This window comes from Mercenaria mercenaria, chromosome 16, assembly GCF_021730395.1.
Source record: "Mercenaria mercenaria strain notata chromosome 16, MADL_Memer_1, whole genome shotgun sequence".
Taxonomy (NCBI): Eukaryota; Metazoa; Mollusca; class Bivalvia; order Venerida; family Veneridae; genus Mercenaria; species Mercenaria mercenaria.
In genome coordinates, this window is record NC_069376.1 from 35,344,226 (window position 1) to 35,483,763 (window position 139,538).

Consider the following 139,538-nt stretch of genomic DNA (forward strand, 5'->3'; position numbering starts at 1 on the left):
TAATTAGTTTGTAATGTTAAGGTAATATAAAGATAGCGATATTAACTACTGTTATAACTGTATAATAAAGACCTATACAACACACATAATAAACGAATGAAAAATGTTAGTTATACGACAGCTGTTTAATAAATGCATATACCGGCTCTATAGCTTTGTTCACGTTATATGTAATTTGATATAACTTGTACCGTTATAATCAGTAACACGCCAACTAGGGACTTTAATTATCAAAACAGAATGACGTCATAACAGTACAACACTAGAAGCATTTTACTAATCATTGCAAGCGGCCGAGTCGACGTTTTGACGTCTTAAATGAAAAATCACCAATAACTGCAAATAACATTACATAAATTTCTGCGATAGGAAATAACTCAACACCATAAATATTTTTATAATATTTCAGTGATGTCATCTTAAAATTGGATGTCAGTCGGTCTTTCGGTTTCTAACAGCGTTTTGTCTAGGACAGTCATATATAGTCTTACACAAAAATGACACCGCACGAGCAATCAGAAACCTGAGCAAAACATTAAGAAGGGTTAGAATTTGAGAAATGCCGACATAATCTTTTGAATTAGTGTAGAAAACTACAGTGTCGCCTGGATTTGAAAGATGTCTCAATCATCAATTAGCATTAATCATTTGATTAGGCAAAAGTTTCCTTGTTCTTTGATAATGTTTGCATCACTGAATACATTTTTGCGAATGTTTAGGAGTACCAAATTATTAACAGTGTTTGTCTTATTTTATCAAAAACGTTACTTATCACAGTCGTACATGTATGTGAAGTATGTTACTTTAGAAACAATTTTATCATTTTGAATATGTTATAAGCAAGTGTTGAGATCAGTTCAACATAGCTCCACTGACTTAATTTCATGTGTTCAGCTTACAAAACTATCTTAATTGGAACGTTTTTCAACCGTTTGTATTATGTATTACAATATTTTTCGCATGCTCTTTATTAATGTTTATATTAAGTGTAATAGGAAAGTACAAATCATATACCATTAGATCATAGGTAACGAATATTACTTATCAAGCACAATAAACATTACTTTGGCAAAACTACTGTTGCAGATGACTGTTAATATAATTTTGATAAAAAATCTTGATGTTTATATCACTTAGCACGTGGGATATGAATAACAACACAGAACTAATTCAACCTGAGGTTGATAGATAAACCTTTACAGAAATGTGACACTTGTTCAAAGCAACAATGTATTATCTCCATTTTAAATCAATGGGTCATAATTATTTGTACAACAAAAGAAATACCTTATAATCCAACAAAACTATTGCAGCCATTAAATTGAGTTGCTATAAAAATATTTCTAACAGCATAATATGGGAGTAAACATACATTGACCAAACAAATGTGTTTTAGAATTTCTACTTTCGAGAGCACTTTGTTGATTCACTTACTTTAAAGTGCCGCAAAGAAACAGAGCTTGATTTAATATGTACAATATGTAAAATGTCTAGTTTACACTAGCATCGGTTTATGTGAAGAAATATTAAATGACCTGCGTGATTCTGAAGAAACAAAATAAAAGAAATAATAAAACTACTAATTCAAACTTGTTTGTAGACACTGTCAATTATAAATTGTGTCACAAATACTTTATTTCATGTAATAAAGGATATGTCGAGCTAAAACTTTTCTGCAGCGCCGTCACCGTCTATTATTCCACCCGCACTAGATCAGAAATTTACTTGAAAGAAGGGTTTCACAGTATATTCTCTTGTTAAGGCACCACTAGTTAACTAGTTACTATCACGATACATATTGTGAGAATCATTTAAGCACAACCCTCTAAATAATTGGCAACTCCGATTTATCGCCATATTTTTCTAAAGTTCATAGTCTAATATATATTCTAGAGGAATTTTACAATATTTAAATTCGCCCTATTCTTTTCCATTGAAAATGATGACGTTCACCTTGATATGAACTGTAAAAGGAACGGCACGAAAATTACGTCTAAACAGCTTAGAGATATTGCGCCGCTGTTTTGACGACGTCCAATATAGTCAGGGAGAACGTTCTTTTAGTTAGGTGACGTCGCAGCCGTTTCTCTGTTGAACAGAATGGCCGGGAAGCTGATGTTAATGTTAAATGCAACAAAATGTGTGGAATTTATAATATAATCTTGTTTACAAATGGAAAGGAAATATAGTGTAAATATCAGAAATAAAACTTTGTTTCGATGTTCATGCGAATTGAACGACAGAATAGGATCGGCAAATCCATGAATGACAAAATAGGATTGGAAAATCCATGAATCGCTAGCTTACTTTCGCATGAAAAAAAAACATTTCATTTGGAGCAAGCGAATTTACTATGAATTATGCAAAAAGATCCAAATAGATCAGAATAATATCCTAGCATAATATTAAACTACGTTGATTATATGGAATAAATTGATAGGGGTTATTAATGAAAAATTCAGTAGATAAATCATAACAATAAATCAGAATATATGAAAATATGTTGTGACTCACCGCTGCAAAATACCTGCAAGAACGTGAAATTTCAATCAGATCTAAGATCTTTGTGGAAAACCTTACATGAATAGAAGCATGCACTACCAATTTAAATTTGGAGATTGTCTGCACTACGTAGTTTTAAAAAATCAGTTAGAATTTTAATGTTTGTTATACATTTAGTGAAGAACACTTAAAATAGGAGTACTTAAAAGGATTGATTCCGAAATATTTAATTGTAACAAAAAGGTATGTATTACTCTTCAAGTCTTGGATACTTTACTTGCATCTGAATTTGAAAATAATATCTGGACTTTTTTTCAAAAATGTCTTAACTATAAACTATTCTACCGTCTAAGGCTTTTCTCTTGTATGTAGAATGCAGAGCGTTTTGTGGCGAATGCTTGACATCAATTAGTATGTTTTACTTTTGCGAACTTCTTTTATTTGCTGATTACTTGCACACTTACTTTTAAGAAAACTAGTGTTCATATAAATGCAACATTCTAGGACAGAATACTTTCAGTATCATTCACATTTAAACAAAATTTCCTACTGGCATTTTTAATCTCATATTTTAGAGGAAGGATGGTTCATATTTATTGAATCAGATCTTTAGTGGGGTTTTTTTTTTGGTTGGGGGGCGAGGGGGGGGGGGGGGCTAAGACGATTTTATTAAAGGGCAATGAGTTCGTAAAATCACATACTTGTTGTATAACATTATAGATTTCATTGAAATAAAGCAAATAAAAAACAAATTACAGTATTGGAAAAAAACAAGCCATTTAATAAATATCTTACAAAGACAGTTTGCGGGTTTGGGTTAGATAATTTTACTTGCAAGAGTTGTTGTAGTATGCAAGAGTTGTTGCTTGTAGTATTATTGAACATCACATACTTGATGTATAACATTAAAATTTTCATTGAAATAAAGCAAAATAAATCAATTTGCCAGTAACTTTATAGAATTTTTTTCAACAATTAAGCACGTTACAATTATGTAATATGTGTTTACTAATATTGGTAACCATAATATCACCAATATAGAATACTATTTTGAAAAAGTTTTCGGATTTAGCCTGAAGGAATTAATCCGTTTTATCTGTCCAATACATGTTTTACTGTTCTGTCCCACAGAGTTGGATACCTAAAATATTCTTAATGAGTTGTCCCCCTTTAAATAAGAATGCCATTTGTAATGAAAAAATGTAAACAATTGTCAAAAACGATGTTTTACCTAGTTATGTAAAGTTTAAACTCTCGCACGATGTTGCAAATGCATCAAAACGAAGACATGAAGCAGCTTTTAAAAATGGTGAGTTTTTAAAGGCGCTGAACTGTCCAGAAGTGTGGCCCCTTCATGCAGTCCCTTTCCGGAATTCAATAAATATATCAGTAAATTGACAATGGTTTTGTAGAATAATATAAATGTTTTATACGCTGTTAAATTTTCAAGTAAAACAATGCTTTCTTTCTATGATTTGATGACGTTCGAACTTTTTTGTCTGAAACATGGATCTATACCTTAAGCTATTTTAAACATACCATTACAACGAGAGTATGTTTTCTCTCTTCCCGTTAATATTCAGGTGAGGCCATAAATTATGAAATCTTTCACGATAGTTTTACAAAATAGATTGTTCTGATGTGATGTGATAAAGTCAAAATGCCAATATGAGCTGGCTGAAAAAGTGCGACCTGTATCTCTAATCAACCTTCATATCTCTGTTCTTAATGCATCTGCTTGTTTTTCATTTGTTCCCTTTCAATATATTTACGAAAGAATAAAACCAACTTCCGTTCCTGCCGACATGAAATATGATAATTGGAAAGCTGTTAAGATTCTTAGTTTTGATAGATTTAATAATCATGTAAGTGCTTATCTTGCATCATTAAGTAATTTTCCAGACTATGTATTCATTTGATTATAATACTGCAAATGAATTTCTCGGATTTTCATTGGTTAACATGCACGTTATATAAAACCGTATACCCCGTGAGCGAATTTCCCCTTCAGCGGGCCCCTCTACACTGACGGTATATACGGAAAGTGAATATCGATTTTGATTGGCCGTTGCGCAAGGCCATTTTTCAGTTTACATTAGAAACAAAATGGCGGACGTCTCTCGATTCGAAAATTAATTCAATGATTACCCTTCTTTGAGATGGTTTCATATCAATCATGGAGTTATTCTATACATTTAATAAAGTTTATTTTCTGGAAAGCTCGTCATTTTGTTGTTATTCATAGGAGACAAAGCAGTATGAGTCATATTTTTCTTGCCAATAATGGCAATATTCACCAGTTGATTTAAACAAGCACTTAATCTTGTGTACAACACTGTCAACAGGAACTGAACGACTGGTCACTGCAGATAAGTCTGCTTAGTCTGTATAAACTAATTAAATAAAAAAAAATGATTTACTATCATTACAAATTCAAATAACTAAATGGTATCACTTCATAAATTTATTTCTAATAACAATACAGTTACTGCAGTGAGCAAATTTCAAGACTGGATTAAAAAACATTGACAACAATTTTTTAAAATGAATATAACAGCAAAAAATTTTAACAGGAGTTTTCTTTAAAAACAAATTTAAAATACAAAATTAATTCAACTAAGAGCGGTCAAACCAGCACTTGCCGCGAGGTGTATTCCAGTGCTCGGTGAAACGTAAATTTGAAATAAATCAATATAATAAAAAAGAATTAAGAAATAATAGAGTCTATATCTCATCCAGTGATTTGTCGTTGAATAAATCATTGTTTGGAGTTCAGATGCGAAGGAATTATATCACGAGGGCGCAGCCCGAATGATATAATAATACGCATCTGAACGACAAACAATGATTTATTCAAGAGCAAATCACTAATTGAGATGTATTATTTCGATTCTAACACGTTACCAAGGATTCTTGCCGACATTCATTAAATATTTGCCCGTTTTCAATCGGTTTCTTTTCCAGTGCGCCGCTATGCCGTTTGACGCCATGACGTAATAACTGTGACGTCAGAACAGTGATTTGTTGTATAATAATTCACTGTTTTCTGTCTTCTTTGTTTAATAGGAAAATGAATCGGATCGTGTTAGAATAATTAATTTTACGGGTAGAATGCACTTTAGTGGTCCCCGGAAGTTTACAATGTGCATGCGCAGCAAGGGGATGTGGGGACGGCAGCCCCCAAACATATTCATCTCAAAATAAAGTTACCTCTTTTAACTTCTAATATTTAAGACATTATTAAACTACTATTATTATAGGGACCGCTAAAGTGCAAGTGCTCCAATTTTACAGCAAATCCAAACAACAATAATCATCATCATTTACAACTGTGTCATAATGTAGTACACACGGAATGACTGCCATTTCCGTGTGACTATATATATATATATAGTCAGTAGTCCAACTGATTTGACGCCATCCTAGGAAATATTGAGATAATTTTTTCATATGGGCAATATCCCCACTCGCGTCAAACACTCGAAAGACCAAAATAGTTGAAGCAATTTCCGATGAAATTTTCATTGCTGTTGACGCTTGTCGACTAATATCGTCAGGTAATTCAGCATTGTTCCGACATAAATATTTGTACAGAATCATTCAACATGAAAATAAGCCAGGCACTGGATACACCAGTCTAAAAGTGAATTCCAGAATAAAAGTTCCTACTACCTCAACTCAAGAATTTTTGAATGATGTGTAATATTTGAAAAGTAAAGAAATTACAAACCGACAAATCAAACAGAAGCTTGAAAACATCAATACCTGAATTACATACTCATATTTATACTCTTCCAAGTGGCACGAGTGAATGCGAATTACATACATCAACATTTTTCCATACAGTAAAACCTGTCTTAAACAGCCAGCCAAGGGTGTTGGGAAAAGTGGCTGTTTACAGCAGGTGGCTGCTTAATGCAGGTAATTTATAGAATAAATGACCATTTTGGGAAATGATCGAGACACAGGCTGCTTAAGACAGGTTGGCTGCTAATTAGAGGTGACCGCTTAAGCAGGTTTTACAGTACTGGCATACAATTTTCGTATCGGGTATGTGACGTCATTTGTAACATCACTGTTTCGATCTTTTAATATCAAAATTTTCAATTTTACTTTGGTTAAAGAACTTATTTATTTCATCTACCAGAATAATTCTAAGATTAGACCTAACTCTGTGTATGTAATGAAAATTAGCTTTGCATCCAGAAATATGAATTTGTTCTTTCTCAGAATAATATTGCGCTAGTCTAGGATCTGCTGCAGAAATTATGCATATTTTTCGACAAAAATCAAATAATAAAGTCTAAGCAATAAATATATTTGTTGACAAGACTTTGTGTTAGTAATGACTTAGCAGGGCTTATGTCATATGACACAGTTAATTTGACAATAGGTGCTGTCCTGTAAGTGACTTCATGAAATACATTTATTAAATCCAAAATCTGACCGGCTGCAGCAATACTGAAGACAAGAGTTTTTAACATGGTGTAATTTATGTTACCATTATTGTCCTACTAGTCGTAATGTATGTTCGGTGTCAGAGTTTATATTGCGTCTTTGCAAAAATGTTCCATTCCATATGACTGTGTGAAAGGTGCCATATTCACGGTGTCAGAGTTTATGTAGCGTCTTGGCAAAAATGTTCCATTCCATATGTGTGAAAGGTGCCATATTCTCGGTGTCAGAGTTTATGTGGCAAAAATTTTCCATTCCATATGTGTGAAAGGTGCCATATTCTCGGTGTCAGAGTTTATGTAGCATCTTGGCAAAAATGTTCCATTCCATATGTGTGAAAGATGCCATATTTCTGTGAATAGGTTATTCTTTGGCAGTGATTGGCCAGCAGGTATCATCATCATTGGCTATACATACCTGCAATTAAATATAAAAAGAATTTTTTATTCCAAAGACCACACAAAGTATATTTTTCCAAAATTACTTTTAAATGCGACTGAAGTGCATAGATATTCTATAAAATTAATCAAATTTCAGAGGGATTGGCATGAAACTTTACATTATTCTGAACCGTGTATTTGTCAAATTTTCTCGGCATAACATTAACCCTTACCCTGCTAAATTTCTATAATGAACTTGTCCATCTTTCAGTTTGGACAGTACCATTAAATGTTAAAAGGAGTGCTTACCAAAAAGATACTGACTGAATGGCCAACAATGCAGATCATGATCAGACTGCATGGATGTGCAGGCTGATCATGATCTAGTATCTACACTAGACGCAAAGGCAGAATCAGTCGTGTCCAGCATGATAAGGGTTAAAACAACAACAGCACAAATGGAACGCTTTTAATCAATGACAGAAATTTATGAGCAGCACCATTTTTACACAAATATTGGTTAGATGAACGTATCACATTATTATCTAAATTAATTTTAATTATAGTAAAATATCTTAACAGAACAATACAAAAGTCATCAATAAATTTGTTATCGGTCGGTTAAAAAAAACCAATAGGTCAGGCTATGTGTCCGGTTACTGGACATCTAAGACACAGGTTAAACTTCCAGTTAACGGATGGCTGGACACTGACACTGCTCATTATTTATAGTTGGGTGTTCTCATTTAAATATTAGCTATGAATAGCTAAGTTTATATTCGGGTGTTAGCTATGATTCATGAATAGCTAAGTTTATATTCGGGTGTAATCATTTGAATATTAGCTGTGAATAGCAGTTGAACCACTCTTTGAAAAGGAATATTTTAAAACATCTGCCATATTCTGAAATACCTACATTTCTCTTATGATCCCTGGATTCTGTTCCTGAAATGACTTCTAGTTCAATGCAGCCACAGCATGTTGAATAACATCATCTGATTGCACTTAATAGATGACCTGACATCTAACATTTGATTTTTCCTAGATTTCCACGTTATATGAACATCCAAAGAGCTACTGTGAGTACTGGTACTTCTTTGGCACATCATGACATATTCACTCTACTTCCGTGTTCAGGCTAAAAGAACACGCGACCCGAGGCTGAACAGCTTAGATAGAAGATTAAACGGATAAGCAAGTTTTACTTCAGTTCTCCTTTACTACAATCCAAGTTCTTACTCGAGAAACTCGAAACTAGCTGTAAATTTCCTTAAAACATTTATAATTCCATTTGTAAATCCAATTTCTTCCGCAACCAAAAAAAAACGCAAACCTACCGTTATCTTCGTATGTTTCCGCGTCTTTTACGGAAAGGCACGAAAAACAAGGTGCGGATTGAGGCACCAAATGGGGAATTGAAAAAAATAGTAATATTTGTCAAACTAAGGAAAATCGTTGCTATTGAGACCAAATACGCAAATTTGCAGTATTATAAATTCGTTATAAAGGTTTCTGACGGGATATACGGTGGGCATATAGCCTGCTGAGATTCATATAACCCTCGGCTATCGCCTCGGGTTATATGAATCACAGCCAGGCTATATGCCCACCGTATATCCCGTCAAAAACCTTTATAACTAATAGTATACGCACAGCACTTATGGTAAAATATGTAATAGTAGTACATATTTTGCTACTTAAATAATTTCTATCTGCATAATACAAAATGTATTTTAATAAACGATGCGATTAATCAAGAATGATATATATATAAATGTGGAATTTAAGAAAACTGCAAAGTGTGGTACTCATTACAGAAATGTAAAAGAGATATTAGAAACTATATTTTAGATATTATTACTAAACATTAGCCAAAATGCATACATTTTAAAATAGTAAACATTAAGCCAAAAAAAAATAATATTGTGTTTTACATTTTTATTAACAATTTAAAAGTAATAATAAATAGAAATATGTAAACAGAAAACAAACAAATGATAAAAGAAATATCTCCCTATCAATAAGATATTGTGCACAAAAGGGTATCTATATGTTTGACACAGAGCAAATGTTCCCTCTGTTTCCAATTTTAGTTCTGTGCCATCATTTGAAAGTACATGTTTCATCTTTAAAAGGGAATCTGTATTTATGTTTATGTTGCCTCGTTTCCCCATCTTGAATTTTAATTCCGTTACAGCATCTTTTTGTTGTGGGCCTACTTTGCGATGTATGAATCTATGGCTGTGTTTGTGGTGCACTGTCCGGGAAATGTACCCTTACTTTTTATCTTTTAGCTATATTCTAAAGTATAAAAAATCACTCTCGGGTCAATTTTCTGTGAAATCCTGATATTGTAGATAAACATGAGTTCGACGTCCTGAGAAGAATCGCGAAGTTTCATAAATGAAAAGAAATTGAATAGAGTTGTAATATTATAAATTCTATGGAAATGTATTATTCAAAATCAACATGTTCCAAAATCTTGAATCAAAATACTTTCTTTGAGTGTGTGTTTGTTCTTTTGGTATTTCATGCACAAGACTTTTAATTGTACAATTTGACCAATATCTGTGCTCTGCTTTGATAGTATTGCGACAGGTCAGGTACTTAAATATAACACATTTTAAGATCGATGGTTCCTTTTTCTAATTTCTGCTTTTGGAAATGGATATAAAACTCAGGGCATCTTAGTCCAACAACATGTATTTAAACGTTTTCTCCAGCCTTACCTTACCATAATCGTATATATAAGGTGACTTGTAGGGTTTAAATATTGGCAACAATCAGGGTACGCGAACAGAGACCTAGTAAGGTACACTTTAGAAAGGTAAATTTCTAATTATATATAGGAAAAGTATACTAATACCCGAACCATAATGCTACAAAATCCAGATCAGCTGAAATACAGCTCTAGTAAACCGCCTCGATAACCTAGTGGTAGAGCGTCTGCTTCGAGTGCGGGAGGTCGTTGGGGTTCGAACGTCGGCCAAGTCATACCAAAGACGTAGAGAATGGTACTGGTATCTCCCTTGCTTGGCGATCAGCATTAAAAAAGGGAAACTGGCCTCATCTCTCATAACCTCGTGGCGATGGATTCCATCAGGAATGAGGTGTTAAGAGTGATTAATATAAGTTGTAGAACTTGTTTCACAATCGACCTAAAATAAATTAGTATAAACTAGTAAACTTTTATTACACCTTGTTATGATACCTATACTGGTGTAGGAAATCCGACAAAGTTCAGAACTTCACCTGAAATAAAGCATTTTTTAAAAAAATGTTTTGGACAGAAACACGTCCACATAACACATAAAAGCTGTCAAAACTGCTTGTGAAAATAAAACGGCATTTGACAAAGCGATTCCCGAACAATCCAGACATATCTAACAAAACCGGAGAAAAACCGCAGAAAGAGAACAAGCGGAATATCTACGGAGATGGGTATTAAAATGGTTCATTAGATACTTGATCATTTAAACTTATTTGATTTTACTAAGTGCTTAATACATGTTAGATTTTCATTGGTAGTGACTTTAGGATTTGATTTTCCTATCCTTATAATTGTTTGTCTCCAACAGATAATACGAAAAGTGAAAAATATCATAAAATATTGCCTAAATGTGTGGACTACGGATAAAATTTATCAATAAAAGCAACCAAGGTTTTAATCGATTTTAGACAAACAAGAAACAACAAACCTGAAATAGTTTGTTAACAGCGTCATTCTCTTCCGGTATAACACAAAGTACATTGTATTGTATTACAGTATATGCGCACAATTAGACCTGTGTAGAGCATTGATATCTTTCTATAACATGTTTTGAGTTGATAAATATTAAACCACATTTCAGTACGCGATTAACATCTGTTTAGCAAAAAGACTGCTACGGATGTTTATCAATACCTTTTCATACTTTCGTAAATTGTTTATTACGACTTGGAAGTCTTTGATGGTGTTTGTATCTGTTAGAACTAGCGTAATGATTAAGTCTCTCTCTCGTTATTACGTTGACGTCGAATCGACGTAAAATTCAACTCAGTTACTAACTAACCTGACTTGTAAAGTTGACCAAAACATATTTCTTTTCTATAGTTTGTAACTGAAATATGTCAAGCCGAAAAGTGTCTGCAGCGCTGTAACCATTTATTATTCATGTTTTAGCCACGTACGACGTTTACAAGAAATAAGAGAGGAATTTCCGCAGTTTTAGACAAACAAGAAACAACAAACCTGAAATAGTTTGTTAACAGCGTCATTCTCTTCCGGTATAACACAAAGTACATTGTATTGTATTACAGTATATGCGCACAATTAGACCTGTGTAGAGCATTGATATCTTTCTATAACATGTTTTGAGTTGATAAATATTAAACCACATTTCAGTACGCGATTAACATCTGTTTAGCAAAAAGACTGCTACGGATGTTTATCAATACCTTTTCATACTTTCGTAAATTGTTTATTACGACTTGGAAGTCTTTGATGGTGTTTGTATCTGTTAGAACTAGCGTAATGATTAAGTCTCTCTCTCGTTATTACGTTGACGTCGAATCGACGTAAAATTCAACTCAGTTACTAACTAACCTGACTTGTAAAGTTGACCAAAACATATTTCTTTTCTATAGTTTGTAACTGAAATATGTCAAGCCGAAAAGTGTCTGCAGCGCTGTAACCATTTATTATTCATGTTTTAGCCACGTACGACGTTTACAAGAAATAAGAGAGGAATTTCCGCAGTTTTGCTCTTTAAGGTAGTTCTGCACGTTTGTTAAACCGGAAGTGATGGCGTAACGTCATTTATCCGGAAAACGTAGAATAAAGCCTGGATTCGGCGTACTGAAATGAAAATCATTTCATGACTTAATGGCTACCCGTGAGTAAATTTATTACAATGGCAGCGTAACTATCTTTCTAAAGTTAAAATATGATATTAAAACATCTGACACGTTAGTTAATTCAAAGTAATTGCTTAAAACCAGCTTGAAATGTGTGGGTCACTTTAATTATTGGCAAATATCTCAAAAGCAAGCATACGGACTTATACATTTTATTTCACCATATTATAGGCCATATGTTTATTTACGACTGTGAGAAGTTTCATTAGAATCTACATTGTAGAAAAAATTCTATTCGCGAAAATGTTATGAAAATTGTGATTTGTCCATAGACTTCCATTATGAAAACTGGCATGATGTCCTAATTTTTCAAATCAGTCTAGCAATAAATCAAGCACACGACCATATCTTTTTTATTTGCTGATTTTTCTAAATATATTCGGAAGTTTTGAAAAATCAGTGTTTAATCAAATTCTACATTGTAGAAAAAATTTTGATCCAAACGTGCAGAACTACCTTAAGATTAATTTCTTCGTTAATTTTCTTGTAGCGGCACCTATCATGATACACGTTCTGAGAATCAATTAAGCAAAAATCTGAATAAGGGACTCATTTACAAATCCGGTTTATCGCCAAACTTTCTAAAGTGCACACATTCCTAAGAACGTTTTCACCTTGAAGCAAGCGGATTTACTATGACGTATGCAAATAGAACACTATATATACGTGCATAATGCTACGCACTAGTAATATTTTGTTTCAGTGTCCATTACGTTGATTATGATCAAACTAACTCTGGAATTAATTAGAGTATTCCATTTGATTAGGTACTATTAACTATGAATCTGTCATAGGTAAATGATAACAATCTATCATAATTTATGATAAAACCCTGTTTGTGACTACCGCTGCAAAGAACCTGCCAGTACAGATCGTGAAATTTCAATCAAATTAAACATCTGCGTGGAAACGTCGACGTCTAAAATAAATAGAGGCGTTTAACACTAATTACTATTTTGAAGATTGTCTACACAACGCAGTTATAAAAAAAATAGTAAGAGTTTTAATGTTTGTTCTACAAAGGAGTAAATCAAAGGATTTAATGTGGAAATAACTAAATTGTAATAGATAGGTATGTGTTACTCCATAAGTCTTTTATACTTTTTCCAGGTTTATTTTTTTTTTTTCGACCTTTTCTAGATAATATCTAAACTAGACAAGTCTATTGATTTTGGCAGAACACCTGTTTTCTTTGTGCGTGGTATGTGGAAATCGTAGTTATTTGTCGAGTATGCTTGTCATTCATTAGAATGCTTTATTTTACGCCATTCTATTATTTGCTAATTACATTCACAATATTGTGTGTAATTGCAACATTCTTAGGACAGACTACCATTATTATCATTTACTTTTTTTATTTTTAGCCTGCTAAATTTCTAAATCACTCAATTTGGGCAGTACCATTTATCATTTAAAGGGATGTTCACTGAAAATTTAATGACTGAATAGCGAACACTGCAGACCATGTGCAGGCTGATCTTGGTCTGCACTGGTTGCAAAGACAGAATCACATGCCGCCAGCAGACTAAAGGTTAACAGAATTGCTAACCGGCAAATTCTAAACTCATATAAAACATATTTTCGGGAAAGCATGTTAAATTCTTAACTGAATATTACGAATGTTCTCTCCTTTTTGGGGGTAAGCGAGGAGGGGAGTTCGCGTGGTGGGGTCGCTATAGGCTAATATCATTTTATTTACAAGAACGATCGCTTAACGTATAAAAATGTAAAGTGTCCGTACAATCACATTCCTGTTAAATATTATACAATGTAGTTTTCAAAGAAATGACCAAAAAATATTGAATTTCAAAGGCATAACATTTTATTAATACATTATTAAAATATTTAGCAAAAAGTCTGCCTTTAATATAAAAAAAAACATTTGAACTTCAATTCATGTAAATTAAATATTGTTGGTAAAACTGTATTGCTAGGAATTGGAATTTTTAAAAGAAAATGACATCATAACAGTAAAAAGAAAGAAGCATTTTACTAATCATTGCAACGCGCCAGTGGCCCAGTTGACGTTTTGACGTCTTAAATGAAAAGTCACCAATAACCGATATAACATTACATAAATTTCTGCAATAAGAAATCACCTCAACACCGTAAATATTTTTCATAATATTTATGTGATGTCTCTTTAAAATTGGATGTCAATCGGTTATTCGGTTTCTAACAGCGTTTTGTCCAAGGTAGTCATATATAGTATTACACAAAGATGACGCCACACGAGCAGTCAGAAATCTGAACAAAACATTAAGAAGTGCAAGAACTTGGGAAATGCCTGAACTTCTGAATTAGTGTAGAAAACTACAGTGTTGCCTGGATTTGAAAGATGTCTTAATCATCCATTGGCATTAATCGTAATCATTTGATAAGGTAAAAGGTTACTTGTTCTTTTATTAATAATGTTTGCATCAATGAATATATTTGTGGACGTTCAGTAGTACCAAATTGTTAACAGTGTTTGTCTTATTTTGTCCAAAACGTTACTTACCACATTCGTATATGTAGGTGAAGTATGTTACTGTAGAAACACTTTTATCATATTTAGCTCATCTGATTTTTTGAAAAAAGAATGATCAGTTATTGTCATCACTTGATCGGCGTCGGCGTCGGCGTCGGCGTTGCCTGGTTAAGTTTTATGTTTAGGTCAGCTTTACCACTAAACTACCAAAGCTATTGCTTTAAAACTTGCAACATTTGTTCACCATCATTAGCAGACTCTGTACAGCAAGAGACAAAACTCCATCCTGCTTTTTGCAAGAATTAAGGCCCCTTTGGACTTAGAAAATATCAGATTTCTTGGTTAAGTTTTATGTTTAGGTCAACTTTTCTCCTAAACTATTAAAGCTATTGCTTGGAAACTTGCAACACTTGCAACATCTAAAGCTGTCTCTGTACAGCAAGAAACATAACTCCGTCCTGCTTTTTGCAAGAATTATGGCCCCTTTTGGACTTAGAAAAAATCAGATTTCTTGGTTAAGTTTTACGTTTAGGACAATTTTCTCCTTTACGGTCAAATCTGTTGCTTTAAAACTTAGAACAGTTCTTCGCCATTAAAAGCTGACACGACACAGCAAGCACCGTAAGAATTATGGCCCCTTTTGGACTTAGAAAATCATGGGTAGGTCAATTATATTATACAAAGACAAAAAATCAGATGAGCGTCTGCACCCGCAAGGCGGTGCTCTTGTTTTGAATGTGTTATTAGCAAGTGTTGAGATCAGTTCAACACTGAAGTACTCAATAGATCCACTGACTTAATTTTATTTGTTCAGCATACAAAACTATCTTAATTGGAACGTTTTTCAACCGTTTGCATTATGTATTACAATATACTTCGCATGTTCTTTATTAATGTTTATATCAAGTGTAGTAGGAAATTACAAATCATATATCCTTAGATCATAGATAACGAAATCACAAAAAAACATCACTTTGGCAATACTCCTGTTACAGATGTCTGTTAATACAATTTTTATACAATATTTATAAAAAAAATCTTGATGTTTATATCACTTAGCACTTGAGATATGAATAACAACACAGAACTAATTCAACCTGGGGTGTATAGATAAACCTTTACAGAAATGTGACACTTGTTCAAAGCAACACTGTATTAACTCCTTTTTAAAACAACGGATGATAATTCATTGTGCAACTAAAGAAATACCTTATAATTCAACGAAACTATTGCAGCCATTAAATTGAGTTGCTATAAAAATATTTCTAACAGCATAATATGGGAGTAAACAAACACTGACCGAACAAATGTGTTTTAGAATATTTACTTTCGATAGCACTATGTTGATTCACTTACTTTAAAGTGCCACAAAGAAACAGACGTTGATTTAATATGTACAATGTGTAAAATGTCTAGTTTACCCTAGCATCGGTTTATGTGAAGTAATATTAATGTATTTTATAGGTAGATAAAATTATTTATGTCATTGTTGTACATTTGGGCGAATGGGTCCCATTCTGAATTATGTTAATATTTGTACTACGGTAAAAGCAAAGGAGTTCCTTTTATCACGTGATACCGTTTAACCAATCGGGAAACGGCATCTTCCTTCGGAAAAATTCCGGAGTGAAAAGCACGCTTATTTCTTCTAAGTTTATTTTGGCTAATTTCTGGTTTACCTTAAGGATGTACGATCGAATTTTTTCTAACGTTAAGAATATTTTCATACTCTGTGAGCTTGAAGAACATTAGTTTTCAAGACAAACAAGAGAAGAAAAAACATAGGTCACCGAACTCGTTTTAATTTTATAGGGCATTTTCTACACCCATTGTTTAAGCATTTCTGAAATGGTTGTACTTAATAAAACATATAATATCCCATTTAATGTTATAGGGATTTCATGTCTTACAGGTTAATATAAATACAAGGTGATGTCAGTATTATATAAGCATAAATGTCACAAACAAATCTCTTTCATTTTTACATGTTGACATAATTACCCCACCCACTTTATTTTCAATGGAAAAATGTATTTAGATCTACAAAAAAAATTCTGACGGTAAGATTTTTAAAATATTTTGCAGCTTTAATGACGCACAAAAATGCTTTAAAATGGAAAGAAAAAAAGTAGGGGTCACCCTGCATCTAAGAGATTTATTAAGAAAAAACTGTCAAAAACTTGTGAATTTTGATATTTTGTGTTCTTTTCTATTTAATTTATTTTTTCCAGATAAAATAAAGAGTTATCTTGAAAATTGTTATTTCAATTATAGCTTATCATTATATGTATCAGTCAGAAAATATCAAAACGAAACCTGATCTACTTTCATAGATATTTGAAATTACCTACCCCTACCCCGTTGTAAAACTTACGTCAATTTTAGACAAATGCCAGCCATAAATAAGGGTGAATTTTTTTTTTTCTCTAAAAGCAGAATCTATTTGCTTAAATGGTACTTTATTAGCCATATTTTAATGATTTAGCATTAATTTTCGGCGAAACTTTTGTTGGAAGGCAATATTTGAAGAAACATATTCAAAATGGCAGATATCCTGGAAAAAAAACGCTCGTACATCCTTAAGTGAATCGATTAACTTTTTATGGTAATCTAATACACACTATATTTGTTAACATTTACACTCTAGTTCACTGCAGTACGGATGGGATATATTTATAAATTTTGATGTTTTTTCTGTACACGGCGTTGGACTGTAAACTTTGCTGAATAATTCAAAGTTGCGGTTTCCATCCAGCTTTTCGTACATTCTTTTGTGACTCGTTTGAAACATTTTATTAGGAGCCAGCCACAGCTACATTTCCGTTTAAAACTATCATCGTCATCATTGGTCCAATATTCTGGTTATCCTATAGCTAACGTCGAAACACTACGGAATAATTTTTTGGGCATTGGCAATTTTTCTCCGGACGTTGTGGTTCTCGTGATTGGAACAAACGATTTCTCTTGACGAGAAGCGGACCTCAACACTATTACTTCATCAATTTTGGATCTTGCGGACAAGTTGATATCTCTTGAACATGTGAAAAGAGTGGTAATCTGCTAGATTTTGCATCGGCAACCGTCTGGAACAGGCCGCAGCCAAGTAGACACTTCCCGGTGTACTAGCCGGGTTGATGACACAAATTATCTGTCATCAGCACGGATTCAAGAACTTCCGCATACTCGGGTTACCTTTTGGCGTCTAAAAGGATTTTGGTCGCAAATAGCCCAGTCCACTGCCTTTTCAGCAGACGGTGTAGACCTGTCAGATGGAGCCAACAGCAGTTATATTACAACATCTATGCTGCAATGGTTAACACATTAAACAGAGGGCTACAGACTTAGATGAACAAGATACGTATTCTTTTTACTCATAGCATTCTATGCACATTATGCTTCCTTTCATTTGAAGAGTATACCAATATTGTTCAGCAGATAATGTAAAGGGCATTCTTAATGGTTTACGTTTGCCCAAGTTTTATTCTATATACCCTACTGCTTTGAATAACCTTTCACTATAGCTTTCAAGGCAGGCCGACTATTCCTTCAATATTACAGCCTGTGACCGTCTGTACGATGTGTATCTTTTTGTCAATAATACACAAAATACAAGACAATTTATAGCAGACTGCAAGGGTTGAGCGGTTTACTTATTTTCTGATTTTATCAGGAATCTGTCCTTGCAGGCTAGCAAAGTCAATAATTAATGAGTCTATATTCAACTGTGCAATAGCTTGCCGTGCTATTTAAACGTTACAGTATTTCAAGATTATATCTTTGTTTGTTTTTTGTTTTGTTATGGTGACATGTGCAGTAAATCAAACTATGTACCTTATAACCTTTTCCTGGTGTAAAGTTTCATTCAGTAAAAAGATAATTCTCTGATATTTTCATTATTATGGAATTTATTGTTGTATCCAATGATAGGTGTCTCTAAAAGCAGTGCAGTCTGACATTTCAAATGGTATGGTAAATGATGAACAACAGCTCTGACCTTCAATATAAACGAGTGTGGTGTTTTAATTATTTTATCGACCGCAGCTCGCAAGCATAAGATATCAAGTTACAGTACGATTTGGCTAATTTCATAAATTTGTTAACGGCATTTGATTCAGAGTCTAAGTATAGGTTATAGATCATTTATTGACTTTCTAATGCAATTAAGTTTGCCGAAACGGAGCACAGCGTAGTGAAGGCAAAACTTAATGCATTAGAATGTCAGTATGTGGATCTATAACCGACTTATAGTTAAAACGCCCCTTTTCGTCAATCAGCAACATCTCCGTCTCACATAGGGAATCATTCTTTGAAAATATCTTAAATCAGTAGAAAAATATTCTTTTAAATTTTAAATTTGCACATTTGTACATAGCTATTTTTTACAATATCTTATGAAAAAATCGGTTTCTGTTTTATTTTTCAAAGGTGACTTTGTGAAAAAAGTTTAAGATTTGAATTTGAATTTCCCTAGGAGGTGTGGCCGACATTGTCTGTACACAAAATCATGCGGATGACGTAGATCTAATTATAAATACAGTAGACGACTCACTTATTGAGTAGTTTGTAGAACCCAATATTACATTCTATGTAATATAATATGCAGGTATAACTTTATGCACTCTGGTTTATTTTAGACCAGTAGAGGTAAATTGACCTCCAGTTTACATTTGAATTTAATGAACAATAGGAAAATTTGGATATATATAAATAGCAAAAATAAGTGCACTTTCCAGGTCAATGCTGTATTTAAATCGTGGAGTTAATACAAAGCTTGAAAGGCGCAGAAAGGTAAAACTTGAACTTCGAAAGGACAACTTGCATTATAAAGATAAAAGAATAAAAAACAGCACAATTTGATATTTATATTGATATAGACATATTATTTCTTGAATGCAGTCCCTCTTTTGGCAGTTCCTCCGCCTCCCTGAATGTGGGAAATCCATAGTAGGCGGAACAATGAATACTCATTAATTGTGTGCCACTCCATGATAAAGTGGAACATTTATTTCAGTTATGAAATAATATGAAAATAAGTTGGTTACATTTTTGAAAATCCTTGGCTTGTCATTGGATAAAAAAGATGTCTGAACTATACTTTCTTTTTTGGCATTGAAATCACAATAAACTTAAAAGGTAAAAGTGTGAATTTTAATTTCATTTGATTGTTTAGAGTATATATTTGCCTTATCAGTTTCAAACTTAGTAAAAAGAACAGTTGTCATTTTTAAGATAAAATAAGATCTAAATGTTTTTTTGACAAATATGGAAATTGTATATAGTTTAGTCTGGCTGTAACTCCTCGTATTATTAGTAACTTTGGACCAGTTTTCAGTTCCAGACTATGTTCTGATGTTTCAGACTATGTTCTGATGTATTATAAGTGTAACAAAATAATAATAACACTTTTTTCGTAGTAAGTTTTCACAGCGTGTTACATTGTCTTACGTTACAGACTACTTTTAGAAGTTCCAGACTATGTCTCTGATGTTTTCCAGATTTCTAGACTATGTTCTGAAGTTCATGAATATTTGCTTATGTTACAGACTACTCCGTTTTTCAGACTTTGTTCTGATGTTCCAGACTATGTTCTGATGTTCCAGACTGTTCTGATGTATTATAATTGTAACAAAATAATAATGATACTTTTTAATGGTAAGTTTTCACAGTGTGTTACATTGTCTTACGTTCCACACTAATTTTAGATTTCCATACGAGTTATGACGTTCCAGACTATGTCTCTGATGTTTTCCAGTCTCTGTTCTGATGTTTTCCAGACTATGTTCTGATGTTTTCAAGACTATTTTGATATTTCAGTCTATGTATTGTGTTTTCCAGAAAGTGATTTCCGATATGTTTGATGTTTCCAACTATGTCTCTGATGTTTTCCAGTTCTGTTTGATGTTTCCAGACTATGTTCTGATGTTTTCCAAGACTATGTTTGATGTTTTCCAGACTATGTTCTGATGTTTCAATGTCTGACGTATTCAGTATTCTTGATGTTTTCCAGACTATGTTCTGATCTTTTCCAGACTATGCTCTGATATTTTCCAGTCTATGTTCTGATGTTTTCCAGACTATGTCTCTGATGATTCCAGACTGTGCTCTGATATTTTCCAGTCTATGTCCCTGATGTTTTCCAGACTATTTTCTGATGTTTTCCAGACTATGTTCTGATGTTTTCCAGACTATGTTTTGGTGTTTTCCAAACTATGTTCTGATGTTTTCCAGACTACATTTTGATGTTTTCCAGACTATGTTCTGATGTTTTCCAGACTATGTTCTGATGTTTTCCAGACTATGTTCTGATGTTTTCCAGTCTATGTTCTGATGTTTTCCAAACTATGTTCTGATGTTTTCCAGACTATGTTTTGATGTTTTCCAGACTATGTTCTGATGTTTTCAAGACTATGTTTTGATGTTTTCCAGACTATGTTCTGATGTTTTCCAGAATATGTTCTGACGTTTTCCAGACTATGTCTCTGATGTTTTCCAGACTATGTTCTGATCTTTTCCAGACTATGCTCTGATATTTTCCAGACTATGTTCTGGTGTTTTCCAGACTATGTCTCTGATGTTTTCCAGACTATGTTCTGATGTTTTCCAGACTATGTTCTTAAGTTCATGAATATTTGCTTCTGTTACAGAATACTTTGTTTTTCAGACTGATGTTATGTTCCAGTTCGAGACTTTGTTCTCATGTTACAGACTATGTTCTGATGTTCCAGTCTATGTTTTGATGTTCCAGACTATGTTCTGATGTTCCAGACTATGTTCTGGCGTATGATTTAAACATGAAATAGTAATATTAAGATTCACAATGTTTTAATATTATTATGTTCTTCTTGAAACTTTACTGCAGCGCCGCCACCGTCTATTATTTCACCCACGCTAGATCAGAACTTTACTTGAAAGAGGGGTTTCACAGTATATTCTCTTGTTAAGGCACTAATAGTTACTATCATGATACATATTATCAGAATCAAAAATCACAAAATATAAATAAGAGGGTCATTGGCAACTGCGGTTTATCGCCATTTTTTCTAATTTCATAGTCTAATATATATTCTAGAGGAATTATTACAATATTTACATTCACCCTATTCTTTTCCATGGAAAATAATGACGTTGATCTTAATATGAACTGTAAAAGGAACGGCGCGAAAGTTATGACAACGCTGCATAGAGATAACGGGCCGCTGTTTTGACAACGTCCGCGTATAGTCAGAGAGAACGTTCCTTAGATGATGCCGCAGCCGTTCCTCTAGTGATCAGAATGGCCAGGAAGCTGATTTTAATGTTAAATGTAATAAAATGTGTGAAATTTATAATATAATCTTGTTTACAAATTGAAAGGAAATATAATGTAAATATAAGAAATAAAACTTTGTTTCGGTGTTCATGCGAATTGTACGACAGAATAGGATCGGCAAATCCATGAATCACTATGAACGACAAAATAGGATTGGCAAATCCAAGAATCGCTGGCATCATTTCGCATGAACACCGAAAAAATAACCATTTCATTTCTTAATGGGAGCAAGCGAATTTACTATGAATTATTCAAAAAGATCCGAATAGATCACTATAATATCCTAGCATAATTTTACACACCATTGCTATTTTGTTCCAGTGTCCATTACGTTGATTATCTGGAATAAATTGATAGGGGTTATTAATGAATGAGGCATTAGATAAATCATAACAATAAATCAAAATATATGAAAATCTGTTTGTGACTCACCGCTGCAAAATACCTGCCAGAACGTGAAATTTCAATCAGATTTAAAATCTTTGTTGAAAGTCTTACATTAATAGAAGCATGCGCTACTAATTTAAATTTGAAGATTGTCTACACTACGTAGTTTTAAAATGCAGTTAGAATTTTAATGTTTGTTATACATTTAGTGAAGAACACTTAAAAAGGAGTATTTAGAAGGATTGATACCGAAATATTTAATTGTAACCAAAAGGTATGTATTATTCTTCAAGTCTTTGATACTTCTTTATTTGAAAAATTGAAAAAAAAATTATCTGGACTTTTTTCCCTTAACTAAAATATTCTATCATCTTGGGCAGATTGTGTGTTGTATCTAGATTGCAGTGCTATTTGTAGAGAATGTTCGTCACGAATTAGTATGCTTTATTTTACGACCTCTTTTTATTTGCCAATTACATGATTACATGCACAATTATTTCGTATTACATGTATTTCTAAGAAAACAAGTATTCATGTATATGCAAAATTCTAAGCCAAAATATTTTCAGCATCATTCACATTTAAACAAAATTGGCATTTTAAACTCATGTTTCGGAGACATCTTTTTTATTGATCTTTAGTGGAGTTTATTTAATTTTTTTTGGTGGGGAGGGGAGGTGATGGCTAAGATCATTTTACTTTCAAGAGTTGTTATTTGTAGTATTAAAGCGCAATGAGTTCGTAAAATCACATACTTGTTGTATAATATTAACGATTTCATTGAAATAAGCAAATAAAAAAACTTAAAGTTACTATATTGAAAAAAAAACAAAAAAACATTTGATAAATATTTTACAAAGACATTTTATATAAAAAAGTTCATATATAGAAAACTATATTTGTAAAACGGATTGTCTTTTGGTTAAAATTTACATTGTGCTGAAAGTTCTTATACCCTATGTATACGTAACAAATAGTTGTTTTATTTTAAATTGAAAATGTCGACACTTCAATACGTTTGTAATGCAATGTACACTCTTAAAAGGGAATATGACATCTGATCTTTTTGCAATTATCCGAGAAATTTGAATATTTGATCTAAATAGCCTTTACAATAATTCCATTTGCTGAGGCATGTCCGCATGTTGCACAGAATTCAAAAAAATGTTTCCTGTGTCGATCTTGGGCAATAATTGAAAACACCTCCTTAACCTTGCACTATTTTGACAGGCAACTAAGGCTTAAAAACTTATTTGTTTCCGGTAACATGCTGAAAAGATAGGGTAGTAGGTCGGTACATTTTTTATTTTGGATTTTTTTTATTAAGTGGGACTTTTCGGCAATTATTTTTGCGTCAACAAATGAATACAAATAAGGAGGTAATGCATTTAGAGCACCAGTAAGTTGATTTTTAAAATCACTGACCATGTTAAAAAGCATAAAAAGCAGTGAAGTTTTGCAACATTCTGTCAAAAAGTTGAAAAAATGTTCTCCAAGGCCATAAAAACATTTAGGGTCGGGTCGAGAATTTAGTGTAGGTCAGGATACCGAAACAAACATTTTTACGCCTTATAGATTCTGGACACTTCGTTCTATTGTATTATCCCTGTATTCAAGCATGTAAATAAGATTTGAAATCCAACATTGCAATCTTCTTTAGCACAATAAAACGCGTACTGTATTGGCGCACCGTAAAATTAACAACCAAATTAGCCAGTGATATTATAGATTTGTTTTCAATCATTAAGCACGTCACAATTACGTAATATGATTTTACTAACGTTGGTAACCACAGTATCACCAATATAAAATACTATTTTAATCTATTTTTCGGATTTGGCCTGTAGGAATTACTCCTTTTTAATGTGCGTCGGTTTTAATTGAAATTAGATTAAGCCATTTTTAACATACCATTACAACGAGAGTATGCTTTTTTCCCCATTAATATACAGGTGCGACCATAAATAATGAAATCTTTCACAACTTTTTTTTAATTTACAAAATAGATTGTTCTTGATATACCAGTATGAGCTGAAATAGTGCGACCTGTATACCTCAGCAACCGTCATATCTCTGTTGTTAATACATCTGCCGGTTTTTCATCTGTTCCCTTTCTATATGTTAACGGAAGAATAAAACAAACAATAAACACACTATTGACTCGCACCTCCGTTCCTGCCGACATGAAATATGATAGTTTGAAAGCTGTTAAATAGCTAAGATTCTCAGTTTTGATAGATTTAATAATCGTTTAAGTGCTTTTCTTGCATCAATAGGTAATTTTCCAGACTATATATTCATTTTTGCATACATAAACCTCTTATGGTAAAAATTTTAATAGTACATATTTTGCTACTTAAATAATTTCTATCTGCATAATGCAAAATGTGTTTTCATAAACGATGCGATAAATCAAGAATGATACATATAATGGTGGATTTAAGAGAATTTCCAAGTGTGAAATTACTCATTACAGAAATGTAAATGAGATATTAGAAACTATATTTTAGGTAGTATTACTAAACATTAGTTGAAAATGCATACATTTTAAGAAAACATTTAGCCAAACAATACAAATAAAGTTGTGTTTTACCTTTTTTTGCATTTTGGAAAACATTTTTATGTATATGATAATTAACAATTTAAAAGTAATAAAGAATAGAAACATGTAAAAAGGAAAACAAACAAATGATAATAGAAATAGCTCCTTATCAATAAGTCATTTTGCACAAAAGGACATATATTAACTCATGTCAGTATAAGTTTGACACGGAGCACATGTTAACTCTGTTTCCAACATTAGTTATGAAGGCGTGCCATCATTTGAAATTACATATATCATCTTTTAATGTACTTATGTTGCCTCGTTGCCCCATCGACAATCACTATGTTTTTCCGTTACAGTAACATTTTGTTGTAGGCCTTCTTTGCGATACATGGTAATATGGCTGTGTTGGGGTGCTCTTGCATCCGGGAGATCTACCCTTACATTTTATCCATCACTCTCGGGTCAATGTTCTGTGAAATCCTGATATTGTAGATAAACATGAGTTCGACGTCCTAAGAAGAATCGCAAAGTGTCATAAATGTAAAGAAACTGAATATAGTTGTAATATTATGAATTCTATGAAAATGTATTACTAAGTATTCAAAATCAGTTTGCTAAAAAATCTTGAATCAAAATACTCTCTTTGAGTGTTTGTTTGTTCTTTCGGTACTTTATACACAAGACACTTCTAATCGTATCAGTTTGACCAATATCGGTGCTCAGCTTTGATAGTAAATATAACACAATTTAAGATCGATGGTTCCTTTTACTAATTTCTGATTTTTGGAAACGGATATAAAACTCAGGGCATCTTAGTGCAACAGCATGTATGTTAACGTTCTCTCAAGCCTTAACCTACCATAATCGTATATATAAAGTGACTTATAGTGTTTAAATATTCAACAATCATGATACGCGAACAGAGACCTAGTAAAGTACACTTGAGAAAGGTAAATTCCTAATTATATGTAGGAAATGTATACTGGTACCTGAAAAGCTCGAACCATAATCCTACAAAATCCAGACCAACTGAAATACAGCTCTATAAATCGCCTCGATAGCCTAGTGTTAGAGTGTCCGCTTCGAGTGCGGATGTCGTAGGGGTTTGATCCTCGGCCGCGTCATACCAAAGACGTAAAAAATGGTACCAGTAGCTCCCTTTCATTGTGACCAGCATTAAAAAAAGGAAACTTGCGTCTTCTCATGGCGACGGATTCCATCATGAATGAGGTGTCGAGAGGAGAGTGATTAATATAAGTTGCAGAACTTGTTTCACAATTGACCTAATATAGATTAGTATAAACTAGTAAACTTTTATTACACCTTGTTATGAAATCCGACAAAGTTCAGAAATTCACCTGAAATAAAACATTTGTTTAAAAATGTATTGAACAGAAACAACTCCACGTGACAAATAAAAAGTGTCAAAACTTCTTGCTTTGAAAATAAAACGATTTTTGACAAAGTGTTTCCCGAACACTCCAGACATATGTAACATAACCTGAGGAAAACGCAGAATAAGAACTAGCGGAATATCTACAAAGATGGGTATCAAAATGGTTAACTAGATACTTGATCATTTAAACTTATTTGATTTTACTAAGAGCTTAATACATGTTAGATTTCCATTGGTAGTGACATTATGATTTCATTTTCCTATCGTTATAATTGTTTGTATCCACCAGATAATACGAAAAGTGAAAAATATCATGAAATATTGCCTAAATGTGTTTGACTACTTTTAAAATGTATCAATAAAACAACCAAGGTTTCAATCTATTAAAACAACAAACCTGGAATAGTTTGTTAACAACGTCATTCTCTTCCGGTTTTAACACAAAGTACATTGTATTGTATTACAGTATATGCGCACAATTAGACTTTTGTAGAGCATTGATATCTTTCTATAACATGTTTTGAGTTGATAAATATTAAACCACATTTCAGTACGCGATTAACGTCAGTTTAGCAGATGTTTATCAATACTTTTTCATACTTTCATAACTTGTTTATTACGACTTGGAATTCTTTGATGATGTTTGTATAAGTTAGAATAAGTGTAATGCTTAAATTTCTCTCTCTTTATTACGTTAACGTCGAATCGCCGTAAAATCCAACTCATTTACTAACTAACTCATTCGCTCGTTTCCGAGTTGTAAAGCTGACCAAAAGGTATTTTTTCTATAGTTGTAACTGAAATATAACAAGCCGAAAAGTGTTTACAGCGTTGTCCCCATTCATTATTCACTTTACCACGTACGAAGTTTACAAGAAATAAGAGAGGAATTTCCACAGTTTTGCTCTTTAAGATTAGCTTCTTCTTTAATTTTCTTGTAGCGGCACCTATCATGATACACATTTTGATAATCAATTAAGCAAAAAATATGAATAAGAGACTCATTTACAAATCCGGTTTATCGCCAAACTTTCTAAAGTGCACACTCTAATAAACATTCTTAAAACTTTTCTACCTTGGAGCAAGCGGATTTACTATGACGCATGCAAATAGATCACTATATATATCCATGCAAAATGCTACGCACCAGTACTATTTTGTTTCAATGTCCATTTCGTTGATTATAATCAAACTGACATTGGAATTAATTAGAACCTTTCAGTTGATTAGGTACTATTAACTATGAATCTGTCATAGGTAAATCATAACAATCTGTCATAATATATGATAAAACACATTTGTTACTCACCGCAGCAAAGTACCTGCCATGACAGAACGTGAAATTTCAATCATAACAAACACTTGCGTGGAAAGTCTGAAATAAATATAGGCGTGTGCTACTAATTTTATTTTAAATATTGTCTACACAAAACGGTTATAAAAAATTCTTTAGAATTTTTATTTTTGTTCTACAGGGGAGTAATTCAGAGGATTTATGTGGAAATAACTAAATTCTAAAATATAGGTATGTATTACTCCTTAAGTCTTTTATACTTTTTCCACGTTTAAATTTAAAAATAATATTTACCTCAGCCTATTCTATATAATATCTAAACTAGACTAGTCTATTGTCTTAGGCAGAACAACTGTTTTCTTTGTGTCTGGTATGTTGAAATCGTAGTTATTGTAGAGTATGCTTGTTATCTATTAGTATGCATTACGACATTCTATTATTTGCTAATTATATGCACAATATTTTGTATAATTGCAACATTCTTATGACAGAATCAGTATTATTCACGTTTAACAAAATTGCTAAACGGCAATTTTTAAACTCATATAATACATATTTTAGGGAAAACATAAATCGTAAATTAATATTACAGATTTTCTCTCCTTTTAGGTGGTTTGGTGAGGGGAAGCGGTGTGTGTGTGGGGGGGGGGGGGGGGGTGTGGGGAGGGGTGGATAGGCTTATATCATTTTATTTACAAGAATCACATTCTTGTAAAATATTTGAGTTTTCATTGAAATGACAAAAAAATGAAAAGAATTATTTCAAAAACATAACATTTCATTATTTACCGAGCACCACAAACACAGCCAAACATCCATTACTAAAATATTTAGGGAAACGTCTTCCTTTAATATAATTTAAATGAAGAAAATATGATTGCACAATTCGATATATTAACAGAATTACAGGTTTAAAACGATTATGCTAAGGTAAGGGCTAATGTAAGGGTAGTGGTTCAAGTCCTTTTCATCAACTTTTTGACCCTGCATAGCACGTGACAAATTTTTCTAGCATTTCTATGCAATATGCGGATGTACTCCAGCAAATGATATTAATGTCAAACTTTTTAAACCTGTAATTCTGTTAATATAATCGCTATATTACAGCTGCATTGATCACACAACTTCACAACAACACAGTATAGATATAAACTTATATAAACTACAGTCCTGTACTGAATGTAAAGTAAATTCATATCTTAAATCTTCAGGAAGAAAGTTTTGACTTGGAACTTTGATAATTTCATCAGTCTTCAAAAATACGACAATAGCGTGCTGGGACATACATCAACATTTAACGGAACTGTGTATTTGATGGCATCAGTTACGGCGGACAGCACAACTTGGATAACAGGACACAGTGCTAATTCCTTCTCAGAGGTCAATCAAACCAATGAAAATCTTGTGGATTTACTGCCTACCAGTTTAGTGCTTATTTACAACATCTGTGTTAAGTATCTAGCATTCATGATATGGATATTTGCGGTTCCTGCAAACATCTTGATTGTCAGCATCTTGACAAAGGAGAAGCATGGGACTTCATCTACCTGTGTGTACTTTTTGTCGCTAGCCTTCGCCGACTTGTGCGTTAATTTTCGTACTTTTAATTTTTGGTTGGTACGATCAAACTTGGTGACATACACATCTGATTTTGAATGTCAAATAGAAAAAGGATATCCACTTCTAGGTATGCTTGCTTCTTCCTGGACACTGGCTACTATTTCGGTGGAAAGAATGTTAAGTGTTTGTATACCATATAGAATGAAGAATGTGTGCACAGTAAATGTTGCTAGAGCCAGTGTTGTCTCTATCTGGATGGTATCAACAAGTATGGCACTACTCAACGGCTGGTTTCATCACATGGGAGAAGCATATTGTGAAATAAAAAATGAATATCGTGATTTTTTCATCGACCATATTGTTCATCTGGATTATTGCTTAGATGTTGTCGTTCCATTTTTCGTTATTTTATTCAACTCTGTAATAACGATCGTGCGGCTACGCTCCAGAAAAACTAGTTCAAAAACAGTACCAAAAGCTTTTGGAAAGCCCATCTTCATTTTAGTACTTATCATCAATGCTATATTTTTCATTACACAAGTCCCTTACGGAGTTATTTTTGTTGTTCAGCAAGTTAACTTACGATCAACCTCAAAGTTACGGATGTTTTATTTGCTTTATCTGGAACGCATTCTGTTGGTTTTAAAATACGTCAACTATGCACTGAATTTTTACATATACTTTTTGACGGCGTCGCAGTTTAGACAGGAAACTAAGGAGGTATTTATTTCGTGTAAAGAACGTTTCTTTGCTTTTTGGGTCCGTTTGACTAAGTGCTGCAACCGATAAAATAGAAATAGAATAAAATAGAACAATATGAACGTATCAAATATTAGATTAACACACTTTTACTCACTTGATAGCAGCAGATGAAACATACTGTTGTTCCTTATTGATGAAAACTGGTGCAAATCTGAATAAAATGGACACCTTTATTTCATATTGAGCCTCTTAACTTTACATTTTTCTTTGTGGGCGAACAAGTCCACTTAAATGTCTGTTAAGTTTGTTCTGCACATTACATAAACCTAAAGTAATGGTGTAACGTCATTTATCTGGATAACGTAAAATAAAGCCTGGAAATGGTGTACGGAAATGAAAATCGTTTAATATCATGATGGCAACTCGTGACTAAATTTATCAAAAATGGCAACGTTACTTCTAAAGATAAAATATGACATTAAAACTATTGACACTTTACATATTTCCAAATAACATCTTAAAATCTACGTGTTATATATGGATCTTAATCATGGGCAAATATCCCCAAAACAAGCACAAGGGTCTATACATTTTATTTCATCACATTTTAGACCATATATATTTTCGACTCTAAGACGTTTCATGAAAATATACATTGTAGAAACATCTATTCGCAAAAATGTTATCGAAATCATTTCGATTTTCTTAAACACGCCCATTATGAAAACTTGTGTGAGCTCCATTTTTTTATAAGTTATATAAGTGTAGGGATTTTTTTTATCAAATTCTACATTGTAGAAAAAGAGTTGATCTGAACGTTCAGAATTACCTTAATGTTATACGAAGCAATTTGAAAATTAATACAAAATGTATTTTCGTAAAGGACGAAATTAAGGATATTGTGCAAAAAGGTAGAGACTTGCCAAGCGTGATATATAGCACTAGAGAAAGCCATAGAGTTATTGAAAATAATATATAAGTTATCATTAAGAAAGGTGGTAAATTTTAAAACTGAGACACTGCTGCTGATTTTTCTATGGACTTACATTGTAAAATGGGACTTTGCAGGACCCCTTCTTAATATTTGTTGAGTTCTTTGATTTTTAAGTGAAATAGACATCCAGACATAAAACTACCTTTTAATATAGGCATAGCAGACCTGTCCTTTTCCGATTTTTCTCATACAAAGACTAATACCTTTAGGAGTCAATGCGATTATGTGACCAAATTTGCAAAAGTTCTTTCTTTACTGAATAGATAATTTTAGAATCGAATATTTAGCAATTAAATAGCGTAAATTGTACAGAATACATTAAATTCAGAATTGTACAATATCTTTTTTCCATGCTCTAAGGCAGTAGTGAATCTAACTGGTCTACTCATATTCAAATAAAAACCACTATTGAATAAAATAAGCATCTGACCAGAACCAAAAACAATGCGTACACATTTTTAGTGCGATTAACATCCTTTTTGTAAAAAGACTGCTTAAAGTGTTTATCAATACTTTTTTACAGTTTTTATCATCTATGATGATGTTTGTATCACCTCGAACATACATCTTGTTGAAGTCAGAATGCAACAAAGTTAATAAATAGGAACATGGTTTGAAACATGGCTGGAAGAAAAGTGAGGTTAGATGCATCATAAGCCGGTTTAAGCTTTCCAGTGTTGGTTATGCCGGCGGTGCCCCACTGTGCTCCTTTTTTTGTTTGTTTTGTCCTAGTGTGCTTGCTTTGTGTGTGAGTGTATGTGTGTTCACGTGCTGCGTTGCGTTTTGGGAAGGTTGCGTTTTTGGAACATGGCTTTCCCTGTTGCATATTTATACTTCAATTGAACTTTTTATCCAAGAGAAGTAATTCAACGGCAACCCCTCTTGGCCTTAAGAAACGGCTTAACTTAAGCTTTATTGTACACGAACATTGAATGATTTCCATAAGCACTAGAAATAACTGCACTACTAAGTCCAAGTACAGTGACACGTTTTACGACCGCCAAACGGACACTGAAGTATACAGAATGCTGGTAATAAGATAATTGCCGACCTTTGGTCAAAATAACTCTAATATGTGATTCATATATTTAACCTTTAAGTTACATAAATGTGACATTCCATTCAACTTCATTTTAAATACTGCATGATCATTCATTTTGTTGTATACTTTTTAAGTGCAGTATTGAGAAACACTGATGATGCATCTTGCATATTTCGATTAATGTATTCATTTTTTCCTGCAAGTAAACATATTTTTATATTTTCTCTGTAGTTAATCATATTATCTATATCGCGTCACTGGTTTTCCAGAACTGTATTAATATCTTTTTGTGATGATTTCAATATCATTTGAAAAATAATGCATATGAATAGTAAAGTAAGTTTTCTGTCTTAAACATCTTCATTATTTTGAAGTTCGATAGCAGAATAAGGGAGTTTTGTAAATGTAAAACGACATAGAGTACAATATTTTGACTACAAAACCTCGCTGCAAGTTACGGTTATTACCAATCAAAGAAACCTACTAGTACATGTTTAAATGAACATATTTCTATCAAAACTAAATCCGTTCTGAAATTACTTTATTTATAAGTAATGCAATGTACGGTCTGAAAATTACTGAAGTTAACCCAAAAATATAGAATGTTAAATTTAAGGAATGTCGACTGAAGTCGTAATTTTCGGTCACATCCGTTGGGATGCAAACATATGCCTGAATATTAGCTTAATATTTTGCTTTTATGTTTCAGTTAATGTAACTATCTTACACGGACTGTCCTCCAGGTCGTGCAACGATAACTTGAATAAAAGAAAATTTATTATATCAAAAAATTATTGCTATTTTTTCTTAAGAAAGCTATGAAACTTAGTAACTGACGGAGTATATAATATGGAAACACAAGAGAATTAGTTGCTTTCACTAATTTTTCCATTGAAAATTGAAAGACGTTTATACGGAAGGTAAAATTGTTCTTAATTATAAAGCTTGATAAAAAGAGGCGTAAAGTACGAATTCCTACAGTGGTGTAATGGTCAAAATGTCAAAAAAAGCTTTAATTGCCGAAGCAATTCTGGTTCGATTCCCTGCACAGAAATTTTTTCTTGATTTCGCATTTTTAAAGATAGTGTAGAAACAAAAACCCATGTTCTGACGTTCGTAATATTATCAAAATTCATTTTTATAGAAAGATCATTTTAGCCAATCTGGAGTATAATTCCTTTAATATTAATAGCTTTGCAATGAACCATGACCATCTCTTAAAACGTTCGATAAAATGTTCAATTGATACTTAATACCCCAGTCACACATATGGTGCGGATAGCTACGTCTAGCTGGTAACAAGGTACAGTTACCTGCCCTTCGTTACCCAACTAAAGGAAGTGTATCCGAGAGAAAAGAGGTCCCTCATTTCATGATGGATTTGATTGTAAATAGATATTCCGAGCTTCTGAAAGTAGCCAAATTTTATAGATTTGATGTAAATGAAGAGAAAGGGGTAAAACATTTCTGGAAAATCATGGTTTCTTGTGCAAATGACTGTCTGCGTATTTGTACAAAAAGTAGGCTGGACCGCTTCACTTTGTAAAAATGCAATACACTATTCATTCTGACAGATGTGAGGAGAAAAGTAGCAGGTCAACAGGTCACTTCAAAGTGATTTTTGTGTTTCTTTTGGATAGATTTCTAAAGAGAAGGTATTTGTATTTGTCTTCAGAACATTGTGTCAAAGCCTTGCATTGATATATTTGTATGTAACCCTATGGGAAATTAATTGTACTTTGGGGCCTGATATAATGGAAACTGTCAGAAAGTAAATTGTCAATATTTTTGTCATTTTTCAATCTACATGGCTGAAATTTTGACAGTGAATGGCTGGTAGGCATAGAAATCTGGTAAATATTTAGATTAATCATTACATTTGCTGAAATTGCTTCAGTTTGGGTAAAAAGTATACATGCACTTGAAAAATGTGAAAAATTCTACTTTTAGTTTACATATTTTTGGATATTTTCTAATTTTGCGGGTTTTCATGCATGAAATGCATTTTTATAAGTTCTTTGTTTGAAACCGGTATGCGTAAAACAGAATGGGGTATCACAAATGCCGCGATGTGATATTTTCTTGATTTTTTTTAGAAATTGAGCTGCGGCCGAGGAAATCTGACCTAAAGTCTGATATGTATTTTTTCTATTCTTGTTTACATTTAATTGCTCATTTGGTTACTTGAATTTACACAGTACACACAGTCTGAATAGAGAAATATGTGTAATCATGATATGTGCAAGAAAAATCAGTTCAAGGACTTGAAAATTGAACAGATTAGGCCTGAAATTGGCATATTTTAACTGATTTTGAAGGAAAACAGGCAGATTTTCACACACTAGACTTGCATATTCGTTTCCTCACTGCTTAATTGAGCATAAATCATCATATCTGAGGTCTTGGATTGTATATTTACTTATTTTGTTGGATTTCTTACACTTTTAGTACCTAAAAACCTGAAATGAGAGCGCTCGGACAATGTGAAGTTTGTCGCATAGACGGGGATTGACCGCCTTTGTACATATATGTCTACAGCTTCTCAGATTTGACCGAAGACAATTGTTCGGTGTTGTGAATGGGTAAATAATTCCTTTTTAGATGCTTTTAATCAAGATCAGGTACTTTCTGAGATTTTGTAAAATTTAATAGACTTCGTTTAATTGCACCCGCAAGCAAAAAAAAAAGCTAGAAAATAGAATTGTAGTGGAATAACATTATTTCAGTCAGTTTTGCCATAATGACTACTTTCTACACCATGTGTGGTAGTGAGATCACATTTATAATCAGTTACCATGAAATTGGACAGGAATTTGTACATAATAGTTGATGCAGTAAGCTGTATTCCCAGTGTGAATACTCAGTTCAGATTGTAGCTAATTTTACCCGAAAACAGTAAACATTGTTTCAGATCTAGCAGTCAGTAAAGCAAGGAAACTGGACAGACTGCTTTGTGATTGATAGTTTTGTTTTTCAGACTGTTTGTTATGACACATTTTACATATATAAGACTTGAATTTGAGGTTTTATATTACATTATCATGGGATTATGACAGTTTCAGTATGGGGAAAGGAGATTGTGATATAAATATCCATAGAAAAGTTGCTTTGAGGGGCACTTTTTTGCATTTCTCACTTTCTTTGCAGTCAGATTGTTTTGAAATTATAGTTTGCACATACATACAATCATGTAAACTGATTAAGTATTCAATCTAAGAAATTATGACTAGCTTGACTCATATTTCAGATGTTGTTCGGCCGCAGGCCTTCCAATCACACCGAAGATCCTGGTTTGATCACACGAAGGGTCACTTCCATTGATATTAGTCACCGGAAAATTTAGGAGCACCAGTTGTAGTTTCTCAGGTTGATATTTATTAAGGTTTTTGCAGAAATTTAGCCAGTTTGGAACATTCAGCAGGCAGTGATGTACACTAAAATCATTCTTTATAGAGATAGGGGCTGTTTTTGCCAGAAAGCTCAGCTGTGATACACAATGTAAGATTTGTGTAGTGTAAATGGTCATGGTGTGTATATTTCATGTACAGAGTGCACTGAATGCCTATAAACTGTAAGATTTGAGTGAAATATTAATTCCAGAAAGACTCATAAGCTTTTTAGTAAGCTCACATATCGGACTTTCAGAGCTGTTTGGCTCATTTGACTTAGGGTAGCCATAAATGAATGATCACTGAAAAGTATATGACACATATATGTACAAAAGCTATTCATTCTCACATTTGCCACATACTGGGCTGCTTAAAAAGGGCACATTTGACAGCTACAGGATTTTTCTTAGTTCACATTTTACTTTTTCATATGAGTAGACTACGCATTTCGACGTGCTTTTTGTAATATGAATAGTTTTCCTAAAATTGGAACAGTGATATTGCAATCAAACTTGAAGTGGCTCTTAATTTGGATAGATATATAATAAGGAAACATGCTGTTTTTTTATTTTGGGTGAAAATCTCATCAAACCAAAAAGTTATAGAATTTTGCGTTCTTTTTTCATCTGAAAAGTATGCGAACTTTTTTTGGCTCAGATTTGACCGATACCATATGTAACATTGGAAGCTGTCAAATTTTAGTGCATAGCTCAACAAAGGTGTAACTTTCAGATTTAATTTGCTATACATCTGAGATTGTACTGGTAAAATATTTTTAAGTTTGAAGAGGAAAATAGGTCTAAATAGGTAACAAGGTACAGTTACCTGCCCTTCGTTACCCAACTAAAGGAAGTGTATCCGAGAGAAAAGAGGTCCCTCATTTCATGATGGATTTGATTGTAAATAGATATTCCGAGCTTCTGAAAGTAGCCAAATTTTATAGATCTGATGTAAATGAAGAGAAAGGGGTAAAAAAATTCTGGAAAATCATGGTTTCTTGTGCAAATGACTGTCTGCGGATTTGTACAAAAAGTAGGCTGGACCGCTTCACTTTGTAAAAATGCAATACACTATTCATTCTGACAGATGTGAGGAGAAAAGTAGCAGGTCAACAGGTCACTTCAAAATGATTTTTGTGTTTCTTTTAGATAGATTTCTAAAGAGAAGGTATTTGCGTTTGTCTTCAGAACATTGTGTCAAAGCCTTGCATTGATATATTTGTATGTAACCCTATGGGAAATTAATTGTACTTTGGGGCCAGCTACGGAAAGAAACGTAGTAATCCGTATCGATCCGTACCTGAGCCGTACGAATTGGTACGGATTGATACGGATTACTACTTTAAGGTACGGCTCAGGTACGGATCAATACGGATTACTACGTTTCTATCAGTGGCTAGACGTAGCTATCCGCGCCGTATGTGTGACTGGGGTATTAAACAAAGTATGAAATATATCGGTAAACGGCCAATAATTACACGTTTTGCTGCAGGTATGCAAACTCTTCATAACCGTTGAATAAAACATACTTTTACAATTTCATTTTATTGCCGATGTTTACCATTGTAGAATACAAAATCGTTATCTCGACGTTGATGTTTGTCTCATTTATAACAGAAAGTATTTTTTGCTTTCTGTCTGTAGAGATTAAACTTACATCAACAAATAAGAGCGTATGGGTTATGTATATTTTAAAGATCCTTTTCCATGTTCACCGAAAACATTCTAACTATACAATTATTGTAGTAGAGCTGTTCTATAAAATGACAGGCCTTTTTGCATTTTACACAGCATTTTCTGCTACTTTAAGCTTCTTTATTTGAAGCATTTTTCAACACGTTTAAATGTTTCGACAGCAAAGATTAAAAAATATTTCGTACTGTAAACATAGTGCTGTCTAATCATAGTTTATGTATTAGGTAAAACCATTGATGTTCGTGGCTTTCGTGAATGTGTCTATCCCAAAATTAAATTCGCATTCATTTTATCAATCAACAAACTCTTATCTATACGAAATAAACGAACTGTTCTGACTGCATCAAAGCAAATATCATGCCTACGCAACATTAACTATATGGCAGTCAGTGCGATCAATCTTTTTAAAAAGTTGCAAAAAGTTTTACTTTGCCAAAAACAAGGGATAACTTACTTTACAACGAATTAATTGATCACCATCTGCAAATTATTTCTGTCAAAAAAACCCTAGATAATTAGAGGACTGTTTACTGTTAATCTCGTCAATTAATCAGTCAGCCATTTCTTGAAGATTCTTTAGATAAAATTAATTCCGTTTGAAATGTAAAAAGAGGATTTTTCACACATTTACAGATATCATTACTGGAAACGTACATTTTGAATGTGGTATAAGCACGTGTTGAGATCAGTTCATCACTGAAGTACTACATAGCTCCATTGATTTAATTTCAAATTTTCAGCTCACAAGTCTTAATTGGAACGTTATTATGTTTAACAGTATATTTCGCATGTTCTTTATTAATGTTTATATCAAGTGTAGTAGGAAAGTACAAGTCATATATCCTTAGACCATAGGTAACGAAAGCACAAAAAAAACATCACTTTGGCAAAACGCCTGTTGAAGATGTCTGCTAATACAATTTTTATACAATGTTTATAAAAAAATCTTGATGTTTATTTCGCTTAGCACGTCGGATATGAATAACAACACAGAACTAATTCAACCTGAAGGTGAATAGATAAGCCTTTAAAGAAATGTGACACTTGTTCAAAGCAACAATGTGTTATTTCCATTTTGTAATAGCGAGTGATAATTCATTGTAAAACTAGGGTATATAAAGTTACTTTTCTCGATACCTGAGCCTCCAAAAACATTCACTTTCTTTGACAAGACAAAATTATATAACAATTGTCTTTAAAACTCTTCAGTTAACGCGAACTACAACTTGGTAGTTATTTTTGTTTGAAATTAGAAGAACAAATAGTACTTTGCCTATAGAACTATAATCATATTCACACCACATCGAGCTTTAAAATACATTTACGTTTGTGACACCCGCCCGCTTAGCTCAGTAGGTAAGAGCGTTGGTCTACGGATCGCGGGGTCGTGAGTTCGATCCTCGGGCGGGGCGTATGTTCTCCGTGACTATTTGATAAACGACATTGTGCCTGAAATCATTAGTCCTCCACCTCTGATTCATGTGGGGAAGTTGGCAGTTACTTGCGGAGAACAGGTTTGTACTGGTACAGAATCCAGGAACACTGGTTAGGTTAACTGCCCGCCGTTACATGACTGAAATACTGTTGAAAAACGGCGTTAAACCTAAAACAAACAAACAAACATTTACGTTTGTGTTCATTGGGGTTGGGGGTGGCTAAGATCATTTTACTTGCAAGAGTTGTTACTTGTAGTATTAAAGCGCAATGAGTTCGTAAAATCACATACTTGATGTATAACATAATAGATTTCACTGAAATAAAGCAAATAAAAAACAAGTTACAGTGTATTGGAAAAAACTAACCATTTGATAAATATTTTACAAAGACATTTTATATAAAAAAGTTCATATATATAAAACTCTATTTGTAAAACTGATTGTCTTTTAGTTAAAATTTACACTGTGCTGAAAGTACTTATCAACTAGGTAACAAATAGTTGTTTTAATTTAAGTTTAAACAATTGAAAATGTCGACATATCAATACGTTTGTAATGCAATGTATACTCTTAAAAGGGAATTTGACATCTGATCTTTTGGCACTTATCCGAGATTTTTTATTATTCGATCTAAGTAACGTTTTCATTAATTCCATTTGCTGAGGCATGTCCACATGTTGCAAAAAATTCGAGAAATGTTTGCTGTGTCGTTCTTGGACAATAATTGAAAACACTCCCTTAACCTTGCATTATTTTGACAGGCAACTAAGGCTTAAAAATTGTTTGTTTCCGGTAACATGCTAAAAATAAATTATTGTAGGTAGGTCGGTACATTTTTTATTTTGGATTTTTTTATTAAGTGGGACTTTTCGGAAATTAGTTTTGTATCAACAAATGTATACAAATAAGAAGGTAATGCATTTAGAGCACCGGTAAGTTGATTTCTAACATTACTGACCATGTTTAAAGCATAAAAAGTGCAGTTTTGCAACTTTCTGTTAAAAAGTTGAAAAAAATTATCCGAGGCCATAAAACATTTAGGGTCGGGCCAAGAATTTAGGGTAGGTCGGGATACCGGAAACAAACATTCTACGCCTCGTTTTTATCAATATGATTATTAACAATTTAAAAGTAATAAAGAATAGAAACATGTAAAAAGACAACAAACAAATGATAATAGAAATAGATCCTTATCAATAAGATACTATGCACAAAAGGACATATATCAACTTATATCTGTATGTTTCACACGGAGCACATGTTATCTCTGTTTCCAGTTTTAGTTCTGAAAGCCTGCCATCATTTGAAAGTACATATTTTATCTTTAAATATGCTTATCTTGCCTCGTTGCCCCATCTGCAATCACTATGTTTTGCCATTACAGCAACTTGTTGTTGTTGTAGGCCTCCTTTGCGATACATGGCTGTGTTTGGATTGCTCTATGCATCCGAGAAATCTACCCTTACTTTTCATCTTTTAGCTATATTCTATAAAAGTTATCGGGTCAATTTTTTTGTGAAATCCTGATAGTTCGACGTTCTAAAAAGAATCCCGAAGTGTCATTAAAATACTCTCTTGTGGTACTTCTAATCGTATTATTTGACTAGTATCGGTGCTCTACTTTGATGGTATAGCGACAGGTCTGGTACCTTAATATAACACATTGAAAATTTTAAGATCGATGGTTCCTTTTTCTAATTTTCTGTTTCTGAAAATGGATATAAAAATAAGGGCATCGTAGTTCAACAACATGTATATAAACGCTCTCTCCAGTGTCGCACTTTGTGTACTGGTGACATTTTGACTCATCTTAGCTATATTTTGCTTTTCAGATCTTAAGCAGGATAAAATAAGGTATCATTATCTGGATTTGAAGATAAGCAAGAAAAAAAAACAACAACAATTATTTATTGTTTTATTTTGTCCTGTCAGCATGAAACTGTAATGAATGTATTTTATCATCAACTAGATAATGAATTATAGTAATTTCAATTTTAGCTTAAATATTTATCGCTGTCGACATTTTCAAGGGGAGTGTAATGCTTTGACATGTTAACAATTTGAAAACTAATGGAAATGGAATACGAAACGTATGATCTTTCGGCATCTATTGTTTTGGAACTATTCCCAGTATTTTGAACGTTTTATTTGAATCAGTTTGACAATAATTCCATTTGCTGTGGCGCATCCGCATATTGCATAAAATGCTAGAAATGTTGCCCCATGTGCGTTTCTGGAACGAATCGGTGATGAAGAGAACTGGAGCCCCCTGCCTTACTCTAACAAATTCGTAAAAGGTGACTTATAGGGCTTAAATATTCAACAATCAGGATACATGAACAGAGACCTAGTAAAGTACACTTGAGAAAGGTAAATTTCTGATTATATATAGGAAAAGTATACTGGTACCTGAAAATCTCGAATCCTACAAAATCCAGATCAGCTGAAATAAAGTTCTAGTAAATTTTTATTACACTTGTTATGATATGCTGGTAGAGGCCGCCGGACTTAGAAAATTCGACAAAGTTCAGAAAGATGAAACAAGACCACCTGAAATAAAGCGTAACAGTTTGTTTAAAAATGTATTGAACAGAAACACGTCCACACAACACATAAAAGCTGTCAATACGTCTTGTGAAAATAAAACGGCTTTTGACAAAGCGATTCCTGAACACTCCAGACATATGTAACAAAACATTAGGAAAACGCAGAATGAGAACAAGCGGAATATCTATGAAGATGGGTATTAAAATGGTTACTTAGATGTTTGTCAAGTAACTTGATCATTTAAACTTATTTGATTTTACTAAGTTCTAAATACATGTTATATTTTCATTGGTAGTGACTTTAAAATTTGATTTTCCTATCCGTATAATGGTTTATCTCCAACAGATAATATGAAAAGTGAAAAATATCATAAAATGTTGCCTAAATGTGTTTGAGTACGTTAAAAATTTATCAATAAAAGCAACCAAGGTTTTAATCGATTTAAGACAAACAACAAACCTGAAATAGCTTGTTAACACCGTCATGTTCTTCCGGTATAACACAAAGTACATTGTATTGTATTACAGTATATGCGCACAATTAGACCTTTGTCGAGCATTGATATCTTTCTATAACATGTTTTGAGTTGATAAATACTAATAAAACCACATTTCAATACGCGATTAACATCAGTTTAGCAAAAAGGCTGCTACAGATGTTTATCAATACTTTTTCATACTTTCATAAATTGTTTATTACGACTTGGAAGTCTTTGATGGTGTTTGTATCAGTAAGATCTAGCGTAATGATTAAGTCTCTGTCTCGTTTTTACGTTGACGTCGAATCGCCTTAAAATCCAACTCGCTTACTAACTCATCTGAGTTGTAAAGTTGACCAAAAGATATTTTTTCTACAGTTTGTAACTGAAATACGTCAAGCCGAAAAGTGTCTGCAGCGCTGTAACCATTTATTATTCACTTTGTAGCCACGTTCGACGTTTACAAGAAATAAGAGAGGAATGTCCACAGTTTTGCTCTTTAAGATTAATTTCTTCGTTATTTTCTTCTAGCGGCACCTTCATATGATACACGTTCTGAGAATGAATTAACCAAAAATATGAATAAGAGACTCGTTTACAAATCCGGTTTATCGCCAAACTTTCTAAAGTGCACACTCAAATAAACATTCTTAAGAACGTTTTTACCTTGGAGCAAGCGGATTTACTATGATGTATGCATATAGAACGCAATATATACGTGCAAAATGATACGCACTAGTACTATTTTGTTTCAGTGTCCATTACGTTGACTGTAATCAAACTGACTCTGGAATTAATAAGAGTATTCCATTTGATTAGGTACTATTAATTATGAATCTGTCATAGATAAATGATAACAATCTATCATAATTTATGTTAAAAGCCTGTTTGTGACTACCGCTGCAAAGAACCTGCCAGTACAGATCGTGAAAATTCAATCAAATTAAGAATCTGCGTCTGAAATAAATAGAGGCGTGTAATACTAGTTATTAATTTGAAGATTGTCTACACCAAGCAGTTTAAAAAAATTAGTTAGAATTTTAATGTTTGTTCTACAGAGGAGTAATTCAAAGGATTTATGTGGAAATACCTAAATTCTAACAAATAGGTATGTATTACTCATTATTACAAGTCTTTTATACTTTTTCCACGTTTAAATTTAAAAAGAAAATTTACCTTGACCCTTTCTAGATAATATCTAAATTAGATTAGTCTATTGTCTTAGGCAGAACAACTGTTTTCGTTGTGTCTGGTATGTTGAAATCGTAGTTATTGTAGAGTATGCTTGTTATCTATAAATATGCTTTATTTTACGACATTCTATTATTCTAGGATTAAATTCCTGGGTTGACGTACCATCATAAAACCCAAGCTTTCATGTTTAAAAGAAAATAAAAACACTTCCGATTATAAACACAAGTTTATTTTTCGTTTAGGGTAAGTGTGGATTGAAAGACGGTCATGGTGGCTTAAGACTATGCCGGTATGACAAAAGAAAGATTAAAAGAGAGAAGATCAATAAAAGAGAAGAAAGTAAAAGAAAATATTTAGAGTTTAAAGTTGTAAGTTATGGCACCGGCTTAAGATAACAAGCTAAGCATTTTCAAAATGACAAACAGGAATATATGTATCTCCTTAACGCAGGCACTTCACATCATTTATAAATGTCACCATGTATATCTGATTTACAAATGGTATAAGTAATCATAATCATAAATTTAGGCAAAATGTCTTAAAGAGTCAAGTTTTTCAAATAGGCACGTTTAAACATAAGTAAAAGTTAACACTTGTGAATGTTAACGGTCCATATAATTAGATTCTTTGAACTAGTACAGAATACACATCCAGCACAGTGTCACAGATAGGTATTGGCTTTCCATCGTATCCTGTGATCCTTCCGAATAAGACTGAATGATATAATCGTCGGCTTCTGAACGTTACTATTATGTTGAACTTCATAAATAACATTTTGTGCCTTTTCTGTCTGGTTATAACGTTTCTTGACTCATGTGCCTTAACATCTGATGCCATAAAAAGTAAAGCATTCTGAAAAAGGGAAAAAACTCGGCAGCAAAAAAAGTAACAAGAATGTTGCAAAAATAGGCAAGTATAGCATATAACATGTAACTACCTTTTAATATTTTTCCATTATAATTATTGATTGAAAATCTATAGTATCATAAAACAAACGAAATAGTATTTAAATTATGCTAAAAAAGGGGTGCGGTGGGTGGGTTGTTCTTAAAACGGCCTCGTGCTGAATGGCAAATCGGAAGCACGGCAAACACGTGACTTTTCTTCTTAAATTATCGTCTGCTACGAAATCTCGCGATACATACCATAGCAACGACTTTGCGTTATGGCAACCGGTGCAAACTTACGCACAAACAATTAAATTGGAATTTAGCCAGAATAAACAAGATTAATTGGAAGGATTAATCTATATTATTTGCTAATTACATGCACAATATTTTGTATTATTGCAACATTCTTAGGACAGAATAATTATCATCAATATTATTCACGTTTAACAAAATTGCTAACCGGCAATTCTTAAACTCATATAATAAATATTTTAGGGAAAGCATGAATAATTCGTAAATTAATATTACAGATTTTCTCTCCATTTAGGCGGTTTGGAGAGGGGAAGCGGTGTGTGTGGGGGTGGGGGATAGGCTAATATGATTTTATTTACAAGAATGGTCGCTTATAGTATAAAAATATAAAAAGTGTCCGTAAAATCACATTCTTGTAAACTATTAGCTTTTTCATTGAAATGACAAAAAAATGAAAAACAGCCATATTTCAAAAACATAACATTTTAATATTTACAGAGCACCGCAAACACAGCCAAACATCCATTACTAAAATATTTATAAAAACGTCTCCCTTTAATATAGAATAAATTTGAACTTTAAGTTCATGTATATGAATATTGTTGGTAAAACTGTATTGTTTGTTTTTTCTTCTGTCAACATTTAAACTATACTGAAAACACATTTAAATTATTATCAATTTGTTAACAAATACTAATAGTTATTTTAATTGTAGTCTGAATAATTATAGTTGTCGCAATTTTCAGTGGGTTGGTTTGTAAAAGCGAAAGAGAATTCGAAGCATATGATATTTCGGCAATATTTCCAGTATTTTGAACAGTTTGACATTAATTCCATTTGCTGGGGTACATCCGCATATTACATAGAAATGCTAGAAAAATTTGTCACGTGCTTTGCAGGGTCAAAAACCTGAACCACTGCCCTTACCTAAGCATAATCGAAAGAGGCGACTTATTGTGTCTGAACACTAGGCTACTTGTTACAATCCGTTTTGTAATACAGTTGCAAAATGTAATAAACTTTCCTAGTGTGAGTAAATGTCATTTCGGTCATATTTTCAAGTTTCACTATGTGTATAAAAGTCAAAAAGGTGGAGATGCCATGTGTTCTACTTTTGACATATAATTCTAACTCATTATTTTTAACTTGAAGAAGGCAAGTAGGTAGCAAACCAACGTGAACTTTCATTACATCAAGGATTTTTCTTATAATTATTACAAACAAGTTGGAGTGCTTCTTACAATGTGAATTGAACATCGCAACCCGTTTTGTAATACAGATGCAAAATGTAATAAACTTTCCTAGTGTGTGTAAATGTCACTGTGTGAATAAAAGTCAAGGAGGCGAATGTGTCATGATTCCTTCCTTCGTCAACATGTTTTACTGATAATGTTTAATTAAAAGAAGGCAATTAATTTGCAAATCAAATGAACTTTCATTAAATCAACGAAATTGTTATAGTTATTAAAGATCTTGCAGAATGTAATAAACTTTTCATGTGCTTGTAAATATCATTATGGTCATATTTCTAAGTTTATTTGTGTGAATAAAATTCAAGATGGTGAAGATGTCATGTTTCCTGCTTTTGACGATATGTTTTTACTCACTATATTTAACTATAATAAGACAATTAATTGGCAAATCAAAGTAAACTTTCATTAAATCAATGAAATTGTGATAATTATTACAATGAATGTTCACGTTGATTTGCTAACTACTTGCCTTCTTTGATAATTAGTAAAGGCCATATTGTCAAACATAAGACACATGGCATCTTCACCTCCTTCACTTTTATTCACATAGTGAAATTTAGAAATATGGCACAAATACGTTTACACACACTCAGAAATTTTACAACATTTTGTAACTTTATTACAAAACTGGTTACGATGGTCATTTCACATTGTAATTAACACTCCAAGCCGCTTTGTAATGATTATTACAATTTGCAACTAAATTACCAAACGGGTTGTGCTAAGCTGTACTTCTGCGATTCTCGCAAGGTTAAAGTTTTGATTCCAGTTCTCATATTTTATTTCTATGTATATGGGATGTGAAACCAAACTTGATAGTCCTGTTTGGCGTGATGAAACAACTACTGTTTTGGTGGGCAGTAAAACCAAAAACTAAAATTTGCCTTATCAAAATAATACTTTGTATAATTTTACGGGGTAACTCACTTCTTAAGTCTGTAATTCTGTTAATATATCGAATTTTGCAATCATATTTTCTTCAGGAATTGTTATCACTGTTGGTATGTTGCAACGTCCTATAGGCATCTTTGATATATGGAAAATATTTTGAAAACTAAATGTTAGGTCGGTAATGAAATTTTGCTTCGTGTATTTCACCTGTTTTGCCTTTGATACGTGATGCTAAAATAGTATAATCACGCTATTTTACATCAGCATTTATCACACAACTTAACCACAACATAGTTTTTATATAAATTCGTAATATAATTTGTATATACTACAGTCTTGAACTGAATGTAAAGTAAATTAATATCTTTTATCTTCAGGAAGAAAGTTTTGACTTGGAACTTTCATAATTTCAACAGTCTTCAAAAATACGACATTAGGGGGCTGGGACATACATCAACACTTAACGGAACTGTGTATTTGATGGCGTCAGTAACGGCGGGCAGCACAACTTGGAAAACAGGACACGATGCTTATTCCTTCTCAGAGATCAATCAAACCAATGAAAGTCTTGTGGATTTACTGCCTGCCAGTTTAGTGCTTATTTACAACATTTGTGTTAAGTATCTAGCATTCATGATATGGACAGTTGCGGTTCCTGCAAACATCTTGATTGTCAGCATCTTGACAAAGGAGAAGCATAGGACTCCATCTACCTGTGTTTACTTTTTGTCGCTAGCCTTCGCCGACTTGTGCGTTAATTTTCGTACTTTTAATTTTTGGTTAGTACGATCAAACTTAGTGACATACACTTCTGATTTTGAATGTCAAATAGAAAAAGGATATCCACTTCTAGGTATGCTTGCTTCTTCCTGGACATTGGCTACTATTTCGGTGGAAAGAATGTTAAGTGTTTGTATACCATATAGAATGAAGAATGTGTGCACAGTAAATGTTGCTAGAGCCAGTGTTGTCACTATCTGGATGGTATCAATAAGTATTGCACTACTCAACGGCTGGTTTCATCACATGGGAGAAGTAAATTGTGAAATTAAAAATGAATATCGTGATTTTTTCATCGACCATATTGTTCATCTGGATTATTGCTTAGATGTTGTCATTCCATTTTTCGTTATTTTATTCAACTCTGTAATAACGATCGTGCGGCTACGCTCCAGAAAAACTAGTTCAAAAACAGTACCAAAAGCTTTTGGAAAGTCAATCTCCATTTTAGTACTTGTCATCAGTGCCATATTTTTCATTACACAAGTCCCTTACGGAATTGTTTTTGTTGTTCAGCAAGTTAACTTACGATCCACCTCAAACTTACGGATGTGCTATTTGCTTTATCTGGAACGTATTCTGTTGGTTTTAAAATACGTCAACTATGCATTGAATTTTTACATATACTTTTTGACGGCGTCGCAGTTTAGACAGGAAACTAAGGAGGTATTTATTTCGTGTAAAGAACGTTTCTTTGCTTTTTGCGTCCGTTTGACTAAGTGCTGCAACCGATAAAATAGGATAAAATAGAAATAGAACAATATGTACATATCAAATGTTAGATGTTTGTAGCAAAGAACACACTTTTACTCACTTGATAGCAGCAGATGAAACATACTATTGTTCCTTACTGATGAAAACTTGTGAAAATCTGAATAAAATGAACACGTTTATTTCATTTTGAGCCTCTTAACTTTACCTTTTTCTTTGTGGGCGAACAAGTCCGCTTAAATGTCTGTTAAGGTTGTTCTGCGCGTTTCATTAACCTAAAGTAATGGTGTAACGTCATTTATCTGGATAACGTAAAATAAAGCCTGGAGATGTTGTACGGAAATGAAAATCGTTTTATATCATGATGGCAACTCGTGACTAAATCTATCAAAAATGGCAACGTTACTTCTAAAGTTAAAATATGACATTAAAACTTTTGACACTTTAAAATTTCCAAATAATGTCTTAAAATCTACATGTAATATGTGGATCTTAATTATGGGCAAATATCCCCAAAACAAGCACATGGACCTATACAGACATTTTATTTCATCATATTACAGACCTTATATTTATTGTCGACTCTAAGAAGTTTCATTAAAATCTACATTGTAGAAAAATCTACTGGCGAAAATGTTATCGAAATCATTTCAATTTTTCCAAAGACACCCATTATGAAAACTTGTGTGAGCTCCATTTTGTTTCAAATCAGTTAAGTGAAATTCAAGCACACAACCTTATCGGTATCTTTGCCGAACTTCTAGGTATATTCTAAAGTTTTGAAAATGCAGGGTTTTTTTTATCAAATTCTACATTGTAGAAAATAATTGATATGAGCGTTCAGAACTACCTTAATGTTATACGAAGCAATTTGTCTAAGTACAGTGACACGTTTCAAGACCGCCATCCAGACTTTGAAGAATACAAAATGCTGAAAAGCAAAATAATTGCCGACCTTCGGTTAAAATAACTCCAACCTGTGATTCATGTATTCAGCCTTACATAAATGTGACATTCCATTCAACTTCATTTTAAATACTGCATGATCATTCATTTTGTTTTATACTTTCTAAGTGCAATATTGAGAAACACTGATAATGCATCTTGCATATTTCGATTAATGTATTTATTTTTTTTCCTGCAATTCAGCATATTTTTATATTTTCTCTGCAGTTATTCATATTATCTATATCGCGGCACTGGTTTTTCAGAACTATATTATTAATAATATCTTTTTGTGATGATTTCCATATCATTTGAAAAATAATAAATATAAATAGTAAAGTTAGTTGTCTCAAACATCTTTATTAATTCGATGATGCATGTATACAAACTCTTCATAACCGTTGAATCAGACATGCTTTTACAATTTCATTTTATTGCCGATGTTTACCATTGTAGAATACAAAATCGTTATCTCGACGTTGATGTTTGTCTCATTTATAACAGAAAATATTTTTTTTGCTTTTTGTCTGTAGAGATTAAACTTACATCAACAACTAAGAGCGTATGGGTTATGTATATTTTAAAGCTCCTTTTCCTCGTTCACCGAAAACATTCTCTCTATACAATTATTGTAGTAGAGCTGTTCTATAAAATGACAGACCTGTTTTGCATTTTACACAGCATTATCTGCTACTTTTAGCTTCTTTATTCTAAGCATTTTTCAACACGTTTAAATGTTTCGACAGCAAAGATTAAAACACATTTCGTACTGTAAACATAGTGCTGTCTAGTCATAGTTTATGTAAAACCATTGATGTTCGTGGATTTCGTGAATGTGTCTATCCCAAAATTAAATTCGCATTCATTTTATCTTTAAAAACGACGAAATCAACAAACTCTTACCTGTACGAAATAAACGAACCGTTCTGACTGCATCAAATTAAATATCATGCCTACGCAACATTAACTATATGGCAGTCAGTGCGATCATTTTTTCGAAAAAGTTGCAAAAGGTTTTACTTTGCCAAAAAGCAAGGGATAACTTACTTTACAACTAATTAATTGATCACCTCTGCAAATTATTTCTGTAAAAAAAAAAGATCCCTAGATAATTAGAGGACTGTTTACCGATAATCTCGTCAAGTAATCATTCATCCATTTCTTGAAGATTCTTTAGATAAAATTAATTCCGTTTGAAATGTAAAAAGGTGATTCTTCACACATTTACAGATATTATTACTGGAACCGTACAAAGAAAGCCCGGAGTTTGGAACACGTGCGTATTATTCTGAAACGACCTAGACGAGGTTTAGTTGTTGGCGATCATGTTGATATGCAAAACATGACATATCTGTTGTTTTTTTGTTTGTTTGGTTTTTTTAATCTAACGTTCTACAGATGTATTTCTTAGTTCTGATTTCCTGAGGGACTTACAGATATCTTACAGATAATAATATTTTACAGTAACCATTGAAAATAACTGTAGGGACAAAATATAATTCTTGAGTTGACAAAAACTCGGGTGTCTGAATGGGGTTTGAATCTGTATGTTGAGACACTCCTTTTATAATTAGCTCTAGGTTTTAATGTATTTGATGTACTTGCGCTAAGAAACACTTTTTCCTATTTTTTAATCAACTTTTTAACATGACATACATAACAGATAGGGTGGATCAAAGTTGAGACATTATTAAGAACAACATATTTCAACATTTTCATTTTTTCTTCTTCTACTTATATTGAGACCGGGGACGTTAATAACTTCCCAGTCTGACATTCAAACATTATATTGGGTACGTGAATTATTTCTTGCATCATTTTTATCGATTTTTCATCTCGTTAAAAAGTTCATGCTAAAGAACAAATGTATATCATTATTTTAATGAACATAAATGTTTATGTGTTTATGATAAAATATTTGTTAGCTTTGTGTCGGGAAATACATATATTCGTTCTTATGCGGAAAAGATATTGTGAAGCCGTGCATATTTCTCAAACAAATCTTTTAAGTTATTAATATCACAAAATCCTCCGGAAAGCTATTACTGACAGCACTTATATAATACAGATAAACATTTTCAGTTATTCAGATATATCTGAGGATATATGTTATAAATAGCTGCAGACTATTCACATGCTGTTTTTGAAATATTCACCCAGATATCTGATATGCGTTCAAAGAAAACTGCCAGACTTTGAATAATCTTTCTATGCTTTATGATTTAAGAATTTGAAAACTTATTCGCACTGTAATGATTTTACCGCACATAAAATGCCAGCATTTTTATTGTTTAAAATGTTGCCACCCAAATCCCTTTACTTCCGTGCGGTCAGGGTCAGTAACCTTCTGTCAGGTCAGGCTTGAAATAAGTCTGTGATAAAATAAATCAGTTATTATGTGTGTTAGAGACCCTCTACAGAAATATGTGGAGTCTGTATGATAAACAGTAATGCCTCGTTCCATTTTCTGCTTCCCTACATTACCGTTTATAATACTGAGCTCACAAATTTCCTTGGTTGGTTACCAAAAACCCAATAAATGAAATAGAAAATAATTTAATAAATTTGAATAATAATGAATTTCAATGATCTATGAACCTTGCACCTGGATGCATTGTAATGATTAATGGGCAATGCATCAAAGAATGTAAATATCATATCGCAATGATTCATCAACAATCAATTGACTAATTTTAACTTTGATGCTCTATAACTTGAATGATAATGTGGACAACGAAATGCATCGTTTGGACATTGATGCATTAGGAGGATTTATGGTAAATGACTTGAACAGTTTGAGCAATTCAAATTATAAGACGGGAGTTTTATCAAAACGTTTATATCCGTGGTCAAACCGTTAATATTCGCGGTCGTAGGTAAAGTATGTTACTTCAAAAACACTTAAGCTGATTAGATAGAATGCCTGTAAAAGGTTACTTTATGTTACAAAGCGTGAGCTGAGACCTATTCAGTCTTGAAATACCTTATAACTTCAGTGGCTTTGTACTTTTATCAGCCGGTTATAATTCATTAGTAAGTCGTATAGTGGAATTTCTTAAGTACATAAAACATAAGGTCCTTAGTCTTTAATCATAATTTATTCATACCCAAGTCCGAAACTGCTGACGATTTCTCATGTCGTTTTAGTGGAATTAGTCTATCATATATTCTAATGAGGTATATTTAAGGAAAATTATCCAGTAACATTTTATAATAATGATAAATATCAGCACGCCGGATAGATACAGATGTGGCATTTCGCATACTTTATCTAAAGTTGCTGATCCCTAAGTGTTAATCTCGACGACTTTTAAGAAAATGAATACTATTTCAAGTTCAGAAAAAAATACATTAAAAAATTAACATTAATCAGAACTATAAATAAGTATTATTATCATACAGTCATAGTATTATAGCTTTATATTCTTGTGTTCAGCTTACTCAACAAACAACTTAATGGACAAGTTTTTAAAGTTCTTGCAAAATCTGTTACAATAATGTTTACATGTTCTTTGTTAATTCGTATACAATGAACCAACTTGCATCATGTTTTATCAACCGCAGTAGCAAACTATACACAGGATTTTCTTTCAGACAGTAATATAGCCGGTAAAGAGTGTTCCTTCGCAAACACTTATCTTGCAATTAGCATCTTCTCCGCAGAACGCCTGCTACGATTACAAATTAATGTTGATGCATTTTACACAGTGTTTATAAAAAATCTTTGAGAGCTATGTTGATGTTTATATCACTTTTCACTTGAGAATTAATTCAACTTGAGATACAGTCAAATTTACAAAACAACTGACACCTGTTCAAAGCAACAGTGTACTAAAGCGAGTGATAATTCGTTGTATTATCAACGTATAGTACATAAGATATCAGAAACATTTGCTTTTTTGCCACAACTAACATTTACAACTATATTCACGAAATACAACTTGCTAGCGGATTTAGTTAGTTAAAAGGACAAATAGTATTACTATATAACTATAATCATATTCACACTGATTTCGTAAAACTATCGAACTATTTATTACATTTACATTTGCGCTTATTAACATTTTGCAAGAAATACTTTATTACCCAACAACAATTATTGTTATAATTAAAGTGACTGCTGAGTTACTGTAGAATATCTTTCCACGAATTGAGCTTCCGGAAAATCTACCCTTACCTTTTATCTTTTTAGAATATTTTCTTTCGAGTGCAATTTTATTTAAAGGATGAACTATTTCTGTATATAACTTACTTTGTGTGACCTTCACTTATTTTAAAGTGCAGCGAAGACCACCAAGACTTTTATCAAATATGTTCATGAGTTGCAATACAATGTGCAAAATTCCCATTAGACTCCCGAATTGGCTTGTGTGGAAGCCTACTATAAAGTAAAATTGATTGGCTTCCGTTTCAAATGACCAGAAAAAACAAATTTGATTCAAGTCTGGTTTACATACACTACACACTTCATTATAAATTGTTTCACAATATTCTATAATATGTAATTGAAAATATGTCAAACTGAAAATTTGCTGCTGTGGTGTTACCATTCATTATTCCACTTTTCCACGTACGCCATTTAAAAAAGAGGGCTTTTCACAGTATTACTTTTTTAGGTTTATCCGTATCATGATACATGTCCTGAGAATCAGTCAAACACGAATTACAAATGAAAGGATCATTTACAATTCCGGTTTAATTGCAATCCTTTTTAAAGCACAAAGTCTACGTTCTGAAGGATTTTTTACCTTGGTAAATCATAACAATAAAGCATAATATATGATAAAACCCGCTGCAATTAAGTACATTCCTATTCAGAACCGGAAATTTCAATCATATTAAATATCTTCGTGAAAAGTCTTAAGTAAAAAGAGAAGTACCCTACTTATTTAGTCTTGAAGATCGTCTATACAACGTAGTGTGTTTTACATAAAGTGAATAACACTTAGAATAAAAGTTATTTTACGTTGAGATCTTTTCAAGATTATCTATTATGCAGAAAGCTTGTTGACTTTATGTGTGGTATGTAGATTGCAGAACTGTTTGTAGAGAATGATTGCCATCAATTAGTATGCTTTGTTTAACGATCGTCTATTGTTTGCTAATTACTTGCACACTGATTTCTTTTCTTTTTACTTAACAAACATTTGTGTTTATATAATTTCAACATTCTTAGGACAGAATAATATCAGTATTATTAACTTTAATCAAAAATTTTAACATGAAATATGATAATTGGACAGCTGTATAATAGTTGAGATTGATATATTTAATAGATTTAATAATCATAAAAGTACTTTTCTTGCATCAGTATGTAATATTCCAGACTAATTATTCATTTATTGCATACATAGAGCACTTATGGTAAAAATTTTACATGTTCATTTTGCTACTTAAATAATTTCCATCTGCGAAGCAATTGGCATAATACAAAATTGTGTTCATAAACGATCCAGTAAATAAAAAATACTGTGCAAAAAGGTGGAGTTTAAGAGAATTGCCAAGTGTAAAATCATGCATTACAGAAATGTAAAAGAGTTGTTATAAACTATGTTAAATGCATAAAAAATACAAATAAAATTCTGTTTTACATTTTCTTTTCTTTCTGCATTTTAGAACATACTTTATTACCATTATTAACATCAAACATCCTTAATTTTGAAAACACATACCAACTTATATTTATTTGTATGACAGGGAGTACATGCTGATGATGTGTCCAATTTTATTGCTATCATTTCACAGTAGATCTTTTATTTTTAATAGGAGGTTTGTATTTATGCTTATTTTGACTTGTTTTAGCTGTAGTCCATAAAAACACACTCTGATCTGTGAAATCGAGATATTGCAGATAAATTTCAGCTCGACGTCCACAGGAACTTCGCGAAGAATTATACATGTAGAGAAATAGAATAGAGTTATATACAATTTATTTAATGAAAATGTATTTCTCAAAATCAATTTATTCAAAATATTTTCTTCGATCGTTTTTCTGTATTCTGTGTTCTTGTAGTACTTCATACACAATACTTCTAATCGTGTAATTTGACAAGAACCGGTGCTCCGCGTTGATGGTATAACATCATGTTAGGTACCTAAATGTAAAAATTTCTTTTTCTTTAAATTAATCTGTTCTTGGAAATGGAGCATCGTAGTGCGAGATGTGTATGTAATCAAATTATCCAGTGTCGCACGTTGTTGACGGGTTACATTTTGACTCACTTAAGCAATACTTTGGTTTTACAAGTAAACGTTCATTCTCTATAATGGGAAAATAAAGAAGAAAAGACCATTTATGTACTGAAATCAGATTCCTTTGAAAGATTTTTCATGAGTTCGCCATGCAGAATTTTAATGTACCCTAGATGTTCTTACATTATCAATAAGATACTTTAAAGGATCATTCTGTACTTTATACAGGTCGGACTACGACTACGAAGCCAAATGTTTCGTATTTATTTTTAAAAGCAGACTGATAAAATTTGGTATTCGTGAGCGGGAAAGGGATTGGGCTTGACTTTTTTGTTATTTTGGATATTTGCTTGAAACAAATCTTACTTCAACATATCTGAAAAAATTATGCTTCATAAAGCACAAGAAAAATCAGCCTCCATGTCAAACGCTTTGGGGAAATATAGTTTCATTAACCTGAAAACCATTTCTTCGCTTTTGCATTGCTTTTAGATTTAATATTTTAAAATTACATAACACGGCTAGTGTATTAATATATTATTAAATAACACTCAAAAGTACTAGTATGATCGTATCAATATGAATGAAATATATAGACACTCCCCTCCCCCATTCCCTACTCTTACGCTTATGTACTCTGGCTACTGTTCAAGTATTGAAAGTATCAATATAACATAACGCAGTCAACATTACACCTTACAGCTTTAATACTTTCAAATCAATGTTACACTCTACTTCAGCGGTGTTTTTTTTTCATATCTAAACGTGGATGGAAACACTGTTTTCCAAAGAGAGTTATTCAATGATATACATGTATATAATAGGTGACCGATGGTCTAGTGGTACTACGCTTGACTGTCAATCCAGAGATCCGAGGTTCTAATCCCGGTCCAGGCACTGGAAAATTCGGAGATGCTCTTGAGTGTCTCCCAACTAACTAAGAGGCCTGTACTGGTTCTTCGCAGGAAAGACGGTTTCGCGGGTATCGATTCTACACACCGGGCACGTTAAACAACCAGACTGTCTATTCGCAAAGAGCTGGGCTACGTTATAAATGGTATAATAATAATAATAATACTTTTATTTTACAAAAATCACTAGAGTTCAGCATTTGGCTTTGAAATATTCAAATTCATTTATCATCTATAATAATACCACTTCCTACAAGGGTCTCGTACTGTTTGACATTGTATATCTTAATCCTAGAGTAACCGACAACCATATTTTCAGTGTCGGAATCCTCTTAGAATTCAGAATTTGGCATGAATAAAAAAGGATTATCTTTTTATTGAAACAGCTCTCACAAACAGACCAAATATGTAATTAACAATATAACTTTAAACACTTTATAATAAAAAATATTCAATAAGAATACAAGCTTTTCTTCAGGTAAGAAAAAAAAACGCTTGTGAAAATTTAGCGATTCATGGATTTGGCGATCCTATTTTGTCGTTCATTTTGCTTGAACACCGAAAAAATCATTTCTTAACAATATGACATAAAGTATCTGGTTTAAGAATTCAACAGTCAGAGATCTTGTACAGTTTACTTGAAAAAGTCTTTATTACATGCAGTGAAGATATACTGGTAGAAGCTAACCTAACCTCCAGATCTCGGAACAGAATCCAATTTAATTTCAGACAAACTGAAAACCAAAAGTTCGTTTGGCTGCATATAGAAAACATTTTTAGTGAAACAAAATTCAAGAAGTTTTCAAAACAAACAGGTATGTGCATATGGCAAAATTTTAATTAATCTTTTAAAGGTGATAAATCGGATTTTTTCAAGTACAGGACTTGTTTGAAATTTTTAAAATCATGTCAGAAGGAGAAGGGAGTGGGGTCGGTATCAAAAATTTTCATTTAAAGAAATAAAACATTATTTCAATAGGAGTCCAACTGTAATGGGTTTTCTTGTTTCCGTAAAATAAATCAGTAACAGGACATTCCAAGACTGAAAAATGTCACAACATGTTGCGCAGATATAACCAATCACGTTTTACAAAACTAATTGTATGTTTTCCAAACATAACTAAATTGCAATATTTTTAATAAAGTTGTGCATATGTGACCTTGTAAATATGTCTCTAAATTACAAATGCTTCATCTTGTCTTCAATTACTTATCTTTTATCTCACAGATCGTAACTGAAACCTTTTTCAGCTTCTTGCAAACACTATTAATATATCGCTACATGTTCTTTGATAATGTTTGTTTTTACGGAATTGAGATGTGTAATGTTAATATCAATAAACTTACCTGCGTAATGGTTTACTTACCGCAAAAGCAAACTATAAACAGAGTTTCCTTTCATTAGATCTTGGGTAAAGAGTGTTCATCCGCGAACACTTATGTCACTTTGGCAAAACGCCTGTTAAAAATGTCTATACAGTGTTTATAAAAACATCTTTGAAGACTATGTCGATGTTTATATTACTTAACAGTTGAGATATTATTAACAAGAGAGAACTGATTCAGCCTGAGGCATATAGATTTACCTTTGCAGAAATGTTACAATGTTTCAAATGAACAATATATTAACTCTCCTTTAGAATAGAGAGGTGTGACTCATTGTTCTATCTAAGTACTTAAAGCTACTTTACGTAGAAAACAAACTACCTAAAACAATTACTTTCCTTGATTCCACAAAATTATTTAATAATCATCTTGAGAATTTTTCCATTAACGCGAAATACAACTATTTTGGTAGATATGTTTTGATAATTAGAAGGAAAATTAGTCTAAAAAATCTTATTAACAGCGTAACATTGGAGTTGATGAAATATTTTTTCACACTTTGACCTACGAAATGTGTTTTAGAACAGTTTCTATCGAGAGCAGTATTTTAATAAAAGAAGAGACTACGGGATTTTAACTGATATCTAACTTTTAAGTGCCACACAAAAACACAGACGTTGGTTTAATAGGTGAAGTAAACGGATTTACTTAAACGTATGCGAATAAATACTCTAACACGGCCCGATTTGTTTTCCTATGAAACAATAAAGGCTGAAACCTGTGTGTTATTATTCAACAATTCATTTCTCCGACGTCACAATTATTACGTCATAGCGTTAGACGGCATAGCGGCGCACTGGAAAGGAAATCAACAGAAATCAGTCAAATATTTGATGGATATCGTCAAGGACGTACATAATATCTTTGATAATATTTAAGAATCGAAATAATATATCTCAAACAGTGATATGCTCATGAATAAAATCATTGTCTGTCATTTAGATGCGTATATAATTCCTTCGCATCTAAACTTCAGACAAACTTTTATTCAATGACAAATCACTGTTTTGGATATTTTATTTCTTATACAATATATACTCGAATGATGCTACGCACCAGAGCTATTTTGTTCCAGTGTCCATTACATTAATTACATTCAAACTGACTCTGATATTAATTAGAGCATTCAATGTGATAGGTTTTATTAACGAATCTGTCATAGATAAATTATAACAATAAATCATAGTATATGATAAAAAACAAAGAAAAATATCAAACAGGGAATGCCACGCACCAAAAACGTAGCCTCCTCAAAACGAAACCCCCAGCACGCAGATGCGTGCACCACACACACACACACACACACACACACACCCAAAGCCAACACATAAGGACAAAACGAACAACACACACGCACACAAAGCCAACACATAAGACGAAACGAACAAACAAAGGAACACAGTGGGGCACCGCCTTGGAACGGTCAGTGGCAAAAACACCACTGGGGAGCTTAAACCGGTTTATGGTGCACCTAACCTCACTAACCTGTTTCTGACTCACTGCTACAAAGTACCTGCCGGTATAGAACGTGAATTTTCAATCAGTTTAGATACCTGCGTGGAATCTCTGAAATAAAAATAGGCTTGAGTTACTAATGTTAACTAGAAGTTGTCTACACCGCACAGTTATAAAAATTCAGTCAGAATTCATGTATAAAGTAAGCACTTAAAGAGGAGTAATTAAACGGATATATGTGAAAATAACATAATTTCAACAAATAGGTATGTATTACTTCTAAGGTATTTTATACGTAATTCGCATTTAAATTTTTAAAAAATACCTCTCCATCTTTCCAATGCATCTTAACTAGACTAATTTATTGTCTTAGGCAGAAACATGTTAAATTTGTGCGTGGTATGTGTAATTTGTAGTTATTTGCAGAGAATGCTTATCATCAATTAGCATGCATTATTTTAAGATCTGCTCTTATTTGCTGATAACATACACAATATTTTTGTATTATTTCTGTATACAAATTATAATTGCAACTTTCTTCAGACAGAATATTATTCACTTTCAACAAAATTGCTAACCGGCAATTACTAAACTCATATAAAACATATTTCTGAGTAAGTATTCGTTTTGATCATTAAAGTTTTTTAAGGGGGTGGGGGTTAGGCTTATATCATTTTACTTACAAGAACTATCGCTTTAAGTAATACAAATGCAAATAGTCCGGAATATCACATTCATTGAAATTAAAAAAAAAATAGAAAATAAGTTATTATATTGGAAAATCATACTATTTTATTAATACCTTTCTAAGGCATTCAGCTGATGTATAGAAAACACTGTTGGTAAAAGTGTAAAAAAAATCAACTATGTTGAAAGTGTTTCATTATCAACTAGTTAACAAATAGTTGTTATTATTATCATCATTATTATTATACCAGATTTATATAGCGCCTTTTTCATGATAAGCACGTTCAAAGGCGCTTTACATGCCAGAGCGATCTGGCAAGAAGGACAGAGTGAGATAAAGCCCCCCCCCCCCCCCCCCCCCCCCCCCCCACCCCGAACACATAGAGAGAAATCATTTTAGATACAGTCTTGTCCTAGCTCTTTTCGAATAGACAGTCTGGTTCTTTAACGTACCCGGTGTATAGCAACGATACACGCGAAGCCGTCTTTACAGGCCTCTTAGTTAGGTGGGAGACACTCAAGGGCATCTCAGAAATTTCCAGTGTCTGGACCGGGATTGTTTTAATTTTAATTCAAATAATAGTAGCTCTCGTCATTTCCAGTTGGACTATGATGCATTGAAACATCTAAATCTTAACGCCAATGGAAAGGGAATTAGAATACAATGATCTTTCGGCGTAAATCCGAGTATTTTGAACGATTTAATTTGAAATTCTTCCATTTGCTTGGGCACGTTCCGCATATTGAATACAAATGCTAGAAATGTTTGGTCCGTGCTTTTCTAGGACGAAAATCAGATGAAAAGAATTGGAATCACTACGTTACCCTAGAATAATCGTTAGAGGCGACTTATCCTATAGGGTCTGGGCAGTTTGTTTCGCTGTATCTGTAATTCCAGCATGGTTATTTTTTTCCATACTTCCTTTTTTTATTTCAATGTAAAATGTTAATCAAAACAGATTATACCTCTTTGGTGCAATATAACATGTTCTGAATATATGCGCCGTAAAACCCAATTCAAATTTACCTGTTATTACTTTTTGCTTGACTCATTTCTTAAGTAAGTAATTCTGCTAATATATCAAATTGTGCAATCATATTTTCAGGAATTGTTATCACTGTTGGTATGTTGCAACTGGCTCTTTGGTATATGGAAAAGCATTTGAAATATATTACTAAATGTAAATTGGCATCTTATGAATATTCCTTTATGTTCTTCACCTGTGTTTTGCCTGCTGAAATGAAATAGTGAACGTAAGCTATATTACATCTGCATTTATCACACAACTTCACCACAACACAGTATAGATATAAACTCGTATAAACTACAGTATTATACTGCATGAGATAAAAAAAAATACTATCTTTAATCTTCAGAATGATGTTATGACTTGGAACCTTGCTCATTTGAACAGTCTTCAAGAGTAAGACATAGAGACATAGAGTCCTTGGATATATATCAAAGTTTAAGGAAACTGTGTATCTAATGGCGTCAGTTACAGTAGACAGCACAACATGGATATCAGGACACGATGCTAATTCCTCCTCAGAGGTAACTCAAACCAATGAAAACCTTGTGGATTTACTGCCTACCAGTTTAGTGCTTCTGTACAATATTTGTGTTAAGTATCTAGCATTCATGATATGGATAGTTGCGGTTCCTGCAAACATCTTGATTATCAGCATTTTGACAAAGAAGAAGCATAGGACTTCATCGCATTGTGTTTACTTTTTATCGCTAGCCTTCGCCGACTTGTGTGTTAATTTTCGTACTTTTAATTTTTGGTTAGTGCGGACAAACTTAGTGACATACACTTCTGATTTTGAATGTCAAATAGAAAAAGGATATCCACTTCTAGGTATGCTTGCTTCTTCCTGGACATTGGCTACTATTTCGGTGGAAAGAATGTTAAGTGTTTGTATACCATATAGAATGAAGAATGTGTGCACACTAAATGTTGCAAGAGCCAGTGTTGTCACCATCTGGATTGTGTCAATCAGTATGGCACTACTCAATGGTTGGTTTCATCAAATGGGATCAGTCGATTGTGAAATAAAAAATGAATATCATGATTTTTTCATCGACCATATTATTTATCTGGATTATTGCCTAGATGCTGTGGTTCCATTTTTCATAATTTTATTCAACTCTGTAATAACGATCGTTCGGCTACGCTCCAGAAAAACTAGTTCAAAGACAGTGTCAAAAGCTTTTGGAAAGTCCATCACCATTTTAGTACTTATCATCAATGCTGTATTTTTCATTACACAAGTCCCTTACGGAATTGTTTTTGTTGTTCAGCAAGTTAACTTACGGTCCATCTCAAAGTTACGGATGTACTATTTGCTTTATCTGGAACGCATTCTGTTGGTTTTAAAATACGTCAACTATGCACTGAATTTTTACATATATTTTTTGACGGCGTCGCAATTTAGACAGGAAACTAGGGAAGTATTCATTTCGTGTAAAGAACGATTTTTTGCTTTTTGGGTTCGTTTGAGCAAGCGTTGCAGCTGATAAAATAGAATAAAAATATAACAGTACTGACATATTTATCAAATGTTAGATGTTTATCGCAATGAACACACTCACTCACTTGATAGCCGTAGATGAAACATACTAGTGTTCCACATTGATGAAAACTGTTGTAAATCTGAATACAATGTATACATTTATTTCATTTTTACCTCTTTACTTTACTTTGTTCTTTGTTAACGAACACGTCCGCATATTAATAAAATGTGTGTTAAAGTAGGTCTGCACGTTTTGACGCAATGACGAGTTCGATCCCTGGGCGAGGCGTATGTTCTCCGCGACGATTTGATAAACGACATTGTGTATGATATCATTCGTCCTCCACCTCTGATTTATGTGGGGAAGTTCGCAGTTACTTGCGGAGAACATGTTTGTACTGGTACAGAATCCAGGAACACTGGTTAGGATAGCTGCCCGCCGTTGCATAACTGAAATACTGTTAAAACGGCGTTAAACCCAAAACGAACAGACAAACAAACAAATTGTATTTTCGTAAACGATGAAAGAGCGTTTTTTCCAAATCAATTAGCCTTCAAGACATCAAAATTACCTTTTAATATAGACATAGCCGTTTTTTCTTGCTGTTTTTTATCCAAAGACTACTAATTACTACTAACTGCTGTTAACCGCCTCGGTAGCCTAGTGGTAGAGCGTCCGCTTCGAGTGCGGGAGGTCGTGGGTTCGATCCCCGGCCGCGTCATACCAAAGACGTAAAAAATGGTACTAGCAGGTTCCTCGCTTGGCGCTCAGGATTAACGGATAGTGCTAGGACTTGTCAGCCCGGTGTCAGTATAATGTGACTGGGTGGGGTATCATGCCACGTGTCTACGGCGTGATATTCCAGTGAGGCAGCACTATAAAGTTGAGCATTGTGCTCACTGCTACAAATAGACACCGTCGTTTATATGACTGAAAAATTGTTGAAAAAGACGTTAAATCCGTACACACACACACACACTAACTGTTGTTGTGAATGAGATTTTGTGATCAAATTCAAATAAGTGCTTACTTTTCATAGCAGTCCTTATTTTACTAAATAGAAAACTTTAGAATCAAATATACAGCAAAACTATTAAATATTGCAAACTGCACAGCATACATTGCATGTCAGGATTTTAAGATATTTTCATGCTCCAGGGCAAAACATTTTAATTAGGCAATCAATGTCTCAGTGAGTCTTACTTGCTTGCTGTAACCAATGCAAAGCCACTATTCAGTAACAAGAACATCTGACCTAAACTATAGCGTACACACTTCTAGCGCAATTAACGTCGTTTTGGCAGAAATATTCCAAAAGGTGTTTATCAATATTTTTCGTACAATGTTTATTATCTGTCATGACGTTTGTATCACCTGGAACGTACATAAAATACCAGAAAAATAAAAAAAATCTTCCTGAAAATCCTGTTGAAGTTCAATTACAACAAAGTTGATAAATAGGAGACATGGTTTGTGTAAATCTTAAGTTGAGATAACTTTTATTTAAACTGCCCTGTGACTGTGGAACATGGCGAGGATAAGCGTGAGGTTAGGTGCACCGAAAACCGGTTTAACATCCCCAATAGTGCTCTTTTGCCACAGACCGTTCTAAGGCGGTACCTCACTGTGTTCTTTAATTTGTTCGTTTTATCCTAGTGGGAAATTTGCAACGGCAATTTGTCTCAACCTTTAGAAACGGCTTAACCTTGGCTGAGTTGTACAAGAGCATTGAATGAATTCCATAAGCACTAGAAATACTCCAAGTACAGGGAAAAGTTTTACGACCTGCATACTACCTTTAAAGAATGCAGAATGCAAATAAGTAGCAGGCACTAGATGAAAGGCCACACAAAAGGTACGCTTACCTATGATTCATACATTCAACCTTACATCAGAATCACATTCGATTCGGCTCCATTTTAAATATTTATTGATCATTATTTTATTGTATTATTTCTAATGCAATGTTGCGAAACACTGGTGAAGTATCGTGCATATTTCAATGAATATATTCATTATTACCTGTCATGAATCCTGTTTTTATACTTCGTATATTTTATGTATTTGATATTTTCTAGTCCTTTTATATCATGGTAAAGCGTTCAGTTTTACTTTACTAGACTCCCACCACTTAAGACGGTGCTATGGGGGCGTGAGGGGCATTTCACATTTAATTACTTCTCATGGGCAGACTCAGTCAGAATCTGAATGAAATGTACAACACTGCTAATGCCCTATTGGCTGATACAGTAAAATTCGTTGTACCCAATATTCTAAAACGACTAGAAAATATAACAACACTTCGTACCGTACAACTAGGGATACAGCCGCCACATGGCACTTGAAGGGTTAATCAAACCTGTAAGAAGATCTCCTGCAAGCATAGAATGCAATCAAATGCATTATAGCAGACTCGATTATAGATATAGATCACTAAAGGGAATACACTGTATTTTTTTTTCTTCAAGGCTTAAAAGTAATATATTTGTAATCATGAGGCATATACTCAGACACATTTTATCCATTTAGAAATTTAAAAGACCTTTCAAAAATATTTGGGTTAATATACTTTTAAATGTAATGAAAAGATCAATTTTCAATAAAGCGTTATACTTTACCTTAACCATACCCGTGCAACAAGAGTATGTTTTTTTCTTCTGATTTGTATTCAGATTCAAGTAAATATACATACAAATTAATCTTCATAAACAATCAAATGTTTAAAACTATTTTCTGCAAACTCCAAATTGGCAGATTTTTATGATCAATCAATTAGACCTGAAATTGTGGGGTCGCTCTTTCTAAAAAACAATGCTGACGTCAATCTCGACTAAATTCTTTACTATGCAATATTTCAGCTCTTTTAATAAACAAAAGAAGGAACGTAGCTACTTATTAACAAATGACTACTCCTGCATTGCTGATGAATTTATTTGACGTGTAGAATTGTCCATAAAATATTATGATATAAGAACAGCTGTAAAGAAATTCTGGAACTGACAGATTTATTAAGTAAATAAATGATGTTAAGTGTAAGAGAAGTTAGTGATATATTACAAGCATAAGAGCATAGGTGCGCAGATAGAAAATATCTTATAAAATTAGGGCCAGCACAGTTTCTTGAAAAAAAAATACCGATGTTCAAAGCAATCGACATAATGGTACAATTTCATTCATAAATTGCGCGTTTCGTCTTTTTTTATGAGTAAAAATGTGAAATTTAGGAGAATTGTCAAGCATAAAATTGGGTATTAGTACGTAATAAACTATAAATAATCAATTAAGGTATCGAACAGTTGCCAAATACTATTTGTTTATGTTTCTGATGGAGTTAACGTCACAACGCCACACTCACTGTGGCTTCCTGACATGAAGAATTCAACGCCAGGAGGCTCGAGCCAACATCGATGACGGGCAGGTGATTTGAAGTCAGCCATTTTAACCACTCGGTCACGGAGGCTCCTCCAAATATATCATTAGAGTCGTCCGATTTCGAAATTTCAAAATGTACAAAAGATTATAGATAGCTCAATTCGTGGATTCACAAGTGGTCCCAAAGTGTCGCACTTGATTTTGAAATAACTGAAATCTTTGAAATGACACGATATTTTTCTGTCACATTGTCAACTAAACCTGTGCTGAAATAAAATTATAATTTAATACTTTATTTGGAACCTTAGAGCTGTTTGTCTAATTTTAATAGAAAACGATGCTTTAGAGCACATATCGTCTGACAAATACAGAAGCACGTGAAGCATTCCATTTGGTAGTCCAAAATATAGTACTAGTATGTTAAGTTTAATAAATGTCTGCTGAAGTCGTCAATTTTGGTCACCTCCGCTAGGATGCAAAAAGATGCCAGAACATATTAAGCTTAACGTTTCGCTTTTAATGTGACAAGTATGCACCAATCCTCCAGATCGTACGACAACTAAAGAAAAAGAAAATTTAAGACATCAGGAAATTGTTTCTACCTTCCATAAAAAGGCTATAAGACTTAATAATTGGTGATAATATATGTAACAGTTATGGAAACAGAAGATAATTAGTTCCTTTACTAATTTTACCACTCAAAATTGAAGGACGTTTGTACCAAACGTAAACTGCCTTTATCATGAAGCTTCAAAAAAGAAGCGTTAAGAAAGAATTTCCACTAGCCTTAGGTGTATTTATCAAGATGTCAAAATGTGAGGAAATTTTAAATTGTCGAGTCAACTCGGGTTCGATTCCCGACTCAGACTTGTTTTCTTGATTTAACATTTTCATAATAGTTTAGAATCAAAAACACTTGGTCTATGTTGTAATTTGACCAAAATTTTAAAGAAAGATAATTTTACCCAACTCCGGAGTGTAGTTTGATAGTTATGCAATGAGCCATGACCATCTCTTAAAAAGATACGATAAAGTTTTTTTTTATTCTTGAAACAAAAGGTAAAATATGGTAAATGGCCAACAATTATACGTTTTGCTTCGTGTATACAAACTCTTCATAACCGTTGAATAAGACATGTAATTACAATTTCAGTTAGTTTATTGCACATGTTTATCTTGCAGAATACAGAATACAGAATCGTTATCTCAATGTTAATGTTTGGCTCGTTTAAAAGAATTTTTTTTTTCTGTCTGTTGAGATTGCATCAACATCTAAGTGCGTATAGCTTATACAAATTTAAAGACCTATTTACCACTACGCACATAAACCTTATAGAAACATTCTGATAATAGTTGTAATAACATAGCTGCTCCATTAAATGAGACTTGAATAATTCAAAGGTTTTTGTATCTTAACAACATTATCTGCACTTTTAGCTTTCAAATTTCAAAATATTTTATGTTGCGAAAGCTAATGTAATTTTAGGCAGTGTTGTCTTGACATACTCTATCATCATGCTAAATCATAGATATTCGTGGATTTCGTGGGTGTATCAATTGTAAAAAATCAAACTCCATCAAAAAATGAAATTCCCATTCATTTTATCTTGAGATGTTAAATTCAATGAATTCGTATCCCCACAAAATACACGTTTTAATTAAATCCACAAAACTAACCGATTTAACGTGCTATCCTTGTTAACAAACGTTTACTCTCCTGTTAAAACGACAATACTAGGGCTAAATATAATAACTAATTTTCGTTATAATATGAGTTGTTTGAAAAAAGAAAAGACAAAAAACCGGAGCACGTCTGAATAGGTTTTGAATATGTTTAACTCTGGAGTTTAATGTCTTCAAACTTTGATATTATGAGAAAAAAACCATCCTGCTCCAAGAAACAGTGTTTCCCTATTTAATCATCTTTTTCTACATAAAAGTTACAATAGAATCGAAATAATATATAGGAGAAGCATATGTCGATATTTTGAAACACTCCAATCATCGGTTATAGACCGCAAAGACTCACTGGTAAACGTACTGCTCCCTCCTGAAATTATTCCGCTGGCGTAATACCTCTTCATTTTGTTTGAATACATTAAAGCATTACTGTCCATCTCGCATACTCTTTAAGAGACCTTTTGCTGCATTGTCATGATATCTATGTTAGAAACTGAACATTCATTTGATAATTTCAATGTTTTAAAACGTTTTTGCTACTGAGTGATCGCTCAGATCCTTAAAGGGTAACGTAAATATACTGTTAAACTTTATTCGTTCGAACAAGGATATTTCGAACATCGCCCTTCGATCGAACTCATTGTCAGGTCCCGGCAAAATCCCTGTATAATGGGCATTGTTTGAGTTTACGTAATAAGACCGGAAACATCAGTAATTTCCCGATACTGACATTTAAACTTTATATTGGGTGTGTGACGTTAGTAGAAGCTGTTGCTGACAGCAATCATTTTATGCAGATAACATTTACCTGTTTTCAAGTGTTTAAAGACGTATTATCAAAAATATAAAATGCAACAGATAATTCACATGCTGTTTTTTTAATTACCCACCCTGTTATCTGATAAGCGCTCAAAGATGACTGAAGGATGTTTAAATAATTATTCTTTGCGTAGATATGTAGAAATATTTTACGGACAAATAATTATATAATTTTACCGCCCATTAGATTCTAGCAATTTTATAAGTTTAAAAGTGATCACCTACTTCATTTCTGTGAAGGGTCAGTAAATTTTTGTGTCAGGTTGGACTTTAAGGTAAGAGGTCGATAAAACGAATTAGTTTTTAGGTTTGTAGGTGACCCTCCACAGAAATATATGGGGTCAGTATGATAAATATTGGGCTCACAACTCCCCACCACAACATTTATTAAACTGACGCGACGTATTTCTATGTTTGTGCTAGGGGTGACTATTGAGGCCAATTTTGACTATTGCAATACTATTGATATTGCTTAAAAACTATTGCGATACTATTCTATTGCAGGTTACTATTGCGATACTATTGCAATAGTTATGGGCCATCCTATTTTATACAGTAAAGCTACCAACTGGCATTGTTACACAGTGTAAGAGACGGCACTGTTTATAATTACTGTTAACACACATTGAGATGTTTGTATAAATGAAATGGACAGAAATAATTCTAACATTAAATATTTCTTGACCTCCTTAGCTTTGGAACAATAAGTAAAACAATAAACCTATGCAAGGTATACTGAAACGAATCGGCCATTTTGTTGCGAGTGTCAACATGTTTAATAACCCAAAGCATCGAAAAAGACGAAAATTAACGGATCGGTTTAAGGTGTACCAGCACTAAATGAAGGGCCCTACCGAACAGTTTGCTGTATAATACAAGTACCCTTCTTTCTCCATGTCCATAGTACATTTTCTCATCTAAGATTAACAGGTTATTTAAATATATTTAATCAAAGTTTCTAAGAAACTAAATTTATTAATTATCTCCAGACTTCTCAGTCCTTTATGGTAGTTAAATTCCGTGAGGGTAATTATTGTAATGGAGACGTAAACATTTTCCGAGGCGCAAATGAAAGCTGGCTCTGTTTCTTGGTTTATAAATTATAAATTATTTCTGTATTTACTAAAATTTCAAAACTATCGAAACTATCGATTGTTGAAGGAACTATCGGCGATTGTTATTGGATCGTGACTTTTCTATCGATGCATGCTATCGGGACACTTAGTATCGCAATGCATCGATAGTTCGATGTATCGTTACACCCCTAGTTTGTGCATTAAAAATCAGAATAATAATTAACAATAAAATGAACAATTTTTATATTCATGAACTGAAGATATATGAATAATTGATTGAAGAATTTTAACATTTATGCATTGCAATGAGTCATATAGACACTGAATTAATGAATTTGAATTTAAATTGCACTGCCGCATCAGACATGTATTTACAACTTCATTTTATTGCAGATGTTTACCTCGTAGAATACAAAATCGTTATCCCGACGTTAATGTTCGGCTTATTTAAAATAAATTTCTGAAAAATAAAATATTATTTTTTTGTTTGCTTCTGTCTGTTGGGATTAAATTTACATCAACAACTAAGTGCATATAGCTTATGCAATTTTAAATACCTATTCACCACTAGTCGCATAAACTTCATGGAAATCATTGTAATAATATAGTTATTATAACAGAACTATTCCAGAAAATGACAGGTGAAAATTTAAAGCTTTTTGTATTTTCACAACATTATCTGCTACTTTTAGCTTTTAAGTTTGAACAGTTTTCAAAACATTTTGTTGTTTGATGTTTTGAAAGCAAACGTAAAATCAGTGCTGTCTAAACAATACTGTATGTAAATCATAGATATTTGTTTTGTGGATTTCACAATAAATAAAATTCCCATTCATATCAACTGAAGATAATAAAATCAATGAATTCGTATAACCACAAAATAGCCGTTTTAGCCAAATCCGCGAAATAACCGATTTCACTGTATATAATTTAATACCAAATACCTTGCTTTCTGCAACATTACCTATACAGCATTCATTGCGATTTACCAAAATATTTGCCAGTTACAAAGGCTGAAAATAACTCACTTATCAATCACATGATCACCATCTGCAAAACATTTCTGTCAATAAACTACACAATTAGAGCAATCTTTATGGACAATTCCGGTCAATTAATCAATCATGCATTTCCTGAAGCGTCTTTAAATAAATTTAATGGCGTTACAAATGAAAAAAAAAACTTTACAGATATCACTTCAGGAATGTAGCCAAGCAAACGTACATGGAATGTCGCGAGCTTGGAACACATGCCGCCCATTCTAGGACTTCTTTGATTAGATTATTTTGTTGGCCATCATGTTGATAAACAAAACATTATATTTTTGTACATGCTAGTATTTCTTACTTAGGAATTACGTATCGTTTTTCACATTCTATTCTAACATAAAGGGTGAAGAAACTGCTGAAATAAATAAATATCAATATGTTAATCCTTAAACTTGTTTTTTTAGTTTGCGCTATGTGGCCTCTTCATCAGTATTTTTCGCCATGGAATGGAACGAGCATACTATATTAAAGATGTATAAAAAGCACGTGCACTCCTTCTTAACAAACGTTTGTTCTTCTGTTAAAACACCTTCTTGAAAACGACAAATATAACAACTAACTTTCGTTATCATATGAGTTATTTGAAAACGAAAAGACAATAAAACCGGAGCGCGTCGGAAAAGGTTGTTGAATATGCCTAGCTCTGGACTTTAATGTTTCCAAACTGTTTGATATTAAGAAAAAACAATCCTGCGCCAAGAAATAATGTTTCCCTATTTAATCCACAGTTTTACATAAAAGACACAAAAGAATCGAAATAGTATATAGTTGAAGCATCATATGTTAATATTTAATACACCCCTGATCGGTTATACGCCGCAGAGAATAACTCAAAGGTACACGTACTGATCCCTCGTGAAATTATTGCACAAGCGTATTGCCTCTTCTTTTTGTTTGAATACATTAAAGCATTACTGTAAACATTTTCAAATCCATATCGCACAATTAAGAGACAGTTTGCTGCATTGGCATGCTATTTATGTTAGAAACTGAACATTCTTGCTTTAAAAAGTTTTCTCTACTGAGTGATCCATCAATTCCGTAAATTGTTAATCAAAATACAGTCAAACTTCATTCGTTCGAATCCCTGTATAATGTGCATAGTTTGATGGCTCGAACTTCTAATAACTTGAACAAATATTTCCTGTCCCGTCAAGTAAGAGCAAATAAGTTAAAAATAAATCACCAGGATCTATTACACCCTTTGGGTTCTTCACAATGGTGTTATGACTAATGGATTTGTCTTATTTAAAAGGAGAAATTAAAGAAAAAAACATTGAGTCTGAAAAGGTGAATCAAAGCGTAGTCGTTATATTGCGTTAAACTCGTTTCAACATTTTGAGATTTTCAATCTTATTTTACGTAATAAGACCGGAAATACCAGTAATTTCCCGAAACTGACATTTAAACCTTATATTGGGCGCGTGACGTCATTTCTGACATCATTTTAATGTGTTTCATTAAACAATGCTTCTGAATCTTACTCATGGTAAAAAACAAATAATAATAAGTGTATATACATGTTCCATTACTGCTCATGAACAGACTCAATCAAACTAAGTTTGCAATTTTCACTGTTTGCCTTGTTCTCGATGCTTCCGAGCGATCTACTTTTCAGATTTTATAAGTATCGAGAATTACATACTCGTTGTTATGGGAAAAATATTTGGCCCCTAATGTAGTGTAATTTTTCCCTGCAAAAGGCCTGAATATTTCTCAATACAATTCTAATATCTTTAATATATCATAAATGTTAAGTCCTACACATGTAGTAGAAGCTGTTGCTGACAGCATTCATTTTATGCAGATAACATTACCTGTTTTCAAGTGTTTAAAGATATATTATCAAAACTATAAACTGCAACAAACAATTCACATGCTGTTTTTGAATTACCAACACTGATATCTGATAAACGTTCAAAGATGGCTGCTGGATGTTTAAATAATTATTCTTTGCGTAGATAGATCTATGTAGAAATATTTTACGGACCATTGATTATATAATTTTACCGCCAATTAGATTCTAGCAATTTTATAAGTTGAAATGTGATCATCTACTTCGTTTCTGTGAAGGGTCAGTAAATTTTCGTGTCAGGTTAGACTTTAAGGTAAGAGGTCGATAAAAACGAGTCAGTTGTTTGTTTTTTAAGTGACCCTCCACTGAAATATATGGGGCCAGTGTAATAAATATTGGCTCATCCGCTCCCCGCCATACGCTTATGAAACCGACACCATATATTTCAATGCTTGTTTTTACTAAAAATCCAAATAAGTAACAATAAAATGAATAATTTTCATATCGATGATTCATTATGATCTATGAATAATACATTTAGGAATTGCAATATTTATGTATTGCAAAGAATCAAGGAATTTGAATAGTGTATTGCAATGATTTATCCGGCGACATTGATGTGGACATGCTCTGTAACGATATAAGGCTAACAAACTGTATCACTTGAACATTGATGCATTAGGAAGATTTATGGCCAGAGACTTGAATAATTTGAACTGATTTATGGAATATTGTCAAGTTTAACCCACTGTTGTGTAAAAGTAGAACATGACGACAGGAATACTTCCTAACTGCATTAAAACTCAAGTTTTCTCTTGTCCTGCATTTTCAGTCTACATGCCAATTATTGGACGGCTCAACGATTACTTTAAAGAATAACTTGTACTTTCTTAGTATGACACGCATTGAGTTGTTTGAAAGTGTGGTGAGGCCAATGACCTTAACATGCAGTTGTAACAGCACATAGTAATTACACTAAATGATTATTACATCACCCTTATTTATTTCTTTCATTTAGATATGTTTGTTTCTTTTTCTTTCACATGGATCAAATTTATCTGATATTGCATATTTTTAAGGAAATGAATTAAGCGAAATGGTCACGTTCTGACGTCACATCACAATGCATGATTGATTTCCGTGGGCAGCTCCCAGTAAAACTGACGTTTTATATAACGACGTTACGTAAACAATCGTAGCCAGCAAAACATAATACTACTCCATTGGTGTCAAAACATTCATGGAGTGCATTATCTGTACAGCTTAATCTAAGGACTGCAGATATAGCATAGTATATTAGAGGGACAGGATCAAAAAAAGACAATAGTTAACATGAGAAGTTTATGAAAATCGTGTCTTTAATCAGGCAAACAAAATCGTTTAATGCATCAAAACAGTTATTGCTTAAAAAACAATAACATTGTTAGCTGTTCAACGTAACATATTCAGTGTGGTCCGCTCTTCCGTTTTGGTCAATAATTGTTATCAAGTAACACAGGGTAATAGCTGGGAAAGCTACCAGTGCAAAAAGGCAATCGCCCAATCACTTCAACAGAGGGGATATTGTTTGTCTGCTTAAGGATTAATCAGATTTCGGTATCCTGGATTCTGTACCAGTACTAACCTGTTCTCCGCAAGATACAGTCTACTTTCGAAACAAGAATTAGAGGTGGATGATGAATGATTTTGAACATAATTTTGTTTTCAATCGTCACGAAGAACATCCGTCTCGCCACAACCTCGTGATCCATATAGATGTTTGCGCTCACTATTGAGATAAGCTTGCGGAAAATGTGATGAATAACATTAATTATTTTATAATTATCAAAGTTATTTACCACATTTTGAAACGTCTTACAATGCAGCTGAAGTTAAAAGCCTAAATTGCTTTGCCTCCAATTTCATCACTTATTTTTTTGCAAAACCAGCAGGATGTAAATTTTTACTGACAAGTTTGCGTTTTTCGAGGATACGTTAAATACTTCTCACAGAATTAATTCATCTTGCGGAAGGAAGTGACACATCGTCTGTTCTAGAACTTAGATAGGTAAGAAAAAAAGACAGCGCTGATATATGCATGTAGTGAAATGCCTGTGAACGGCTCATTTCTAATGGTGCAAAACATCGCAGCTGAAGCCAAACATTTGAGATTCATTGGTGATAAAACAGTATCAATGAAGCTTCTTGTCGGGAAATAGAAAACGGAACAAAAATAAAATCGTAGACTTTGTTATACTCTGCTCGTATGTATATTATAAGAACCATAGTCATAAAATGGAAATATGCTAACCCATTTCAGTCGCGAATTTCTAACATAAAAGCGCAGTTTGGTGAATGGTTCTATGCATATAGAATAAGTGTTAATTTATCTTCCATCATGCATCCTTCACATTGTCTCGATGTTTCTTAAAACAAAAATACTGCGTGTATTTTATATATTCGTTTTGAAGGACAGAGAAAATCTTGGATGAACTCCTCAACTGACCTTCCAGTTAAGTGAAAACTTACTGTTTGAACTTTTACTGTACATAGGTAATTATGTAAAATAAGACATTTGACTCCACAGAATATGAAAACGTCATGCGTTTCTGGGCACTTTATTTCCCTTGTTAACTTTCCGATAAAAGCTATTGTCTGATATATAAGCATCCGAATGAAATTCAGCGTTGGTGCACTAGTTTTCCGTATACGTTTTTCAATTTTTACTTTTTTTTCAAAAACATAGGAGTCTAAACATATCACCGTATCGTACAGAAAAATGTTGAATAGATAGTCATACAGTACAGAAAAAGAAAGGACGCATTCCAAATCACTTTTATCCAAAACGTTCCGAAATCTCTTCATCTTGTTTTATGTGTAAGAACATAATGACAGATTACAGGCAAAACCTGACGCGGTATTTACCGTTCAACCGTTGTACATACCTATCTACCTTACCTTACCTACCTACCTACCTATTTACCACCAATCTTGTAAGGAAACACACTTTGTTTCACATTGTGAGTGTTGTGAAGAATCAATTATTTAGTTTTGTTAAATTCCATGTCCCGTATTTTGTCCATTAATTCCTTACTTAGGAAGATCATTTTGTAAAATTGTGTTGTCTAACTGGGACCTTGCTGTTCGGTACATTTCCGCATGTAGGGGACCTTAAGAATTAGGTCCTTTGTCTGTTGCAAGATTTAGGGATCTACTAATTCAACAGGACTGCCCTTCAAGGAATCCGTGCTGTAATTTCTAGAGTATGTTATGAAAAATGTGTGGATAAGGCTAGATTCTTGTACTCTATGAGTTTACGCAGAAAGCATATGGGTATATACTTTTCTAGATAACTAGTATTTAGTGGAAGCATTTGTCTTCGACCGGGTGGGGATTAGACAAAAATTAGAGCCTTTTAGAATATCAGTGATAATGGATTAAAAAGCTTATAGCAGAACTCCTTTAGAATAATAGATCCTATCAAGACATGCAGTCGTATTCACTTCATGATTAGATTGTGGAATATTTGCAGGACATCTTTTGGATTTGTTTCAATGTTTCGCATTAGAATGTGGGTTATTCAGAGCATTTGCGTAAAACAACTGAGAAAACTGATTTTATGAATTATGTGCCATTTAAGAATGGAAATACCTTGGTTGTCTTGTCTGACATTTTAATAACAGATCGAAGTATTTTTGTGTTAAGTTTTGTGGAAATAGTGTCATCTGAATGTTGAATGTCCGGAATGTTCGAAGGCGGTGCTCCACTGTGTTCCTTTATTTGTTTGTTTTGTCATTGTGTGTGTGTGTGTGGGGGGGGGGGGTGTTGGTCGTATGCGCGTCCGAGTGCTGGGTTTGCGTTTGGGGAGGCTGCGTTTCAAGAACTTGGCTTTCCCTGTTGGATATTCATCCTTGTAACCCCGTATGATTTCTTTATTCTTGTCAAATGTCCGATGGTTTGGTACTCCCTGGTGTATTGATTTTGATCTTTGAGCTTTTCAATATCTTAATATAAGTTATCTTTCAGCCTAATAAATAAAATCAATAAGAGAACCCCTTAAAAGGAAGATGGCTTCCGAACAAAATAATAGCAGACTCGGTTATATTGAGCGTTGATGAGAGGCAATGAAATATACAAAACCCTAACGCATCCTAGCATCGGCTTAAGTAGATTTCTATCATAGTAAAACTGAAAGGACTCCATGCTAAAAACCGTTACTGCCACCTGTGTTCGTGAGAGGTAGCGAAATGTGCAACACCCCAGCCTCCTAGCACCAGCTTAACTGTATGATTCCAAAGTACAACAAAAAATAACGACACTGATACAAACTACGGGGTCGCTACAAGGCACTTAAAGACTGCTGTTGTGGTAGGACAGCTGATAAAATCTGTAAGAAGATTCTGTGGCGCATAAAACGCAACCAAGCAAAATAACAGAAAATCTTTTTATGTATTCGGTTTCTTAGTAGAGACAAACGTAGACATTCCTTCCTGCTTTTTTTGTGAATCTAATCCAGAAGTCGATTATTGATATAGCCAAAGTACTTTGACGAATGTTGGGCTTAGGCTTTTCTATAAAGTGTCTAAAGCTATCCCATTTAAGTTTTTCTAAATAAAGGGATGTCCCTAGAGGCATGTCTTTTTACATGTGGTTCGAATAGGATATTGGAGATGACTATATTGTGGTCCGAGATACCAGCTTGGAAAGAAACGTTGCAGGATATTGTTGGTTTGGTTGTTAGATGACTATGCAGTAGATAATTTCGGATGGAGAAGTTTACCATTCTACCGGGTTAATTTAGGGGCGTGATTTTTTGTAACCTTTCAAGAGTCTGATAAATTCCAGTGATCTTTCAAAGTCAGTTATGGTCTGGAAATCATATTTGACCTGAGAATTTGAATTTTAGGGTTTAAATACCCCGTGTCAAAAAATGCTTAACCTCGAAATAACGCCGACAGCAAAAGCAACGCCGACGTTAAAGTGATTCCAATAGCAAGCCCTCCTTTTAAATAGTCGAGCTCGAAATGGACATGAAATGATTGTATTTTTTTTTTTTGTAATCTATAATGTCCATCATTCTCGTCGTAAGACGGAACGGAAAATGCGTAGGAAGACAAGTATTTATAAGACATTTAATAGCAGCTGACTTTGACCAAACCATGGACGTATATTAAACACAAATTACTGCTCTTATATCTTGTTTAGCAGTCTTAAAATTATGTTTGTTTCATAGGATATTTAAGTACTTCATAATGTTATACATGTATAGCAATTCACATGCTTTGCACATTAAACAATTTAAAATGATGTGCAGGTGGTAAACTCTATGTATCACGAACAATTACAATGAGACGGCATAACCGACAACTATCTTAAGTCACTGTGTGGCGGAAGCTTCCAATCAACCTTCTATGTTTAAATTAAGTTTCTTCGAATTTATCTTCTTTTCGTTTTCTTTCTAGTTCTTTTTTCTAAGTTCTCTATGAGCTTGCTTTCTCGTATTTTCTTCATCTGTGGTTCAGTGTATTTAAATATTTTCACCATAGCACGAAGGTGGTGATCAGAATCTTTCTCGTCAGTAATATAATGGAAGAAAGAATCCTTCAAGAACCTCAATATCGTTTCCGCTTCCGTTTCCGGTCGCATTGCATCATGGTAGCTTTCTTGTCGTCTGATGGTCTGCCATTTTGCAAGCTCCAGCTCTGTCCAGGCAAGTTTCTTGACAAGCTCGGAAATAGTCACTTTGCATCCACCAGCACTTGCAAGTCTCTCAAGCTGAAGGTAAACAGAAGGGAAATAAACATTTCAAACATGGAAAATACATTACACTCTGTAAACATGTTATGAAATGCTTGTCGCCGTATTAATAAGAAAAATCAATACAAAAAATAGAAAAGAAATAACCTCCCGATGACAATACAAATAGTTTCATCTTTTTACCTAATTGCCGGCGCAACGTTGAATTCAACCATAACTTTTTAATATGACGGTGTGTTCACTTTCAAAATATTATCTGAAATTATGCCTCTATTAACGTTCCTTTTATATTAGAATTCCCGACATACATGTAGCATTAAATTGTAGTTCCGTAATATATTTGACCATTTCGTTTTGAAATTACAAGATATTTTTCACTAAACATTCAGAAGTTTTGACCTTGACACTGATCTTGTTCAACAAAAGCTGCCACCTGTGGGAGCTGAACCGCTAAATTTGAAATGTGTACATTTCTAAAGAAAGGTTCCACAGGCCAACGCTAGACCACTCAGATTCGTTGGAATTTTGAAATATATGTAAATAGAAAACATACACAAAACTAACTAACAGTGATAATGACTTCAGTCAAATGGTTACAAGTCTCTTCATATTGCAAGAACAGAAGAAACTACAGAAAGAAAAACAGAAAAACAGTAGCCACCACCAGGTTTTGAACAAGTGCGCTTTAAAATATGTACTCAGAAAGGTACCGTGGACCACTACTCAGTTGAAATTCAGGCCAAGTTTCATTTCAATATATAAATCTAAACTGAAATTATTGTGTGAACACTGTTTTTCTATGTTAAATAACAATGGCACTGACCTTGACCCTAAAGGTCCCAGATGCAATCCTAACCTTCGTCTTACAAAATGCTACTGGAAAGTTTTGTTTAATAATTCATTTTCTCAATTAAAACTAAAGTTTTATGACGGAACATTCATTCAACCATTTATCCGCCCATTCCACCTGTGTATCCACCCACTGCACCAGTCCATCCACCCACTCCACTTATGTATCCACCCACTCCATCACTTCAACCATGTTTCCGCCCAATCAAGCCATTCAACTCATATTTAACCCACTCTACCCAACCATCCACCATGGTATCCACTCAGCGAAATCGCAAACATATAGAAATATAAAAAAGTATTGCCATATTAATGACGATAACTCTACCTCTTCTTCTCGTTCAAACCTTGCAGAGTCTTGTCCCTTCCGATACATCTCTAGATAAATTTTCTGATGTTGTTTCTCCCTGTCATCCATTGCACTCTAAAACATATCAAAGTTTAAAGTGTAATAGGATTATTGTTTAAAGTAAAACTCCCTTACAGAATATATTAATCTTTCAAGAAACAACCATGTACATATTTACCAAATATCACAGGTGTTGTTGCCATCCATCAAAGATTTTGATATAACTTGGCTAGCAAGGCGAGATGTATGTCATGCGAAAGACCAACCCCTAGCTAAAAGGTCTAAGTTTTATCTACACCGTCAATAGCTTTGCCATTCGTAGATTGATATTCAAATAATATTGCAAAACGAAAAACAACATCCGCTTAATGAGAGCTCTTTGATCAGTACCTAAAGTTTGCAGTTAATATGCAGGAATATTAGCTGCATCGACCTCAAAACTGTTTATAAGACAATATCAGTTATACGAAATTTTATTTTGTCCATCAGATCATGCGATCCGCTCCAAGTTTCACCTGAAAACTAGTATCCTAACAAAAATCATTCATTTTTGCCGTTGATACCTCCGGACAAAATTTGATACACGCACTGTTTATTCTTATGCAATTTTAAGGCAGTTTTGCACATTTGAAACAATTTTTTTCTTCCGCTGTAGAATTTCATTTAACCGTTTTTTTATCACAGCATCAGTGTATCTGAAGGAATTTCAGACAATTAAATAGACATGGTCGTGTGCTGGATTTTTTGTTAGATAGACTTGAAACTATGAGTCCTCCGGTCAATTTTCGCAATGGGCTTCTGTGGAAAAATCGGATTATGATGACATTTTCATGTATAGAAAAAGTTCCACAATGTAGATTTGAATTAAGCTTTTCACATGACCAAACAACATGTGTATATGTCCGTGTGCTGATTTGTTCATAATTCGATAATTATCCATATGAGTCGTTACGTTGCTGCCTATCGGCCCCAGTAAGTTTCGGGTTCTTGGATATTCGCTTCATCATCATACAATAACTGTTTTATAGTTGCTAGTTAATTTTGTTGTATAGTTCTTCAAATATGCGTTTCAGAGTATGTGGGGGACTTTTTACTATCTTGAAATACTTTCTTTTTATTTGATTTAGACATTTTTAAAGATTTGTAATTGAGGTCCTTAACATAGAAATGTTTTGGTTCGATCTAAACGTACGCTTTACCAAATTACCTGTGCCCGGATATTCAATTAAAAGAAATATTATATGCATTTTTTCTCTAATATTTGATTTTGAGCGCTCAGTAAAACTGGATTATATTATACGCTGTGTATTGCATGCTACCAGACAAGGGCACGAAAGGCTGTGAAGCAAAAATCTAAACAATTTACAGGCCTCAAGGGAAGATCGTACGCAACTGATTTATAATGAATAGAACAGTAGACGTTACATAACACAAGAAGGTCTGTCTGACAGGTTGTTTCAATTCTATGCGTATTAGAAAACAATTAATTTACTTGTTGTTTCATTCAAGTATTTTGTCCGGTTTGACGTCACACTGTCTCAATTATAGATCATATGACGATTTTCCTGTTTGTCAGTTATACATTTAATGAGGTAGCTTCGTCATTGGCTGCATCACTCGTGAACTTATTACAGTGGTGTTCACTCGGTCAAATATATTTCTATCTTATTTATACTCTGAAGCAAACAAATATCCTTTATAACTTCAAACAACTGAAACGATATTTACACAGACCGCATTGTTGTTAACATTTCTTAATTTTATGACGGACAAGTAAATGACCAGGTAAAAATTTGAACAACTCGATCCCCTCTAACAAAATTTATGTGTTGATTTCCATTAACACATATCACATATACTTGTGATTTTATTGTGACTACATATTAACGACAAAATGTTATATTCTTTTTTTTTCACATTCGCCAAAGCCATAGGTAAAATGAAGTTTGGCAATACGAACACAAAAAAGCGAAGAATTACAGGCAAAATTGACTTAATCTTGGCATAGCATCTAGTTGGCTATTCCAATTACTTTCAAAAGTCAGGCTGGCTTGAAGCAAAAACAAAACTAAACCGAAGAGCGAGAGAAGTAGGACTGGGATTCTTAATTTAATGTTGGATTTATATTCTTTTGTGCTAACGGTTTTCTTTGATTTCGTTCTCTAATAACAGAATAAGAACTGAACACGACAAGTAGGAAAACGTAGAAAGAAATACGCTGCCATCACTGAGGACATAGAGAATATGTAACATCAGAGTGAGCACCAGCTAAGATATTTTCACGTCTGGCTCTAATAAAGAATCTCAGATTGACAGGTTATCTGAGAATACTTCATGTCTTTCAATGGTTTCACATTTAGGCCGCACAACTTGTGCATAATGTATTAGATTTTTAACTGTATGAATTCCCAAATATGTATATATTTCATGGTCACAGCGGTTGTATTTCAATAATTTAGTGAAAACCATGCAATTGATTTTCAGTCTACAGACTATTTTCAGAGACTGATACAATAATGACTACATTTAATCCACTGTTGTTCCATAGAAATTATGTGTTATTTAGGTTTTGTGGTACTCTGAACGCTTTACAACTTAGGTTAATAATTCCAAATAACAGGTCTAGTGTATTGTAAACGACGTTTGAACTCTTCTTACTACAAATGTTTAATATATCTGCAAATTTCAAAGTAGGCTGTCTTCCGAAAACAAATCTGAACGCTTCATATGACACTGCAGTGACCTTGCACGAAATAAATAGATACTATTTTGTTTTTTTTTTTAAAGTAAATGCAAAATTATTCCTTTGATTTATATTTACATAAGTGGTCCTAAAATGAAACTGAAAGTGTTTTTTTTTTTTTTCAAAATTCAATACTCTTATTGCATTAAATGATTTGCAAAATATCTGTCTTTTAACTGATTTATAAAAGATTTACCAGAGAAAAGCAATCTTAAAACCGCTGTTACAGATTATTTCAATCGAACAATAAACGGAAGTTGATAAATTATTTAGCGGATCCATTAATGTAAATAGCATTGTAACGACAGATACCATCCCATATTTTCCGAATGAGCATGGCTTGCTCAATACTCCGTTTTAGGTGATGTAAAGTTTTAAGACACCAGGGAAAGGGCTTTGAATTGAGTCTTATCATAATGAGTGCCTTACAAGGAAAATGCAAGACTATCCGGATCACATATCACTAATCTTTTCTTTTTGGATTTTTTTGGAATAGTACAAAATAAGTCCGCATCAAGAGCGAAATACTTGCTTTACCTACGTCTAAGTCCTTTCTCAGTTTACCATATACGTTTATTTCAGGTGATTAATAGTCATATTAGCAAGAAAACGTCCTATTAAGAATCCTATCAAAATTGCTTTGAATCAGGAAACGCGACTGATGATTACAAAAACATCTAGATACGACAGAATCGTGCATTGATCCGAGCCCATCTTTGATTGATCGCATTAACGCATTAAAACGTTAAATGGTGTCTCTGCTGAGGACACATAGTAATTATCTTTGATATATTACTGAGGACGTGAGTAGTTACTGTACAAAAAGTGGTTTGAGCGGAGCAGCAAATATTGTCAGAATTAGGTGTACAGTTAACCAATGCGTAGTATTTCTCAGACTGCTGACAATATTTACTGTCCCGCGAATTTATAAATATCTGACAGATAGTTTAATTTGAAAACTTTATTGGAGCTAATAACCAGTTGTGAAAAACATCACCGAATGAATCCTTATAAACACAGTATAAAACATAATATATTAATCAAACTGTTCAAAACATATATTACATTTATATCATTACTGTACAGAGCTTTGCGCTAAAACCTTATTCAAAATGTGTGCCCTCTTCCCTCTGGCATGAACGTGCTACTATTAAAAGAGATTTTCGCGAGCGGTTTAATTTCGTTTTATTCGTTCTTTGTCCGTTTTCACGAAAATAAGTACTCGCGACAGAGATATCATGGTTATTTTATATCGGCAATTTTCGTCTGATTTCTAAATATCCATATCCTATTTCGATTTTCCTCGGCCTTTATTGTAGCTCAAGTCACCCGGGAATACGGAAAACACGTACTCAAACGGAAATTTCCAACTTTTATTATGGAACCATTACATTTGGTATAGCGAACTTTAAGATTTGCGATTATAACTGGTGTTACTGTAATCATAATTAAATATTCTGACAAAATTATTTATAAACTTAAAAAAAAAGAAATGTAGAAGGCAAAAAATAAAAGTGAATACCTTCAGGTCAGTTGCCTTTCTCTCTAGTACTGTAGCAGCAGTGACCGATTCTTCACAAAAGTTAGAAATGTCATCATAGCTTTGTTTAACTTGCTTCAGTTCTTCCCGTAGTCTCTCTAACTCTTCATCTTTTGCCTGAACAAGCTGAATAATATAAAATCTTGTGTTAAAGGGAATTCCTGTAGTTTTTTATGCGCATCTTTCTGAGCAGCCGACACTTTCTATGGAAAACTGAACTGAAGTCAACATTTGTTGAAATATGTTACAGACAATCTTAAATATGAGGAATCTTGAATGAAATAACATTTTTGATAAGTTTTATCAGTAATCAAATGCTGGTAGGCCTACTGGTTTATGTTGTATTGACAAGTATCCTGCCAGATATTTTGCTATTTTTGTGGTTGTGTTTTCACATCGCATTTTAGTACAAATACAGTGTTGTTCATATAATGTAAGATAATTTACTTAGTACTGATAAGACAATATCACCTTTCAGATTATTTAGTATTCAATTATAGAAAGAGTTAAGAATTTTTTTAAACTTTCTTTTAACTTCTAGCACACATACATGTAATTACTTTGGCCAGGTTCGCGCCACTTTCCGTTCGAACAGGTGTTGTATTCTAGCGATCTTAACATAAAATTTAGCCGGGTGACCCATACATTTTCAGCCATTTTTATGCTCACAGTACAATTATCTATACACAAGAAAAACAGGAAAAAATTCTATGAAAGAGTTTTTTCAAAACTTAAAATAATATTCTTCACTATGGGTATTTTTCATTGAAAAAAGTTCACAAAAGTAAATATAAACAATATTTTTTTTCTTAATTTGTACCCATTATTGTAATGATAGAGTATTTCAAATATGACTATGATATCAAATAAGTATATGATAAAATCTGTAAAAAGAAAAAAAAACTTATTGTGCTGTCTTTATATATATTTTGGTTGGTATTTATAAAAAGCAGAAAATTATGAAAATGTTGAAAAATCGCTGGCAGTTTCAGCAACAATGGGTTTATTCAAAACAATTTTTCACGAAAACAAGCCTGGTGACCTATTGTTTTTATTGTTTCATTGTATTCAGCACAAAATTTCCTGTCATATATGTGAATTTAAAATAATTCTATGAAAGGAAAAAAATTATGGGAATTCTCTTTAATTCAAGCTGGTACGGTATTGATCAACGATCAAAGAGCCAAGTATTTAGTTTTTCTAAAACATTTTTTCACAAGGGTATCAATACTGCTGAAAATTTGTCTTGATTTGTTTAGTTCTATTCTCTCTATTCAAGTACCGTTGAAATGCATACTTACTGGACAAAATCAAGACATTGAATTTATTTCAGGACATTGATGAATATGGACGTAACACTTCCAACTTCAATTTTGAAATATTGATATTATGATAATAATTGTTTTCTCTCGTTACTTTGAATATATCAAATGTATTTTTTCTAAATATAGCAGCTTTATGGGTTTCGGTGCGAACGTCGCTGCAATTTGGGTACTTGTTTGTTCTCTTTTTGTTCCAGATTTCTGATAGGATTTTTACAGACAATCGTGAGTACGCATTTGGTATAAGGATAATATTCTAAGACATATTTATCTTCAAACAGCTATAATAATGCATAGTTTATTCAAATTTTTTAAAACACATTTTTACTTAAGAAATAATTTATAGCAAAAGAGTGCTTTAACACTATTTATGCACGATGGGTGGTTATACGTCGGGCGTAATAATTTCACGATGGCACAGCCCGAGTGAAATTATTTGAACGACGTATCACCACCCGAGTGTATAAATAGTGTTAAAACACGATTGTGCTATAAATTATTTCTATTCTTATATGCCCTTAATCTAAAACAGTAGATAAGATACAGAGGCGCTCTTTCTTGGTCGCAACAAAAACTTTGACGTAAATGTGACGTCATTCTAGCGTAAGAGTGTTTTAAAAGAGGCAAGCGTATTAGAATACTTCGTAAATGCATTTTTGAAATGTGAATGTGTGAGTGACAAACTATTTTAATAAAAATATTGGAGTAAAATGTATTTGTAAAACAACATGCATTTCAGTAAATAGTAGTTACATTTAAACATTTACCTTTTTCATCCAAACACTTATAAAGATATCGAATGTAGATAATTTCTGTTAATAAGAGAGCTTTAGATCTGAATATGTGTATACGTTTACTTATGCGCGAAACAAGTAAATCTCCCTTGTGGAGCAAATATCGTTTCGACTGTTGTTCAGCGTTTGTTGTCATCAAAAGGTTAATCTGTAAAGGACTGTATCTGATATAAAATAAGAATCTGCTTTTTATAAAAAGTTTGACTGAATTGCATTAGTTTTGTTCTAAACGATAGTTAATTATTTGTAAGTGGCCCACGGTTACAATATTGACATTAAGTACCAACGACTGCTGTATAATACATTCTGTCAATGGACATAGCCATTTAGTATAATTTCTCTCTTGGGACCAACGACCGTACTCTGACCTCGGTTCAACACAAGAACATGTCAATGTATAATTTTGTAATTCCTTGGGATTTTCAGTGACATACAACCAGGGTAAATTGAGAAGGAACTGTAATTGATATTAGCATTCCACCTTGTAGAGTTACATTCTTATGACATGTAGGAACAAACAAAAATATATAACAACGTACTTTAGAAGCATGGAGCGCAACCAAAGCCAAACAATGGCCAATTCGGCTTTATTGCAGCTTTTCCTGAGAGAAAATAAAATTCAACACCCTCATATGTCTACTTTACGTAAAGTCATTAAGTTTAAACAAGTCTAGCACGTCTATATTGCCTCAAGATTAATGTCAAATTTTCTAATTAGATTAGATTGTCAGTGTTTTTCAGGAGAAGCAACTTTCAAACTAAGGTAAATTAAACGTACGAGTAAGTCAAAATTATAAATATGATGCAATATTCATGTGTTGAGTTTAAAACAGGAAGAATGGCCAATACGGTGAATACCATTTAAAGATAGCATTGAAAACTGATCAACTATGTAATTGTTAAGTACACAAATATATCATTAACAAACAAAAGTGTAACCTCCATTTCAATTTCAAACTTAAGTAAATACTCCCTTTGTTCAATTTATTTTGGTAAAATAGTTACTAGAACTGTTGTCCTAAAATGCTTAATAAAAAGGACTTGGTCGAAGTTCAAACCGCACGTGATCTGATTGTAGCATTTTATTGTTGTCATCAAAGTAAGACACTTATTAGAAAAAAAGTAATTGTCTTTGATGCCAGAACAATCATTTTTTCCCTACTTAATACAAATATAGATCACTATAGAGCAGAGATTTCCCTTTGATTTGGTAGAAAATAGGAACCATAAAACCACGGCACAGTTCTATTATACGTAACATACTTATACTAGCATCTGGAAATTAAATATTTTTTAAAATGCAATTCCCTCCTTTACGTACATAGAACAACCTATTCGGCAGGGATAGAAATTCACTGAACCTGCTTGTTGGCTGTTCCAAATGAACATGTTTCGTGTAAGACGTGTATGAGCACTGCATTATGATTAGTTTTATTTGTTGCAACAGCCGGAAAGTAATACTTAAATAATGGATGATATTTAACCCTTAGCACGCTAGATAAATTGTCGTCTGCTGGAAATGTCGTCTGCTAAAATTGTAAAGTTCATTCAATTTGCTCCAAAATTGGAAGAAATATTGTCAGAGTAGCAAACAGCTTGGAACCTGATCAGACGCCGATTTAATCGGCGTCTGATCTGGTTCCAAGCTGTTTGCAAAGGCTGTTAAATTCGCCTGCAGCAGGCTAAGGGTTAAACAAACATTTCATATATATACGCTAGTATTCGGTGTAAGTTTGATCAAAAGCTTTACAAAGATCACCTGAAGTAAACTTGACAATAATGTGTGTGCTGTGTGGAAAGGAACACATTTAATACATGTATCTAAACAACATAATTCTATCACGAAACAATAAACAAAGAAGACTTAAACTGTGAAGTTATCATGCTCCATAAGTCACGGTAATTACGTCATAGCGCCAAATGTCAAAGCAAAAACACACAAACCTAGAAATATCTGGTGGTTGTCGTCAAGGTTATAGACAATAATCCTCGAGATCATGTTAGAATCGAATGATATATTTCAAACAGAGATTTGCTCTTGAATAAAATCATATAGATGCTTTTTATTACATCATTCGAGCTGGTTGGGTTTAACGTCACACCGAAACAATTTTAGGTCATACGCAACTTTCCAGCTTTGATAGTGGAGGAGGAAGACCGCAGATGTCCCTCCGTGCATTATTTCATCACGAGCGAGCACCTTGGTAGACCCATCAACCTTAAAGCCAGCTGGATCCTCACTTGAAAAATTCAACGCCCCAAGTGAGGCCCGAATCCATATCGATGAGGGGCAAGTGATTTGAAGTCAGCGACCTTAACCGCTCGGCCACGGAGGCACCGGAAACTTCAATTAATGACTTTATTCGATTGTAAAATCACTTTTTGACATATATCATTTCTCAAACAACATCGCATATTTGTTTAAATGTATAAAGTTTGTTTTCTCTTAAATTTTTATTGCATTTGCCTGTTTGAAAAATTTTATAGATTACAAATATAATTTCTTTAAGATGTTTTTTTTTCAATAATTAAGTCCATTGTATTTAGATTTAGTCGTATTAAGATGTTTGAAGTAATGCTCGAAGTGTAATTAATCATGCTTTAATTACATGGCATTTTAATTAATTAAGATAAGAGAATATTGATTTCGTCATTAAAGCGGTCCAGTATTTTTGCAATGAAACTGGCTTTTGTTGTGTACTATTACGTTAATGCAGCCCATCAGATAAAAACATACGTTACCATGGAAACAAATATTGCGGCTTTTTATTTACTTTTGCTATTACTGAACGATTTGAATTTCTTTCTCGACAGCTTCCATTAATTGTTAATGAAGAATGCAAAACTGAACATGATTTTTTTTTCTCTTAAAGAACTGCATTCGGTTTGTAATACGCGCTTTGGTTTACGTCAGGGAGTTAATAAATATTTTTTTAATTAGTTATTGAATTTACATGATTCAGTTTTAGTACAAAAAGAGCCATAACTTTAAAAATACTTGCAAGAGTTAACGATTTTGACCTAGTCCGAAAACGAAAAATTACCAGACATTCAGAAATAGGGTCCTTGCGACCTTAATCTTTTTTTAGTCATTGTCCCTAAAATCGATAGACATCTTCCTTTAAAAGTACAAAGTTATTGTGTATAGTTTGAATGTCCATGCTGTTATACTTTCAGACCAGAAACGAAAAATTACCAGAAATTTAGTCAGGCCCTTGTGACCTTGACTTTTGAGCCATTTACCCCAAAGTCTCTATTGATCTTCCCCTAGCAATGCTAAGGCATTTTTTTATAAACTCTGAAAGCCGTAGCTATTAATTATAGGTCCGAAAAACACTTCAGTCACGAAGTTGCTCTGACATTGGCCTTTCATCGAAGTATCTCTAAATATAATAGAGATGATTTTCAGTCACTTAGTAAAACCCAAAAGCTGAAGCTATTGTATTTTGTGACTTAGAGCCCGGAAACGAAAAATAACAGAAATTAAGTCAGGTCTGTGTTGCCTTAACCTTTGAGCTACTAACTCCAAAATCAACAGCCATCTATCATTCTGCGGAGGCATTTAGCCATTGTCACTAGTAGTATTTAGTCATTGTGACGTATGAAATACATATTTTACAACTAACTGTCTGGAAACCATTTTCAGTCTCCGAGTGACTGTGACCTCGACCTTTGGCCTATTGACCCTAAAAACGAAAGTGAACTTTTAAGAGTAGTGCTGAGTTCGAACGAAATAAAATTGATAGGACTCTTTCTCTAGCGGTATTTAGTAATTGTTTGAAAGATATAGCACTTACACTTTAACTTACAAACTTACAGACTGGAGACAATTTTTAGTCTGCCAGTTACCGTGACCTTGATCAGTGGCCGCCAAAACATTAAAGAAGCTGTAAATATTACATTGTATGAGTTAAAAGTCAGGAAATGGAAAATGTTGACAGACAGATGAACGGACAACGTCATTCCATGATTCGTTCAGTTTATTTATGCTGTGTTTTATTGCGTTTCCGCAGCAAAGGCTCCACAATTATATACTAATAATATCCTGGGCCCATACTCATCTACGTTTTCAATTTGAAACTAAGATATACATTTGTATATATCTAACAACTTCAAATGTTCTATTTTAAATTTAGAATTTCTTTACTATTGACGAATACAGGCAAAGTTCTCTTTCAGTTTAACTGTTTTCTTGCAACTTCTCCACATGCATTAGAGGCGAGGACAACTTTACACGAGACGTGTTGTCGTAAGTTATTCTTTACGAATAACAAACAAAAGCCTCGCCCGAGATTAATATAATCAATAACATCTTAACTGAAATGGTGCGCTCTACCATTTAATTCGTTAATCGTGCTCTAAATGAACAGTCCAAATACAATCTAGATATTGCGGTAGCTAATGCCATACATACTTATTTCAAAGTGGTATTTAGAGCATTTGTGATAGATTTAAATCAATGATTGCAAACGAAACTTATGGTCGTTTAACCGAAGCCGTTAAGAAAAAAGAACTAATCATACCTTTGAGGTTTCTTCATCAACATGTTGTTTATACATCGATATTTCTCGATCCTTTTCCTCACATGTGATTTTTATTTCTCTAACTTGGCGTCTCAAATCTCTGATTAACAGATCCTTTCTTTGTGATGGAGTTTGATACCCATCTGGAAAACACCCTCTGTGATATCCGTCTCCACCTGGAGAGTTCATATTGCTTTGTGATGCACCTTTGTCTTGTGAATGTTGTTTCTCGAATCGCAACCTACTTGCGATTGTCTCCCTTGGAAGCTTACTACATCCGGGTACTACCATGCATTCCTGTGACGTCATAAACACGTGATTGCGATTACTTCCGCCTGGAATATCGTCTTGAAATTTAAATCCAGGACTCTTATTATTGAAAACTGACGAACTTGTGTCAAACGTTTTACTTTTAGGTATTTTACTTTTAGTTTGTTTTTGTTCTTTCTTTTGGACGTGCTCTTCAGCTTCATTTTTTGTACTAGCAGTTTGTTTTTGTTCTGTTCCATTTTCTCCATTTACTTTGTCTTCTAAGCTGTCTTTGGTGGCCTCAGAATTTCCCATATTTTTCGCTTTATTTGCAGTGTTGTCCTCTAAACTGTCCGTCATTTTAACTTCAGTCGGGGTAATTTCGTCATCGAAAACAAACCCCTCATCGGAATAGTCAAGACTGTCTACCGAAGAAGAGTGGCTGATTAGTGAAAAGTTCGAATCCAGATATGATGGCAGTGGTTTTTCTACAGAACGTATAGACATAATAGTATTTGATCAAAAATGCCACCGTGTATATTCATGTAATACTACGTGTTTAATAATTATAGGTTTTCAGTAACACTACGATACTGTATCACTGCAGAACAAATAGAGCCCAGAGATCACTTGTTCTACGAAGATATATTGCCACTATAAAATATCTTGAACATCCGTATCCCCGCGAAATGAAAGTTATCTAATATGTTATCAAAGCTTGACGATGTTATGTACAAATAATCAATGCAGTGAAAATCGTGTTACGCACGTGGCACACTAACGCCACTATAAATACTTATCAATGTAGAGCGCTATGACAGAGGGCAAAAATGTCATAGTCTCTTTTAAAATAATTCAGAAAATGATTCCCTCCGGTACAGAAATCACGACGCCGCCACAAGCCTTCAAGCTAATATCGAGAACTTGTCATCAGGGTGATCAATTCGTTTGAAGGTTGCATTTCCTTTGGGAAGTATATATCAGTACCAGAAAATTTCCATTGATGATATTTTCTCGTAGACTGTAAGAAAAATAATCACTGTTGTATTTGAATATCTATATTATACAAACGCTTTTAAATAACAAAAGGAAATTTGTTTTATATTTTTGCCTGGTAATTAGGTAAATACCCTTTTTATGCATATAATAGCTGTTGTTTATCAATATCAACTTTCACATTTGTCACGAATACTCGAAGAAAAATATTTACGAATTTATAAGACATGTACATAAATGTTATTGTACCACTGTACATACTTATGTCTCACTACATGTACCTTCTCGTGTTGTTTAAAGGTATATAAAATGAGCCGTGCCATGAGAAAACCAACATAGTGGCTTTGCGACCAGCATGGATCCAGACCAGCCTTAGGGTCCAGGCTGTTTGCTAAAGCCCTCTACAGACGGTAGGTTTTTGTTGTACAACACTAATTATCTCAAAGATGTACAATTTTGAAATTGTACATTTTTCACATACAGACAGTATTCAATTCCCCTATAAATCACAGAGATTTACCTAGTAAACATAGTGCATCAGGTACTGAAAAGAATGTACATGTAACTATTAATAATAAAAATAATATTCACCTTTTTATGTCCCATGAATTTGATTACGCATGACACAAATGAGCCACACCATGAGAAAACCAACATAGTGGCTTTGCGACCAGCATGGAGGCAGACCAGCCTGTGCATCCGCGCAGTCTGGTCAGGATCAGTGACGTTTGCTTTCAAAGCCTATTGCAGTTAGAGAAACCGTTAGCGAACAGCATGGACCAGACTGCGCGGATGCTGGTCGGAAACGCACTGTGTTGGTTTTCTCATGGCGCGGCTCAAATCATTTAACTTTTCAGTGTCATCCTTTTTCCATTATGCATTAGAAGCCATTTTATATTCAGATTTGTGGGGTTTTTTTGGGCAATTGTTTCTGGAATTTCATTCACTTGCCTCTTATCAACTAATTATTTACCAATGTGTTGCTTGTCAACGTGGGTGGTACGTAAGGCAAAACGTACAAAATAGAACATGTCCTAATCTGTAAGTCAAGACTTAAGATTAACGAAATCAAGGAATAGTATCATACACACAATAATATTTGGCTGTACATCTTGAATTTAATTGGTGTTGTACAACAAAAATCTACCGTCTGTAGAGGGCTTAATGGTTTCTCTAATTGCAATAGGCTTTGAAAGCGAACAGCATGGATGCGCAGGCTGGTCTGGATCCATGCTGGTCGTAAAGCCACTGTGCTGGTTTTCTCATGGTGCGGCTCAGATATTTACTCTAATCACAAAAACAAGAATATATAACTAATGTCATCTTAGAAACGACCTTAAATGAAGATAAAATAGTAGCAATGCAACTGCAAACAATTTCATACATACAAACCTATCAAATGACGTAAATATCCTATGTGTACCTGATGATTACTTTTTTGAATTGTTTCGCTATCTGCATATAAATATAATCAATGTCATTCATGTAAACCTATCAAATGACGTTACTATCTTATATGTGTCTGACTGATTCTTCTTTATATAGATGCAAACAATGTTATTCATATTAACTTATCATTACGATAATATTTTTGGTGTGTCTGATAGATTTTATTGGCTATCTGTATATAAATGCAAACAGGTCTATAAAATGACGTTAATATGTTATGTTTCATTTCGTGTGCATATTGTTCGGCTGCAAACAATGTCATACATATAAAAAAGATATCAAAGGACGTTAATATCTTATGTGTGTCTGTCAGGTCCTTTTTTGGTGGTTTTGTGGATATTTTTTCTATCTGTATATCAATGCAAACAAACCTGTCTAATGGCTTTAATAATATTATCTTTGTTGTACCTTATAGAAACCTTTTTGTATTTTATTGGTATATAAATGCAAACAATGTGAAAGACATACATTATAGAATCACATAACGTTAACATCTTTGGTGTGCCTGATTGATTCTTCTTTGTGTTTTTGCTATCTGTATGTAAATGCAACAAATGTCATATACACAAACCTACAAAATAACGTTTTTATCAGTGTTTGTGCCTGATATATTCGTCCTCCACCACTGGTTCACGTGGGGAAGTTGGCAGTTACTTGCGGAGAACAACTTTGTACTGGTACAGAATCTGGTTGACTGCCCGCCGTTACAAAACTGAAATCCTGTTGAAAAACGGTGTTAAACCCTAAACAAACAAACAAATTTTCTACGGATTTTATCCGTCTATTGATATCTGATGGATTGTTACTTTTTACTGGAAATCTGAATGTTTAGCTCGGTTTGTTTGAAAGAAAAAAAAGAAATATGGAATCTAGTATGGTTCTATTATATTAACTGCCTGATATAATAATTTACTCTGGTTTTATCGTAACGTTGGTCGTGCTGGTAAAACAAATCTTTTATTGTGTTGATAATGTGGACACTAATAGAGTTTGCTGTTAATTTGGAGACGTTTCGGCGCTATACCCTTTTCAAGATTATTTACCATATCATCATTGTAAAAAGACTACAAAGATATACTATCACTGTAGTTTTGTTTCGTATTGATCATTTGAGCTATGTAATTTGAGCCGCACAATGAGAAAACCAACATAGTGCATTTGCGACCAGCATGGATCAAGACCAGCCTGCGCATCCACGCAGTCTGGTCAGGATATATGCTGTTCGCTAACGGTTTCTTTAATATCAATAGGTTTTGAAAGCGAACAGCATGGATCCTGACCAGGCTGGTCTGGATCCATGCTGGTCGCAAATGCACTACGTTGGTTTTCTCATGGTGCGGCTCATTTGTATTCGTTCTGTAGTTTTTTATACTAAATATGATTTCGGCCTGTTTATTACAATACGGAATACAAGTCTTGCTCTGATTCTTATGTTTTATCCATACGCTGGATGTATATATTCAATGCTGTAAAGTTTAGTATATACACACATTGCAAATGTTTAAGATTAATATTGATCTGTGGCAACATGTGTTGTAGCCATTATTACATTAAATATACATTTCTTTTTACCTACATGTGCGCTTCGCAATATTGTCAACCTTTCCTGCTTTAATATGTAAACAAAGTTCTTATATTAAGCGTGTGTTGTCGCCAAAAATTAATTTAAGTCGAGCCCACTGCAAGTGTCACAATTACCTCCCCAGCACCATTGCTGGAAAAGTACTATAAGTAAATCGAAAAAAAAAACATAGCTTTAATCGGAACATCAGCCGTTACCGGTCTTTGAACTTGGATCAGTAAGGCTGTAGACCAACCTGCTCACGACAGTGCCACTGACTCCCTATAAAATGTTTTTTTATTGTTGCAGATGTATCAAGAATTACTCTGGATTTTCACCCTTTGGGGATGGCTGTCTTAAATTTTACACACAGAAATAGAGGAAAATTGTCTAAATTGTTTCAGTACTTATCATTCAAGATAAAGTGTCAGTGGAGCACATAGATTAAAACACGATGTCTGTGTTCACATGTATCACAGAAATAAAAATGTTTATATCAATCTGCTAAACAGACAAATTATCCTAAACGATCAGTAAATGCTGATATAATCAGGTAAATTATTCGTATTAGCAAATCTCATCAGAACTGCCATAACGTGACATTAAATTTTAATAACTAATTGCAGCGCAGTGGAACAGGGATTCATTAACATTATAAACACTGTTCACGAATTTCCACAAGGCCAAATATTGATTTCATTTGTTTTTATGGAAAAGCATTTCAAACAAAATCATCAGTCATTCGTCCTGTAACAAACTGCAATACTAAATAACAGCTTTACTTATTTTATAAGCATTCTGAGAATATGTCTACATACAGCAGCGAACCTAATAACAATAATAATAATAAGTTTAAATCCAAATTTACGTAGATTGTGTGACGTAGAATTCGGGGTAACATAATTGATTTTCAGACAAAACGTGAGCGTTGTGAGCATTATCCTTGAATAGTTTCAACCAAGATTTTTTCTTGATTCTGTTTTTTATCAATTATTTTATTGTATTTTACTTAGTAATTTAAGCGTGATTTGTAGAATGTGAATATAAAGTGTTTCCAAAATTAAAAGGCCGGTATGACCCTGTCGTAAAGATTATCGCGCCCAGTCTTGAATAGTTCGCAAGCCTCATATACTGGTTTATTAAAACTGTCTCTTTTGAATCTAGAAATCATTTGTCATGCATCCATAAATGTACGACCTCTTGAAAGTTGCATAATCCGATATTAGCCTCTGATCTACATTAAAAATGTGTAACATCGTTCAAGACAAGCTTCTTTTTCTGTTTTCAGCATACTGACATCTTAGATGGCACACGACTTCAGACATATTGTTCTCTGTCGCCGCGCTTGAGATCGAGCCCGCAACCTCTTCATTCAGTCGCGCTCTGTCTATTGAGCTATGAAATGGGTTGTCAATATTTTCAGCTGAACAAATATCGAGAACTCTAAAATGCCGGATTTATCAATGTCATGCTTACGAACAGAATATTACCATGAAACCTTGAACTAAATCCTGAGCTCGTATTTTACTGACAACATGATCTGTTTACCGTCTCATGATATGCAAAATGATAGAATTTCTGCAAATATTGAACGTTTGCAGAAAATACTGCAGCTGCACAACTAAGAAACTAGACAGAAAGATTCATGACGGCAGACTTGTTTTATTAGATTTACTTCAAACTTTAATGATTTGCAGGAGGCGTTTTGGGTTATCAGTTTCTAATAAAACGGTTTACATCGTTTAAGTAAAGAGAAAAAGAAAACCCAATTTTATATAGGCGCTCCCAAGTTTGTTTGTCTTTTTAGATATTTTTAATTATTTTATTACCGTCTGGTACTTTTAACATTTTTTCTGCACTGCTTAAATATCTTTTTGACATGCCAGCCAGCAAAAACTGCATCCATAGAAAAAAATGTACCAGAATGTGGAAGGGTCATTATTCAAATAACACGCATTCGAGCAGAACCATCTAAATATCATTGTCACATGCCTTCACATAGAAAATCAACCAGCTCAGTATGTACATGTATGTAACATGATAGAATTATTCGGTGGCAGTTCCAAACTCCACTCAAACCATCCAACCGCGAAAAGGAAGTTAAAATCGTTCTTTTTTCTTTTAACCAGGTTTATATCCACTTTAAATCTCTACTGAAATCACATACAAAACTGAACGGACAGACGGATGGACATCACCATAACATGAGAACGTCCCGGTGAATTAGCATCACAAGCATAAATTCCTTTCATACTGCGCTATTAAATATTGATTCCGTGTAACGAAATAATTATGTTGACGTCAGCAACAGTAGTATTTTAATGCAACAGTGCAACAATTCATTCTCAAATCATAAACTATCAAGGATGTAGACTTTTCTACCGCATTTCCAACAACCTAAATGAGGCATTTATGTGCTTGTGTCTAAATACAAAAGTTTTATAACAAAGTGTTTGTAACTTTGTACCCGTTATCATCAAAACGAATGACAGCTTCAGCTTTTATAGACGTTAATAAAATTGAGCCGCACCATAAGAAAACCAACATAGTGCATTTGCATTTGCGACCAGCATAGATCCAGACCAGCCTGCGCATCCATCCGCGCAGGCTGGTCAGGATCCATACTGTTCGCTTTCAAACTCTATTGCAATTAGAGAAACCGTTAGCAAACAGAATGGATCCTGACCAGACTGCGCGGATGCGCAGGCTGGTCTGGATCTATGCTGGTCACAAATGCACTATGTTGGTTTTTTCATGGTGCGGCTCAAATATATAACTGTTTATTTTTGTTTTAAAGAATGGATTGGGATATTGTACCTGATCGCTCCAAAAGAAGATTACTTGTGTCCCGCTGTTTAACTTAAAAAGTAGGAGGTAATGTATATAGTATATATGAAGACTTCAAATCGTTTAACTGCTTTTTTTTACAAACAGTAGTAAAATATAGTCATGCTTTTGTTGAATAAGTTAATTAAACAAAACAGAAACAGCAGTTTATTCCAACAAAAACATGCCTGACACTTTACATATGATGCGACCGGTGTGAACTGAATTAAGGTAGTGGACCCGTAAGGACAATCGGCAAGTTCCGTACGATTACGTATTCTCATTTCGGCATCCTCGGTCAAAACAGAAAATTACTTTTTGGTATGACGGGAGTAATGCGCCGGTATTCCTCCGTGGTCCACGAATGTAGTCCCTGACACTATATAGTTGCTTAGTGACGGCTGAGGATGCCTGGAAAGTTTGCGGAAGAATACATTGTTTGCGGAAGTTTACAATAGTGATGTCATTCATAGTTAGCCGGTGCTCTTGCATTATGGTCGACATATTGTTTTTTTTTTTTGTTTTTGTTTTCAATAGCATTTGGATTATTTTATACAAGGAACATGGTCTGGCAACAAGTGAAAGAATGGAAAAGTAAAATAAAACACTGTAGACTTTCTTTGACAATTTAATATGAGTCAAAGAAGAAATGTTTTTAATACCGTCATACCTTTTTGTAATAACCGGAGAAAGCCGAAATCGCATATACGGGGATTATGTAATCGAATGTCATTATGGATCCATAACATTCACTGACTGCAATATGTAACGCAAATGTGTTCTTGAATAGATTCTTATATTTAATTCATGATCTGTCATCATTCAAATACTGAATGACAATTAAAATCAATTTTATATGATGTTGATTGTATAAAATGTATAAAATGATAAAGATTAATATGTATCGGTGGCAACATGTTTTGTCGACATTACTGCGTTAAATATGTAGTCCTATTTTATACATTTGCATTTCCACAGTATGTATTGTCAGCCTTTTTTGTATTCGAATTTTCAACATTATGTTGTTGTTTGTTTTTTTTATTATCGCTCAAAACGGAACCGTGAAGAAAACTTCCCAGTATTTTACAGTTTGCTTTGGTTTCGAATGACTGGCATATTTCATACACTACCCTGTCTCTCCAATCCAAATCATATCTCTGTAGTGTTTACGAAAATACGGAAACTAGTCATTTTATCTATGTCTTAAAATCTAACCTTTCACTGAGACGTCAAATAGGAACCCACAAAAGTGGTGTATACACATTTGCTGTTATTAAAGCAATTTCACCTTCGTTTGACGAGACAAATACATTTCCAAGGCTAAATATATGTTTATCCATTTTTTAAACCCAACGCTTTAAACGAAAAAACAAAAACAAAAAAAAAACAAATTTCCTTGCTATTCACGCATTAATCTAATTTCATCATATTCTGATATTGATACTTTTGTTAATATAGACAGTCTAAGAAAATAAGTAGATGAGGTATAGGTATGCTGCTCACAAATTTTCATCTGTTAATTAAACGGCTTAGAATGGCTGACTTTCACAAAGAGAACGGCGCTCTTCCTTGAATAGATTCAATCAGACTTGCTTTTAGGTCTGTTTTACATACTTTTGCATAGCCGTAGCTTTCATTACAATATATTTCTTATCTTATAGTAACTTTCACGATCCAGCAACAGCCCCACAAGGATGAACCTGAATGCTTTTCCATTAAGTTTATTTCTTCAGTGTTAAACAATCAGCTAGTCATACATTATACTGAACAATTCTAAACTGCTAATACTATAACATTTCTTTCGAAATGCAGCAGTTTCCGGAAGAAGCTTCGACCCGAAATCATCATCGTCTAATTATGTTATTTTGTTAAAACATGTTTCTTTATTTGATTTTGTATTAATGCGACTCGCTAACACCCCTTACAATAATTTTAGTTTTTTCTCTAAGATCGACATAATACGAATACGAGGGGCGTTCAATATGTCATGTTACTCCGTATGTATTTCCGTAACCGCTGCTTACTTTTAGATGCGGTTTTCGGCACATTATAAAGCAATTTATTGGAAACACAATGCAATATGAATGTTAAAAATCGGCAGGTTCAAAGTAAAAATAGAATCATTTTAGTGAGGTGTACTCAGGTATACTGGACTATAATTATAATTAAGGTTTGTCCCGGGCATCCAGAGTCTCAGAAAAATAGAATAACTTGTGAAATCACAAACTTCTATCATTTTTCTACGAGGTACAGCAATTTGTGATGAGTTTGCGTTGGTTTTAAACTATTTATTGCATTTTTAATTTTACAACACAACTAAAATATCTAAATCGAGGTTGATTACATATGGAATGGGTGTTGAGAGCGATTAATAAAAGTTGTAAGAACTAGTTTCGCAATCGAGAATTTAGATACTAGTATCAACTTATAATACAAGAATTTTTAAACGATGATTATCGCGCCTGACAAAATTTGCAGAGGCTTATTATACTCACCTAATCATTTTTCGAGTAAAAATATTCACACTCAATATAAAAATGTTATAAACTTTTTTAGTTTAGTTTTCATATGTTTTTGTGAAGATCATGATTTGTTTTATCTGTTTAAACTGAAAATTGAACTATAGTTATAGTTGTTGAATAGTAGAATTAAGGAATTGCATATTGCAATATCAATATTTTTGACATAAAATTGTCTAGTATACCCGAGTACACCTCACTCAAATGATCATATTTTTACTTTGAATCTACCGATTTTCATAATTTATATAGCATTGTGTTGCCAATAAATTGCTCTATAATGTGCCGAAAACCGCATCTAAAAGTAATAAGCGGTTACGGAACTACACACGGAGTAACATTACATATTGAACGCCCCTCGTATACCATATATCTAGCTGAAACAAGAGACAAGCCCAAAATGTTTCTTTTTGGAAAAGCTTAAAATAAAATTCGATTTAGTTTGTTTCATTTCCAAAACATCATATTGGCAGTTATGTGACTTTAGTATTTTACTGATAAGATGCGGAATGCACATGCTATACACATTGGGACAGCACACAATTTTCACTAATGGAAATAATATCAGCAAATATCGGTTTCTACTTCCCCCGTTCGCAAAATACTGCAGACGTGTCACCAGGAAGATATTCAGAAATGGTAATTATAATAGACTGTTCTAATTTGATTTCCTTTAAACTTTAATGACTTTCAAGGAGCGTATTGGGTAATTTATTTTCTAGCAAAACGGTTGAAACCGATTAGGTTTTAAAAGTAAACTGATAACAGAAACAAATATATAGAAAACCACCAAGCTAGACTTTGTTTTCGACGATCTATTGGAGTTAGAAACTACTAAATTATTTCTACATTGCTTTATCTATATTCCTTTATAACAAACTGCTGAGCACAATAAACTGGCATTAATAGCTGACAAAGTGCGAAAAACAAAAGGTACACAATGTGAAAGGGACATAACTCTGGTGAAAACCATACGTTCAGAACCTTTAAACACTTGCAGACCAAAAGTCAGCTCGATAAAGGCATGCGTAGGAAATAATAAACTAACCGAATGCAAGGGCAATAATTCTGCTTTAATCATCTTTAACTGACACAAAAGTAAACTCAGTCTGTACCCTTGTAATATAAGAAGCGCTCTTTAATGTCTGTAACTTAAACGGACAAGCAGACAGACGGATTGACATCACCATAAGATTATATGTTCCGTTTCAAATAAAAAGGTAAATAAGCAGTTTCAGCATAAACTATACGCCCTTGGCAGTATTTCTCAATTCAAATAACATATTTTCAGTGTAACGACAGCAGTTGACGTCAGCAACTGTATTTTTTAACACAAACAATGTAATTTTGGCAGTCCTCTACATTCATTGTCACACAAAAATTGTTGATAAATTACCAAGGGTGTAGGCAACAAGTGTTTGTTATTCTCAAAAGATGTTTCTGTCGCATTTTCATCAACCTTTATGAGACATTAGTCTGCTTGTTTCTACATATTAAAGAAATATAGCGATGTGCTTACGAGTTTTTATCTTTTTCCATCTAAATAAATGACTGCTTCTGGAACCAGTCTTTTATAAAAGTTGATAAATGAAAATGAAGTTTACATTTAAAAGACTGAAATTGGATATTGAACCTAATCGCTCCAAAGGAAGATCATTTGCTGTTTCTCTATTAAGAACAGCAGTAAGACGTCATATATTTAATGACTTATTACAGATCATTATTGTTATATTAACCCTTACCATACTAAATTTCTATAATGAACTTGTCCATCTTTCAATTTGGGCAGTACCATTAACTGCTGTGTAAAGGGGAAGGGGCTTACCAAAAAGATACTGACTGTATTATAGTAGACTAGCCACTAGACTGATAATAACTGTATTTCTATATTTTTCCCTTTTTTGACGAATTCAGTTTCATAGAGACAAAAACCAGTCTATTTTAGAGATTTTCACACAGGACTGATGTTGAAATTATTATTATGATATTGGACATAGGATATAGACTGGCTCAGTTCACTACATCCAATCATAAAAATGTAAATTTTAAAAAAAGATATATCATAGTGTAGAAGCTAGTCTAGTATTATAGTGAACAGTACAGATCATGATTATACTGCATGATAAGGGTTAACTGATGGACTATGTTTATGCTATGGCTCTATCAATTAACTTGAACTAATTTTTTTTTATAAATGAAAGAACGGTCTATTTGATTAAACACAACTCTGCCAAACATTTTTTTGTACATTTTGTGCCAGTGGCACAATGATACATGATGACTGCGTTCTTGAAACTGAAATGCGGAAATGTAATTAAGTCTTAAGTCCTCGCATAGATTCTGATACTTTCATCAAGCTACGTTAATCAAATATGACAATATTCATTGTTATTACTTGACCACCTAAATCGCCGGTCCTTAGTTAGTGCTGTATGACCGGTCCCTTAGTTAGTGCTATATGACCGGTCCGAAATTTAACACCATATTTTGTTGGGCTTAGTCAAAACTTGGAAAATTAAATAACTGAAATCTATTTCTGATGTCATGTAGAAACGCACTTAGAACCTGGGACTATAAATTTCACTATTGACTGGCAAGCCATACTATAGAAATAAGAATGTATAAATGAAATACATGAATATTGACCGTCGGCAACATGTGTTCTAGACATGGTTAGATTTTTTTTTCTGTCTACCATATTCTACGTGCATATTTTCTAATATTTATCGCTTAAAACGGAACAAGTATTATTCTCAATATGAACAGCTTCCTTAGGTCGTGACGGACAGCCCGTTTATGTAAAACGAATAAAAAAGGACTAAATTGTTTTCTCAGTCTGAATTATATGTCTGGTATTTCAAGTAAACACTGATAATTAGTCAAAATTTCTATAACTGGTGCACTGTTATAAGTGCGTGTAAGTGCACTGAAGCAACCAGTATTATTCTTGCTATTTACGATATAAATAAATTTCCGAGACCAAGTTTAGGCTCTCTGTTTATTCATTTGTTATTGGTTACCAAACTGGGCGACTCCCTACGAAGATTGTTGCTGTCAGTAGTATTTCAACGACAGAATAATGCAAGATACAGAAAAAGATGCCCCGACAACCAGAAGCTTCCCTGGTTTTTTAGCATGCCAAGTGTAAAACACCCATACACAGATCTCGTATCTCAATGCAAGTGTTTATAGTAGCGGCGGATCGAACACGCGACACCAGGTCTCGTAATGAGACAGGCTGTCTGTGTATATCCGTCTTTCCTATGGAAAACAATATCAACAACAGGTATGTATGTCAACAAAACGTCCGGTTAGTTCTCTATGGAATATTTAGGAAAGAATGATAATTTTTGAGTATAGAAAATCTCAAAATATTTAGAGTGTGAATAGGAAAGAAAACCTTATAATAAATTCAAAAGCTGCATATGAATTTACAAAAATCAGTGGTAAGATGTCTGACTCTCAGATTAAGTACCAGAAAATACAGTTCCGTAAATATTGTAAAAAGAAGTTCAACTTGGAATATTCTGAGAAACAAAATCGATATCAGTGTCAACAGTATTTTATTTTAATTAAAAATGATACGTTGACCTAATTAGTTTTATTGATCCTGTATAAGGATGTATAAAAGTCGGGGGACGAATGAATCCAAACACGGCATCTTCAGTGAACATCTGACCAGTCTTGAAATGGCTTTCAAAACTCACGGACCAGAGCTATGTGCACTTTACCTACCGAGCTAACCATACGGGCTTGAATTTCACGAACTTCACTTATGTTAACCAAAGTCAGAGAAAAAACGAATGCAGTTAGATTGCAGCGAAAACACTACAAGTTTAATCATGAATCCATGAATATGCGTTTCTCATGGTGCGGCTCATTTGCTAGTGCACATAATTTAAATTGATGTATGGGGTATATGGTGAATATTGAAGTCTGCATTAAGGTAGTGGACCCGTTACGACATTCGGGTATTTTCCGTGTGATTTCGTTTTCTCGTCCGCTATTCCAGTTCTCTTCGGCCGTAAGTGTAGCTCGTGAAAGCGATGGTTTCCGGTGATAACCGGAAAATACCGAAAGCATATACGGAGAATACGTACTCGAACGGATATTACCGATTGTTATTACTATTCTACTATCTTAGACGCTTGCAGAAAACAATGCGGCTATGACGTTAAAGATCTTTATGTGCATACAGTTTCTCATAAAACGGTTGAAAATTATTTCATTTCAGTTTAAGAAATAATAAAATATTTTAATACGGTACAGACATCTGCAAATCAATTTTACTGGGCTACAAGCTGCCGTTCTAAGCATAATGAAAATGAGATTTTTTGTACAAATATTTAGATAGATGAAATTAGCCAGAAGATATTAAAAGAGAAAACTGAAAAGATAACACAGGGAAGGTATGCAGTGCATGTGGTAGGTCGGAACTGGATATTCTTCGCACTGGATGCTCCATCATTGGAAGATATTCACTTACTTCATAGCTTTACATACTCCTGCAAATTTAAAGTTTTAGAAAAGCGCATTATAACAATGGTACTAAACACGTCTTACACACCCTCAGGTTTTTTCTCAAGCAACTGTCTCTATCAGTCCATATTGCTGTTATAGTCCAGATCATGAGTGTAGTGTTTGTTTTTGACTGATATCATTTGACATTAATTTTCGTATATTAGACATTAGACATGACTATTTCTTAGAAATATATAGAACGAAATTTTATCATTAAACTTTCCTTTTCGTGACTAAACTTCTAGGCTTGTGGAGCTTTCTTTGTGTCGCAGTTTCAGCAGCAATTATACTAAAATAACTTGTTCGGTGATATTAACAATGCAGGCTTACTTAACTTGAAAACGAAAATATATAACTTTTTTGACGTCCTGCGGTGCAACATGATATCTTTTGCAACACATTGCATCTACTCTTACACAGATTAGTCTATGAACTAATGAGAATGTAGGCTTAATATGTTATTTATTATCAACTTGCTTTTCTGCCATATTTTCATCAATTTTAATAAGGCATTCGTCTCTATTATTGCCGACAAATACAAGGGTTATATTAATCATTTCATAATCAAATATTAAGGATGACAGTAAGAAAAAGAAATTTTGAGATTTTTTAGCGATATCAATAGTTATTTATGTAAAAGAATGGGCCGCAATATTGACTTTTACATAAACAAAAAGACTCTTCGTTGTTATATTTTCTGGCCCTTTAGGATCATGGAGTCTATTCAATACAAATGTAGATGTGTAATAGAGTTCCGCTTAAGCCGGTGCTAGGGGGCGTGAGAGGTGTTGCACAGTTCATTACCTCTCATGAACAGGCTCAATCAAACCGAGTCTGCTATTATTCCGTTTGGCTGCATTCTATGCTTTTTACAGATTTTATCCAAAACTTAAATCTGTAAAGAAAACAAAAACGTTATTTCTATAAAGACTTCAAACATTTTCTCATTTCGTGTCTTTTTAATAGGGGATGAAAATCCCCGAGACGGTAACGTCCGTATATAGTTATTCGTCTTTGTTGTCTGCATATACTGAGGCAATTTTTTCGATGTTTTCCGGTTCCGGTTTATGTACACAACGCAGACTGGTTGTCTGCAAGAACATCCGAGCACCCCGAATCAGTCACAGAAATTCGTAAACCGCGCCAACATGATTCATTTTACTTCTTTTTCGTAATGAAAACTGTACATGCAATTGAAAAACACTTTTAAAACAGTAAGGAAGTGTAAAGGCCGTCAAGTTTCTGCGTGGAGTACAAACAAACAATAAAATCCTAAAGCCAGTGCGAGAACGCGGTGCATGACGTCACCGTTTCGGCTTCACGTAAATTTTGCAAAGTATGGTATTCGCTGTAAGAGGTATGATGACACTAAATGTAAACTGTAAAGAGCGAAGTTTTATTTCTTTTGAGTGTTGAATATTTCTTCGTAAGTAGATATATAAAAGATAAATCCCCATGCTAGGCAGTGCCTTAATTCATATTACCTACCGGCTCCTTCGTTTAAAGAAGTATTGCAAATCAATTACAGAGCGATTCGGCGATTTTACATGACACAAATGCATGCTATTGTTCTTTACATTAATTGTTTATTCAAGAATCAGAAAGAAAAGAATTTATTCAGAATAAATGATGTAATGAATAACCGCTTTGGATTGGCTAAACATGTGTAGGGAAATTAGTTAAATTCAACGAGACAATCTGAATTCTGAATTTTTTATCAAAATCATGCTTTAAAATGTTGTCTATAAAAAGTCCTGCTAAAACAATTTCACTTCTTATATACAATAGTAAAACAGTAAAATTGCTGACAAAAAATGGACGGCGCACGATCCCATTAGCTCACACTGAGCACCTTATGCTCAGATGGATTTTAAACTATTTGTTTGCGCATCTGCTCTTACCAAAAAAAAAATGAGAACTGTCATTTAACTGCAATGTCCACGGAATATATTATTCAGAATTCATTATTCGCGCAGATGTCAGTCTTAAGACACACGTGTTTAAATAATATAGATTAATATAGATCGGCGGCAACATATGCTCCAGACATAATTAATGTAAGAAATACATTTCTATTTTCTGTTTGCATTTACGCAGTACAAATATAGTGAACGTTACTTGTTTTCAACAGACAAATTATCCATTGTCCTCCCTCTTATAGTTGATGAAATAGTACGAGTATAATGCTGGTAATGGCGTTTTTAAATTAACCGACAAATATATTCTGTAAGATGAAAAGAGCTCCTCAATAGATTGTATACAACATGAGACTCTTAGTCATCATCTCTAAGTTTTATAGCTCACAAAACGGAGCTTGAAAAAGCGACCAGGCAACCAACTCGCATTTCCCATTACAGCCTTGCTTCAGGAAAAGGCGATCGCGAAAATATCAGCTACTAAATTCACGACATCATTGAGGCAACAATTGCAGGTTCTGATGTCTTTTTGAGGACTACCGTTTCTGTTCGGTTATGTAAGAATGCTTGTATCCATCGGGTAGTATGGCCTTGTATTTTAAAGTGTTGGCTGGATGAAGGAAAATACTATGGGAACTCTTTATCGCATGCGTTAGAAAATCCGTGACGAGAATATCAATGGTCTATTCTCAGCCAAGAGTAATTTATATTCTTCACCAATGACATCTGATAGGAAATAAGTTCTCAATCAGATTTCTTGCTTCGTCTACCTAACTATCACTAGTGATATAGGCAATAACATCCGCAAATAAGACCTCATAAAGCTCAAACAGAGGGAAAATAGAAGGCACATGTCATTCTATCCAAATACAAAGTATTCTTCATAATTAAAAAGATGTCAGTCACCCACCCATTGTCATATCCACCAACATGTTCAATCAGGAAAACATCTAGGAAGCAATACCAACACGAAACATTAGATAGTGTGGAACAGATAAACTCGAAACATCAGCTTCCAGAGCAGATATCTATATATCTTTTTTTGTTCCAGCATACAAAACACTTGTTAGAACCATTGTTGAATGCACCTGCACAGTCTGAGAACTAAACCGCAAACACTTTGTCCAGAAATAGTCCAAGGACTAAACAAAACAATCATGCGTAACTGACATGCTCCCTGATCTAAACTGAAAGTTATTTCAAGACGGGAGAAACGGGACCAGGCATCACTATGATGTACAGGACTAGCAAACAACTAGTCTGACCGTTTTCTTCTACTACATTGTACCATGCACAACACATAACCTACAATCGCCACATTCCTACAAGATACCACAATGCAGCCTGTCCTATCGCCTGCACTCAAGTCTTCCCAACAAACATCAAAGTGTACAACATCCGGACATTTGCCCCCCAGGACATTTGCCCCCCAATAAAAAAGAGGACTGCTGGACATTTGCCCCCCAGTTGAAATTGCAGATAGGACATTTGCCCCCCCAGTGCTTATTTCTGAAACGGACATTTGCCCCCCCAATATTTTTGTCCCCTAGTGATTTTTTAGGAACTTAGTAGAAGATAATTATCATATTGTAGATAACAATGTCTTTGTTTCTTACATCTTTCTAGTAGATAATTGCCAAATTAACAAGTTTGAGTGTTAAAAACATTGCACAAATTAAAGACTTATAACATTGTTATGAGCACTTTTATAAATCAATAATAGGCTATTATTTACCTTAACACCTGAATGTAATTAACATATTCATAAAATTTTTATCAATAAAATTGTTTTGTTTTTTTTTGACTAAATATTGCCTTTTAGAGTAATTTTGATAATAAAACAACATAAAACAAAGTGTATCTCCTGGCACATAGGACAAAAATATTGGGGGGCAAATGTCCATTCTAAAAATAAGAAGTGGGGGGCAAATGACCTATCTGCCATTTCAACTGGGGGGGCAAATGTCCAGTAGTACATTTTTTCATTGGGGGGCAAATGTCCTGGGGGGCAAATGTCCTACAATCGTCTCTATACATCATGCCAGTTGTACCAGTACCTCCAGGCGTCAAATAACCATAGTCTATATTTATATTGTTATTCTTTTAGTATTATATCATCTTCGCTGTACATACTTCACATTTTATTTTATCCTGTGTTAGCACAACCAACCTGGCAAGCACTTCAATTAGCTGATGGTGGCCAGTATAAGAAAAAAGAAAAAAGAAATTAATATTTTCAACTTATTAAGCAACGTTGCTTTTTATTACAGGTACATGATTGTGATGTATTTTTTAAATTTTTATACATGAATGAAACATTGCCTTGGTATACAGTTATGAATCCTTTCAAATGAGCTTATTCAAATAAAAATTAGGACTAGCCTTACACTTTTACACTTGTACCGCTAACCGGATATTCATATGCAAATCAAACAGATGCAATGTCTATATTAAACAAGAGCTGTCTCCGTAGGATGACACATGCCCCCGATGGCACTTTGAATGAATAGTTATGGCCGATGTTAGAGTTTAGGACCTTTGACCTACGGAGCTGGGTCTTGCGCGTGACACATCGTCTTACTGTGTCACACATTCATGCATAGTTATTTTAAAATCCATGCATGAATGACAAAGATATGGACCGGACACGCCCATCAATGCACTATCATGAAAAATGATCTTTGACGTCTAAGTGTGACCTTGACCTTTGAGCTACGGACCTGGGTCTTGCGTGTGACATGTCGTCTTACTGTGGTACACATTCATGCCAAGTTATTTGAAAATCCATCCATCGATGACAAAGATATGGACCGGACACGCCCATCAATGCACTATCCTTTAACATCTACGTGTGACCTTGACCTTTGAGCTACGAACCTGGGTCTTGCACATGACAGGTCGGCTTACTGTGGTACACATTTATGCCAAGTTATTTGAAAATCCATCCATCGATGACAAAGATATGGACCGGACACGCCCATCAATGCACTATCCTTTAACGTCTAAGTGTGACCTTGACCTTTAAGCTATGGACCTGGGGCTTGCGCACTGCACGTCGTCTTACTGTGGTACACATTCATGCCAAGTTATTTGAAAATCCATCCATCGATGACAAAGATATGGACCGGACACGCCCATCAATGCACTATCCTTTAACGTCTAAGTGTGACCTTGACCTTTGAGCTACGGACCTGGGTCTTGCGCACTGCACGTCGTCTTACTGTGGTACACATTCATGCCAAGTTATTTGAAAATCCATCCATCGATGACAAAGATATGGACCGGACACGAAAATTGCATACAGACCGACAGACTGACAGACCGACAGACAGACAGACGGTTCAAAAACTATATGCCTCCCTTCGGGGGCATAAAAAAAGTAGCGAAAGCGATCTTCAGATTTAAGAAAAACAAATATTCACTATCCACATTTTCATTTTTGTCTTGTTGGATAACCCGCGGTGTTAAATTTTTTTCAATTGGTTTGCTTGTTTTTGGTTTAGCGCGTTTTTCAACAATATTTCAGTTATGAAACGGCGAGCAGTTAACCTAACCTGTCTTAACCTGTTCTCCGCAAGTAACTTCAAACTTCACCAAAGGAATTAGAGTGGAGGGCGAATTATTTCTGAAACAATGTAAAATAAATCCCTAAACATACCAGTGAACGTATTCTAACACTGTCCGGTAACTTATATTCGTTTACAACGGGTAAGTATATTTCTACAGATACAGTGGAACGTATATACATATATAAGATTATGTTTAGTAAATATCTCGCAATGTTCTGGATTTTCGTGCCTGTACAAGTTAAGAATTGCACCTCTCTATTATCGGAAGTTATGTTTTTGACAGTAAATCATTGAAATATTAGAGTGAAGAGTGATTCTTCTACAAATAGAGTAAAACTAACCAATTTATTAAGATCTTCCTTGTCTATATTTAAAATTGGTTTAAAACAGTTGAGGAAAACCGAGCATTCCTAAAGCTGTAAATATGAATGCATGACATTCGAGGAAATTGTTCATAGTTCTCAAAAATGGCAATTTTCACTACATTTCAGTAGGTCACATGCAGACTTAACAACACAAATAACTTAACTATTGTATTATTATGATAACTATATTACTGAAAAAAATAGATACTTATAAAAAACACAAATATATTGCAACATAGTTAGGAGTTAATATCATCGCTATCGCCATTTAAAGAAGAAATAGTTCTTCATTTTCAAAATGTGAAGCCTTAAGAATTTCTGTTGTTGTTGTTGTTTTGTGTTGTTTTTTTTTTCAATAACAAAATCCGAAATTAACCAAATGTCTGTTGCAGCAATATGTCAACATATGACTAAAATCTATACATGTCTTTCTTTTCATTTGTGATACTGGTAAAACTTATTCCCTTTACGTTGAAACAAATGATAAATGACAACGACTTCAACTTCGCTCAGAGTCGTATAATATTTTATTATCTCTTTGTTAATCATATTCAAAGATGTATAATTGATATATATTAATATTGATTCGGTAGTAACATGTGTTCCAGATATTTATATATGTCTATAAATGGTAGGTATATTTATATTTTTCCATACAATACAGATGCGTTTTAATATATTTGTATGTATGATACTATTTCAGAAGTCTTTGCCATACTTTGGATCAAGTTCAGTCTTTTTTTTTTTTTAATCATAGTAAAACTGATACAAAAATTATGAAACTGATATAAGGTGATAACTATCGAGCTCACATTTTGACACTAAACCAAAGTCATGTTTTTTTCTTAATTGTTTAAATCAAATATCACAATTTCATTTTCTGCCATTGATGTTCTTAAAAAATACACCTAATTAATGAAACACACATGTATAATGTTTAAACAAAACTTAATGAAACAGTACATGTATACTGCTAGAAATGTTGTTTTAAATGACATTCTAACACGAGCCAGATTTATTTTCCTATTAAGTAAAGAAGACCGAAACATATGCAACATATTCCTGCTTGCTTGTCAAAATTATTACGTCAAAAAAAACCGTCAATCGTCATAGCGGCGCACTTGAAAAAGCACACAAAGCTATATGATGGTTATAATCAATGATTTATATAATAATCCTTGATAACGTGTTTGAATCGAAAGAATAGTAATTTGCTCTTGAACATCATCATTGTTTATAGTTCAGATGCGTAGTATCATAGTTCCTTAAGATCTCAACTCCAAACAATCATTTTATTCAACAAATCATTGGGATGTATCATTTTTTAAATGACGATTACGTCGTCATATGACAGGGGTTTCTTTTGTATACTTTATGCTACATGAGACTCTTACTAGTGCATCATCATTCTGTCTTGTAACATTTTTTTTAATCTTACAGTAGCTTGACAATCGCTAAAGGTTTCAAGATAGTTTTACAAAAATGTAAGTTCAGACAGGACATGACTATTTATTTTAACACACTTGTCTACTGCTGTTCGAACTACGTGTATATACGTTTGGTAGCAACATGTCCGTACCGGCGCATTTGCACAAAAACCAGAAAGAAAATGCTTTCCATTCCTATACATATTGTTATAAGGAGAGAACGTGTCTCTTATGTTTCTACGTTATTTATATATAGTCTAGGTATGACGTGTTCTGCTGTGGTTTTTTTCCTGGTCTGGTACCGGTTGCCAGGCACAAGATCCGTTAATTATTTTGTATTAGGAATGATGGCGCTGCACAAATTTCCAGCTGGTGTTCGAGATAACGGCAAATATCGATGCCTTCTCCTTGTCAGTTAAACGCAGTTGCAGAATGCACGATTGTTGCTCTTGTTAAAGTGGGAAGGTATTCAGAGAGTGGAATTATATTAGTCTGGTTAAATTTAATTTTCCAAAGACTAAAATGAATAACGAAGAGAGTAATATACTTTTTAGTGTCTCATAAAACGGTTGAAAATCATTACGTGAGTGAAATTGTCAGTGTTCCGTATTTAATCAATTTCTAAAACAAAAAAGTAATTATTGTGCCGACATTAAAATCCTGAGTACCTAACGACATAGGCATTAGCTCCGCTGATGAAATCCTAATTAAAAGCTCCACAGAACAGTTCAATGTAAACAGCTCTACTACCTATATACCAGATGATTTTATTCTGCGAGTAACGCTAATGTAATAGCTGGAAGAATACAAAATCCCTTTTGTTCTTGAAAGTCGGTACTGTCTCTGCGAATCTATTAAAATTACTGACCTGAAACAAGTTTTATATTCTCCTCTATGGAATAAGCACAAATTCAGATCCAAAACAGACACGAATAGCAGTTGGTACAAGAAACAGATTGTCAATGTCACAGATCTTCTAAATGAAAATGGGAAACTTTTATATGTTAGATGAGATAGCTGAAGCTCTCGGGCTATTCTCACCGAAAGGCACCGCTCTCCCATATATTAACATATACATAAAGAACATTGTGCTTATGAAATGCCAAGTTATAATAAAGCTGGTGTTTTTGCAAGTCAAGTGTATATGTATAATATCAAGTTATGTCTCGTAAGTCAAGTTTATTACCAGGTCATTATGAACCTTGTGTTCTCGCACAGTGTATATATTAAACACCAAATCATGACGAACCTTTTGTTCTTTCACAGTGCACCAAGCTATAACGAGGCTTATGAATTATCAATAAACCATATACTTAAATGCATTTTGACAACTAAGTGGGTCTATACATAATAGGATTACAGTAACTTATCTATTTATGCCCATATATCATTTATTTTCACAAAGTAATGCCAACTGAGACATATTTTGCCTGGTGCAATTATATATTATTATATAAAAGAACCATATTTTGCACCTTTTCATCATAAAAGAAAAATATTTTAGAGGTTTTATTTATTTTGTTGTCGGGATTATTTTCGAAAAGGAAAACTGTTTGGCATTCAATTTGATACTTCTTGTTCAAACTTTGTTACTTTTAGACTAACATTTAAAGAATAAAAAAAAAAGATGTTAAAAGTTCAGCTTTCAAAAAATCAATACATGCCAGGAATGATATATCTTCCCATATGTATATGCTCGCTTCGATCACAATAACTATAACAATAATTATCATATCCTACAGACTCAAAACCAAAGTCAGTTTGGAAGAAGATAATTATAATCTGGCTTCAGTGCAAAGTTATAGTTGAACTCCATAATTTAACTACCAAACATGGAATTATATATTGTGTCTCTTCAAATCTTATCAAGTTCTTATTTTTGGAATTAGCTGTATCTTCGTGAAGGTACAGCCAATTAATGTTGGCATTGACTCTAATATGAAAATCTGATCAGGGAATTTCGTAGGAAAAAACTTTAGAATAAAAAATAAATAGTCAAAATTAATTACATGATTTGAAAAAAAAAGAATGGCGATTTATTTCGACCTTTAGAAATTCTATGAAGGCTGAATTTGTAAGAAACTAACATTAAAGTTACAATACGTCTACTGACAATATTGAAATACAAAGTAATGCAGGAAATATTGTAACAAACACCTAAACATCAGTTTCAAAAGATATATTAAAAGGAGGCAAAATCCTACAACAGAGATTTATAATCGTGCTAAAACTTGTTAATGGTGAATAAAGTATTATAAACGATAAACGGCCTAGTAATAGTCCTTTTCTAGAGCAAGAAAGTAAAGGCGTACGCTTGAGTCTCTGTATATGAGTTGCGCGAATTTGTTCCCAATAATAGAATTTCTTCAAACTTTGGATATTAAAGGAAATCATCTAAGAAACAAAGATATGCAATAAATGTCATAGGTCACAAGTATTGAAAACGTGTTATCTGCCCTTGAAAACGGCATTTTGGGGGAATTTAAGATAATGTTATTGAATTTCTATATTCATTGTTTAAGGATGATCTGTCTTTTCTTTAAAGCTTCTGAATAGCAATAAAATTAATTGAATGGAGCCCTCGCAAAGAAACCTTTTCTTCAAAGGAGCATGCCCACTGAACGTAAACAGAAGTGCCTCCCTTTTATCAAAGGTCCTGCATTAAGATCAGGCACCCGTAATAAAGTTTCCAACACTTTAAAGAGTTACTCAGGTAATTTAAAGACATAGATCTATGTTCACTATTCCACCTATGTATCCAATTAAACATAAGGAAGTAATATTTCTCTTTGTATTTCTATACAGAAATAACATTCCAGAGCTTTTCTTGGGTTTCTTGAACTAACATTGAAGCAATTTCATCTTTTTTTACACATCGCAATTAATTACATGATTTTTCTCATATTACGTCATTTGAAACTGTGATATTTTCTATGACGTCATCGTATAAATCTAAGAAAAAACAATATCAAAGGTATGGTGGTACATTTCTGACACGAGGTAGCTTGGTAGTTATAACGGTAATATTGTAAATTTTTCAGATAATTCGTGCATTAAAAATACCATTTCAGCAATAAATTATATTATCTAGATATTTTATTTATTTCTTGAAAATGTTCTAGCGCAAACTTTCGCGTTAATGCTTGAAACTGTCATGAGTTGTTTACTGTTTAGTAGCTATCTCATACAATTCTAAACTTTCATGAAAACATTATCACAATATTTTTTTTTTTATTTTCAGTAAATTAAGGCTATAAACTTTTCAGGAAAGTTTAAAATATCAAGATAATTTCTTGAATGTATTTAGATTGCTGTCTATCTAATAAATGGCAGATGTGGGCACTTGCGCAAAACATATCGAGATGGTAAAGTAAATTATCACAATAACATTCCCAGGAATCTTTCGATCACTGAGATATTCTATCTTGTGGCAGAAATATGCCACCACACAAAGGTGTTCCTAGCACTGTCTGTCGTGTTTGTTACAGATTTAATTTTCTGATTAAATCTATGTCCATATTAAGTTTCATTTGTCGTGTTTGTTACAGATTTAATTTTCTGATTAAATCTATGTCCATAATAAATTTTATTTCCAGTTCATAGCTTTTGCTGCTCAACGTTAGCTTATAGCTTCGCTACCTCTTAAGTGACTTCTTTGCAGATATTTCGTTCATGATTGGTGTTAACCGACATATTTTATGTTTCTTTGTAACAAATGCAGTATTTAGTCATGACGGACACCTTATGACTGTGTCTTTTTGAATTTATTTTATATCGAGTACATATAATTTCATAAGGAAAACAATGGTGTTTAAATGTAGAATATCCATCATACATGTCATTATTTAGACTAATACGATCATACGGTTTTTGAACAAATATATGGGTTCGAACACCTTTCTATATCAGATGCACTCGCGTGTCCATACTCCACCAAATTCCTTGATAAGACAATTAATAAAAAAGCAAATGTATCTTTTTTGATATAATATCGTTTTTCGACTTTAAGTCTTTTTTAAAACAAAAAAAAGAAAACCGGAGTAACCTGTTGAAGGATCCAGTTGTCATGGTTTACTTTGGAATTATATTATCAAATACATGAATTTCTTTAGTTTAGAGTCTATCGGAAGAAGAAGCAATAAATTAATCAACAAAATAATACATCAGTTGTTACCATATGGTTTCACATTCAAATAACAAAACATTAAGGTATAGTTTTATTAAAGCAGTTTAAAATTAGATAAATAGATATTTGTGGTTTAATGTTACAATACATTGTATAAAACATTTTATGTTAGAAGACAGTGTGATAGCAATTAAAAACGACATGAAGCGGCGCTCCATAAAATGTCTATAACGTAAAATTGATGAAATCATTACCTGTCGTAAAACGATTCTTTTGTTTTTAATTTCGCCCACAACATTGAATTCTTAAATGCTAAAAGTTATCTTACCTTATCTTATCTTCCTAAGCTTCGGCACTAATAACCTTTAATGTCACAATTCTCAGCAAATTAGATAAGTATTTTATGAATATCCCTTTTGTAAAAGATCTGAGTAGTACCAATTACAAATCCCAAAGCCAATTAACTATAATAATCCGTTAAAGGCGGTTATGTACATAGTTCAGACAAACTTATTGTCAATTCGTAAAGCCTATCACTGCTCCATATGGACAATATTGCTTTTCTGGAAAACACACAGTGCGCATGTCCACAGGAAATACGTTTAAGACTGTATCGGGTTTTACAGATAACATCTGACGCTGCAACAATGTCGGGTGTCGCCATTTATCAATATCTAATAACGCCAACCTTGTTATTTCAGTCCTGGAAGTAGGACTTTTTACGAGAAAGTCATGTTGAATAAGTCTCGTAATTTGTCATTAAACTGTTATCTGTCTATAATCTACTCTAGACGAATAAATCTTGTCTAAGGATTCGTTGTTTTTTTCTGTCACAACTACCAATACTGGAGGTCAATGTATAGGGAGGGTGATTCAATAAATTCTATATTTAATTGCCTTCAACAGAAACCGTTGTACATAACAGCACGGGACTTCCATGTTTTCGATAACGGATGCATACTCAACATGAAGGACGTCTTAATGACTGAAGACTCGGCAGAGCCTGAGTATCCTCTGCAAGGTAGCACTCCAGTGGATTCCATCCCATTGTGGACTTACAGGTAATGAGGAGGCAGACCAACTGTCTAAGCTAGGAGCTCAGTCAGAACATCCAACAACATCTGTGAGCTATAAAGAGAAAGTCACCATCATCAAGGCACTAACGAGATCAAGGATAGAGGAAGATGCATTTCATTTCCTTGATCGGTCGGAACAAGTGATGCTGGTCAGACTTCGCTCAGGACACAACATGCTCAATGCTCACATGTACAAGAAATACAGACTGCCACGATCACCAACCTGTCCATGTGGTGAGGAAGATCATACTACGGAGCATGTACTCCAAAAATGTAAAAGGCTTGACCAGGAGCGAGTTTCGACTTGGCCAATATATACCTCGATCCACCAGAAACTGTATGGAGGCAGTGAGGATCTGCGGCAAACCACAAGTTTCATCGAGGCTACTGGTCTGACAGTGCAGGGCGAATGAAGAAGAAGAAGAAGAAGAAGAAGAAGCATACTCAACATACCTGTGAAATATCGATTTAATCCAGTTACAACCAGGTATCTCCAAAAGAGATATTTCTAAATTGTGTCATATTCATGGCTGTTCTGTATTGACAAGTTTATTGGCAAAATTCAGCAATATAAAATTGCCTTTGGACCTTTGACGTTAAGAACAGTATTTGTTGAGCTAAAATGTTAAGAGGGTCAAAATAGTTTTCATGAAAGTAACCATCCAGGCAGACCTGTTGTTGCAGCAATAAAGAAAACAATTGATGCCGTCAGTGTTATGGTAGAATAAAATTGTTGATGTATGCAGCACATTCACTGCTTGCTGTCAAATTTATTACGTCAAAACGTCAAACGTCATAGCGGCGCACTGGAAAAGTAAACCACACAAAACTATAATATGAATATAAAAACTATATTCAATGATTTATATAATAAGCATTGATAACGTGTTAGAATCGAAAGAAAAGTGATTTGTTCTTGAACATAATCATTGTTTATAGTTCAGATGCGTAATATTGTAGTTCCTTAAGATGTTAACTCCAAACAATAATTTTATTAAACAACAAATCATTCGGATATATTACTTTAAAATGAAGATTACGTCGTTATATGAAAGGGGTTTCAGTTGTACACTTTATGCTACATGAGACTCTTACTCGTACATCATCATACAGTCTTGTAACATAATTTTAATCTGACAGTAGCTTGACAATCGCTAAGAAAATCAAGATAGTTTCCACAAAACTGTAAATTCAGACAGGGCATGACTATTTATTTCAACACACTTATGGTCACACTGATGTTCGAACTATACCCTTTTGGTAGCAATATGTCCGGTACATTTTCACACAAAAAAAAAACAGTAAGAAAATGCTTTCCATTCCAATACATATTGTTATAAGGACAGAACGTGTCTCTTATGTTTCTTCATTATCAATATGTAGTCTAGGCATGACGTGCTCTGCGGTTTTCTTTCCTGGTCTGGTACCGGTTGCCAGGCACAAGATCCGTTAATTATTTTGTATTATGAATGATGGCGCTGCACAAATTTCCAGCTGGTGTTTGAAATAACGGCAAATATCGATGCCTTCTCCTGTCAACGCAGTTGCAGAATGTACTGAACGTTTGCAAGAATGTTGCTCTTGTTAAACTGGGAACTTATTCAGAAAGTGAGATTATATTAGTCTGGTTAAATTTGATTTTCCAAAGACTTAAATAAATAACGAAGAAAGTAATATGTTTTTAGTGTCTCATAAACCGGTTGAAAATCATTACGTGAGTGAAATTGTTATAGTTCCGTATTTAATCAATTTCTAAACAAAAGTAATTATTGTGCCGACATTAAGTTCAGAGTACCTAATGCTATAGTCATTATCTCCGCTGATGGAATTCTAATTAAAAGCTCCAGAGAACAGTTCATGTAAACAGTCCTACTACCTATATACCAGATGATTTTCTTCTGCGAGTAACGCTAAGGTAATAGCTGGAAGAATACAAAATCCTTCTTGAAAGTCGGTACTGTCTTTGCGAATCTATTAAAATTACTGACCTGAAACAAGTTTTATATTCTCCTCTATGGAATAAGCACAAATTCAGATCCAAAACAGACTCGAATAGCAGTTGGTACAAGAAACAGATTGTCAATGTCACAGATCTTCTAAATGAAATTGGGAAACTTTTATATGTTAGATGAGATAGCTGAAGCTCTCGGGCTATTCTCACCTAAAGGAACCGAGCTCCCATGTATTTACCTATACATAAAGAACATTGTGCTTATCAAGTTATAATAAAGCAGGTGTTTTTGCAAGTCAAGTGTATATGTATAATATCAAGTTATGTCTCGTAAGTCAAGTTTATTACCAGGTCATTATGAACCTTGTGTTCTCGCACAGTGTATATATTAAACACCAAATCATGACGAACCTTTTGTTCTTTCACAGTGCACCAAGCTATAACGAGGCTTATGAATTATCAATAAACCATCTACTTATTATTATAATAAATGCATTTTGACAGCTAAGTGTGTCTATACATAAAAGGATTACAGTAACTTATCTATTTATGCCCATATATCATTTATTTTCACAAAGTAATGCCAGCTGAGACATATTTTGCCAGATGCAATTATATATTATTATAAATTATATAGTATTATATAAAAGAACCATATTTTGCACCTTTTCATCATAAAAGAAAAATATTTTACAAGTTTTATTTATTTTGTTGTCGAGATCATTTTCGAAAAGGAAAACTGTTTGGCATTCAATTTGATACTTCTTGTTCAAACTGTTACTTTTAGACTAACATTTAAAGAATAAAACAACAAAAGATGTTAAAAGTTCAGCTTTCAAAAAATCAGTACATGCCAGGAATGATATATCTTCCCATATGTATATGCTCGCTTCGATCACAATAACTATATCAATAATTATCATATCCTACAGACTCAAAACCAAAGTTAGTTTGGAAGAAGATAATTATAATCTGGCTTCAGTGCAAAGTTATAGCTGAACTCCATAATTTAACTACCAAACATGGAATTATATATTGTGTCTCTTCAAATCTTATCAAGTTTTTGTTTTTGGAATTAGCTGTATCTTCGTGAAGGTACAGCCAATTAATGTTGGCATTGACTCTAATATGAAAATCTGATCAGGATTTTTCGTAGGAAAAAAACTTTAGAATAAAAAAAAATTGTCAAAATTAATTACATGATAAAAAAAATGAATGGTGATTTGTTTCCACCTTTAGAAAGTCTATGAAGGCTGAATTTGTAAGAAACTAACATTAAAACGTTACAATACGTCTACTGACAATATTGAAATACAAAGTAATGCAGGAAATATTGTAACAAACACCTAAACATCAGTTTCAAAAGATATATTAAAAGGAGACAAAGTCCTACAACAGAGATTTATAATCGTGCTAAAACTTGTTAATGGGGAACAGAGTATTATAAACGATAAGCGTCCTTGTAATAGCCCTTTCTAGAGCAAGAAAGTAAAGGCGTACGCTAGAGTCTCTGTATATGAGTTGTGCGAATTTGTTCCCAATAATAGAATTTCTTCAAACTTTGGATATTAAAGGACAATCATCTAAGAAACAAAGATATGCAATAAAAGGTCACAAGTATTAAAAACGTGTTATCTGCCTTTGAAAATGGCATTTTTGATGGAAAATTAAGATAATGGTATTGAAGTTCTATATTTATTATTTAAGGATGATGTGCTTGTTCTTTAAAGCTTGCAAAAAATGTTTCTGAATACCAATAAAATGAACGGAATGGAAACCTTTTCTTCGGAGGAGTATGCTCCCTGGACGTAAACAGAAGTGCATCCCTTTTATCAATGGTCCTGCATTAAGATCAGGCACCCGTAATAAAGTTTCCAAAACTACTTTAAAGAGTTACTCAGGTAATTTAAAGACATAGATCCATGTTCACTATTCCACCTGTGTATCCAATTAAACATATAGAAGTAATATTTCTCTTTGCATTTCTATACAGAAATAATACACTAGAGCTTTTCTTGGATTTCTTGAACTTACATTGAAGCAGTTTCATCTTTTTTTACACATTGCAATTTAACTACATGATTTTTCTCATATTACGTCATTTGAAACTGTGATAATTTCCATGACGTCATCGTATATTTCTAAGAAAAACAATATCTAAGGTAGTTGTAACGGTAATATTGTAAACTTTTCAGATAATTCGTGCATTAAAAAAACAATTTCAGTAATAAAATTAAATAAAATGATATTTCCTAGATATTTTATTGTGAAAATGTTCTAGCGCAAACTTTCGCGTTAATGCTTGAAACTGTCATGAGTTGTTTACTGTTTAGTAGCTATCACGATACAATTCTAAACTTTCCTGAAAACATTATCGTTATAAATTATTGTTTCTAGATATGTTTTTTATTTCCAGAAAACCTAAGGCTTGAGATAAAAACTTTACAGAAAAATTCGAAATGTCAAGATAATTTCTTTAGTTATATTTATAAAGTATCGAGATAGCTGCCTAGCTGGTAAATGACAGCTGTGGGCACTTATGCAAAACGTATTGAGATAATAAGGTAAATTATCACAGAAATATTTCGACTATTAAGATATTCTATCTCGTGGCAGGAATATGCCACCATACAAAGGTGTCCCTAACACCCTCTGTCGTGTTTGCTACAGATTTAATTTTCTGGTTAAATCTATGTCCATATTAAGTTTCATTTCAAATTGATAGCTATTTGCTGCTCAACGTTAGCTTAAAGCTTAGCTACATCTTAAGTGACTTCTTTGCAGATATTTTATTATTGATTGGTGTTAACCGACATATTTCAATATGTTACTTTGAAACAAATGCGATATGAAGGATTCTGTAAGGGCACCGTATGACTATGTCTATTTGAATTTTTTTTATATCGAGTGTACATATTTCCATAAATTAAATAGTGCTGTTTATGAAAAAAAAGGTTTTACAAATGTAGTGTATCCATCATACATGTCATTATTTACAGTTTTAGAAGAACATATGGCTTTTGAACAAATATATGGGTTCGATCATCTTTCTACATCAGATGTACTCGCGTGTCCATACTCCACCAAATACATTGATAAGTGTAAATGAATCTTTTTGATATAATATCGTTTTTCGTCTCTATATCTTTTTTTAAAACAAAAAACGGAGTATCCTGTTGAAGGGTACAGGTGTCATGGTTCATTTCGGAATAATGAAATAAATGAATTATTTTCATTTAGGGTCTATCGGAAGAAGAAGCAATAAATTAATTAAAAAAAAAATACATTCAATGTCACCATATGGTTTCACATTCAAATATCATATTAACATTTAAGTATAGTTTTGTTAGAAGTTAAAAATTAGATAAATATGGTTTAATGTTACAATACATTGTATAAAACATTCATGTTAGAAGACAGTGTGATAGCATTTAAAACGACATGAAATCACTTGCCATGTGGAACCAGACTGTTGCGGCGCTCCATAAAAGTCTTTAAGGTAAAATTGATGAAGTCATTACCTGTCGTCAAATGATTTATTTTTTAATTTAGCCCACGTCATTGAGTTCTTAAGTGGTAAAATGTTATCTTACCTTATTTATCTTTCTATGCTTCGGCACGAATTACCTTTAATGTCACAATGCTCAGTATATTAGATAAGTATTTTATGAATATCCCTTTTGTAACAAATCTGAGCAGTATCAGTTACAAATCCCAAAAGCCTGTAAACTATGATAATCCGTTAAAGGCGGTTATGGACATACTTAAGACAAACTTATTGTCAATTCGTAAAGCCTATCACTTCTCCATATGGCAGATATTGCTTTTCTGGAAAACACACAGTGCGCATGTCCACAGGAAATACGTTTAAGACTGTATCGGGTTTTACAGATAACATTGCAACAGTGTCAAGCATCGTAATTTATCAATATCTAATAACGCCAACCTGATTGTTTCAGTCCTGGAAATAGGTCTTTTTTACGAGAAAGTCATGTTGAATAAGTCTCATACTTTGTCATTAAACAGTTATCTGTCTATAGTCTAATCTTGGCGGATAAATCTTGTCTAAAGGTTGTTTTTTTTTCTGTCACTACTACCAATACAGAAGGTCAATGTATAACGAGGATGATTCAATAAATTCTATATTTAATTGCCTTCAACAGAATATGTTGTACATAACAACAAGGGCTTCCATGTACTTAACGGATGCATGCTCAACATACCTGTAAAATATCGATTTAATCCAGTTACAACTGACCAACTTAACCATTGTCAGGAAAGAAAATAGAAATCTTGGCTTACATTCAAGCGTGGGTTTCCTTGCAGGTATCTCGAAAAGAGATATTTTCTGAATTGTTTCATATACATGGCTGGTTTTTCGTTGAGCTGAAATTTCAAGAAGATCAAAATAGTTTTCATGACAGTAACCATCCAGGCATGCCTGTTGTTGCAGCAATAAAGAAAACAATTGCTGCTGTTAGGGGTATGGTAGAAGAAGATGGTCGATATACTTTTTCCCAAATAAATACCACTACAGGCATTTCAGAAGGACCGTCAGGTAAATGCTATGCCACTAAAAGTGCCATTGGTTCTGTATTTTTCAGTGTGTCTCAATGGTATATCAAGGGGAGATAACTTTGCTGCTTTCAGGTACTGTGCAGTGCTTTGTAAGGTTGACGTGAAAAATGTCAAAAAGATCAATAATAGACTTTACTAAATCACTCTCGTACCTACCCATTTTTTTTGTATGCAAATCTCCAGACATTTCAATCTTGTGCAAATTGATCCGAATATGGTTATGACCGGTAAATTAATGCAAAAAGGACTGACGCTCAACGATAGTTAACGTTTATTACCTAATACACCACGAGCTGCTCTAATATCTTTCATACATACATTTTGCTTGACCTCAAAGGAGATACTTTGACTCACTTTGCTCGAACAAGACGTGTTCAGCTTACAATTCAACTTTTATAACATTTAGATTTCTAAATAACGTTCACGAATATATTTTGCATAACCATGTTTTCTTTATTGCAATATTTTATCGATTCATGTTCTTTTATGAAAAGATCGAATTTGTACGAGAAACTAGGAGGAAGAACATAGTGATTGGGTTATTTAAGACTAGCCATTCATAATTACAGGAGTATCAACGAAGTAGTAACTTACCTAAGACAAAAGAGTTGTTTGGACTCAAAATAACATTTGACCAGTGGTTACAGTACGATCGGGCAAGACTGTGAATCGCATTGTAGACAAAGGAACAACAGATGAATCTATATTATTTACATCTTAATCCACGACTGATTCTGCCTTTGCGACCAGTGTAGGTCATGGTCTGCACTGTTCGTTATCAAAACAGTATCTTTTAGTAAGCACCCTTTTAACAGTTAATGGTACTGTCCAAACTGAAAGATGGACAAGTAGATTATAGAAAGAAATTTAGCAGGGTAAGGGTTAAACATACCGGTATAAGGTAACAGTAGACTCCCCGAGAGCATTGAGCACAACAGACACAGCCAGAGCCACAAATCATAGGTCAACCAGAAATGGAAAACTGCTGTGAAAAGAAGAATGTTTGCTTAAAATATCCGTCGACAAGTACATTTTATTTATATGTGACATATAAAAATGGGACGAGGTAAAGAGGGGTTGTGGGGGTATGAAAGACGGACACATAAAATGGGAGAAGGCATAAAATGGAGATGAATGAGAGAAGCATCATCACCAACAAACAAGACAATTTGTAAAACGATACGGACAAAAAAGAAAGTTCAAAACAGGGGCATAGTCTTTGGAACGGTCAGTTACCTATATAAAGGACACGCGGGGGCAAGTTACCGCGTTTCAGGCATCCAAACCTCACACTTACACTATTTTCAGGTAGTAACATAGGATAGTGTACAAATGAAATGATTCACTGTTGAGATAAGCGCTAAGCTTAGTGACAAAATACCAGACTGTATAAAGTATTAAGACACGACCTTAACCAACATTGCCCACATAATCCTTCAGCACATTTCATATTGTTTTCATACGTTCGGGACCAACGTATACCATAACACTACATTATATATAATTGTTCCTTTCCATTTCACGATAGCGTGCGCGTCTGTAATGATGATATTTAGAATATTACGCAAACCATGTAATTTCCGATTGTTTCCTGTCAAATCACGGGAACTTTATACGCTTCTGCATGTCTACCAGACCAACATGTTCCTACGGTCGATATTGTAATATTACCAAATCTGATTTTCAGCAGAAGTATTTGGGATAAAGCTGTCACTGGCTGCTGAAATCAATAACATAAAGCAATACAAGCTTTGTCCTTGAATGCAACAACATGTTATCGTACATAACATTACAACAACAGGAGCAATGTATACATATGACAGCCTTTCACCAGACTATATATATTTATCAGTTATTATCGTCTGCTGTTTTTTAATTTTCGTATATGATAGCGTTATAACGTTTTTAAAGACGTTGAATCAGGTCAATTTTATCATAAAACTGCTGTTTTATCGTTTACCATGAGAATAAGCACGTTGTTAACACATCAATATACGCGTTTCCTGTCAAAGCGTAAGCGTATAAAGTCTCAGTAACTCATAATTCAAAAGGAAATGACGTCAATGTGATCAAACAACGCTGACAATTCCGTACATTTCATGAACATTTGATGACGTTGATGGACAATATATTCATTTTATTATATTCATGTCAAAGCATGTTTGATTCTTGTTACAACAGAGCAGGATCCCTCGGGGTACACTGGTACCTTCACCCTACCGGGCTCGGGCACCAACCCATATCTCTCAGGAGTCTGAGGCTATAATTATACATAGAAATCGTTGGTATGTTCTTTGTAGAATAAAAACAAGGAACATAATGGTAAACTAACGTATTATTCTGAAGACGACATCGGAGCAAACGTCAAAACCGAAAAAAAAAACTTTCCACCAAATATAGGCTGGTCATTTTAACTTTTGTGGTTGAACTAGTTCCAAAATACACGTTTTGGTGTATAATAAGTAGAGTAAGAAAGTAACCACTTTATTTAAATTGGATAACATATACGGTTTTGGATACATATTTTCAAAACCGATTAACAATATGGTCCACTGTAGTGTGTATGGAAATGAAACACAGAACAAAAGTCCTCAAAAATATCATGACACAATGTTAAAAAGTTGCATCTGCAATTCCGAAATAACGTCTAATACGTATTGTGGCTGTAAGTTGGACCATACAGTGTATTGTCCTGCTACTGGTGTACTATAGCATAAATAGTTGCTTTGAATAGTAGAAAAAAAAGATATTTTAAGATTTCTTGCAAGTACTGGTAGGCTACGTTTAGTGTTTTACCATCTTTGCCAAAAAGCGTTGGTGTGTCAAAATTCAGAACATAGAATTTTTTACCAAACTCATACATACACATTTCTAAAAACAAACTCGTCAGCATTGGACTTAAAAGGGGTTGAACACCAGACATGTGTATCTCAACGTCAGAAACCAGAAAAACAAACATTCACAGTGAATTCGTAAAACAAAAGTTTATTCAGAATGTTACTGCAGATGGGTGGGGTACTTGATAACAACAATATTTGATCTAAATTCATAAACAGTTTTAACAATTATTTATAGACTTTCTTCTGAATATACGTTATCATGTAATGCATGCATTGAATTAAGAACTGATACTTTTTCTATCGTTTAATGGATTTTATTTTAGATAAATCTGCAGTACTTTGTATATTTAAATTTTAAAGGAAAAAGTCCTGAAATATCACCTAAATTTCAGAGTTTGGCTTGGATTTCTTTTTAGGACTTTTTTCCTGTATTGCACAAGTAACTTAAGACTATAAATCATCAATAAAACTTTGTGTTGGAATTAGTTTGAGGATCTGGCATTATTTCTAGTAACCGGCCTTATTCCCTAACAAAATATATCACCTATGCATATTTTGTAAATTATATTTTATGAGGGTGATTTAATAAATTCTGTCATCAGTTTTCGTATAAACAAATTAACAATCAAATCAAGACAATGTTCACGTCATCCCTTCAAAGCATACTCCCTGCATAGAAAAAGGGGCCTTGCTATCCAAGTAACCTCCTCTTCGTGTACTGCTGGGACATTGTAAAATCGCAAAAGCAAGGGCTCTCTCTGTGTCATACCCTTTACCTGCGATCCTTTTCTTTAGCAAGGGAAATAGGAAAAAGGGGCTTAGATCAGGAGAATAAGGTGGGTGCTTAACCTGAATAACGTTTTCTTGTTTAGAAAGGATGTACAATTTGACCTTAGTGGACAGACGCATTGTTATGAATAAGCTGTATGCCTTTTGAACCTTTACTTGGGCGTTTATTTTGATAGAATGATTTGACAGCTGTAAATACTTTATTTTTGTAGAGTTTGTCTGTGGTAGTTTTACCTTCTTTGCAAGGAATTTGTATACTAGAACTGAAAAAAATGGCACGTAAAACATTATTGGCGCTTTCAATCCTTTTTTGCAATGAGCATCCTTGTCTGACTTTTATTTTCCCATTTTATGTTACTTATGCGTTGCTTGGGCTCAAAATAACAAACCCAAGTTTCATCTCCAGTGATCAACTCAGAATTTAGTTGGGACCACAATTTTCATGTTTTCAGCAGATTTTAGCGCAATCTAAACGCTTGGACTTTTTGCCTGATGTCAACAAAAGGGTGACCCGTCTAGTACAAACCTTCTTTCATTTCAAACAGTCAGTCAGAATATGACGGAGAGTGCTATCTGAAATGCCTATAGTATGAGATTGACAAATGTTTAAAATATTTAGAAAGCAATAAAATATACCTTTAGAGAAGTGCATGTCACACATTTTCTTCAAGACAGAACTTGAAAATAATATAAATTTCCTTTTCTTCCTATACGCTGAGTATAAAGCATAGACACGAAAAACCCTCTAACCTTCAGCAAATGTTCATATATTTCTTGTTGATAGTATACATATTTAGAAATCTATCTCTCCTGTCTATTTCTTGATAGCGTGCCTCTATGTAATGATAAAATTTTGGGTGTAATCTCAGTTGTCACACTTATCTCTTGTCAAATTACGAGCATTTTATGATTAAATTGCTCGTGACGTTTCCCGCATAACCTTTTAATACATGTATCTGGTGTATCTAGAAGTCGGTACATTGATTTTTCAGATCTTGTAAAGGGAAAACCTTAGTTCGTCTTGTTTTTAACCTTTAACTAGTACTTTAATTGAAAGAATTTAATAACAATGTTATTTCAGAACTGTCAAAAGCAGTACTTGTAATATAATATAGAATAATTTCATTCTCCATGTAAAATTTATTGGTTTCATAGTTCGATACACATGTGTAACTCTTAGAAACAGTAAAATGTCTTATAGATTTATTTTTTTAGATAACAATATGCTGCTTTGTTGTTTGTATACTTAGCATTGTCTTTGAAGTTACTGATTCAATATGTATATCATTGTTCTCATCACATGCATATTATATACCCTGATGTAGAAATAAACTTGAGCTTATTCTTGACCGACAATAGGTACCCATATGGGCGATTCTTCCAGAAGACTGTTAGTTGGATGATAAAGAGCAAGACTCACGTGATCAGTGTAAAGCACTCATGCATGGGACTATCCGAGTGTTTGTAAAATGATTTATTACTATCACGGATTTCAGATCGAATATTCGTTACAAGGAAATATAGAACACATATCATGTTGTTTTTTTTATTAACATACAAATGTATCTACTCAGTCTTATAAATACTATCAAAAAGCTAAAAGAAACGTTTTGCATTTTCTGTAATCTGAAAGTTAACGAAACAGTTTCAGCATGGTATCATATTCCAAGATTCACCTGCTAAATGTAAAGCATAGCCAGGAATGGCCCTCCAGCTTCCAGTAAATTTGCATGATTCGTGTTGATTGTATAGATAAAAGTATTCAGAAACCATACATTGTCTTTTATTTCTCCTCCTCTCCTTTTCTTCATCGCGTGCGCTTCTGTAATGATAAAATTGTGCGTGTAATCTCAGTTCTCATTTATCTCCTATCAAATTACGAGCACTTTATAATAAAATTGTTCGTAACGCTTTCCGCATAACCTTTTAATACATGTATATGGTGTCGGTACATTGATTTTGCAGATCTTATCAGAGAAAAAAAAGTTAGTCTTAATCACTCAATTTATTATGTTTTTAACCTTTAATTTAGTATTTGTTTGTTTGTTTTTGTTTTTTTTTTTTTTTTTTTTTTTGTTATTGTTTCTTTTTTTAGAATTCTTGAAAGCAGTACTTGTAAAGTATTCAGTATTAATCTCTCTTGAGTTTTAATCAAGACTATACCGATATAATTAACCAATGGTTGAAAGAGCTAAAAAGACCTGCTTTCTTTGGTAAATATTATTATATCAGCCATCTCCGCGGAACAAACATGTAATTTTGTTTTATACTTAGCAGAACATGACGTTCATAAATAATACGTATCAAATTATGCTATCTATTCATTTGTTTTGTTGGGTTAAGAGGCACTCCCACAAGACAGTAAAATCTTCATGGCTGATTAATAGCTGATAAAATTGTTGTTGTTATTTTCAATATATTTTGCAGAAATAATAACTACTTGAAACAAAATATTTGAAAAAGGATAAAACGTAGCAAATCAGAAAAAAATCATATACACAAGTATGAATAATATTCCGATCTGTTCTGAAATCCGTTACAGACATATTTCTACGTAACTGAATTTAAACTGCATCAATGCCGCTGAGTATCATGGTGTTACAATTGTAAAAGATCTAAACTGACCAGTCGATACCAATAATAGCACATATAAGGCAAACATTTATCTCCATTTGATTACGAGAAATGCCAAGACGGATACTAAAAAGATAAAATAAAGGCTCACAATACCTTTTCCCGCTCCTTTCTAGAATATTTGCAACTGTTTTACAAATCTATCTTAATCTCCCAACTAATATAATGTCAATGACTTACACGCTATTTCCGCAACAAGAAGTAAAGTTCCACAAATGATGATAAATACTTAAAGCTTGCATACCACAGAACAAAATCGTCTCAACACCTTTCTTATTGTATTTTACAAAATCAGATATGAGCTAGTCTCACCTCTTTCCTATCAGGAGTCCAGATTACCTAATTCCAAAGTTAAATACTCAATACTTTTCAAATGCTTCTTTCCAAGAACATTCTAAACCTCCTTAGCCATGTACAGTCCAGTCTACTAAAAAGTATTTGCTGAGTGACCAGCTACTGCATCCCTTAATTAAGCTGCCTATCCTGTCTTTACTGTATGTTGCACTGGATCCTTTTCTTCTGTTAACACTGCACCTACTGAGATCTATTAGTTAACTTTTAAATAACTGTTATCAGTTACGATTGTTTCTGAGTACAATGGTGGTACGTAGTTCATGAAACTTTGGCGTAAAAACATTTGTTTGTTTCCGGTATCCCGACCTACCCTAAATTTTTGGCCCGACCCTAAATGTTTTATGGCCATGGAGAATACTTTTTTCAACTTTTAACAAAAAATTGCAAAACTGCCATTTTGTTTTGCTATAAACATGGTCAGTGATGTTAGAAATCAACTTACTGATGCTCTAAAGGCATAACCCCCTTATTTGTATTCATTTTTAGACACAAAAATAATTTCCGAAAAGTCTCACTTAAGAAAAAAAATCCTCCCTCCCAAAAAAAAAATCCGACCTACCTACCCTAACTTTCTTTAGCATGTTACCGGAAACAAAGAATTTTTTAGGCCTTAGCACAGTTGCCTATAACGGTTTCTAAGTTCAATATAACCTCAATGACAGAAAACTGCAATAAAACCTGAAGCAAGGTTTAGCCTTTATTCTCTATTATTCTTCTATAATAAAAACATAAAATTAAACCTGAGTACTATCGACATTTTAAGAATTTTATGTAAATGATAGCTATATGCACTTAAACCAACCTCTTAAACTCGGCTAATGGCCATCCCTCTGTATTTGTGTATTTTATATGGATTGCATGTAAACTTACGGAGATTACATTTCTTCTGGAGTCCCTCTCCATTCCATTGTAGCGTGCGCATCTGTAACAATAATATTTAGAATTATATCATAACTTTTAATATCAGTTTGTCTCTTGACAAATTACACGAACTTCTGCATGTCTGCCAGACCAGCTTGTTACCAAGGTCAATATTTGGTGCATTACAAGATCTGATTTTCAGCAGACGTTTTGGGGAAATAGTGTTGTCATTAACTACTGAATCGATAGCATATGGCAGTGCAAGACTTGTCCTTAGATGTAACATGTCATGATTTTATCGCACATAAATAATTAACATTTCTACAGCAGGAGCGATTCGAGATATGTGTATATTGTAACAGTTCGCCAAGATTGTAACAGGCCAATAACAGATATATTTCAAAACTTCAAGTACATATTGATAAACTAATATCTATGTATTGTTTATTTACAAACATGCTTTTCTAAAGAAAATTGATATAATGTAGTGGCCGCTGCACCTGAAGCTTGTCTTTAAAACACAACACTATGACAGTTCTAACATTTTATTTCTTACGGAGAGCAATGCACAGTTACTTATAAATGTTCAGTCTAATTTCACAGATATTATCAATGTTCAATTAGCCATTTAAAACAGTTCTGTTAACAATTCTAGCAACATAAGTTCTTAATTATAAATGTACTTCAGCCTAGCTTTTAACAATGATAATTGAGTTTTTTTTTTTACGGGAGCGGGACGACCATGTCCCTTGCCCGTCACCTGGGCTGCCCTCCGATCACAGAGTATATTGAGTTTATATAGGATTATACAGGAAACACACAGCAGACACATGATCTAACTTCTCTACCGCTTAAGGATACGTAGAAAAGAATTCACTGATGTATACAAGTTCAACAAGCCTTAAGCTACTGAAGATTTGACAAGTGACTGTTAATTCATGAAATGTAAAGTTTTGAATAATTTTAAATATTAAATCTCTGAAAGAAATATCCAAAATAAGATACAAAACACTTAACCATTACACTACATTGATTTGGGTCTATTCTGCTCCCATGTTTAGGCCATATATGCCTTTCTCGTGTTTCTCAGCGATGCATGCATCTCTTCAAATCCCATTCCTATCAATTTGTAATAGCATCGCTACGGTTAAGTAAGTTAGAAATAACCTCGGATAATCTCTCCATTTCTCCAGTGCATTACTTAATGTGACAAATGATTTATGTATATATAAAAGCAATGTATTTATTTTATTTATTTTGTTGGGTTTAACGTCGCACAGACACAATTATAGGTCATACGGCGACTTTCCAGCTTTGATGGTGGAGGATACCTCCAGGTGCCCCTCCGTGCATTATTTCATCACGGGCACCTGGGTAGAACCATCGACCTTCTGCATGTCAGCTGGGTGGCTTCCTCACACAAAGAATTCAACGCCCCGAGTGAGGCTCGAACCCACGCCGATGAGGGGCAAGTGATTGAAGTCAGCGACCTTAACCATTCGGCCACGGAAGCCCCTGAAACCAAAGTAAGATAAATAAAACCAAAGTACGGTAAATAAAAAGTGATAGTATTTACAGTTAAGGAATAACTTAAGGCCCATTATTGTGTACATATAGTTAAAAAGAACTATTTAAAAAAATACCATTAAAGAGAATAAGTGTTATCATTTCATGATTCCTTATATAATTTGCAGGTCCATTAGCTGTGCTTTTGAACCGTTCGATAGTTTAACACTAAATTTTGCTGGCTTGTTTCACTTATTGAATGGCTTGTCGGTCAATAAGTGTATATTCTTAAACTCTGTGGAATACAGTCAAAATCCTTGTTCTGTCCTCAAAAAGTTCACATACAGATAATAGTAATACTAGTTTAAGATCAATGGTAACGACGTTTATTACAGTTTACAAAACGGGGACCTCCACGGCCGAGAGGTTAAAGTTGTTGACTTCAAATCACTTACCCCTCACTGATGTGGGATCGGGCCTCGCTCGGGGCATTGAATTCTTCGTGCCCAGCTGGCTTACAGAAGGTCGGTGGTTCTACAAAGGTGCCAGCCGTAATGAAAACATGCACGGAGGGGCACCTGGGGATCTCCCTCCACCATCGAAAGCTAGAAAGCCGCCATATGACGTAAAGGTATGTCGGTGTAACGTTAAACACAATAAAAAAAACTTACAAAGCAGTAACTTCGAAACTTGCAGGTAAGTTTCCTATGCATTTTATTTCAGATATGGATTTAGTTTTCACTCTGAGAAGGGAGACTGCGACAATAAATAAACTTATATACGAACAAACGTTTGTGTACGGTGCGCCTAATGTGCCAAGTTCCAATGCGTATTCATTGGCAACTTACCGCGCTTTCGTTTAGACACGTTCTTTGCAGAACAATTTCGGATGTCATGTAAAAAAACACTTATTGTATGCATTGCCGGTCAGTAGTCAAATGTATTGACCTCGGTCCCTATCCGTGCAATAGTTTATTTTTTTACTTATAATTGGCGAGTTATTCATTAGGTGTATAATAATAAACACTTAATGACTTGCCCTGTCCACGCATATGGGAAATTTGATCCGTTGCATATATATTATGAAATATTCATAGCACATTTGATATTGAGTTACCGGTAAATTTTCTGTGCTTAACAAACTGAAACTACCTCCCATGAAGTTCATATTTGGATTTAATTTATTCCCATATACAATGATTTGGTTGCCATGGTCGAAAAATAAATAAATAAAATGATAAGTTTTTGCGCGTTGGCGTTATATTTATCTGCAACCCTAGATTTCGAGTTGCAGTCTGTCCAGTATGATTTTAGTGGCACTCCAATATCAAAATAGCTTGATGTGTTTCATATTGTACGTCGCTTTATAGCGTTTCAAAAAAATGAGAAACTCCTACCGTTATAATGAAACTCAATATCGTATGCTTTTAATGAATATACTTTAATAAAAAATTATTTGCTGTTTTTTAATATTGTAAGGAAATTTGGAAAAAATATTGTTCTGGAGCTTGTTATGAACTTCAACGCGTAATAACATTTCATTATTGAAATGCGCGATATTGATGAATTCAAGCACAAGCTACACATGCATATGTGATATGCTTCAAATGTCACGAAAGAAACAACTATAAAGGATGAATAGTAAACTTAAAAAGTCTGTTGATATCAAGTAATCTGTAATAAACTTTATTTTTTCTATACACTGACAGTTATTTTCCCAGAAAACCCTTTCATCTCTAAGCTCTTCTCAACATTAGAGTCAGCGATAAGAGATATTGTTGCTGTTTTTTTTTTTGTTTTTTTTGTTGTTGTTGTTCTTTTTTTTTCCAGAAAGTGCTATTTAAGAGGAGTTTATGGCAGAGATGTTTATTTTAAATGACTCTAACGACTGATCAAGATCATTAATTAGTTCCAGAAGTATCATACTTATTGATTCGAAATTTCGAGATACTTTCGAGTTACTAAGTCTAAATTTCTAATTACTTACACTACAAATCGACATAGTATCTTGCCTTTTTTACCCGCAAAATTTGAACGTCTGTCAGTTTACCAAAGGCCAAAAATGTTAATGGGCTACGTCTATTGACTCTTAAACAGTAATATGTAAAGTGGAAGCTTCTACCTACTAGATGATATATCTCGAAATTTCGAGTTAAGGAATAGCATACACCTGGTACTGATGTTCTGCTGTATTTAACGGACTCAAAATATTTTTGAATACAATTTGAAAGAAGTATATGAGCATGTGGCATTTTTAAAGTTCTTGGTTAGATCTGTAGAAGTGAAAGAGAAGCCAGGTTATATATGCCTACAAGTGAAGGGTATATAATTCTTCCTAAAATGCTAGATTAGCTTACTACAGACTTTAACAAATAGCATTTTCAAATTTTTTCACCTCCAAGGTTGCTATGTCCGATGAGATTACCAACTTAAAATCGTCATAATTTTGGGACGAAACGGTTAAAATAGGACGAGTTGATTAGAGGACGAGTTGATTGTAAATCCCCGGAAGTACATGTGTATTTTGACACATGTAAGGTTTTTTGTTAGTTTCTATGTAACAGCATTATTGAAATGTGTTGAACTTCATTTGATTGATAGGTAAATAAGTTTTTCTGTCTATCCTACCACGGACACACTGGTATATCCTTTCTGTCGTATAGATTTTAGCTTCTATTAAGAATACATGTTTCGGATATGTCCAAATTTCGGAAGGGGATTCTTACATTTTTATAAAAGCACAGGATTTGTGGGATAGGATATCTGGCATTATCCTGTTATTTGGTCCACGGACCAGAAATTTTCGGGTTTTATTTTCTTGTAATAATGTAACTTTCTTGAAATTATTTATCGGTGTTTCTCACCGGTTATGGCGGTATATGTTATTGGGGTCAAAAAGTAGTCCATCCTAAAAAGTAGTTCCTACAGTGTTGCAAGAAAAAGTCCCTAGTCTTTTTCATTCTTCAGGTGACTATAGTCTGTATCAAAAGACTAATGCTATTTATTCCGTACAGTGTTGAAAAAAATAGTCCCTAACCTCAGGTGACTATAGTCTGTATCAATAGACTAATGCTAACCTGTCAGTTAGCAGTCCAAAATTACTTCCACAGCAAATGAACAACGAAATATAAAGACTTATGCAATTTATTCAGTAAAGTAAACCGAATATAAAAACTACTTACATGTGAGTTAGCAGTCCAGTCCAAAATTATTTCCACAGCAGGTGAACAACGAAATTATATTCGGTTTACTTTACGGAATAAATAGCATTAGTCTTTTGATATAGACTATAGTCACCCAACGATATATACTCCTGGTATTTGGTCTGCATCAGAAAACTTCTATACATTAACAAATTATGGATTCTTCTGTGATCGCGTGCTTCCACAGCTAACGGTCAATTGAAACTTGCAATCAAAATCCAGGCATATTAACATCTCTGTGAACTCTGTTAATGGGTTCATTCGAAGTACATGATTATCTTTTGATCTGAACGGAAAATTATGGGTAAACATTGTCTTCAGTATGCCTGACCGGTGCTATACTTCAGATATTTGGTCCGCTGTAAAAGTCTAGTTTCATAACAAAATGTTTCGATGAAAACATATCTTCTTTCTAAAAATTCCACCCTAAGCCAGAAACGCCCAATTTTGCGAACCAAATAAGTTCGTCGTCACTATATATACTCCTGGTATTTGGTCCGCATTAAAAAACTTATATATTAACAAATTATTTTAAGAATGTCACCCCCAAAAGACTACCAAGCCCCATTTTCTGGAAAAAAATGCTCCCCCAAAGAAACCCCTTTTCCCGGGGATACTTCCCCTTATAAGGCATTAGAATGAATCTATTGGAAAGCAATTTCGTCTCTGTATATATTCTCCTGGTATTTGGTCCGCGGACCATATAAGTTCTTCGTCGCTATATATACTCCTGGTATTTGGTCCGCTTTAGAAAACTTCTATATTAACGAATTATTTTAAGAATGTCACCCCCAAATGACTACCAAACCCCATTTTCTGAAAAAATGCTCCCCCAAAGAAAACTCTTTTCCCGGGGATACTTCCCCATATAAGGCATTAGAATGAATCTATTGCAAAACAATTTCGTCTCTCTATATATACTCCTGGTATTTGGTCCGCGGACCAAATAAATTCTTCGTCGCTATATATACTCCTGGTATTTGGTCCGCATCTGAAAACTTGTATGTTAAAGAATTATTTTAAAAATATCACCCCAAAAAGACTACCAAGCCCCATTTTCTGAAAATATGCTCCCCCAAAGAAAACCCTTTTCTCGGGGATACTTCCCCTTATAAGGCATTAGAATGAATCTATTGCAAAACAATTTCGTCTCTCTATATATACTCCTGGTATTTGGTCCGCGGACCAAGTAAATTCTTCATCGCTATATATACTCCTGGTATTTGGTCCGCATTTGAAAACTTCTATGTTAAAGAATTATTTTAAAAATGTCACCCCAAAAAGACTACCAAGCCCCATTTTCTGAAAATATGCTCCCCCAAAGAAAACCCTTTTTCTCGGGGATACTTCCCCTTATAAGGCATTAGAATGAATCTATTGCAAAACAATTTCGTCTCTATATATACTCCTGGTATTTGGTCCGCGGACCAAGTAAATTCTTCGTCGCTATATATACTCCTGGTATTTGGTCCGCATCTGAAAACTTCTATATTAACGAATTATTTTAAGAATGTCGCCCCCAAAAGACTACCAAGCCCCATTTTCTGAAAATATGCCCCCCAAAGAAACCCCTTTTCCCGGGGATACTTCCCCTTATAAGGCATTAGAATGAATCTATTGGAAAGCAATTTCGTCTTTCTATATATACTCCTGGTATTTGGTCCGCGGACCAAATAAGTTCTTTGTCGCTATATATACTCCTGGTATTTGGTCCGCTTTAGAAAACTTCTATATTAACGAATTATTTTAAGAATGTCATCCCCAAAAGACTACCAAGCCCCATTTTCTGAAAAAATGCTCCCCCAAAGAAAACCCTTTTCTCGGGGATACTTCCCCTTATAAGGCATTAGAATGAATCTATTGCAAAACAATTTCGTCTCTCTATATATACTCCTGGTATTTGGTCCGTGGACCAAATAAATTCTTCGTCGCTATATATACTCCTGGTATTTGGTCCGCATCTGAAAACTTCTGTGTTAACGAATTATTTTAAAAATGTCACCCCAAAAAGACTACCAAGCCCCATTTTCTGAAAATATGCTCCCCTAAAGAAAACCCTTTTCCTGGGGATACTTCCCCTTATAAGGCATTAGAATGAATCTATTGCAAAACAATTTCGTCTCTCTATATATACTCCTGGTATTTGGTCCGCGGACCAAATAAATTCTTCGTCGCTATATATAATCCTGGTATTTGGTCCGCATCTGAAAACTTCTATATTAACGAATTATTTTAAGAATGTCGCCCCCAAAAGACTATCAAGCCCCATTTTCTGAAAATATGCCCCCCAAAGAAACCCCTTTTCCCGGGGATACTTCCCCTTATAAGGCATTAGAATGAATCTATTGGAAAACAATTTCGTCTCTCTATATATACTCCTGGTATTTGGTCCGCACATGTATAATTTATTATATGTATTCCTACGCGACCTTACATGACCTCAACAGTGAATGGCGGATGGATACACTATGAATATTTTTTAGAATGGCAGATGGATACACTGATTTTTTTTTACAGAACCGAAGCTAAACATATCATTTAAATGTTGTGGAATTTATTTGGTCCTCGGACCAAATAACAGGATAATGCCGGATATCTATATTAATAAGACAAAATGTGGAAAAAAAACTGATAAAATGGTGTGGATGTCATTCTTCAAGTTAACAATATCAACAAAAATACACAGACACTTGGGGGGTCAGCACCCCTCCCCCTCCCATGCCGCCCTTGACAACCTTCAGTCAATACATTTTTGTTTTTTTAAAACAAACTAAGCACATGTCTTGATCATCCAACGACTTCTGTTACCATTTCAGCATGTTTGAAAAATTCCCATACTCTATCAATGCTCAAAAAAACTAAAGACAACTTACTTAGCAATGTAAACACGATTTTCTTGTTCAAGGAATAGGAGAATAGATCCCAGTTTGATGTTACGCAGTCAAATTTACTACGCAGGGCCGGGACACAGACGATATCATTAGCGGTTAAAATAAAAATACTTGCTTAGAAAGTCAACAGACGCGATGGACGAGATAGTACAGACACTGGATTTGAGAGAACTTTTTTTGGGCAGGCCACGGGTTCGCTCCGCGCTTCGGGCATTCCTTTTTTTTTCTTTTTCTAATATAATATTTTCATTTTCTTTTTAAACAATATATTCTCAAGATATAAAAATACCTAAAAAAGGAAAAAAAAAAGATCGCCCATAGCACGGAGCGAACCCGCGGCCCTGCCCAAAAGTAAGCTCACAGAACCAGCGTCTGTACTCTCTCGGCCACCGCGGCAGTTGACGTCATGGGCGAGTATTTTTATTTTAACCATTAACGATATTGTCTGTGTCCCGGCTCTGTGTAGTAAATTTGACAACAAGCTGGGATCTATTCTCCTATTCCTTGGACAAGCTAGTTCATGTTGAAAACGCTCAGAGTAAGTTGTCTTTAGTTTTTCTGAGCATTCATAGCATATGGGAGATTTTTTAAACATATTGAAATGGTAACAGAAGTTGTTGTATGATCGAGACATGTACTCAGTTTGATTTAAAAAGCGAAAATATATTGGTTGAAGGTTGGCAGGGGTGGATTGGGAGGGAGGACTGGTTCTGACCCCCAAGTGTCTGTGCAAAAATATTATTTATTTAATACTAAAACAATTTTAAAAAATCTGATTGAGGTGATATCTTATTCATTATCAGATGTTTGCATCTAGTATCATTTGATCAAGTAATGACAGACTTTTAATACGCCCATTTGAAAAAACGGGACGTATTATGGGAACGCCCCTGGCAGGCGGGCGGCGTCCACAGACTTTGTCCGGAGCATATCTTCTTCATGCATGCCCTTATGGAAATATCATAGTTTGCCGCAAACACTTGCTGCAATCATGCCGCGAATATCCGGTGAACATACCGCGAACACTTGATACAATTAGTATAACTGTTCGCGGCATGTTCGTTTGGTGTTCACTTTTCACATGCAAATTAGTTTTGCCGCGAACTTCCCGCGAACAAGTAGCTGTGAACTTCCCGCGAACAAGTTGCAGCGATCATCCAGCGAACTAGTTGCTGTGAACATCCGCTAACTAGCTGCTGCAAACATCCCGCAAATTATTGCTGTGAACATCCCGCGAACTAGTTGCTGCGAACATGCCGCGAACTAGCTGAAAACCATCTCTACAGAAATTGTGTACAAAAAGGCATGTACAGAAAAAGTGCAGAAAACAAATAAATTAGTAGGAACCAAGGATATAAATTTATTGAATAAACTTGAACACTGAGGTTGTAACAATTTAAATTGTCAGTGTCTCAACTTTTTCATATCATATTTGGAGCATTGTAAACAAAGTTTTAATGATAAAATATGTTTGAATTTTAACTGCTACTTGTCATTTCAATAACAGTGTCTTAGGGCATGTATTCATTTCATCCCAATGTTTTTCTTCACACTGCTCAGTTATATGTATCACTACAAATCAGTCTTAGTTTTACATGTTAATTATCAGACTTATGAAGCTTAGAAATTGTAAAAATAAGCTAGTTTTATATTTCTTTTTAGATAATCTGATACAGCTCTGCAAAAGGCTAAGCATATCTATTTCATTTTCAAAATTCCTGAGATATATGAGCAGGGATATAAATTAACAGTCGCCCAGTGCGACCAGATTTGAAGCTGGTCGAGTCAATTTGCCAAGATAGTCGCCCAGCCGGCGAACGGCTTTGGATTCTCCTAATGTCAATATTCTGGGTTTTTCCAAGACTGTCTTATCATAATATGCACGACGTCACTTAAATCGACCAGTTAAAATTACCGATATATACTACGACCAATGGGCATATGCGGATCATTTACTCTGTCTCCTTTAACAATGGCTGCGCCCATAGAAATACAACACTAGAAAGTAGAGGTTTATTGAAAGCTGTTTAAGAGCTTAGAACGGCAGGTCGCAGCGACAAAAGGAAATATTATCAGGATTATGAAAAGACCTAAAGGCCAATGAGGACTTTTAATGAAAAATGGGCTGTTAACAGACCATGGC

General features: G+C 33.6%; 2 protein-coding genes across 15 annotated transcripts; one reads left to right on the top strand and one right to left on the bottom strand.

The window, feature by feature from the left end:
- The first annotated feature begins 2,095 nt into the window (after window positions 1-2,095).
- On the top strand, window positions 2,096-61,700 carry LOC123539600 (adenosine receptor A1-like). Of its 13 annotated transcripts, none has more exons than XM_053526716.1 (3): window positions 2,130-2,745; window positions 27,819-27,868; window positions 28,849-30,224. In XM_053526716.1, the coding sequence occupies exon 3, from the start codon at window positions 28,952-28,954 to the stop codon at window positions 29,984-29,986; it is 1,035 nt and encodes a 344-aa protein (XP_053382691.1). In that variant the 5' UTR covers window positions 2,130-2,745; window positions 27,819-27,868; window positions 28,849-28,951; the 3' UTR covers window positions 29,987-30,224. The 13 variants fall into 13 exon arrangements, with proteins under 13 accessions (XP_045180186.2, XP_053382696.1, XP_053382691.1 ...); XM_053526719.1 differs by lacking the exon at window positions 2,130-2,745 and adding an exon at window positions 12,846-13,305; XM_053526717.1 differs by lacking the exon at window positions 2,130-2,745 and adding an exon at window positions 22,467-22,673.
- A 14,729-nt stretch (window positions 61,701-76,429) lies between these two features.
- On the bottom strand, window positions 76,430-121,563 carry LOC128549622 (uncharacterized). Of its 2 annotated transcripts, none has more exons than XM_053526726.1 (5): window positions 121,333-121,563; window positions 89,189-90,458; window positions 82,532-82,675; window positions 78,246-78,341; window positions 76,430-77,086 (listed from the first exon to the last, which is right to left on the bottom strand). In XM_053526726.1, exons 2-5 carry the CDS (start codon window positions 89,942-89,944, stop codon window positions 76,748-76,750), a joined length of 1,335 nt encoding a protein of 444 aa, XP_053382701.1. In that variant the 5' UTR covers window positions 89,945-90,458; window positions 121,333-121,563; the 3' UTR covers window positions 76,430-76,747. The 2 variants fall into 2 exon arrangements, with proteins under 2 accessions (XP_053382701.1, XP_053382702.1); XM_053526727.1 differs by lacking the exon at window positions 121,333-121,563 and adding an exon at window positions 115,041-115,254.
- Between the last annotated feature and the right edge of the window lie 17,975 nt (window positions 121,564-139,538).

Coding starts and splice junctions, on each gene's coding strand:
- LOC123539600 (XM_053526721.1), top strand. CDS start 46,440: ATGGCGTCAGTAACGGCGGGCAGCACAACTTGGAAAACAGGACACGAT.
- LOC128549622 (XM_053526726.1), bottom strand. CDS start 89,944: ATGTCTATACGTTCTGTAGAAAAACCACTGCCATCATATCTGGATTCG. Junction 82,676..89,188: donor TTGATGAAGAAACCTCAAAG/GTATGATTAGTT, acceptor TATATTATTCAG/CTTGTTCAGGCAAAAGATGA. Junction 77,087..78,245: donor GGTTTGAACGAGAAGAAGAG/GTAGAGTTATCG, acceptor GTTTACCTTCAG/CTTGAGAGACTTGCAAGTGC.